The sequence below is a fragment of the Equus quagga genome, chromosome 1 (assembly GCF_021613505.1).
Source record: "Equus quagga isolate Etosha38 chromosome 1, UCLA_HA_Equagga_1.0, whole genome shotgun sequence".
NCBI lineage: Eukaryota > Metazoa > Chordata > Mammalia > Perissodactyla > Equidae > Equus > Equus quagga.
Genome location: NC_060267.1, coordinates 150,926,372 through 151,070,550, shown reverse-complemented (window position 1 = coordinate 151,070,550; position 144,179 = coordinate 150,926,372). Strand labels below are relative to the sequence as shown.

The 144,179-nt window shown below is 43.0% G+C and overlaps 1 protein-coding gene across 1 annotated transcript; it reads left to right on the top strand.

The window, feature by feature from the left end:
• The first annotated feature begins 59,777 nt into the window (after positions 1 to 59,777).
• GPD1L (glycerol-3-phosphate dehydrogenase 1 like) lies at positions 59,778 to 119,267 on the top strand. Its single transcript, XM_046676538.1, has 8 exons — positions 59,778 to 59,946; positions 72,746 to 72,923; positions 84,436 to 84,576; positions 86,665 to 86,803; positions 92,948 to 93,060; positions 108,971 to 109,204; positions 109,506 to 109,612; positions 116,222 to 119,267. Exons 1-8 carry the CDS (start codon positions 59,900 to 59,902, stop codon positions 116,316 to 116,318), a joined length of 1,056 nt encoding a protein of 351 aa, XP_046532494.1. The 5' UTR covers positions 59,778 to 59,899; the 3' UTR covers positions 116,319 to 119,267.
• Positions 119,268 to 144,179: the final 24,912 nt, after the last annotated feature.

Below are 144,179 nucleotides of genomic sequence, written 5' to 3'. Positions count from 1 at the left end.
AGATCCCAGGGATGTGTGTGGACAAAGGGAAGGCCATGTAAGGATGCAGCGAGAAGAGAGTTGTCTGCAAACCAAGGAGGGAGGCCTTAGGACAGACCAAACCTGCTGACACCTTGATCCTGACTTCCAGCTTCCAGAACCGTGAGGAACAGATTTCTGTTGTTTAAGCCCCCAGTCTGTGGTGTTTTGTTATGGCAGCCTGAGCAGGCTAATTTAGGACTAAAAAGCCAATTGCGGCAGGAGCTTCATTTGGGAATGTTCAAGAGATTTCATGGAATAGTTAAACATGAAAAGGGCTTTTCCTGGCATTATAAAAGCCATATGTAGAGGTTATCTCTGACTGGTTTTGGTAATTAGAATAGGTTGTCAAAATCGAGTGCAGTTTTGGATGGTCTCAGGTTTTAATTCTCCCAACAGTTCAGTTTGGGAGGCAGAATTAAAATAGAACAGTGGAACAGTACTGAGTTTGGAGTGACCTGGACCAGGATGAAACCGCTCGTTAGCAGGATGGCCCTGGATCAGCTACTTAATCCGTCTGCATCTGAGTATTCTGATACCTACCTCATTGGATTATTGAGGGAGTTAAAGTAAATGAGACACTATAAAGACCTGGCAACCACACGGCGCGTGCTTGGTAGCTACTATGCTCGTTTGACAATGAAAAGTCGTTATTGCTGCTTTCCTTGAAAACTTCATTACTTTGGAAAGAAAATAATATTATCTAATAAAATATTTCCCAGACTAAACTCTTTAGTTCAGTATTTTGTCCATTAAGAGGTCAAAACTTCCATTGGAAGCTGGAAAGGATGCTGGTAATAGCATTCGTTTATTGAGCTCTGACTTGTGTGCCAAGCACATATGAATTTTTCAGGCTTTTTTTTTCGTTTAAGCGTCTAGATACCCTACAATACAAATATTGCTATTATTCCTATTTTACAGATGAGAAAACTAACACTCAGAGAGTCAAGTAGTTTTCCAAATATCCTACAACTAGAAACACTAGTTGTTTGACTTCAAAGATCACTTTCTCAGCTACTATGCTATACTGGTCTCAGATACAATTACCTTTTACAGAACTACACATTTTAATATTCACAGCAAGGTCAGTACAAGATTTTATCACTGTTTTACAGATGAGGAAACTGATGCTTAAATAACTTACCTAATAGGTAAATAATTAATATTTAAATAATACCTAATAGGATTTAGCAGGTGGTAGAGCTAAGATTCAGTCCCAGGTCTGTTTGAGTCCAAGGTCTGGCCCCTCCCGCCCTGCCTCGCTGCCTCCACATTGTGCTTTGACCGCACAGAGTTCGGGAAAAGTGGAAACTGGAATTCAAGAGACCTGTATCTCACACCAGCTGTGTGACATGAGGTAAGTCACTTCACCTCTGAGCCTCCATTTTGTCATTTGTTAAATACGTAATTTCAATTAGATCACCTTTAATTCTCTTGGCTTTACCATTCTATCACGCCAGGTGAATTTTGAGCAATTATATTCATCACTAAACTCAAAGAAATAAGAGATTACAGACTCCTAAAGGAAAACTATAGTTGTTAAACTATTATGGTAAAGAAGTTTGATCCCAATACTTCAAAATCAGCTTTGTACATTTATTGGTGCACCAGTAGATGGGCAGTGGGAACAAAGATCAGATTGCATATCTGGGATCTTAGACAAGTGTTCATTCTCACCTGCTTCAGTTTGCTTTTTGGTTGAGTGGAGATCATTCTAATGCCTGTATGTTCACCTTAAGAAGACTCCTTCAAGTATTAAAAAAAAAAAAAAGACAATATATGGGAAACATCTTTGAAGAGGTCTTTTTCATCCCTGGAACTGGGTGTCAGTGACTGAATTTGGAGTTTGGTCAACTGTGTTCGTTCAACACAACAGAAAAGAAAATAATGCTTCCCGTGTGATCACATTGGAAATAGCCGAATATAAATAAGCAGAAATCAAAAGCAAACCACAATTTCAAGGAACGAGTAGTGAAAAGTTGAGAACAAGAAGAGAAGGAAGAAAAAAATCAAAATTGACGGATATGAGAAAAAAAGGGTCCACAAGAGAGAAAAGGGGAAAGTGAGAGGAGGAAGAGGAGCGGAAGAGAAATGGAAAAAAAGAGAGAAAAAAGGCAATTTCCAGCAAAAGAGAGCCCGAGCACCTCTTGATTTGGGGGGTTGTGCAAACATCATCACATTTAAATTTTATAACATCACCCTCAAAACTCTGTTGAATTGAATTCCACAAGTTTAGCCCTCCAAAACCCACAGTGGTTTGAGGAACTGGGGCACATCCTTTAGGAAAGTCTCCAGTTGTTTTCCTATTCAGCCACCAGGGGGCGGTACATTCCATTCAATTCGACAAGCCTTTAGAGAAGGTTACCAAGGACAGGGTGCCCTAGAGGCTACCCCATGATTAAGGCACTCTTCTTTATACTCAAGCGTACTTGATAATACGTTAACACAAATCATTATAACTCAAGAAGAAATGAGCTAGGGAGCTGCATTTGAGCTAAGTCTTTAAGGCTGGGTGGGAAATCGTAAGAAGCAGAGATGTTTGGTAGGAGGAAGTTTCTAAAGAAAGGAATACATTTGAAAGACAGGTGACAAAGATCAACTAAGCTTCTATTATAGTTGGAATAGAGAGCATTTTCTTGACTCTATGGCTTCATACATTCAACATTCACAGAGCACTTAATGGAGATTGGTCCCGTGTGTAAACAACTGAACAGGAGTTACAAAAAGAATCAACACGATTTTTAAATATGTGGCTGTGAACTATTAACAAGTGTTTCTTTCCAATGGGAGAAATGAAATTGTTTGCAATTGTTCGTCATGTTGTCTCTGTTTGGCTCTATTTGGCTCCGTGATCAAAAGCTTGAACTGTAGTGTGGTTCCTCATTCAGTTTCCTTTCTTAGCCTTTATTTCTATTTAACTAGAAACTATAAATCACCATTATAGCTCTTTGGCTATTGTAGCGAGGGCCTCTAGTTCTGACAGTTTGTTCTAGATATTTGGATCAAGCATGGAGTCCACAGTTGTGGAGGGATTTCTCTCCAAATTCCACTCACAGTGCTCTGCAGAAGCCAAGTTAATGAGCCCATCACACTGAACACCAGAAATCTGGACGCTTAGTCCACTTTTAGGATGCAATTGGCTCTGATGGCGAATTTTCACAGTTTGTTGCAGTATTTGAATTTTATCTCTTGTTCTTTTTATTTTTTACAGCTTTATTAAGGTATAATTTATAGATCATAAAATTCACCCATTGTAAGTACACAGCTCAATGATTTTTAGTAAACTTTCAAAGTCGTACTATCATCACATTCGAATTTTAGAACACGCTTTCCCCCAGTCCCCTTGAGCCCAATCCCTCTTCCTATATTACCACTGACCCACTTGCTGTCTCTCTAAATTTGCCTTTTCTGGACACTTTATATAAACAGAATCAGACTATATGTAGTTTTTCACATTTGGTTTTTTTCACTTAGCATAATGTTTTCAAGATTCATCCATGTTATAGCACATATCAGTATATCATTCTTTCTTATTGCTGAATAGAAATCATTGTATGGATATACTACATTTTGTTTATCAATTCACTCGCTGTTGGACATTTGGATTGTTTCCAGTTTCTTAATAATGTGGCCAAAAGTACTTGCATACAAGTCTCTGTTATGTGAAAGACAGAACGCACTGAACAATTAAGGGGATGACTTTAGTCAGGTTATTGCAATAGAAAGAATATTCATTAATGAGAAACATCTCCAAGAAAATGAAGGAGGTCTGGGGTTTTATAGAGGCAGATAAACGAGAGAGTCATCAGTGGGTCTTATGAGAGTCTTGAGGAAGGATGGAAGGAAAGATGCGGGGGGCAGGGTGGTCCTTTGCAATTAGCCTTTCTCAAAATATGAGAAGGTGGAGAGATTTCTCAACATTGCTTCTTTCCAGGAGCACAGGACTCAGATAAAGCTCAAATTATCGGTGAGGACATATGTATTCATTTCTCTTGGGTGGAGTCCTAGGAGTATTTGCTAAGTTATGTTTAAGATTTTAAGAAACTGTTTTCTAAAATAGTTACACCATTTTACATCCCTAATAATAATATGAGGGTTCCAGTTTCTCCACATCCTTACTGACATACAGTAATGTCTTTCTTTTCAATTATGGCCATTCTAGTGGACGTGGAGTGGTGTCTCACTGTGGTCTTAATTTGTATTTCCCTAATGATTAATGATATTAACCACTTTTACATGTACTTATTAGCCATTTGTACATATTTGCTGAAATGTCTCTTCAAATATATTGCCCCATTTTTACTGATTTTTTATTTTTTTGCTGAGGAAGATTTGCCCTGAGCTAACTTCTGTGCCAGTCTTCCTCTATTTTGTATGTGGGTCGCTGCCACAGCACGGCCACCGACAAGTGTTGCGGGTCCATGCCCAGAAACCAAACTGGGCGGCCAAAGCGGACCATGCCAAATTTAATCACAAGGCCACTGGGCTGGCCCTATTGCCCATTTTTATTTTAATTGAGTCTTTGCATTATTGAGTTGTAGGAGTTCTTTACATAATCTTTATATAAATCCTTTACCAGATATATGATTTGCAAATATTTTCACCCAGTCCTGTAACTTGTCTTTTCATTTTGTTAATGATATCTTTTGAAGGACAGAAGTTTTTAATTTTAATGAAGTTCGATTTATCCATTTTTTTCTTTTATTGCCGTGCTTTTGGTGTCCTATCCAAGAACTCTGCCAAACTCAAGGTCACAAAGATTTTCTTCAAGAAATTCTATAGTTTTGGCTCTTAAATGTAAGTCTATGTCTTATTTTGAATTAACTTTTGTGTGCCCTGTGAGGTAAGGATTTAGGTTTGTTTTTGCACATTGATATCCAGCTGTCCTAGCACCATTTTCTAAAAAGACTATCCTTCCCCATTAGGCATACCCTAATTGGCATAATACTTTATGCCACGCTGTCTTGATTACTGTAGCTTTAATAGTAAGTTTTGAAATTGAACAATATAAGTCCTCCAATTTCATTCTTCCATTCCAAAACTGTCTGGAGGTGCCAGCCCTGTGGGGTAGTGGTTAAGTTCAGTGTGCTCTGCTTCGGTGGCCTGGGGAGTTTTCAGGTTTGGATCCCAGGCACAGACCTACACTACTCATCAGCCATGCTGTGGCAGTGACCCACATACAAAATAAAGGAAGATTGGCACAGATGTTAGCTCGGGGAGAATCTTCCTCAGCAAAAACAAACAAACAAACAAACAAAAAACTGTTTTGGCTCTGCAAGGTTATTTGTATGTATTTCCATTTTATGATCAGCTTATCAATTTCCACAACAAATAGTCTGCTGAGATTTTGATAAGAATTGTGTTGAATTAAGTCAATTTTGGGGAAATTGCCATTTTGACAATATTGAGTCTTCCAATCCATGAACATATAATGTCTATTTATTTATATTGTCTTTAATTTCTCTCAGCAGTATTTTGTTGTTTTCAGTGTGTATATTTGGCATTACTTTTGATAAATTTATTCCTAAGTATTTTGTTCTTCTTTTTTTTTTTTTGGTGAGGAAGATTGGCCTGCTAACAACTGTTGCCAATTGTCCCTCCCTTTTTTTTTCTCCCCAAAGCCCCAGTACATAGTTGTATATCCTAGTTGTAACTCATTCTGGATCTTCTATGTGGGATGCTGCCACAGCATGGCTTGATGAGTGGTGTGTAGGTCCGCACCCAGGATCTGAACCTATGAACCCCAGGCCGCTGAAGCAGAGTGTGTGAACTCAACCACTTGGCCATGGGGCCAGCCTCAGTATTTTGTTCTTTTTGATTCTATTATAAATTGAATTGCTTTCTTAATTTCATCTTAGGGTAGTTTGTTGCAAGAATATGAAAATACAATTGACTTTGTATATTGCTCTTGTGTCCTGTGACATTACCAAACAAATTTATTAGTTCTAGACTTTTCTTTGTGGATTCCTTAGGGTTTTCTACTAAAGGATTATGTCATCTGTGAATAAAAAGTTTACTTATTCCTTCCCAGTATGAATGTCTTTATTTATTTACTTATTTATTTCTGTCCTTGCTGCACTGGCTAGGACCTCCAGTACAGGGCTGAACAGAAGTGATGAGAGCAGATAGTCTTGCTCTGTTCACATTTTTAGAAGAAAAGAATTTAGCTCTGCACCATTAAGTCTGATGTTAGTTATAGATTGTTTGTAGATGCCTTTTATCAGATTGAGACGTGCCCTTCTGTCTGGTTTATTGAGAGTTTTTATCATGAACTGGTGCTAGATTTTTCTGTATCTATTGAGATGATCATGTAGTTTTTTACTTTATTTAACTTTATCAATATGGTGTATTAAATTAATTGATGTTTGGATGTTAATTTGACCTTTCATTCCTGGGACACAGGATATACTCAGTCAGGGTGTATCATCCTTTTTTCTAAGTTGATGAATGTGATTTGATAGGGTTTTATTAAGGATTTTACTGCCTATGTTCATAAGGAATATTGATCTGTATTTTCTTTCCTTGTGATGTCTTTGTCTGGTTTTGGTATCACAGTAATGCTGCCCTCGTGTGTGTGGGCTCTTTGTTACTGTAGCCTAACCTACCATAGCCTGACTGATACAGTTGCTGAAAAGAATGAGGCAGCTCTAAATTTACAGTCTCCAAGATACAGTGTGAGGTGGTAAAAACATCCTATGGCCTATATGGTATACAATGTGCTATCATTTGTATAAAGAAAAAAATAATCTATAAACATATACGTATGCATAGTATTTCTCTGGAAGAACACATGAGGAATGGACAATGAGGCTGCCTCTGTGAAAGAGAAGTGAGCCACTGAGGCAGTGGGAAGGAGATTTCTTTTTCCTGCTTACCTTTTTACGCCTTTCGAATTTTGTGCCATGTACAGGTGTTACCTACACATACACACACTTTTATTTTATAAAAATACATATTTGTTACAAGGAAGCAGAGGCACTAGAGCAAGATGACAGTCACAGAAATAATCTTTGTCCGGGAAGAAGCTAACCTGGCCCACCACCTCTGACTGTGGCTCAACGAACATCCTGGTTACGGTTTGATTTGCCTTGGAGATCTGTCTATGGAGAAAGAATGTGTTATCAGATCTCTTCTAGTTGTATACTGTTTACTTTTAAACGAATGACTGGATGGCCAGGGATTTGTCCAGTATTATGACTTTTGTTAATGGAAGTCTGCTCCTGAGAGGGGGTGCCCTCCCCTCAGGTGACTATGTCTTCAAGACTGAAGACCAGAGCCTTGGCCAGAGCGACCTCACCCAGGTTACCATGTCCCCTTGACCTTCCAGGTGGCCAGCTTCCCTCTCCCTCTGGTGATATCTGACTTGCTGCATACTCTTTCCTTCAAACAAAACCCTTGCCATAGGGAACGTTTGTAGCTACCCAGGCTTCTGCACTGTATTATCTTGTTGTGTTGTATTGTATTGTATTATGTTATGTTGTATTGTATTGTATTCTTTTTTAACTAAGGCATAGTATACTTACAGTGTTGTGTATTGGTGTGATATGATTTCAAATCCATATGTTTATGACAAAAATAAAGTAGTTCTTAAGAGTGACATTATTTTGATGTAAGAATGAAGTTGTTTGTATAAGCAAAGTTGCTTTCATATAAGTGTGAAGTTGTTGTGTCGGGATGACGTCATCGATATCTGTGGTTGTTGACAAGGACTCGGAAGCTCAGGGGCTCAGGGGCTCTGCTGAGGCCTTAATGAGAAGAATATATGAAGAAGCAGCATGGGGAGGGGACATTTAGACTATAAATACCCAGCGTTTGTGAGGACTGTTCGAGAGTGTTCGGTCTGGGCAAAGTGACCCTTGCTGATCTAAAATCTCTCCAAAGACCTTGGGGTGTTAGCTCATGATGTGGTAAAGGCGATTCTTTTTATTATTATTATTGAGTTCATGATAGTTTACACCGATGTGAGATTTCAGTTGTACATTGTTTCTTGTCTGTCACCACATAAGTGCTCCCCTTCGCACCCTGTGCCCACCCGACAGCCCCTTTCCCCTAGTAACCACTGAACTATTTTTAATTTTTTCAGCAATATCCATACTGTTTTCCATGGCGGCTGCACCAGTGCATTCCCACCAGCAGTGTATGAGGGTTCCCTTCTCTCCACACCCTCTCCAACATTTGTCATTTTTAGTCTTAGTGATTACAGCCATTTTAACAGGTGTAAGGTGGTATCTTAGAGTGGTTTTGATTTGCATTTCCCTGATGATTAGTGATGTTCACCATCTTTTCATGTGTTTATTGGCCATCTGTATATCTTCTTTGGAAAAATCTCTGTTCATATCCTCTGCCCATTTTCTGATCGGGCTGTTTGATGTTTTCTTGTTCAGTTGTGTGAGTTCCTTATATATTATGGACATTAACCCCTTGTCAGATACATGATTTGCAAATATTTTCTCCCAATTGGTGGGTTGTCTCTTTGTTTTGATTCTAGTTTCTTTTGCTTTGCAGAAGCTCTTTAGTCTGATGAACTCCCACTTGTTTATTTTTTCTTTCGTTTCCCTTGTCTGAGAAGACACGGTATTCAAAAAGACCCTTTTTATTTTGATGTCAAAGAGCGTACTACCGGTATTATCTTCCAGGAGTTTTATAGTTTCGGGACTTATCTTCAAGTCTTTGATCCATTTTGAGTTTATTTTTGTGTATGGCGTGAGATAATGATCTACCTTCATTCTTTTGCAAGTGGTTGTCCAGTTTTCCCAACACCATTTATTGAAGAAACTATCTTTTCTCTATTGTATGTTCTTGGCAGCTTTGTGGAAGATTAGCTGTCCATAGATGTGTGGTTTTATTTCTGGGCTTTCAGTTCTGTTCCATTGATCTGTGTGTCCATTTTTGTACCAGTACCATGCCATTTTGATCACTATGGCTTTGTAGTACATTTTGAAGTCAAGGATTATGATACCTCCATCTTTGTTCTTTTTTCTCAGGATTGCTTTAGCAATTTTGGGTCTTTGGTTGCCCCATATGAATTTTAGGATTCTTTGTTCTATTTGCGTGAAGAATGTCGTTGGGATTCTGATTGGCGTCGCATTGAATTTGTAAATTGCTTTGGGAAGTATGGACATTTTAACTATTTTTATTCTTTCAATCCATGTGCATGGAATCTCTTTCCATCTCTTTATGTCATTATTAATTTCTTTCAGTAATGTCTTATAGTTTTCATTGTCTAAGTCTTTCACCTCCTTGGTTAAATTTATTCCTAGGTACTTGATTCTTTTAGTTGCAATTGCAAATGGAATTATATTCTTGAGTTCTCGTTCTGTAAATTCATTATTGGAGTATAGAAAAGCAACTGATTTTTGTAAGTTGATTTTGTACCTGCAGCTTTGCTGTAGTTGTTAATTATTCCTGTTAGTTTTCTGATGAATTCTTTGGGGTCTTCTATACATAAGATCACGTCATCTGCAAACAGTGAGAGTTTCACTTCTTCACTCCCTATTTGGATTCTTATTATTCCTTTCTCTTGCCTAATTGCTCTGGCCAAAACCTCTGGTACTATGTTAAATAAGAGTGGTGAGAGTGGGCATCCTTGTCTTGTTCCTGTTCTCAGGGGGGTGACGTTCAATTTTTGCCCATTGAATATGATGTTGGTTGTGGGTTTGTCATATATGGCCTTTATTATGTTGAGGTACTTTCCTTCTATTCTCATTTTGTTAAGAGTTTTTTATCATAAATGGATGTTGGATCTCGTCAAATACTTTCTCTGCATCTATTGAGATGATCATGTGGTTTTTATTCCTCAATTTGCTGATGTGGTGTATCACATTGATTGATTTGCAGATATTGAACCATCCCTGTGTCCCTGGTATAAATCCCACTTGATCATGATGTATGATCCTTTTGATGTATTGCTGAATTCAGGTTGCCAAAATTTTGTTGAGGATTTTTGCATCTATGTTCATCAGTGATATCGGCCTATAGTTTTCCTTTTTTGTGCTGTCCTTGTCAGGCTTTGGTATCAGAGTGATGTTGGCCTTGTAGAATGTGTTAGGAAGTGTTCCCTCTTCCCTAATTTTTTGGAATAACTTGAGAAGGATAAGTATTAAATCCTCTCTGAAAGTTTGGTAGAATTCCCCAGGGAAGTCATCTGGTCCTGGGGTTTTATTCTTTGGCATGTTTTTGATTACTGTTTAAATCTCTTTCCTTGTGATTGGTCTATTCAGATTATCTGTTTCTTCTTGACTCAGCTTTGAGAGATTGTAAGAGTCTAAGATTTATCCATTTCCTCTAGATTATCCATTTTGTTGGTGTATAGTTTTTTGTAGTATTCTCTTATAATCTGTTGTATTTCTGAGGTGTCTTTTGTCATTTCTCCTCTTTCATTTCTGATTTTGTTTATCTGAGCTTTCTCTCTTTTTTTCTTTGTAAGTCTGGCTGGGGTTTGTCAACTTTATTTATCTTCTCAAAGAACCAGCTCTTTGTTTCATTGATCCTTTCTACTGCCTTTTTTGTTTCAATAGCATTTATTTCTGCTCTGATTCTTATTATTTTTCTCCTTCTGCTGACTTTGGGCTTTGTTTGTTCTTTTTCTAATTCAGTTAGGTGTAACTTGAGATTGCTTATTTGGGATTTTTCTTGTTTGTTCAGGTGTGCCTGTATTGCGATGAATTCCCCTCTTAATACGGCTTTTGCTGCATCCCATATGAGTTGGTATGGTATGTTTTCATTTTCATTTGTCTCCAGATATTTTTTGATTTCTTATTTAATTTCTTCAATGATCCATTGCTTGTTCAATAGCATATTGTTTAGTCTCCACATCTTTGTCCCTTTCTCAGCTTTTTTCTTGTAATTAATTTCTAGCTTTATAGCATTGTGATCAGAAAAGATGCTTGTTATTATTTCAATTTTCTTAAATTTATTGAGGCTTGCCTTGTTTCCCAGCATGTATGGTCTATCCTTGAGAATGTTCCGTGTGCACTTGAAAAGAATGTGTATTCTGCTGTTTTTAGATGGAGTGTTCTATATATGTCTATTAAGTCCAACTGGTGTAGCTTTTCATTTAATTCCACTGTTTCTTTGTTAATTTTCTGTCTGGATGATCTACCCATTGATGTGAGTGGAGTGTTGAGGTCCCCGACTATTATTGTGTTATTATTAATATCTTCTTTTAGGTTTGTTAGTAGCTGCTTTATGAACTTTGGTGCTTCTGTGTTGGGTGTATAGATATTTATAAGCATTATTTCTTCTTGATGAAGTGTCCCTTTGATCATTAGATATTGCCCCTCTTTGTCTCTCTCTACCTGTCTTATCTTGAAGTCTACTTTGTTTGATATAAGTATTGCAACACCTGCTTTCTTTTGTTTGCCATTAGCTTGGAGCATCATCTCCCACCCCTTCACTCTGAGCCTGTGTTTGTCATTGGAGCTGAGATGTGTTTTCTGGAGGCATATTCTTGGGTCTTGTTCTTTAATCCATCTCGCCACTCTGTGTCTTTTTTTTTTTTTTTTTGAGAATTCAATCCGTTTACGTTTAGGGTGATTATTGATGTATGAGGGCTTAATGCTGCCATTTTATCACTTATTTTACAGTTTCCTTTGTTTCTCGTCCTGTGTGTTTTGGTCTACCCATTGAATTATGTAGTTTTTTATGATGTGTTTCTTTGTTTTCTCCTTATTTATTCTTTGTGTCTCTGTTCTGCTTTTTTGTTTAGTGGTTACCCCGAGGTTTATATTCAGAACCTCGTGTATAAGATAGCCCATTTTCCGATGGCCTCTTATTTCCTTAGTCTAAACCAATTCAGTCCCTTTTCTCCTCCCCTTCTAAGTTGTTTTTCTCATATCTTATTCCATCTTGTGTTGTGAGTTTGTGGTTAAAATGACAGGATTATCTTTGTTTTTGGTGTTTTCCTTCCCTTTATCCTAATGCTATAGTTGAATATTTGCTATCCTATTCTGATTCTGTCTACCTATTTATCTCCTTACTCTGTGTTTTGTGACCCCTTTCTCCTTTTTTTCCAGGTATGAGGGCCTTCTTGAGCATTTCTTTTAGGGAGGTTCTCGTGGCTATGAAGTCCTTTAGCTTTTGTTTGTCTGGGAAAGTTTTAATTTCTCCCTCATATCTGAAGTATATTTTTGCTGGATAGAGTATTCTTGGCTGAAGATTTTTGTCTTTTAAAGATTTGAATGTGTCATTCCATTCTCTCCCACCTTGTAAGGTTTCTGCAGAGAAATCTGCTGAAAGCCTGATATGGCTTCCTTTGTAGGTTATTTTCTTCTGCCTTGCTGCCCTTAGTATTCTTTCTTTGTCATTCATTTTTGCCAATTTTACTACTATATGCCTTGTAGTAGGTCTTTTTACATTGACAAATCTAGGAGTCTGGAGGACTCTTCCACACAGGTTTCCCTCTCTTTTCCTAGGTTTGGGAAGTTCTCTGCTATTATTTCTTTGAACACGCCTTTCTGCTCCAGTCTCCTTCTCTTCTAAAGGTGACTCTTTTACCTGCAGTGGTGAGAGCCGTGCAGCTGCCCCACAAAAAAGATCATCTTGCCCGCCAACACCGGCTCCATCATTCCCTAGCAACATGCTCTAGCAACAGAGGACTTTCCGCTTTTGCTCTGGCAGCTGGACATCAGCTCTTGGTTGGTCAAGCTCTCTCTCCTGAGAACCAACTCATAGAAAAGTGTACCTCAACTAAATTTGGGCTTCATTTCTTTCTCTTCACCTTTGCGTGGAACAATGGTGTGATTAATCTACCATTGGTTTGGAGTAGGTTATTTCTTTATTAGCCTAGTAGGAGACATTACCCTTTTGGTTTTTGAAATTATTACAATTTCTTTTGGTTTGTGAAATTATTATAATTCCCACAGTGAATCTGTGTTAAATAAATTATTGGCAAAGACATTCTCAGTCTTGAAGCATTAATTTGCTGTCTCAAATAAAATATACCAAAAAGTACCTAAAACACAAACTGAACACTCTGAAGTAACCACACCTAGATCAGGAAACAGGATGCAAGCAGCATTTCAGATGCTACCTTCTTGCCCCTTCAACCACCTCTGCCCCAAGGGAAAGTACTATCCTTATTTCTAGTACCATAGGTTAGATTTGCAAATCTAATAATTATGAATGTAATTATACAGAATGTACTGTTTCTGAGCTTCTTTCCCTGAAGACTTTGTTAGATTCATCCCATTCTGTTCCAGGCTGTAGTAGTACAGTCATCCTGATGGTTACGTAGTTTTCACTGTGTGAATACTCAATGCTAATAATATCCATTCTACTGTGATGTGCATCTTGGTGGTTTCCAGTTTGGGAACTACAAACAGTGCCGCCATGAATATTCTAGTATATGTCTTTTGGTGAATAAATGTACGCATTTCTGTTAGGTATACACCTTAAGAGTGGAATTGTTGGGTCATATAATGTGTGTATTTTCAGATGTAGAAGATACTGCTAAATGATTTTCCAAAGTGGTTGTACCAACTTACACTCTCATCAGCAATGGATGAGAGTTCCATTGCTTGACATTGTCAGTCTTTTCCATTTCACTCATTCTGGTAGATGTGTAGTAGTATTATTGTACTGTGGTATTCATTTTACTGAGCACTTTTTGGACCATCTTCCTATGTTGGCGTCATTTCCTGTAAGTCCTGTCTCCCCGTTGTAGAGAGGTCAGACTGTGACTCTCCTAGTCAACCCTGTGACCCAGGCTTCACCAGTCAGACACACTCATGTAAGACTTCAACTCATGAGGGAAGAGTTGCACGGAATCCAGTGTGACAGCACTGGCAGAAACATCCGATCTGGAGGGACAATGTGAAGCTTCAGGCATCCACACCCCAGTGTCATTGATGGGAGCTGTGGGGTCTGTAGTCAGCGGAGATGGCTGTGACATTTACGCTGTAGCAGGACACTGTTTGGGCATGGTTCCTAGCTATATGGCCTCCAAGCCCAATTCCTTGGCCCTCAAGGAGATTCTGTAAGAACCTTAATATTCTTTAAGGTATTCCTTCTCTGCTTAATATAGCTGGAGGTCTGTTCATTTCAATTTAGAACCCAGATTGATGTTATTACGGGGATAACTGAAGGGACAGCCAAAGGAACTCTGTGGTTCTAAAAGAATCCTACGTGGGTATTACACCAGGGTGCTTCCTACCACACACACCAGTGGAAATGAGACAAAGACACAGAAAACCCTTCTACCATTTAATATGTGCATTACCTTTCGCCTAGTGAAAAAAGAAAGTTCTTGGGAAATGATCAGCCATACTAACGTTCCCTTCATTTCAAAATAGGGGCCCCACACAGCTGCATTTTGCAGATGGTGAATAGCTTCCGCTATTTTTAGCCAAGACTGCTCTAAGCTGAGGAAACAGGCACAGGACCAAACTTCCCCACAGAGTGTGCTCCACTTCCCCAGAGCACCCTTCAATTCTGGGCCAGAGACGCCTGCACTAGCATCCACACAGATTTGCATCAGCCCCTCAGAAAGGCTGTTGTCAAGTAAGAGAGGACACAATTTTGGAGTACCAGGACAGTAACTTGATAGATAATAGCCATGGTCAACTGAGGAGTCATTTATTAATACAAAGATACATGAAGTAATACTATGCATTAGCTATAAATAATTATGTATGAAAATTATAAAATATGGAATGGAAGACTGCTCAAACTCCCCAATGCTAACTGAAGTGAGGGCACAGAGAGGGAGAGAAATGGGGTTGGGGTGGTGATTACAGATGTTGGGGCCAGCCCCGTGGCAGAGTGGTTGGGTTCCCGGTCGCCCAGGTTTCACGGGTTTGGATTCTGGGTGCAGACCTAGCACTGCTCCTTGGGCCATGTTGGGATGGCGTCCCACATAGCAGAGCTAGAAGGACCTGCAATTACAGTATACAACTATGTACTGAGGAGCTGTGGGGAGAAGAAGGGGGAAATAAAAGATTGGTAACAGATGTTAGCTCAGGTGCCAATCTGTAAAAAAAATAAAAATAAAAAATAAAGGAGACACTGGCTTCATCTGTAATGTTTTATATTCATTAATGAAAAGACTAGCAGCAAATAAGACAAATGTTAGCAGTTATTAATTCTTCATGTTGAAATGGGAGTATTTGCTCAATTTTTCTAAATACTTTTCAGGATGTTTGGCTCAAAAACATTACACTAATCAAAAATTGAATGTGTTCAGATTTTAAGCAAGAGGCATTTCACGTAAGAAATGCAGGTGCCCCTTCAGACTTCACAATTTAGCTTTTTCTCACTGCACCATAACACCTTGAGCATTTTCCTTCTTGTTCTTTTCCTGAGGAGCAATGGAGAGAATGGAATAGCTGTCTCTGATCCATTAGCCACCTTTGTCTTTTCTTTCTTTTTTTGAGGAAGATTAGCCCTGAGCTAACATCTGCTGCCAATCCTCCTCTTTTTGCCGAGGAAGACTGGCCCTGAGCTAACATCTGTGCCCATCTTCCTCTGTTTTATATGTGGGACGCCTACCACAGCATGGCTTGCCAAGTGGTGCCATGTCTGCACTAGGGATCTGAACCAGCGAACCCTGGGCCGCTCAAGGGGAATGTGCGCACTTAACCACTGCACCACCGGGCCGGCCCCTTGGTCTTTTGAAAATAAGTAGCCACTGGGTTCTAGAAGTGGGCACAGCCTGGGAATAAAGAAAACTCTAAGAACTCTCTCTGTTCATGATGGCCCTACCACTTCATTGGGTCCTTCTTTAGGTGATATCTTTCAACCCATTTCTCAGCCCAGAGCTCACGTGGCTCATGCTCAGGGAGGAGGACATAGAGATGCGCTCTCTCAGACACACTCACATACTCATATATGTAAGTGTGAGAAGGGTTGACTTGGTCTCGATGTCAAATATATTTCTTGCTATGAGTCACAGTCAGAATGTCTGAAAGCCACTATACTAAGCAATTCAAATATAACATGGTCAAATCAGAAATCTTTATAAAGTGTAAAAATTTTCCTCCATCTCAGTAAATGATACCACCATCCAACCCAATTGCTTAAACCAAAGACCAGAAGTCATCTTGGTTCTCTTCCCTCGCTCTCTACATCCCAGCCTTCAGGTACAGAATAGATAATGCTTGCGTCACAAGTATTGGTTGGTAAAGTCTGTGTTTTGGACACATACACACCCACCCACACACATAATATACACACTGAATTGCAATATAAAATGTATTTCTTCCCTTTTCCTGAAGAGAGAGAAAGTTACAAAGAGGTGGGTTTTATATTTATCCTCTTTAAGGAGCTTGGACACATCTGGAGCTCATAGATTCTTTCTCTCCTCTTTTCTATTTTTAAATGTTCGGTATCCTCTTCATGTTGTTGGCTTTCCTTTTCTATTGCTGAGAAGTCTCTCCTTTTGTGAGGAATAATTGATGGGAGGTAGGAGGAAAGGGAGAACGTGGAAGGTGTGGTACGTTTTCAGTTTGTTGTGTCCTTATCGATAGGTGTGAGGACCAGCTGGGAGTCTGCTCTCCCCACTGGATGTCCACAGCGCTCCATCCAGATCCCCCTATAGCACTTGCCACTTTTGACCTTGTGTCTCATTTTTTGGAAGACATGATTTATCCTCCCTAATTGTCTGTACTCTGGTTGGGAAAGGTTCCTTCTATATTTCACCTCTGTGTTCTGCCCCCTCTCACCCCCTTCCACCACCAAAAAAACTAGCACAATCCTTTAGAAAAAGTCTTCTGAGCGACTGCCTAATTCTAACTTCCTTCTTTCTTCCCTGCTTTCTTTTTTTTTTCCTTCCTTTTTCCCTCCTTCCTTCCCTCCATCCTTCCTTCGCTTCTTCCTTAGAGAACAATTGTGCTTTAGAAACTGCTTTCAACTGGAATTGGGTATAAAAGGGGCAGGGCCTTTGGTACAGAGGGCACCTGCCATGGCACCTGCCCGTGGATGGTCCGGCAAACTGGCCACAGAGAATAAAAGTGCACAGTGGGCCTGAGCTAGCGAAAGAAAGGCAACACTCATCAACTTGGGCACAAGCAGAGTTTGTCAAGTGTCCTTGCCAATGTCAGAGAAGAAATCCCTTTATCTCATTCCTGTGGGGAAACTTCCCTTCCAGTGAGCTTTGAATGACTCTAACCTCTAAGGTTATTTCCAACACTTACTTACAGATATAAGTAATGCCAGCCTACTGCAGGTCCTGGAATCATGAATCAATGTTATGTGCTTCCAAAGGTCATTGGTATACCTTACTACTCTGGTGCTTCCTCTTTGGGAGTTCAACTTGACTGCCAAGGCATCAACTACTGGTGGGAAGAGAGTCCATAAAAATAAGGGGAAAATGCATCATCTCACTCTAAGGAGTGTCCATTCCCTAAAGGAGAAAATAGCTGAGGTAGAACCAGAGAAACCATATAGAGACATATTGTTTTTATTTGCCAGATTATAGGGCAGAGGGCAGTGCTTATGGCTTCTTTATGTCTCACATAGCTCCAAGTGCAACTACCAGCAATCAACAAATAATTTTTAATAATAACAATAATGTTATATCTGAGACCAATAAATATTCGAACATTGCCCGTTAAAAGTAGCCTATAAACCATTTCTTGAAATTGCTTTCCAGCCAGTTTCAAACATGACTCTATTAAACCATTAAATAAAAGAGAAGAGGCTGTGTCATAAAATGGAAATGAGGATTATGTCGAAGAAGGTTAGAGGCTAAATTTATAGTATCTAAATTTTCTTAAGGAAGCAAGTGATAAAATTTTACTAAGCACAACCCTTAAGTTATAAAAAATATTCTCTGGTTGGAATCTCATTCTGTCCAACGGCAATTCTTATCTCAAGGGAGTGATGAGATAATATGAAATATTTTAACTAGGGAAATAGAAAGACTGAAAATAATCGAGGAGAACTTAAGTGAACTTCACCTACAAAAAAAAGAGTAAAATACTCCACAATTTTATAATTTCAGGGAGAGCAACTGAGTTTGTCTTATCTGAATGTATCTTAAGCTCACAGATGAAGCCAAGATGGCTGGCATTTAGGACTTTAAATTTTCATATATTGGACATAATTTTTTTTAAAAGATGTGATTAGGGCCAGAAGCCTACTTCTTGCAAAAAAATTTTTAGATTGTCTTCAATTATTTAATCTGAAAGAATCCACAAAATTCTGATGTTAGTAACTTGTAAAGGAACATTCGGAGATAGACTCAAGAGGGAAAAACTGACACAGGAAATGCATTTCTCCATAAGTAAAAGTAAACAATGAGAACTAGGAAATACTAATGCAACAGAAAAACCAGTCTGAGATCTTAGAATATTTCAGATATAAGGGAAAGATGAATCACTTTGAGAACTGCGCCTTTAAAATATTAAGGCATTCCATATATTTTGTTTTCATGGAAGGAGAAGTTCCTTCTTGTGTGACATTCCTCCCTCCCTGCAAAAAAAAATGAAAATCAGGAAAAGAAGAATGATTAAATTTTAGTTTCTTTAAACTTAAGTGCCATCTAAACAGGACGCTATTTCTCTTGTGACTATGAAAAGAAACAAGAATGTAAGATTTACTATCTCTGATTTTTAATTTTATTGAACAGCTGACTCGAGATGATAACGCTATCAACCTCCATCTCGTTAATGTCTTGAGTAGAGAATTGCGTGTTCGCCTTCAATTCGATAGATGTATGTTTCAGATTCTTGTTAACATAACAGGAGAATCAACAGGAAAAATTATCTCTGGCACACTCCCAAATGAACTCTCCATTAACACCGAATTTTATAAAACAAGATTTGTTGTTGGCGGAAGTCCACTAAAAGAAGATTCATGTCTTTATTCAAGAATATCCCGGGGCGGCCCGGTGGCTGAGTGCTTCAGTTCGAGTGCTCTGCTTCGGCAGCCCAGAGTTTCGCTGGTTCGAATCCTGGGCGCAGACATGGCACCGCTCATCAAACCATGCTGAGGCAGCGTCCCACATGCCACAAGTAGAAGGACCCACAACGAAGAATATACAACTATGTACGGGGGGGTGGAACTTTGGGGAGACAAAGGAAAAAATTTTAAAAAAATCTTAGAAAAAAAAAGAAATGAGAAAATGTACATAGATTTTACAAATTTGTGTGTTACTGAACATTTCTCCTTTATTTCCAAAACCATAAAACAATTTGAAATGTCTATTAAGAGCTGAATGGGGTTTTTTTGTTTTTTGAATCATTTTAGTCCAACTTGTCAAAATTTGAAGATCTTAAGAGCTGTTTCAATTACAAGAAGGCTTTCAAATATCTGTATTAATCTTGTAAGATTAATTTTCATCTTAACAAGAAGTCTTATTTTTTAGTACCTAGAATTAATTAACTTGAGCTTACATGATCCAGTAGAATTTAAAATCTGGCAAGCCATGGACACCAGTTCTAAGGTTAGGAATTTAATTATAAAGTATTTGGCACCTAAAAGCCACTCAAAGAATATTTGTTGGAGTGAATGGGGTGGAGAGGTACCTCCTTGCTAATAAGTGGGTAATATAATTCTGAATTGCAGCCAACGAATGCTGTATTAGAAAATACCTAAGAATGTTCAGATTTGCATTTCATTGTCAGCTACAAGTGACAGCAACTTCCGCAGATACTGGTAAAAAAAAGAAAATAGAAGATTCCAATCAAGTCATTCATACCATTTACGATAGATTTTATAGGACATTTAGCCCAGAGTGAGAAGATTAGCTGCCCACAAGACAGTAAGGCAATAAAAACCATTGTTATTACTGGATTTTCTTACTCTGTATTCAGTGCAAAGAAAGAGGAGAGAAAAGGTGAGAAATTAAGAATTTCTATAACTCACAAATGCCCTCCTCTCCAAAAGTTTTGAGGCTTCCTAGAAGAAAATTAATCAATAATTAGAGTCCAATCAATCACAAGCTCTGAAACTGAAGAAGAATCAACACCAAGATTTCCCAAACTGAAGAGAATGATGCTCATTCTAGTGTTTTCTGAGAAAACAAATTACTGCTCTGGGTCCACATCGTGGGAGACTCTAATTTGTCTCCGACACAGAACCCAATACACTACAAGCATTCAGTTAGTCTTGGTCGAGAGACTATATCTGCCAATAGGTAACAATTTCAGGGTCAATTTGTGAATTCAGTATTGTTGAACTTATATCTATCCACACGATGTCAGAGAGTTGCTATAAGAATCAGCCTTCATCAATGGATGGTAAGTCAGTTTAAAACTATAAAAATCTATAAAACACATCAAAGTAAATATAATGGATACAGCTATCCCAGGGTCTAGGAAAGAGAAGTCATCATATATATAAATTCCCAGAGTGATAAAGCTGGCAACTGTGAAGAATTTTAACACACGATCATCGGGTTTTCTCATGTTACTGAAGGTGTTTTACAGAAGTAGCAATGTCTACACTCAGACATTCTCATCGCATGCACAATTAGCCATACCAGAGAGAATTTGGAGATAGGAAAGTGAGGAGGCAGGATACAGCATAAAGCTATTTTACAGAAAAAGCAGGTTAAAACAAAAACTCACAACTCTAAAGGAATCAGAAATGTCATTTGTAAGATCAGACACTGATATTCTTTTTCTTGAGAAAAATAATGTTTGGAGGAGAACTTAAGAGAATATCCATTTATTCTATCCCCCAATCTTCTGGCAGGAGAAGAACTTAAACTGTCTTCACAAATTTAAAAAGCAAAATATAAGAGACAAACTCAGACATAGAAAGTAGAATAGAGGTTAAAATTTTATGTTAGATAACTTACCGGTTTAACCATTTTTAAGTGTATAGTCCTGTGACATTAAGTACATCTACATTGTCATGAACTGTCACTACCATCCATCTCCAGAACTCTATTCATCTTCCAAAACTGAAACTCTATACCCATTCAAAAGTAACTCCTGGTTCTCCCCTCCCCCCAGCCTCCTGTAACCACCGTTCTACCTTCTGTCTCTGTGAATTGATGAGGATCAAGGCTGCCCCACAGAGAGAAGCCCAAGGCGTCCTGCCCTACATACCGATCTATATCATCCTCTGGGAAGCATAGGATGTCCTGACTTAATCTGATCTGATTCTTATCTAAAGTTATAGGACCACCCAATAACCAGACCCCACCTACAGTGATACCATTTAGTGACGTTTTACATAATCTTTCCTTTGTCTTGTAAAGAAATAACTCACATACCTATGCCTTATAAATTTAGCTCTACCCTCAATACGTTGCAGCAATTAGTGCCCATGGGTCCTGTCCTCATGCCAGCAGCTCTTACTGCCCATGGGTCCTGTCCCCATGCCTGCAGCTCTTCACTGCCCATGGGTCCTGTCCCCATGCCGCAGCTCTTACTGCCCATGGGTCCTGTCCCCATGCCAGCAGCTCTTACTGCCCTCGGGTCCTGTCCCCATGCCAGCAGCTCTTACTGCCCTTGGGTCCTGTCCCCATGCCTGCAGCTCTTCACTGCCCATGGGTCCTGTCCCCATGCCAGCATCTCTTACTGCCCTTGGGTCCTGTCCTCATGCCTGCAGCTCTTACTGCCCTTGGGTCCTGTCCCCATGCCTGCAGCTCTTCACTGCCCATGGGTTCTGTCCCCATGCCGCAGCTCTTCACTGCGCATGCGTCCTGTCCCCATGCTACTCCATGCTATTCTCTGAATAAAAGAGCACTACTGCTAGACCTTGAGAGCCCAAGAAATCTTTCTCTCGACTTCTCGACTCACTGAGCCTGCATCATGAATTTGACTAATCTTTGTACCTCATTATGTTACATATATTTTGCCACAAGAAAAAAAATTTCTTTTGAGGAAGATTAGCCCTGAGCTAACATCTGCTGCCAATCCTCCTCTTTTTGCTGAGGAAGACTGGCCCTGAGCTAACATCCATGCCCATCTTTCTCTACTTTTTTTTTTTTTTTTTTTTTTTTTAATATCTAGGACACCTGCCACAGCATGGCTTGACAAATGGTACGTAGGTCCGCACCTGGGACCCAGAACCAGCAAACCCCGGGCCACTGAAGCCAAACGTGCGAACTTAAGCACTGCACCATTAGGTTGGTCCCCTCTCCCCTCAAAAAAATTTTTTAAGGAGAAAATAAGAAACTATTCTCTCCTTTCTGTTCCAATTGGACTGCCCTGGCCAGGCTACCACGTTATCTCACGTGGATGATGGCAGCAGCCTCCGAGCTGGTCTCCCTCCCTGTGTCACGACTCTGGCCTGTGACCCACTCAACTCCCCACTTCCACCCTGAAATCATCAAGGGTGTTCTAATTCCTACAGAACCAAACACAAAATCCTCAGACTGCCTCGAGGCCAACACGGGGTAAACCACCAGCGCCCTCTCCAACTGACTAAAATGTTTCTCCAAAGAATGACAAACTTAGACAGTGAAATATAAGACCATACACCAAATTAAAGACATTCCCACTAAATGCAACGTGTTTGGACACTCATTGTAAAACACACTCCTGATGATACCTGCGCAGCTTCTCTCTAAACCACGGACAGCCACAAAGAATGCTACCTAGCCTCGTTCTACCAAAAAACTAGGCAGAGGTCCTGGCAGCATAGGCAAGCCAGCTTAATCTAAACCGATCCAAACCGAAGTTGTGCCTCACCACCCTACACCACCACCTGCCAGCCTCTGTAATGGTTCAGTGATGGCAACTACCCTTACTTGACACACCTCCTGCATAGCCCACTGCATCTTGGGAGGCATCCTCTCAGGCAGTCCCCCTGTAACAGGAAATGCTGGAAGGAAGGATCTCCCATGCACCGAACTTGACAGACAGACTGGGGAACTTCCGGCTCCCTAGGAGAGCCGGGCTGAACAGGAGGCAGACAGCCCTGTTATTCCACCGCCCACTGCTGAGGCTTTCACTCCCCTAGGCAGCTTCTTGGACTCGTTCTGCAGTTGGAAAATCCTAGAATGTGAGCAGAAAAAAAAGTTTTGCTTCTGTCAGAAGAAAGCCTGACAGGCACCAGAAATTGTTTTAGAAGACAGTGCAGTTCAGTTCTCCATTATCCTGAGAGAACTCTGACACCTGCACATCAATGAAAGGGGATCAGAACAGTGTCATCTTCCCAGCGACAGTCTCCAGGTCTTACCAGATCTCTCTTCAGTCACAGAGGAGAGAATTTATATATCCTAGAAAAAGATTCCACAGCTTTTAAGGGAAAGAAGCATTGTCCTGAGGACTCAGAGAAAAAACACTGCTGGGAAAACGTTTCTATATATGAGCAAAAAAGTTGTTTATAGGGGGCTGGCCCCATGGCCCAGCAGTCAAAGTTCTGCATGATCCGCTTCAGCGGCTCAGGTTTGCCAGTTTGGATCCCCAGCGTGGACCAACTCCACTCATCAGCCATGCTGTGGAGGCATCCCACGTAAAAAGAAATAGAGGAAGATTGGCACAGATGTTAGCTCAGGGCTGGTCTTCCCTAAGCAAATAAAAAGAGGAAGATTGGCAACAGATGTTAGCTCAGGGTGAATCTTCAAAAAAATTTTAAAAATTGTTTATAAAATATCTAAAATTGGGGCTGGCCCCATGGCTGAGTGGTTAAGTTCGTGCGCTCCACTTTGGTGGCCCAGGGTTTCGCTGGTTCAGATCCTGGGCGCAGACCTAGCACCACTCATCAAGCCACGCTGAGGCGGCATCCCACATGCCCAACTAGAAGGATTTATAACTAGAATATACAACTATGTACTGAGAGGTTTTGGATAGAAGAGGGAAAAAAAGAAGAAGATTGGCAACAGATGTTAGCTCATGTGCCAATCTTTAAAAAAAAGAAAAATCTAAAATTTATTGAGTAACATACCAGAGATAAAGGAGTTGCACTGAGAGAGAGTTCCAGAGATCTGCAAAGGGTACTCTCAAGTCTTTGGCAAAGTGCTGATTTCTTTGAGCACAAGAGGAAGCTACCTGAATTGAGGGGAAAACCACCAGAAAGAAGTAGGTAAACATATCTAAAAGAAACAGAAGTACTGATACATGGATGGGCCTCAAAAAACATTATGTTCAGTGAAAGAAGCCAGGCACTAAAGACCACATGTTACATGATTCCATTACATGAAATGTCCAGAAAAAGAAGATCTATAAGCATGGAAAGCAGACCAGTAGTTTCTTGGGGCTGGAGGTGGAGCAAACAGGCAGGAAGGGTCTTTTTCCATGATGGAAATGTACTAAAACTGGATTGTGGTGGCGTAACCATGGGCTCATTTAGACCCACTTTGAACAGACCCCATCTCTCATCAACAGAGTGATTAAGGAATTGTTTTTCAGGGGCCGGCCCAGTGGCGCAGTGGTTTAAGTGCGCACATTCTGCTTTGGTGGCCCAGGGTTCGCCGGTTCGGATCCCGGTGTGGACATGGCATGGCTTGGCACACCATGCTGTGGTAGGCATCCCACATATAAAGTAGAGAAAGATGGGCACAGCTGTTAGCTCAGGGCCAGTCTTCCTCAGCAAAAAGAGGAGGATTGGCAGCAGTTAGCTCAGGGCTAATCTTCTTCTTCTTCAAAAAAAATTGTCTTTCAGAAAATCTGCAAAGTCCTGTAGCCATGACTTGTGCAGAAGAAGAAATCTTGACCTCAAATGACTGCAGAACCAAAGATTCTCCTCCCCAAAGAACCAAAGGACCTGAACATGACTGGAATTTAAAAGTCAGACTGTTATCAGAAGTGAGGGGCCCATCATTCAGAAGATTCAGTGTTAAAATTCTTTTCCCACCTCACCATAAATGTTTAGAACCTTACCATTAATGTTTGAAGCTCACCAATCAAAACCTGTCCCACCAGCATTTCTGGGTGCCAGCCTGTTCTCCCCAACCTCTTAAATTTCACCCCAAATCCTGAGTCAGGGAGACAGATCTGAGGGGACAAGCCCCCTGTTCTCCCTGCAGATCCATCTCACAGAATAAAGCTGATTTCTCTCCCCAAAAGCTGACGCTGTAATTAATTGGCTCGTTTATGCACATCAAGTAGGAAAACCATTTTTACGCAGCAACAGTGATATTTGCACAACTCAGTACATTTCCTAAAAATCATTGAATTGTCCACTTAACCATGAATGAATTTTATAGTAGCTTAATTATAGCTGTTCAAGAAAACAAATCCTAGACAATAGAAATAAAATAAATGACAAAATGCCTTATTTACAAGTTAAGATAGGCTAAAAGATTACCCCAAGTAAACTACGAAGACAAAATAAAAAATTAGCAATTGACAAACCTGAAAACAGTAAGATTAATACAAAAACTTTAGGAGCTATTAAAGAATTTATAAAAAGATACACTTCTAAAAAAGTAATTTACAAAAGGAGGAAAAGAAAATGGAAATTCTAAAGGAGATATTAAAAGATAAACCGAGGCAAATTAAAATATTTAAGAGTACATTTGAGCAAAAGTCTATTCGAATCCAGCAGCAACCAATCAGATTGAAAGGAGCTCCAAGGAGCTGTACAAAATGAAGGACTTTTACAGCCAGAAGGGAGCGGGAACAAGGACGGTATACTCCGCAAGAAAGTGAGTTGGTTACTGCAAGGTCACTCCCAGAGGAGAGGGAAGGGGTCTGTCAGGCAGATTACTAACTAGTGTTGAGCAGGTGATTCCTGGTTGGATGGTTGAATGTTCCATTTCTGGGAGAGCCAAACTGTAATTATGTTAAGTCTCCATTTGGTGATGGGGGACTTAGCACGAGCGACTCGATTTTGGTAATGTTGTCTTGTTTTTAACAGAGATATAACAACAAATTATTTTTTATTAATTTAAAAGAGAACAGAAGAAACACCCTCCCCTTAATGTTAACAGTGCTTCTCTCTGTTTAAATTGATTATAAGTGCTTTTTATTTTCTCCTGACTTTCGCAAATTTCCTATAATACCACAATTTTGATTATAAAATATTATTATATTTATGCATGTTTATAAGGTAATGAATTTGAAATTTTCAATGAAATGGTAAATCTTCTAGATGTTGATCTTCTAGAGCATCCACTTCATTGGTTTGTGATTATATGTTTTTCAATATTTGAGGCGATCATCCCTCTCCCTATGTGCTTCTCCCCCATGGACCTTCCCCAACCCAAGCATCCATGTCCTTCCATCTGCACTGCCTCGGGGAAGCGATGATTCAGGAGAGTCCAAGCTTTGTCTTTAAGTTTCAAAAGGGGAGGTCATCTTGGCATTAATACAAAAGATTTTGGAAGGGTGTGGTCACATTCACACTCCCAGTACCAGAGGTTGACTGTTGGGTTAGATTTTAAGGAATCCTGTGCCTCGGGTGGACAAGGGGGTGAGGGAGAGTGGCAAAATTATTTGCTGAAAGAATCTTCTCAGCTTTACGTGAAACAGTAATTCTTCACAGCCTCTACTTGTAATTCGCAGGGAAGGGAACCTAGTTCTAGAGAGTGAAAGAGAGATGTCAGATAGTTTTGGAGGTTCTAGAGGGGAAGGGACCCGATGGTCACCTCCCATGTAGAGACCTGGGAGGTCGGTCTGGAGCCTTCTAAATGTCTCTGTGCAGTTGGCCTGGCACAGGAGTGAAACTAGTAGGTAGACAGGGAAGAACCCAAACAGTCTCACAGAGTTCCCTGCAGCCCCAGAGAGGTGCAAGACAGCAGCCAAATTTTCTGTGTGTCCCCAGTAAAGGGCGGTTTTAGCTGAAACAGAGACAGACCTCAAGAAGCCCAGCAGGACCTTCCAGGTTGGTGAACAGGTGCAGATTTGGGGAAAGTGGCTCACTAGGAGAGAACATGGAAGCTCCGTGCCCTTTCTTGGTACCTTGCCCAATGGGCATCTCTTCCATCTGGCTATTGATGGTAATCTACTCTTGTTCAATTAATTTGAAGCCTGGTACCTGAGGGTTACTGTAAATATTCAATAAGAACATGATTACTTTTCAACCTTGTTCCCAACATAGACATAGATAAAAAGAAGTTAATCTTGTCAATTTGCTGTTTTCTTGTTTAACCTGAGAGGTGACTCAAGGGTCACAAGGATTTATGAGCCTGTTTTGCAGAAGAAAAAGAACACCTTCAAGGACGTTGCAATCATCAGGTAACCAGCCCCCAGGTGCCATTGACCCTAGAAGTTAGATTGCCCAGGCGCATATCTGGAGTGAAAGAAACACGATTACCCAGTTGCTTCTCTGAAATTCCTCCTGCCAAGCTCCTTAGCTCTATAAACCCCTCTGCTTTCTTCTCTTGTTAAGATGGATTTGAGAGACCCTATCCTCCCGCCTTCTTGTTTTGGTCAGTTCGAATAAACCTTTCTCCATCTCCAAGCACCAATTTCTGTGTTTGGTTTACTGCTTATCAGGCACACAAACTTGAGATTAAGAGGTTTGCTATCAAACTGATAGATTTAATAAAGAAAAAGAAAAAGAAAGACTGACCTTTTTAACTTTAAAAGAAAAAAGTAAACCAAGAGATTCAAAGAAATATATCTTGGAGTTGTTAACAACATGTGCATGCCTCAGAAAGGAAAATGAGACCGGATGCTAGCAAGACCAAAACAAGATGGCAGCAACAGAGCATGGCATCCTTCCACAGACTGTCTGCCAGTCTCCACAGCCACCTTCTGCCTCCATAGGTCCCACCCAAGGATTCTCAGAGGTGCAGGATAAGATTTTTTCTAACTTCCTTCCTCATGGTGACTCCTCATGTCACCCTAAGGGCTGTGGTAACTATTTCTTTGTGTAAAAATCCCTGTGGTACTCCTTCACTTACTATCTCCCTTATAAATAAAATGGCATATTAAAATTGTTTATACTTTATAAATATTAAAAAAAAGAAGAAGCCTTGCCATCAGGGACAACATAGTGGCAACCTGCTCAAATCACCAACCCAGGGCAAAATGGGTGCAGGCACATCTGGGCAGATGCCAGCTTAGGCAGAAATCAGCACATAATCAGCTCCCTTCTGACTGTGTACACCCAAGGGAAAGGAGGAGGGTGGGTTGAACTCAGGCAACCCAGAATGGCAGCGATTACCCACAACTGAGTAAGATTAAGTTCTCATGCTCTGATGGAATTTCTCAAAAGAAAAAGTAGATTGATTCATAGAAAAACAAAGCTTTATTTCTTCTGTGATGTGTGGCTTGAGATACAGTGCCTGCCACAAAGGCAGTCAAGATTTTTCACAGTGTGGCCCCAGTTTATATTTACGGTTCCACCTTCTCCCACTTTCTATCCCACACCTGAAATTCCAGCAGCACCAGACTACCTGACAGCTGGATAGACCCCATGTGCTCTCACGCTTTCTCAGCACACCTGTGATAATTTTTCAAACGGCCATATGCCTCCCATTAAGAAAGGGGAGTCTAAGTCCTTTCCTATTGAATCTGAGCCGGCTAACCTTGGTGCCTCTTTTTAACCAATAGAATGTGGTGGAAGTGATATCATGTCACTTTAGAAGCTAGGCCAGGAAATTCCATGCAGCTTCTGCCTGGTTCTCTGAGAAAACTCACTTTTGGAGCCCTGACCTGCCAAGTTAGAAGTCTGACCATCCTGTGGCCACCATGCTGTGAGGAAGACCAGGCCACACGGAGAGGCCTCAGTGAGGTATTTCTGCTGACAGACCCAGCTGAGGTCCCATCTAAAAGACAGTATCAACCATGAGACTTATGAGCGAAGATGCTTCCAGGTAATTCCAGCTCCCAGCTGTGAGGTCACTCCCAGCCTTGGAGTCTTCCTAGTTGGGGGACCCAGATGTTGTGGAGCAGAGACAAGTCATCCTCACTGCACCCGTGCTGAATTCCTGACACACAGAATCTGTGAGCATAATAAAATAGTGGGTTTTGACTACTAAGTTTTAGGGCAGTTTATTATGCAGTAGTAGTAACTGGCACATGCCCTTCTCCATTTTGAGGGGTCAAAGTCTTATTCATTCTTAAAAAGACAAAAGTCTCGCCCCCTTTCTGAAGCACCTCCCTCAGCTCCAGGGTCTGAACCGACCCCCAGTCAGACTGCTGTCCTCAGTTGGACACTGCTTTCTCTCTCCCTTCTCCAAGGCCAGCATGTGGTGGGCACTGCAGTTAGTCAGGAGTTCTGCACATAGTAGGAACTAAAAAATTATTTGCTGAAAGAATCTTTTTTTTTTTTAAAGATTTTATTTTTCCTTTTTCTCCCAAAGCCCCTGGTACAAAGTTGTGTATTTTTTAGTTATGGGTCCTTCTAGTTGTGGCATGTGGGACGCCACCTCAGCATGGCTTGATGAGTGGTGCCATGTCTATGCCTAGGATTCGAACCAATGAGACCCTGGGCTGCCGAAGCAGAGCGCACGAACTTAACCACTCAGACACAGGGCTGGCCCCTGCTGATAGAATCTTATTCTTCAACTTCATTTGAAAGAGTAACTCAATGCAGCCTCTGCTTGAAATTTACAGGGAAGGGGACCTGATTTTACAGGGAAAACCAGGCCTACTTCCAAATGAATGCCCTGCTTGGAAAGGTTCCAGAGTAACTCAGTTGTGTCTTCCTTTTAAAATTAATCTGCAGTATGAGACAACCTACGGTATTTAATTTTGCTTTATTCGCATTTTGTTTGGGCAAGTTTTCAAAATAAAAGAAGCCTTGCCTTTTAAAATGACATAATGGGCGGGGCCATGAGCTAGTGTGAATGAGAAACAGTCTGGATGGAGCACAGAGTGGTTTTTTCCAGGCAGTTCAGAGTATGGTTCCCATATGGTGCAGGCGTTCTGCCAGTGAGCATTCCAACTTCCTTTGAACGTGGCTTCGACTGGGCTTCTCACAGATGCAAGAAAACACTTGTGAGCCACTAGGAGCGAGATTACTCTAATGTCTATTGTAAAAGCAAATTTGATAGCAGCTGTCAGGATGATTATGACAAAAGTAGATCAATAATTGAGTTTATGCTAACAGATCAATCTGCACAAAGCCAACAAAGAGTGTTGAGAAAGAGCCTGAGAAAGGGGGTGAAAGGTGAAGCTCTGTGTACACAGCGATAGTCATCAGGAAATAAAGACAAGATCAATAATGGAATGGCTGGCAGTGTGGCTTTCTACCTGAGGGGGTTCCAGACTGACAGAATTCAGCCTGGAATCAGAATTGACAAGCATCTTTAAAGGCAGTACTGGCAACTTGAAAACGACGTCAACCTCTCAGATTTCCCACAAAATCTTTCTAGAAGTGAAACTTGTGGGTGTTGGCTAACAAAGTGACACGAAGCTTCCACCCTTCTCTCTCATCCCATGGGGTTGACTCAGCAGCATTAAACAAAAATGCAGGAGGAAATTTATATAGGTGTATACCAGGTGTGAGCAAAGTAAGAATAAATGTATGTGATTATTCAACATTCTAAAATCACAGAATCTCTGTTCTACTGAACCCACTTTCCTGTGGTTTCTTATTTCCTAGTTACAGTACAGAGTATTTTTGCATTGCAAAAATGGGGTCCTCCATAAAAACACTGCTTGCTTTAAAAAAAAAATAACACTCAGGAAATTTGGTTTGGGGTGTAGCCATCTATTCTTTCGGCTTATCTCCCACCTCCAGCAGCTTTCGTTCTCCCACTTTTTAAAGAAAATATTTTATTTGACACATTTATTTTACTTTTTTATGTTACTGAGTCAGTGCTTTGGGGGAGTGTCTGTTAGAGATAGTGTGTCATTGACTTAAAAAATATTTTTTTTATTTTGTATTGAGACTGTGCTGGTTTACAACCTTGCAAAATTTCAATTGTACTTTATTGTCAGTCATATTTTAGGTGCACCACTTCACCCTTTGTGCCCACCCTCACCCACCCTTTTCCCTGGTAACCACTAATCTGTTCTCTTTGTACACGTCTTTAACTTCCACCTATGAATGGAGTCATACAGAGATTGTCTTTTTCTATCTGGCTTATTTCACTTAACATAATACCCTCAAGGTCCATCCATGTTGATGTGAATGGGCTGATTTTATCCTTTTTTATGGGTGAGTAGTTTTCCATTGTATATATATATACACACCATTTCTTCTTTATCCAATCATCAGTCATGGGCACTTAGGTTGCTTCTACATCTTGGCTATTGTGAATTATGCTGCAATGAACATAAGGGTGCATGGGTCTCTTTGAATTGCTGATTTCAAGTTCGTTGGATAGATACCCAGTAGTGGAATGGCTGGGTCATATGGAATTTCTATTTCTAATTTTTTGAGAAATCTCCATACTGTTTTCCATAGTGGCTGCACCAGTTTGCATTCCCATCAACTATATATGAGGGTTCCTTTTTCTCCACAACCTCTCCAGCATTTGTTGTTTTTTGTTTTTGGTTATTTTAGCCATCCTAATGGGTGTAAGGTGGTATCTTAGTGTAGCTTTGATTTGCAATTCCCTGATGACCAGTGAAGATGAGTATCTTTTCATGTGCCTATTGGCCATCCATATATCTTCCTTGGAGAAATGAATGTTCATATCCCCTGCCCATTTTTTGATTGGGTTGTTTGATTTTTTGTTGTTGAGTTGTGTGAGTTCTTTACATATTATGGAGATTAACCTTTTGTCAGATATATGATTTGCAAATATTTTTCCAAATTGGTAGGTTGTGTTTTTGTTTCAATCCAGTTTTCCCTCACCTTGTAGAAGCTCTTTAGTCTGATGCAGTCCCATTTGCTTATTCTTTCTATTTTTTCCTTGTCTGAGAAGACATGATATCTGAAAAGATCCTTTTAAGACTGATGTCAAAGAGTGTACTGCCTATATTTTCTTCTGGAAGTCTTATGGTTTCAAGTCTTACCTTTAAGTCTTTGATCCCTTTTGAGTTTATTTTTGTGGATGGTGTAAAAGAATGGTTGATTTTCATTCTTTTACATGTGGCTGTCCAGTTTTCCCAATACCATTTGTTGAAGAGACTTTCTTTTCTCCATTGTGTGTTCTCAGCTCCTTTGTCAAAGATTAGCTGTCCATAGATGTGTGGTTTTATTTCCAGGCTTACAGTTCAGTTCCATTGATCTGTGTGCCTGTTTTTGTACCAGTACCATGCCGTTTTGATTATTATAGCTTTGTAGTATATTTCGAAGCCAGAGATTGAGATGCCTCCAGCTTTGTTCTTTTTTCTCAGGATTACTTTAGCAATTTGGGGTCTTTTGTTGCCCCATATGAATTTTAGGATTCTTTGTTCTATTTGTGTGAAGAATGTCATTGAGGTTCTGTTTGGGATAGCATTGAATCTGTAGATTGCTTTAGGCAGTACAGACATTTTAACTATGTTTATTCTTCCAATCCATGTGCATGGAATGTCTTTCCATCTCTTTATGTCATCATCAATTTCTTTCAGGAAAGTCTTGTAGTTTTCATTGTATAGGTCTTTCACTTCCTTGGTTAAATTTATTCCAAGATATTTTACTCTTTTTGTTGCAGTTGTGAATGGGATCGTGTTCTTGAGGTCTCTTTCTGTTAGTTCATTATTAGAATATAGAAATGCTACTGATTTATGTAAGTTGATTTTGTACCCTGCAACTTTGCTGTAATTGTTGATTACTTCTAGTAGCTTTCTGATGGATTCTTTAGGGTTTTCTATATATAAGATCATGTCATCTGCAAACAGCAAGAGTTTCACTTCTTCATTGCCTGTTTGGATTCCTTTTATTTCTTTTTCCTGCCTAATTGCTCTGGCCAAAACCTCCAGTACTATGTTGAATAAGAGTGGTGAGAGTGGGCACCCTCGTCTTGCTCCTGTTCTCGGAGTGATGGCTTTCAGTTTTTCCCCATTGCGTATGATGTTGGCTGTGGGTTTGTCAAATGTGGCCTTTATTATGTTGAGGTACTTTCCTTCTATACCCATTTTACTGAGAGTTTTTATCATAAATGGATGTTGGATCTCATCAAATGCTTTCTCTGCATCTATTGAGATGATCATGTGGTTTTTGTTTCTCATTTTGTTAATGTGGTGTATCACCTTGATTGACTTGCGGATGTTGAACCATCCCTGTGTCCCTGGTATAAATCCAACTTGATCATGGTGTATGATCTTTTTAATGTATTGCTGTATTCAGTTTGCCAATATTTTGTTGAGGATTTTTGCATCTATGCTCCTTAGTGATATTGGCCTGTACTTTTCCTTCTTTGTGTTGTCCTTGTCTGGTTTTGGGATCAGGGTGATGTTGGCTTCATAGAATGTGTTAGGAAGTGCTCCATCTTCCTCAATTTTCTGGAATAGTTTGAGAAGGATAGGTATTAAATCTTTCAATGTTTAGTAGAATTCTCCAGAGAAGCCGTCTGCTCCTGGACTTTTATTTTGGGGGAGGTTTTTGATTACTGTTTCAATCTCTTTACTTGTGATTGGTCTATTCAGGTTCTCTATTTCTTCCTGATTCAGTTTTGGGAGGTTGTAAGAGTCTGAGAATTTATCCATTTCTTCTAGGTTGTCCAGTTTGTTGGCATATAGTTTTTTCATAGTATTCTTTTATAATCTTTTGTATTTCTGTAGTATCTGTTGTGATTTCTCCTCTTGCATTTCTAGTTTTATTATTTGAGTCTTCCCTGTTTTTTCTTAGTGAGGCTGGCTAAGGGTTTGTCAATTTTGTTTATTTTCTCAAAGAACCAGCTCTTAGTTTCACTGATCCTTTCTACTGTCTTTTTTGTTTCAATTTCCTTTATTTCTGCTCTAATTTTTATTATTTCCCTCCTTCTGCTGACTTTGAGCTTTGTTTGTTCTTCTTTTTCTAATTCTGCTACGTGTAGTTTGAGATTGCTTATCTGAGATTTTTTTTTTTTAAAGATTGTATTTTTTCCTTTTTCTCCCCAAAGCCCCCCAGTACGTAGTTGTATATTCTTCGTTGTGGGTCCTTCTAGTTGTGGCATGTGGGATGCTGCTCCAGCGTGGTTTGATGAGCAGTGCCATGTCTGCGCCCAGGATTCGAACCAACGAAACACTGGACCGCCTGCAGTGGAGTGCGCGAACTTAACCACTCGGCCACGGGGCCAGCCCCTGCTTATCTGAGATTTTTCTTGTTTATTGAGGTGAGCCTGTATTGCGATGAATTTCCCTCTTAGGACTGCTTTTGCTGCATCCCAGATGAGTTGGTATGATGTGTTTTCATCTTCATTTGTCTCCAGATAATATTTGATTTCTCCTTTAATTTCTTCAATGATCAACTGGTTGTTCAGTAGCATGCTGTTTAATCTCCACATCTTTGTCCCTTTCCCAGCTTTATTCTTGTAATTGATTTCTAGTTTCATAGCATTATGGTCAGAAAAGATACTTGATGTTATTTCAATCCTCTTGAATTTGTTGAGGCTTGCTTTGTTTCCCAACATATGGTCTATCCTTGAGAATGTTCCATGTATACTTGCGAAGAATGTATAACCTGCTGTTTTTGGATGGAGTGTTCTATATATATCTATTAAGTCCATCTGGTCTAGTTTTTCATTAGTTCTCCCACTTTTATTGTTTTTATTATTTTTAATTTTTAAATTTTTGTTGAGGAAGATTAGCCCTGGGCTAACATCTGCTGCCAATCCTCCTCTTTTTGCTGAGGAAGACTGGCCCTGAGCTAATATCTGTGTGCATCTTCCTCTGTTTTATATGTGGGTATGCCTGCCACAGTATGGCTTGACAAGTGGTGTGTAGGTCTTCACCTGGGATCCAAACCGGCAAACCCCAGGCCACCAAAGCAGAATGTGCGAACTTAACCGCTGTGCCACTGGGCCAGCCCCATAGTTCTCCCACATTTAGACTTCTAATTCTCTCTACATCTCCTTACCAAAACAAAAAGAAAGATCAGAGATCACTATCTGTACTTTAAATGAAATCCACATACACTAATATAATGACTCTCCCAGGCATCTGCAATTTAAAGACTCTTTTTGCAAAATGAGTGGTTCTATTTCCTATTAAAATAATGTTTCTACCACAGCAGGCAGATGGGAAAGTGATAAGGATGGGAGGAGCTGAGAGCAGCAAGAGGTTTTCCTTGTTCTAAACTGTAAATGTCTAAGACTGGACCCAAAACTAAACCAACCAAGTACCCATCCATCCTTTCAGCAAATATTTGCTATCCATCAACCAACAGAAAGAGTATTCACTCTCATTTACATGATTTCATGTGCTCCTCATAAGAATCTCCTGGAGTAGATACTATTATTATCTCCATGTTGCAGATGAAGAAATTGAGGCACAGAGAATTGAGTTAAAATAAATGTACAGGTAATCCGTGGTGCAATAGGGACCTGAATATAGGCAGTCGGACCCCACAAGTGTTCCTCTAACTACTGCACTGGGCAGCTCCTATCAATTTTCCTTCTTTTCCTTTCCCTTTTCCTCAATCCTAATAACTCCCCCTTCCATCTCTCTGATCCAAATATCCAAGACTTCAAAGATCCAGAACCCATTCTCATACACTGTCTTTTCTCCTGGGCACCATTACTATAGCCTGGCTCTTCACTCCACACCCATAAACCTCTACCACACTGCCAGCTGATCATGCCATTGCCCCTGGGATAAGTAATATCTGTTCCCCAGTGTTTACCATCTCAGACCTTCTAGATCCATGTGGAGGTGAAGGGAAACATGGGCCCTCAGATGGGGGGACAAGCCCAGGAGAGGATCAGGAGGTGGCATTATTACCACCAAAGGGGGGTTGTTTGCCTGCCACAAGACCTGCCAATAGTGGAGAGGCAAGGTGGTAGGAGAAAAAGGGTTTTATTACAGCTTGCTAGCAAGAGGGAAGATGACCTACTAATGTCGGAAAGAACCATCTTACAGAACAAAGACTACAGGCCAGTTATATATGGGGCTGGTCTCTAGGTGGGGGAGGCATCTGGCCTTCAGGTGGGGCAGACATCTAATCTTAGTTCCTGATAGTCTTTATTTTACCGGATATGCATTAGAGACCAGAGCAATGCCTTGTACCCTGATCTTTCAGTTGTCATTGATAATGGTTATCAGCATAGACTCTTTGCCCAGGAGTCATCACATTCTTAAAGAACTGAAAAGAACAAAGTTATCAACTTATAGCAGTTGAGAGGGGCCTTAAAATCTACAGAGCATGTATATCTCCTTGAGGATGCATATCTAGCTGGGTTAGTTAATCAGAGTTGATTCAAAGTTACAATATAGGGGGCTGGCCCAGTGGCCGAGTGGTTGAGTTCATGCCCTCCACTTTGGCAGCCCAGGGTTTCACCCATTGGGATCCTGGGCACGGACATGGCACTACTCATCAAGCCATGCTGAGGTGGTGTCCCACATAGCAGAACTAGAAGGACCCACAACTAGAATATACAACTATGTACTAGGGGGGCTTTGAGGAGGAGAAGAAGAAGAAAAAAAAGATTGGCAAGAAGATATTAGCTCAGGTGCCAATCTTTAAAAAAAAAGTTAAAATATAGTTTCTTTTCTATAATATGCCTTCCCTTATGTCAACCTTGTGTTGAGCCAGTATCAGCATTACACAGCTGAGAAACATACCGAGCTCTGGAGCCTGAGGAAGGGTAACCTGTGCAAAGAAACCTGTCTACAGCAAGAACGACATTGATCTTTTACTGCATAGACTGGAATGGGTATGATAATAAGAATAATTCAAAGATGTCATCAGGAAATAAAAACCATTGACATTCAAAATTCATCTAATAGTACTCTTAAGGTCTCTGCATTTCACTTCATATATATTTACCTCAAAAACAAAATCTGTAGACAAATCTTGAAGTCTAGTAATGATATGCATGTGGACATGTTTAGAGATGAGATGTCCCAATGTCTGCAACTTTGAAATGCATAGGAAATAAGATAAATGGATGATGGCTAAATAAAGCAACTGTAGCAAAATGCTGTCAGTTATATAATCTAGTCTGTGGGTATATGAGTATTCTCTGTATAAATCTTTCAACTTTCTGTGTGTTTCAAAATTTTCATAATGAAATGTTGAGACAAAAGCAGAGACATAAATAGGATTAGAGATAACTATCAAGTGGAGAAGAAAAAACACTAAAAATGTATTTTGACTATAGAAAAGTATGGTCTTTTTGGAGTCCTGACTACTTGTACATGTTTTAACTGATCTGAATCAGTAAGCATACATCAAATGAACTTGTTGCGCCATTTGATTATAACATTATACTCTAGGCATACAGTTCCCACTTCGGGTCACATGATACTGTTACCACCCAAGGTGGAGTTGTCTGTCAGCTGCAAGACATGTCAATAGTCAAGAGGCAAGGTGGTAGCAGAGAAAGGGTTTTATTACAGCTTGCTAGCAAGAGGGAAGATGCCCAACTAATGTCTGAAAGAACCATCTTGCAGAACAAAGACTACGGGCCAGTTATATAGGGGACCAGTCTCCATGTGGGGGAGGAAGCTGGTCTCTGGGTAGGGACAGACATCTGGTCTTAGTTCCTAATAGTCTTTTGTTTACTTGATGTGCATCAGAGACCAGAGCAACACCCTATACCTTGATCTTTTGGTTGTAATTGATGATGGCTATCAGCATAGGTTCTCTGCCCTGCGGTTATGACATTCCTAGAGAACTCAAAAGAGCAAAGTTACCATCTTATCGCAGCTGGGAGGAACCATAAAATCTACAGAGTCTGCAAATACCCCTAGACAGACCCTTACCTACCTAGGCAAACTAAAGCAAGGATTCAAAGGAGCTGGTGAGTCAGGGTTAGTCAATCAGAAGTCTTCAAAGTTACAATATGGCTTCTTTTCTACGATATGGCTTTGTAGGGGAGACAAAGATTTCCTCTACCCTCTCTGGGTTCATCTGGCTGGAGAACGAATTAAATTCACAGGAGACAGAATAGCAGGAGAAAATTAAACAAAGCTTTATAACATGTATACATGGGAGAGGCTCAGGCAAGCTGAGCAACTCGCCAAAATGGCTGAAGCCCCACCCCCCTTAAATATCATATCTAGCTAAAGACAAAGGAGGATGTTGGGGGTGGGGGGAGTAAGTTACAGGAGGTTACCAGAAACAGGAATAAGATTATTATGCAGATTTAAGTCCTTGCATTCTGTATTGATAGGAGTTTCTAGAGATATGGTCATCCCCCTCTTCTTCCTGGTACAGAGAGGGAGGGACATTTACGGATGGAGATTTCCCTTACAAATGTAAATGCTTCTTAACAAAGGGTAAGTAAGTTCCACTCCTCAGAGCATCCTTCCCTGTCCCAGTTTATCAAAAGCAACAAGCCCCAAATAATCCTCATGCCAAAGAGACATATCTTGGGGTGGCCAATTCCAGGCCCCCACAGCTTCCCTCCTGTCAACCTTGTGTTGAGCCCGTATCAATATCTGCTCAGTCTGTTTGGCACCTGAAAAAATTAAAAAGCACATGTTTCAGAGACATTAAAGGGAGATAGGAAAGAAAGACATTTCTGAAATAAGGTGACACTGAGAATAAGAGTAAATTAAGGGCATTAAAAAGTAGGTGAAATATATTAAAAAGAACATTGGTCTGATTAAAATAACCCCTGAGTTAAGGTGGAACAGATGTGACCAGATGATAAAGAAATGACTTGCGGGGCCAGCCCTGTGGCCGAGAGGTTAAGTTCACGCACTCTGCTTCGGCGGCCCAGGGTTTCGCCAGTCCGAATCCTGGGCGCAGACATGACACCACTCATCAAGCCACGCTGAGGTGGCATCCCACATACCACAACTAGAAGGATCCACAACTAAGAATATACAACTATGTACCAGGGGCCTTTGGGGAGAAAAAGGAAAAAAATTTTAAAATCTTAAAAGAAAAAAAAAAGAAATGACTTGGAATAGCCCATGAATGCTGGAAAGATAAAAAAGTCAATAATGGAACAGTTTGAGGAGTTAAATTTTAAGAAAAAAGCCAACAATTCAGTACAAAAGTGGACAAAATATATGAATAGAAAGTTCACAGGAGGGGCCAGCCTGGTGGCATAGCAGTTAAGTTCGCACATTCTGCTTTGGTGGCCCGGGGTTCGCTGGGTTGGATCCCGGGTGCGGACATGGCACCACTTGTCAAGCCATGCTGTAGCAGGCATCCCACATATAAAGTAGAGGAAGATGGGCACAGATGTTAGCTCAGGGCCAATCTACCTAAAAAAAAAAAAAAAAAAAAAAGAACGTTCACAGGACGGTAGATACAAACGGCAGCTATCTTGAGACCATGAAGGGAGCCAGCCCAGAGAATAAAGCCAGCAGCCTGTGGACAGTAGAGGAGAAAGAGGGGAAGAAACGGTCTTGATAAGGGCATTGGACCATTACCTTAAGCAGTACTAAACTGCTTACTTCCAGGCTTCTAAGTAAGATAACAAATGTCCTTAGTGTTTAGACAGCTTTTAGTTGGTTGCAGCTAAAAAACATCCCTGATATACTGGTACTATTTTGAGGTTATTTATAAAGAATATATTGCAGCATTGTTTGTGATAGCAAATGATGGAATACAAACTAAATACCATCTGAAGGGGATTTGTTTTGTAAGGGAGCAAAATTCGCTACCCCAAAATGTATCTCTTTGCCTTGATTATTTTAAAGAACAAAAGACTCAGGAAGAAACTTTGACCTTCTCCCTAATTGCCTGAAAGAATTTTAGAAGGTCTGCTCCAGGAAAGAGCTATCACCATAGATAACCATAGTATAATATTAGCTAGGTGTGGTAGACAGGGATCCAGCCAGGCCCATTTGAGCAAAGTCCTCTCCACATGCCATCGTCTCTACAAGGCATGGCAAACATTTGTTTACCAAACCTTTGCTTTTCCATCTCCACGTGAATTGCCTCCCTCCTCTTTGAAGTCCCAAGCCACTACCCTCAACATCCTCTTTTGTCTTTAGCTGCAAATGGTATTTAAGTTGGTGGCTCTGGCCATTTTAGCGAGTTACTCAGTTTTCCTGGCTTTGTCTCAAGTACACATGTTATTAAACTTGTTTTTCTCCCGTTATTCTGTCTCATGTCAATTTAATTCTTAGACCTGGCAGAAGGACCTAGAGGGTAGAGGAAAACGTCTCCCTCCCCTGTAATTAAGGAAATTATAATACATCCCTATAATGGAATAACACAGTCATTTAAAAGGATGAGGCAATACAAAAGACTACATACTGTATGATTCCGTTTATACAAGTTTTTTAAACAGGCAAAATTAATCTAGGGTTCTAAAAGCCAAGATAGTGGGGGCAGTGACTAGAAGGTATATGAGCTGGCTTTTGGGAATTCTGGTAGTGTTTTGTGATCTGGGTGATGGTTACACACATATAAAATTATCTTTGTGAAAATTCAATGAGCTATATATATACTTACATCATATATACTTTTCTGTATGTGCCTTCTATATCAATAAAACTTACAAAAAGAGAATGAAAGAGCTTTCTATGTACCAGTAGGGGACATTACCCTAACTATGCATGTCCTAAAATAACTTAAAAACTAACTAAATAAACAGGGGCCAGCCCTGTGGCTGAGTGGTTGAGTTCGCGTGCTCTGCTTCGGCCGCCCAGGGTTTCACAGGTTCGAATCCTAGGTGCGGACATGGCACCGCTCATCAGGTCACGCTGAGGCGGCATCCCACATGCCACAACTAGAAGGACCCACAACTAGAATATGAAACTATGTACTCGGGGGCTTTGGGGGAAAAAGGAAAAATAAAATCTTTGAAAAACAAAACAAATAAACAAAAAACTAACTAAATAAATGCTAGCCAAATTCCTCTGCAGAGGAGATCTAACCTACTTTGCACTAATTTGCACTTCATGACTCCCACCTCCCACACACATACTATGGGTGAATTCAGTGTGCTTCCAATAAGCTCCTCATCCTTCTCTGTTTCAATATCCGTCAGATGCCCAGACCGGACACCATCATTCTCAATTCCTCCCCCTTTCTTGCTTTGCACAGACGCTCATCTACCAAAAGAATATAGATTTTACTAGTTATACATATCCCAAACCTACCAGGGCTTTCCACTTCTACCTTAGCCAACGGCACTATTCTCCTGGAATAATGACAGTCCCACTTCTTGTCTTCAATCATTCTCTTCAACTGCAGCCAGAATTTTTTTTTTTGAAGATTTTATTTCTTCCTTTTTCTCCCCAAAGCCCCCCAGAACATAGATGTATATTCTTAGTTGTGGGTCCTTCTCGTTGTGGCATGTGGGACGCCTCCTCAGCGTGGCTTGATGAGCAGTGCCATGTCCGCACCCAGGATTCGAACTGATGAAACACTGGGCTGCCTGCAGCAGAGCGCATGAACTTAATCACTCGGCCACGGTGCCAGCCCCAACAGCCAGAATTTTTTAATGTACAAAAGGCAAATGTGACCATGTCTCTCCCCAGCTTAAAAAACACTTCAGTGGCTTCCCCTTGCCCTTGGGGCAAAGCCGAAACTTTTTGACATGAAGTACAGGGCTGCCCTTGATCTGATCCTGCTTACCTCTTCCCCTCACCTCAGAGCATTTTCCTGCTACCTCCCCGTCCCTTAGACACACAGACCCTTCTCAGTTCCTCACAGGAGCCTCACTGAGTCTCCCCTCTCAGCCCTCCCACATCCCTCTTCTCCCCTCTCCATCTGACCAATTCCTGTTCATCCTCACGCACCTCCTCAAGAAGGCCTTTGTGGAGGCCCACCCTGAGTTGGGTCCTCCTGCTCTATCCTCTGAGCATCCCATACAGCCCCTCTCAGAACAGTCACCACACCTTATTGTAATTGTTTAATATCTGTTTTCCAGATAAACTATAAGTACTGTGAGTGCAAGGATGGTCTTTGCTCTTGAATCACTATATTTCCAGTATTCAGCTCCAGGCCTGGCACACAGTAGGAGCGCAATACATATTTTTTTACATAAGTGAAATCATAAAGAGTGATGGGATGAACAAACTCTTTTTAAATTATCCAGAGTAAAATTAAAATTACTTCTCTATCATAATCAGGTGCTTAGTGGGCACTATCCAAGATGAAGTCCTTGGGGGAAACCTTAAGGTCGTCTACAGCATAAAATCCTTTCAATGAATGCATTCTCCCTTCGAGTGTCAAATTTTGTCCCTCCACACCAGAGGAGGGTGCAGGTCTTATACTGGTTGCTGGATTTAGCAACTGAGAGTGCTACTTAGCCTACTTAGAGAGAGGGTAGACAGCTAGTGTTGGGGGTTTTTTTGAGAAAAAAGATCAGAAGAGACAAGAGAAAGTAGATGAAGAGAACAAGGGGGATCAATACCATGTGCATAACACATGTCTGGCTGGATGCCAACTTGGAATGGCAAAGGGAAGAGCAAGGATAGTGTGGGAGAAGGAAAAGGGAAGTGAGCAGAAGTGACCCTGGAGGAAATTTATAACCTATGGGAAACCAGAGCAGAAATCTGAGGTGCTCCTGACACTCCAAATTGGAAACATGTAGGGAGGCAATGCAAAGGAAGACCAAAGGAGCTACACCAAGAACACTGGCCTGGTGGGAGCCCTGGGTTCTTGACTAAGCCCTGACACTAACTCGCTGTGCAGCCTTAGTCTAACCACTTAGTTTCAGTGGGTCTCAGATTCCCCATTTGCGAAATAAGGGATTTAATGTAGATCACGTTTACTAATAGTTCAGAACTTTGGTAAATGCTGTTGTTCAATGAAAACACTTTTCTCAAAAGACAAAATGAAAGAACACTTGGAAGAATTAAACCCTTTAATGTTAATTATCTCTACTTGGCATTTAACAAACCTCACCAGGGGTACATGGTTTCTTTCTTATAAGGCTCTCTAATCTAAGGTATGTTTTTATCTGGTGCTAATTTCCCTATAGGATTTCAGTTATGTTTTCAATCACAAAAGCTGACATTTGCATAATATAAATTGTCTTTAGGATTTAGAAAGTTCTTTCATGCTGGTCCAGACAACTCTGAGTGCGGATATGGAAGCTTGCCCAAGTACACAGAGCTCAAAAGGAGGGAGCAAAAGCTGGGCTGTGGGTCCCTGCACAGACCTGGACTTAGTGCTCATGTGGCAAACAGCCTGGCATCACCACTTACTTACATACTTTACTTCTAGCAAAAGTTTGTGGATGTATTGTGGACTTCTAGACAAACAGGACAGCAGAATCTGTCAATTCTCAAATCATTAAGCTCCTGTTTTTATTCCCCAACATGTTTTGCAAATATTTAAAATTTTAAAATAAAGGCTATCCAACCTATTTTTACAAGCTGTTTCAGAAGCATGCAAGATAATCAATCCTTCCAAATAAAAAGTCTTCCTTATTCCAGTACTTTTGACTTTGAATATACTGTCAGAGCGCAAATCCTGATATTAGTCATGTATCTGGGATAACCTCAATGCACAGTAGTTTATGTACTAAAAATATTTATGTATTTCCTGGTCTTGATGAGCACAACAGCAGTCTTTCAAAAACCTTGCAGTGGGATGTAATAAAACTTGAATTTTAGCCCTGAATCATTCAAGTCTCAACTCTGTCTCTTGGTCGCTGAATCAACTTGGGCATGTGTCAAGGGCAGAACAACAGAAGACTGCCTTTTCCCTCTGGCGGAAGTTAGGGGTGATGCTAAACTGCTTCTCTAGGGAAGAGGTGGCCGCTAACTATTTTCAGCACCTGGAAAGAAGGACCATTTAATCCTGCAGTGGGATGGGAGGATGATGAGGGAGTTGTTACTGCACAAAATTAGGGTCTTCTTGCCCAACGCTCATAAAAAAAAAAAAAACCAATTAATTATAAGCATCAGCTTTTGGGGGAGAAATCAGCTTTATTCTGCAAGATTGATCTGCAGCGAGACAGGGGGCATGTGGCCTCAGATCTGTCTCCCAAGTTCGGGATTTGGGGCAAAATTTAAGAGGCTAGGGAGAACAAGCTGGCATGCAGAAACGCTAAGAGGACACGGTTTTATTTATTTTTTTATTTACTTATTTTATTGAGGTCATAATAGTTTACAACATTGTGAAATTTCAGTTGTACCTTACTTCTCATCAGTCACCATATATATGTGCCCCTAACCTCATGAGCCCACCCCCTAATCCCCTTCCCCTCTGGTAACCACTAAACTGTTCTCTTTTGGGACAGGTTTTGATTGGTGGGCTTCAAGCATTTGTGATAAGGTTTTAAACATCTATGACAGAGTTCTAAACATTGATGATGAGGTTGGGAAGGAATTTTAACACTGGATTTTCCTGAATGAGAGACTCCTCACTCCAGATAAGAGTTCAACTTTCAAGGTCTGATCGGGTCCCGGCCGTTTGGTAGCCATGGGCAGCAAACGTGGATTCCTACAGCTGTCCAAGAAGGTTCCTGAATGAGAAGTGAATTTAGATCCATCCTTGGAAAAGAGAAAGGCACAAGGAAGAAAAGTGCACTTCCTAGAACTTCAGCTCACAAGCTGGTGAAGCAAGATCCCCGTATGGGTCATCAGAAATGATGTGGGCTCGGCAAGCTGAGTCGTCAAAAGAAAGATTTCCTGGACTCTCAAGTTCCGATAGTAGTGCTCCTTTATTCAGAGACTAGTGTGGGGACAGGGCCCACGGGCAGTGAAGAGCTGCAGCATGGGGACAGGACCCATGGTCAGGACTTTATCAATAGGTGTCGGTCTTATAATATTGGATAGGGAAGTATTCCCAGCCAGACAGTTTAAAACATACTCAGGCAAAGTTGATATAACCTCTTTATAAAAGAAATCAGCTCAAGCATTCCAACCTTTGCAATCTTATCAATACTTAGACTTTCACGTTTCATCAATTCAATTCTAACCTGAGTCAGGGTCTTAAGGCCAGTCATTCTTTTTGCATGCGTGTTTCCTTTTTAATTTGGCCTTTTCATAGGTATCAATAAAAATTATGATGACAGCTCTCACAAATTTTTCCCCCAATTTAGAAGTTTTCCCAATTTAAATGATCTATCATCTGGCCACACTGACGAGTAGGATCTTAATAGTGACTCAACCAATAAGCTTAATTATGGACACAAGAGGCGTCCCCAAAAGAGATCCAGAAAGTTCACTCTCAAAAGTAGTCTAAGAAAGTCAGGCAATGAAGGTTGAGATCACAAAGTCCCCTTATGAAAGCAATTGGGACCCCTTGTGACAAACTCCCCTGAGAATGGACACAGCTGGATAAAGAGAGTGTGTCCTGGAACCCCAGTGTACTCAACTGGCTGCCAAGATACGTGCCGGTACTTGCATCCTCCAGATGGCGGAGGCCAGAAAGGTCACAAAGCCAAGCTCTCAACACATAGAACAAGACAAAAGGCCCAGACAACAGGCTTATAGAGATGCCTGTGTCTTACGACAAACAACAAAAAAAGACAGAGACAAGGAAAAGTACTATCTCTGGGAGGAAAAGGATCTACAATCAATGAGTATGCAACTAAATCCTAGAGTCGCTGAGTCCAAGAAGCCAGCTTCACCAAAATTTTCTCCTGGTAATCTAAATTTAGAAAAGCAAAAAAAACTCACCACTCTTGCTTCCACTGGACCCTGCACGCAGAGATCCGGGAGACTGACGTGGGAAGAACTCTTATCTTCTGCCGGCTCTCGTCAGGGGTCCATGTTCTCTTGGCTGCAGCAGTCCAGGAGCAAGCAGTGTCCAGCCAGTGAAATTTTATCCTGTCCAAGTCGCCAAACTGTAGGGGAGGAAGACATTTCCTCTACTCGCTCTGGGTCTTTCTGGCTGGACAACAAATTAAATTCACATGAGACAGAATAACAGGAGAAAATTAAACAAAGTTTTATAACATGTATACATGGAAGAGATCCAGAAAAACTGAGCAACTCACCGAAATGGCAGAAGCTCTCACCTTAAATACCACCCTCAGGTAAAGACAAAGGAGGATGTTGGGGGTGGCAGAAGTCAGTTATGGGAGATTACCAGAAAAGCACAGTAAACAAGAGTAAGGTTATTATGCAGATTTAAGTCCTTGCATTTCACCTTGATTAAGACTTTCTGGAGAAAACATCATTCCCCCTTCTTCCTGGTACAGAGAGGGAAACACCTTTACAGATGGAGATTTCCTTTACAGACGCAAATGTCTCTTAACAAAGGGTAAGTAAATTCTACTTTTCAGAGTTTCTCTCATGTCTGCAGTTTTTAAAAGTAACCAGCCCAAAATAATCCTCATGCCAAAGAGACATAGCTTGGGGTGGCCAATTCCAGTCCCCCACAGTGGTGTCCTCTCTACCGCAGTGAGGGAGAAACTCAGCTTTGTCTTTTCAATTGGTCGTGTTGGTGCTATTCAGGGGGGCTGCGTAGACAGATAGAATCATAGAATCTAAGTATTACAAAAACATCCATAATGCATCTGGTCCACCAAGGGCTAGGATCCTCTAGCAGGTCCCCTGACCAATAGTCATCCAGGCTCTGCTCTGAGACGTCCTGTGCTAAGACCCCCACTTCTTGTGGGGCCCATCCTATAACTGCTCAGCTCTCCTTGTGACTTCTCCACGCAAATTATGGTCCTGCCTCCGGAAATTCACCCAAAGACTGGTTTCTCTTCCAGAGATTAGCAGACAAGAAAATCATCAGCCCTATGTCCTTATCAGCTCTATCTGAAGGCAGCTGGCCACAAAGCATAATCTAAAATGTCAGAGGGGGTTGGCCTGGGGGTGTAGCAGTTAAGTTTGCACATTCCTCTTCAGTGGCCCCAGGGTCGCCAGTTCTGATTCTGAGTGCAGACCTACGCACGGCTTGTCAAGCCATGCTGTGGCAGGCGTCCCACATACAAAGCAGAGGAAGATGGGCACAGATGTGAGCTCAGGGCCAGTCTTCCTCAGCAAAAAGAGGAGCATTGGTGGCAGACGTTAGCTCAGGGCTAATCTTTCTCAAAAAAAAAAAAAAAGGAAAAAAATTAGCAAAAATAAAATAAAATGTCAGAGGCAGGCCCTGCTTGGAACTCTCTTTATCTCCTTCAAATAGGATCAGGAATTCCTGCCACCTTTTGGGAATAGGGATTCTGTATCTAATGAAACCAAAAAAAAAGATAATATATTTGTTTCCTCTTTTCTGTTAAGGTCTGGGGACCCCTCTTCAAATGCAAACAATTTTTTGAATAAGAATGTACAGAGCCTGTCCCACTCTTTACAGACAAGTGCCAAGATGAACCAAACGAGTCTTGTTTGGTTTGAAAATATTTTATTGCTGTTCATTTGTTATAGAAATAACACATATTCATTACAGAAAATTTAGAAGAGATCAATTTTAAAAAGTCATCTGTTCTCCATCACCTAAATATAGCCACTGTTCACATTTTGAATACTTTGATGTTCAGTCTTTCGGCTGTTATTCCATTAACACGCAGTATGTGTGTGTGTATACTGATAAAGTTAATTCCTATTATGGGGACCCACGAAATGGAGGCCACCCCAGTGGCCTGGCCCACAGCACAAATCTAAACTGAAGTCAGCCTGCACTTCCGAGAAACACCTGTCAAAGAAGCCTAACACACACCAATCACAATCCTCCAACTCACCTTTAGCTAGTTTACCTTACCCTAGAAAATAGGGTGTTGGCCACCTTTAAGACACTTCAGTAGAAGTGGAAAAAAGCCAATTTACGGTCTCAGAAAATTATGCCACTTAAATATTTCCACCTGCAGAGTATAACAGGGCCCCTTTCCCCATCTTCATGAATATTAGGTATTAGCATGCACTTTTAACATTTATGCCAATTACCAGACAAGAAATTGAACCTCAGTGTTGTTTCCTCTTGCAGTGTTTGAACTACTTTTTTTTGAGACTGAACATATTTTCAATTTTTATTTTTTTTAAGATTGGCACCTGAGCTGGCATCTGTTGCCAATCTTTTTTTTCTTTCTTCTTCTTCTTCTCCTCCTCCCCAAAGCCCCCCAGTACATAGTTGTGTATTCTAGTTGTGAGTGCCCCTGATTGTGCTGTGTGGGATGCCATCTCAGCATGGCCTGACGCACGGTGCCATGTCCGCGCCCAGGATCCGAACCGGCGAAACCCTGGGGCGCCGAAGCAGAGCAGGGAAAGCTAACCACTCGGCCACGGGGCCGGTCTCGTGAACTACTTCTGATCCTAAACACTTTTACATGTTTATTGGTCATTTGCATTTCTGATAGTACAAATTGTCTTTTCATGCCCTGTGCTCATTTTTCTACTAGGATATTCAGTTTTCTCTCAAGTAAGTTATTGGGGTTCTTTATATATTAGGATACTCATCATTGTTTTGTTCCACATTTTGTACAATTTTCTGAAGTTCAACAGGCAATGGAGGTGAAGGATCTGGACCGTTTGGTCATAGAGGAAGGGTACAGCTCAGGAAATGTCCACAGAGGTGGCTCCTGAGCAGCATGGGGGAATTAAACCCAGGAATAAGTAGGGAGAGAAATGTGGGAAAGAAAGAAGAGAACAGTGACCCAAGGCAGAGAAAGGCAACAAAGAGACCATATAGAGAGAAAGAGGGTGCCTAAAAGGATAGACCTGTCCAAAAGGACTGGGTAGAGTTCCTTTCGATTCATCTAAATGTGATCATCTTTTCCACTTACTCACTACTGCATGGAGGGGCACCAAGACCACCCAGAGATGATCTTCAGAAGTCAGGGAGGGGGTGTCCCTAAGAACCTAGATAAAGCAGCAAAGTTTAAGTTCCTCTTCCAAACAGACATACTTCCCCTCTCTACAGCCCTGTCACACAGTCAGAGGCCCCCTCCTTTATTTCAGACCCCCTTAATGCGCTACTACCTCTGGAATGTCCCATCTCGAAGGCCTCCAAGTTGCCCGTAAGATTACCTCGCCGAGTCCTCACTTCTGTAATGGAAACACTTGGTCCTTGTTTAAAAAACAAAACAACAACAAAATCCTGCTAAGTTTCACCCATCTTCAGACACTCCTGTCCTGAGCCGACCAGAATCGTACAGAACCCCTCCTAGACCAGTTTGAATCGCAGCTTCTCAAAATCGGTGACGTGACAGCTGGAAGGAAAGTGACCGTTCACAAAGAGGGGTTCACAGTCCTCCTGGGGCACCCCGAGACCTGAGCTCAGAGACTGCCTTCTTTGTCGCTTGCTCCTTTTTTGTTCCATATTTAGCCCTTTTGACTTTCTGCTCTGAGATCCACTGAAATCAGACCTGAATGACATGGCTCTTCCTTTCCAGGCCAGCAAATACATTCAGCCTTCTCTTAGAGTGGCGTTTAATGATCTTTGTTTCTTACCATTTAACATCCCACAGCTTCATTAAGTTTAAGTGATTACCAGGTTAACATAATTAATACCAAAGTGTGAATGACTGGCAGGCTTTCATTTTCTCAGGAACATTGAGATGTCAAAGGTTTTCTCAACGTATATTAGTCTATAAGTATATAATCGGTACATCTGTTTTGGGGGTAGGGAGACAAGCAGGAAGGGAAACTGTATCTGTGAAATGAGTGGAAAAGAATAGAGTCCCTCCCCCCACTCCCTCCCCTTTCCCCTGAAAAATACAGGTGAACTCTCTGCCTGGCGCTGCCCGGTGCCTCTAGGCTGCCACTACGCCCACCGCTACCCCACCATGCCCAGTACATCAGTCACTATCTGCACAAAAGTTGTGATTACATCTGCTACAAGCCAAAGCAGAGACGTGGTTTTCCCCAATTTTGTCTTCCCAGTATCACACACACTCACACACACACACACACGAGGGACTCATTATAAATATTTGTTAAATGAATAAACAAACATACATGTGTTATAGCACGCATCTGTTAAGTCCTTGAGTTGCTGAAGTGAATCAATAAAATCTTTACAAACGAAAGCTGGTTTGGAGTGTATGTGTGCTATTCCTCCTCCCCCCAACTCTGAGGGTGAGGCATACGCCCCCAACCAGGAAACTACAGAACTCTCCTCTTGAGAAGTTAATCTGCCCTGGAGAAAAGTCACCAGGATACTGACATTTGGGAGTGCCCCACACAAAAGACCTGTTTGTCCCCAGACACCCTCTGTCACTAGCCTAATCGCCTCAGAGCTGCCTCACTCTGAACTAGGAACCCATGGTCACACATCATTAAACATTTGAGAAAGCCTCCAACACGAGAAACAACACAAGCAAGATAAAGGAAAAGCGGTAACAAAAAATCGAAGGAAAAAAAATCCTACACTTAATATCTTCAAAGAAATAAAAAGAGTAATAAGAAAGAACTCTTGGAAATGGAAAACAACACAGCCTTAAAAAAAAAGTGCACCAAAAGAGTTGAAAGATAAAATCCAGAAAGTGGGGGCGGGGGTAAGCAAGCAGAAAAGAGGAAGATAAGACTTCAGAGAAGGAGACAAATGCTAAATGATAAATGTTTCAGACAGAAACTACAGAGAAAATGGAAAGCAGCTAATTCTTGAAGAAATGAGACAAGAAAATTTCACAGAACTGAAAAATACAATAATTCTGATTGAAAGTGCACCACTGAATTTAGAACAGCCCATGACGAGGCTATAATCAGGAAATTTCAGGACACTGGGGATAAAAAAAGGATCCTAAAACTTTCAGGGGGTGGGGGGAGGCAAACAAGTCATACAGAAAGGAACAGTATATGAAGGAAGAATCTAAGTTGTTTTAACACAGATATAAAATATGGAGTGGCATAATCAAAATAGAAATGAATTCCTACTCACGTCATAGCTAAGAGGTAGAGGGCGAAGCTGGAAGGGCTCCTCAGGAATCCTCATCATCCAGCTTCCAATTCAGAATTCAAGGAGGCAGTCTCGGTCCCCCCATCATGTCAACATCCTACCACGGGGGAGAGGGAGAGGTGAAAGGTCTCTGGATGCACAATTTCAACTCGCATTCCAATGCCCAGAACTTAGTCACTTGTCCAGAAAGCAGAGTGCGGGGACCTGAAATTGGCCACCCCAAGACATGTCTCTTTGGCATCAGGATTATTTGAGGCTGATTGCTTTTGATAAACTGGGACAGCGAAGGAGGAATGGAACTTGCCCTTTGTTAGGACATGTTTACATTTGTAAGGTAAATCTCTATCTGTAAAAGGAGCCTCCCTCTCTGTACCAGGAAGAAGAAAGGAGATGACATTCTCTCTAGAAACTCTTAATCAATACCAAAGGCAAGGACTTAAATTTGCATTTTATTGTGCTTCTCTGGTAACCTCCTGTAACTGACTTCCCTCCCCCTCCCAACTTTGGCATTTCTTTAAGGATTAAGCATCCTTCCTTAGGCTAGAAACTGATTGCTGCACTCATCTGTGACCACCCAGCTCAAGACAATAGACTTGCCTCCTGCTACGCCCTCTGAGACAGCAGACCACTACCTGCTGTGTCCATCAAGCCCTGTGCCGACAGGGCAATCTTGTGACTATTGTGGGAGGGACATTTCAATCACATGTGAAACACCCTATTTGGGGGTATATAACCACTCTGTGTACCCCACTTCTTCGGTGCCCTTTCCTCCTTCGGGAAGAAAGGCCCCGGGCCATGGGTCCTCATAAAGCTTTGTTTAATTTTCTCTTGCTATTCTGTCTCATGTGAATTTAATTCATTCTCCGGCCAGACGAACCCACATTTGGGAAGAGGAAATGTCTTCCTCCCCTACAAGAGCAAGGAAAGCTCGGAAATGTCATCTCCAGCCAGGTAAATGGTAGGCATTATTTTGCTAAAGGAAAAAGGAAGAATGGATACTGGAGGAAAATAGAAGTCTTTATCCCTAACAGAATCAGAATTGAGTCATATTTCTTCACAATATCACTGGATTCTAGTAACCAGTGGAATAATATCTCCATAATTCAGAGAGAAAATGATCTTTAGCCTAGGATGCCACACTAGTCTGATATCAAAGGTGAGGTTAGAACAAAGACATTAAAGACCTAAAAACAGAATTTTCTGGAAGTTATTGAATGATATGCTCCACTTAAATAAAGAGTAATCCAAGAAAAAGGAGGAAATGGGATCCAAGAAGCAGGCTTGGAGAGCAGATAGTGCAGGACGGTGTAAAAGACAAAAGGCTCTGGGAAGGGAATCTCCGTGGAAAAAGGGAATCAATAAATTATCTAGTACATTTGATGGCTTGGGAAAAACTATCAATAGAACATTGATCCAATGGAGAAAATGAGAAAACTTTAACAATTAGTAGAAGAAAAATAAGTGAGCATAAAACCCAAAGCAATTATTAAGTCCAGGGGCAAAAAAGAGTACATGAGAGGAAATCTTATAATACACTTCTTGGAGCTATGGCTAAATATGTTTACACGTCATAATAAGGCAAACTGATCACTGAATTGACCCAAAACTGTGATGCAACTATGGAACAGAGAGGATGAGGTAGAGGAAATATGTGCATGTGTGTGGGGGATAGTGTTAATGAAGTCAGCTCCCGCTTACTATTACAGGATGTCTGAATTATAACAAGCAAGAAGTAGCAGCAAACTTCATTCCTAAGAGAAATGCAATGTGAAAATAAAATGAGAATATTTTCACCTATCAGACTGAGGAAGTCCCAAAAGTTTGGAAATACACTCCCTTGGCAAGGCTTTGGGGAAGTAGGCACTGGCATACACTCTGGGAAGAGTGTAATCTGGCCAACCCTCCGTGGAGGACAATTTGGCCATACCTATCAAAATTACGAGCGTGTGTACCCTTTGACCCAGCAATGTCACTTACCGAAATTTATCCTAGAGATATATTCTCACGTGTGCAAAATAGTTTCTGAATATTCCCTGCAGCATTTTTTGTAAAGGAAATACTGCAAATAATGCAAATCTCCATCTGCTTTAAAAAAAAAAAACAGTAGGGATGTCTATTTACTGAAATGGCAAGATTGATTAAATATCATTCTAGCTGAAAAAAGCTAGGTGCAGAACGGTGCACGTGTGAGCTAATCACCAGTGCTGTTCGCCAGCATGTCTGGCTCTCTGACTCCTGGGCACAAGATAAGTTTGCACTTCCCTGCCCCCTTTAAACTGTCAGGTCCATGTGACATGCTTTGATCAATGAATGTGAGCAGAAGTGACATGTGTCACCTCTGGGAGTAAGCCTTTAGGGGCCAGGGAGCAATTTGTCATAGTCTCCGTCCCTTGCCATTGCAAGCATGACACTCCAGATGGTAGAGATTCTGTTGGTTTGCAACTCTGCATGCAGAAAATGTGAAACAACCAGAGAAGGGCATGGAGCACGGGTGAGAAAGAAGCCACTAAGATGTCTGGATTGTTTGTTAATGTGAAATATCCTACTTCATCATGGTTGATTAGGGATACTTTTGCATAAAAAATAACAGAAAAAGGCAGACAAAGTAAATATATAATGTTATTTTCTTGTATCTAGGTACACAGAAAACTAACAGAGGTTATCTGGGGAAAGTGGGTTGGGTAGGAAGTAGATGGATGGGAGATGTGAGTAGGAAAAATACTCTTTACTGTATATCTTTTTACATGTCTTATTTTAGGACCGTATGACTGTATTAGTTATTCAAAAACTTTAATTAAAAACAAAATAATAACATAAGAACATATGGAAGCAAATATCAGATCAAATAAAAAGGCAGTTGAAAGTGGTTAGTTTTAGGGAGTAGAATCTAAGGAAGATGATTGTCACTTTCCATTTAGTACAATACCATTTTAAAACTATGTGTATGCATTACTTTGATTTTAAAAAATTTAAGAGAAAAAACCATGGAAAGTGACCAAGCTAGTGTCTTGTGAAGTGATATTATGAGCGGTGAGTTTTATCCAACTCTGTTTTACTTTGGGAAGTGACATAAGAATAGAAATGTTTGAATTCCTCCAAAGTGCCAACTTTTTACAAATTGAATCACATCTCTTATGCTTGCAGGTCATTTATGGAAAAATGTAACCAATTTTGAATACTGTTTGGTATGAAATGTAACACAAGGATTGGTATCTAATTTTATAGTCTAGAAAAGAGGAAAACTAGAAAAGCACCAGTTACTTTTGCTTTTGCCAAGAAAGACAACTTCTGTCTCAAAACACTCCTCGTCCACCACTATCACCTACCCCGCTGTCCAAATCAGAAATCTGGGACTCATACTTAACTCTTCCTTCTCCCTTCCCCACATTCCTTCCCATGCCAGGCCCTAGGGGTTCTGCCCTTAACTGGTCCACCTCTCTCCATCTCTGCTGCCTGGATCACTGCGACAGCTTCTTAGCTCACTGCTCTTCTCGCTTCCAGTTTTGTCGCTTCCAGAACATCCTCTTTGCCACAACCAGAGTGATCTTTTAATAGACAAATATGACCACATCATTTATCAGCCAAAACACTTTAATGTTCCCCCATTGCCTTCAAAATAAAATCCCAACCCCTATAACAGAAACTTCTGTTACCTGGCCCCTGTCCACCTGTCTGAGTCATCTGTCTTTACCTCTCACTCTATCCACCAACTTCCTGAACTTTCAGTTCTCAAAGGAACCAATGACTATTTTTCTTTTGCCTCCTAGCCTTCATATGTGTTCTTCTCTCTGCATCAAACATTATTCCCACATTTCATTCCTACTGGTCCTTCAGTTCAGACATCTTTCTTCCAGAAAGTCTTACCTGGCATCCTGAGTCCAGGTCGGTACCACTCCCATCTCTTCCCAGAGTTCCCTGTCTCTTATCAGAGCAACCTCAGGCTGGACTCTCTGGAAGATACTTTTTTCTTTCTTTATCTGACTTCCTTTACAGATTGCAAACTTTGTCTCTTTTCTTCAACATCGTATCCTGAGATCCTGGCACATGGCAGGAGTTCAGTGAATATCTGTTGAACAAGCAAATGAACAAGATTTAAATCTAGAACCAAGTCCAGATTGATGTTTGATTTTTAATCAAGTAGAAACTGAAGAAACAGCTCTGCCTTTTTCTGGGAAGGTACAATGCTGAGTCTGGTAATTTCATCTTTAAAACTCCCTAGTTCTCCAACTGATCCAAGCTGGCTAGTCCCCCAAAAGGAATCAATAATAATGCCCAGAGCTTGGCTAAGGGCTAGCTCCTAAACTAAAGGTGGGTTATCGTAATGTGATCTTTAAAAGAAGCAACAGATCCTCACGTCATCCCAATCTAAAGGACCGGGGAAAATGCACAGTTGGTAAACAAAACCTGATGTCCAGTCCCCTTTGATAATTTAATAAACTTTGAAATGAACAGATTATAATTGACACCTGCTCCTGCTAAGTGTCTGGGGCTCTATTTGGTTTTTGTAAGTGGCCAAATCTGCCTTTCATCTATTATGTCTCTATTCTCCGAGGAAGTAAGATAAAAGCCCATATAAGTTTCCAGAACGAGGCATTGTTTTCATCAGCCCAAAACCTGTAATTTTCTCATTAGACTGTCAATAGCAACATTGAATATGGTCAATTTCACTTGAAGGGAGTTGTACTAAGAACAAATATCACCAATGGGGATTGTACAGTGTGTAATTAGGAAGCAAAGCAGTGACATATGTACTGCAGGATGGAGTAGCTAAAATGTTTCTCCAGGGTGGCCCAAGTATACTATTACCTGGAATTAGAGGGATGAATTTTTTTTTTTTTTCTGAGGAAGATTAGTCCTGAGCTAACATCTGCTGCCAATCTTCCTCTTCTTGATGAGGAAGACTGGCCCTGAGCTCACATCTGTGCCCAAATTCCTCCACTTTATATGTGGGACACCTACCACAGCATGGCTTGCCAAGCAGTGCCACATCCACACCTGGGATCCAAACCGGCGAACCCGGGCCACCCAGGTGGAACGTGCACACTTAACCGCTGCGCCATCGGGCCGGCCCCTAGAGGGACGAATTTAACCAATACCAGCCTGTGAAAGTTTTCAGTGCCGCACAGAGATGAGAAAAATAAAGACTTCGTGGGGAGAGTTTTCTAAAAAGCAAAATTTATTCTTTTCATTTTTGGTTTTAAGTTTTCATTATGTGCATTCAATTTTTTAGCATTGACTGACATTTTTAATATGAAATAATGTTAGGTGGGGAAGCTGTTACAGGACAAATGTATACACAAGAAACCAGGAACGAGGGTTTCCCTAAAGGAGAGAACTGGGAGGCTGCAGGAAAAGGGAGGGAGAGACAATTTCACTAAACACCCTTTCAATCCCTTTGAATTTTGAATCACGTGAATGCATTAATTATTCAAAAAATTAGTTAAATTAAAATGAATAAGATTAATTAAAATAAATAAAAATAAAATAAGATGAAATGAAATGGGAACAGTGTATGGCAATAGTTTATGTCCTTACTTGGGGAAATTAAAAAATTGGCAATTCTATGTCAGACTTCAAAACATATTTTTAATCTATAAAATCTCAAGGACTGGGAACTAGTTCAAAATATGTTTTTCAACAGCCAATATTAACTAAATGCATCTCATTCCAGCTAAAGTCACCTGCGTCAGTTTGTCCCATCTCTGGTAAAGATGGCTGACCACTTGGTTAAGCTGGTGTCAGCCAGTTTTCTCTACTGTAAAGTTACTCTTTTATCCTTAAAGTAACTTGTGTGGAGACTTTGAGGCCAGGTAAATATCCTGTCCCTCATCAAACTTTCCCCGCTATTTTTGGTACCCATTGATAATTGTGTGGTACCCTCATTCCTTCTCCACCTATTAGCTGGGATTCTATTGAAGGAAAGGGCTTCCCTTCTGCCTCATGTATTTGTTTGCTCATTTCTTTAAATCATCATAGACTCATAAATTTTATTTTATTTTACTCAAAGAGTTTAAGTCAATTACTATTATTATTTATTTTGATGCTTGTGTTGACCCAGATTTGGCTACCAGGAAATCTTTTTTTTTCTTTTAAACCATGGACCACAAGGCCCTACCATTTAATCTGGCCTGCTGCATCTCTGACTGAAATTCTTCTCTTGCTCACACTTGTTCACTATGTTATAGCTTTCTGTTCTTCAAACACACAGGCTCTTCACTGCCTCAGGGCCTTTGCACTGGCTATTCCCTCTTCTTGGAGGGCTCTTCTCCCCGTCCTCCCACGGCTGCTTCCTTTGATTCATTCTGGTGTCCCCTCCTCAGAGTCCTGCTCTGACCATCTCAGCTAATTTGGGCTAATCCCTCCCTCACTCTCCTACTTTCCCTCTCATTCTCTCTCCTGTATTTTCAACCTCTCTCTCTCTCCTGGCTGCTTCCTAGGAGTATGTCAACATTTTCTAACCTCTTCCACATGATTTTAAAAAACCAAAAACCTAAGAAATCTTCCCTTCCTTCTTTAGTTTTGCCTTTCCCTTCTTGCATGTCCCTAATCTCTCAACTTCTGCTGTCAGCCAAACTTCTAGACAGCATTGTCTACACTCTCTCAAGCTCCACTTCTTTGCCTTCCATTTACACCTCCACCTGCTGCCAGCTAAGTTTATGCTCTGCCCCAAAACTGAAATTGAACTGTTCTCACCAGGTTCAACAACAATCAGGGTCGTGGTTAGCCAATACAACACCTTTGTGTGGACTGGAAGAAGGTGCCCCTCCTTTGAGATGCTTGCTTCCATCTGTCAAAAAACAGTCATCTTAAGCATACCAATATGCAATGTCCACAACGTGCATGGTGCCCACTGGCATTGTGCAGTGTACTACCTGCACAACCATGCTCGAAAGCTCTGTCAGCAGCCTTCTTTCTGCTGGCTTGAAAGACATACTCCAGTCTCATCTTACTTGACCATTCTCAAACTCCCCTATGACCATCCCTCCTTCTTGAAATGCTGTCTTCTTTGGCAGCTGCAATACCACGCTCTACATTTTTGCTGCTCCCTTCTCACCGTCTCAGGCTCCTCTTCTTTGCATGTCTCAAGTATCAAGTCCATTTCAGTGTCCTGGTTTGTCTTCCTTTGTTACTTGACTCGTCTCTCTGAGTGGTCTTAATCACTTTCATTCAACAGACATTTCCTGAGTGCCCACTCTGTGCCAGGCATTGTTCTCACACTCACCACTTGCAACTTCCAAGTACGTGCTGATGAATTGCAGACATGTCTGTCTCAGACCCACAAATCCGACTGCCTCCCTGAAATCTGAACTTGGATACCAGATGGACTCCTCAAACTTAACTTGTCCAGAACTGAGCTCATCGTCCTTCTCTCATGAACTCCTTATAAGACCAGGAGGGTGTTAGTGACAGGAGAGGAGTTCTTCTCGCTCTTCTGTACTGTAGCTTCTCCCCTCCCCCATGATATTCATTACATAGATATACAAAAATACTTATAATCAAAGGTGTAAAGAATAACCAACCCTCCTCTCCACCATAACTACAATCCTGCATTTCATGCTTATCTTTTTCTCGTTTTCCTTTACAGTTTTACTAGGTATGTGTGTATCCCTAGTGATATATTTAATTTTGCTTGTCTCTGAACTAAGAGAAACAAAATCATACTGTATGTATACTCTTACGACTTGCTTTATTCTCTTAACATTATGTTCATGGACTTCACCTATTTCATTTTTGTCTTAACCTTTGTAACCAGTCTATAAAATAAATGACTCTATTCTGGCATGATGTGTTGTGCATACCAGGTGATCAATAAACACCATATGATGACACTGTGTGGGATAAGTCCACACAGTGGACAGTCGAATAGCCGGGCAGCTCATTTTCACGCAGGTGTAGTTGCAACATTGAGGAAGTGGAGTTTCCATATGAGTTACAAGTTGTTTAGGCAAAGGCTAAAAAGGAACCAATCTCTTGGTGTCAATCTTTGCAATGCATGTATACTCCTCAAGTACATGAGTTCATTACTTAATCTGACAAAACCATTTTGTAACACGAATGCAAGAAAAAGATGACTAAAGCATCTTTCACATCATCACTGCTTAGGTATCTTTCCATCTGTGCAAATAACTGAGAGCAAACCATCAGTGAGCGAGTGGAGAGAATGTTCTGTCTCACTCACTCTCTTTAAGTATTTCCTTGAGTAAATATCATAAGCAATATAGATAAATCTTTCTTACAAATATAGAGATGAAAACAAAAATAACAGTTAATCCTCTGGGCATCAACCTAATAGGCCCAGTATTTTTCCAGGTGCTAGGGTATGTTTCTTCAGCCAGTCTCCAGTGATATTTTAGTTCTCTGGTTCTCAATCTTGACTGGCTTTTGCAGTCACCTCTTGAACTTTAAAAAAATTCTGACGTTTGTATCCCATTCCTGGCGATTCTAATGCAGTTGGTCCGGGGTGGTGCCTGGGCATAGGGATTTTTAAAAATTCCCAAGACTCTAATATGCGGTGGAGTTTGAAAACCACTGGTTTAAGCCACTTTATCCTCCTCCTATGGTGTCCAGCACAGGGCCTGGTGGAAAGCGATGCTCAGAATGAATAAATAATGTTCTATTTTTCAGGAAGGAGGGAAGCGTAGTCTCAGAACCACAAACTCTCCTGGTGCGCTGGGGCAAAGAGGCAAACGGTGCTAAGCAATTGGGTCAGGGCGATGCTGCCCGCGTCCAGGTCTCTCTGCTGACTCTCACTAGAAAGATGTCCACATTGAAGTGCAGGTACTGTCCTGCAAAGTCCCGAAGGCCTCAGAAGATACAAGGTCACTAAGAAGCTCAGGAGAGCCAGGCTGTGTCTTACTTCCACAAGGGAGGCAGAGGCTGAAAGTCAGGTATGGGCACTTCGAGCTCTGACCCAAGTCTGGTCGACTTTAGAGGCAACCTAGGATCCTCTCTCGGCTCTAAGTAGCAGTGTGGTGGCTCTTGCCGCATGAGGATAAGGGCTCGAGCGAGGCGGCACCACCGCGAGCCGCTCTGCCGGGAGGGGTACGCAGCCTCCAGCGTTGGGAGCGCGAGCCTCTGCTCGACTACCCTTGGCTGCACGTGGCGCGGCAGCAGCAGCTGCCCGGGACTGCGGGGCTGCCGGGAAGCGGACTACAAGTCCCGGCATGCCTCGGGCAGGGGTGGGGCGGCGCCGGAGCCGGGCCCGGAGGGCAGCCAGGCCGGGGCGTGCGCAGTGGTTCTCGGGAGTTGCGAGGCGGGTTCTCCCTGGCTGTCATCTGTGGCCTGGGGCGCCCTGGCGGGGGTGGTCGCTGCCATTGGCTGAGAGGCGGAGAGGCGGGGCCGCCGCGCCCGCTGCGGCCAAAGCTGAGCAGGCGGAGGCAGGCGGCCGGCCGGGGAGGCGCGGGCCGGGCTGCAGCGTTCCGGCCTGGCCATGGCAGCGGCGCCCCTGAAAGTGTGCATCGTGGGCTCGGGGAACTGGTGAGCTGCTGCGGGCCAGCGGCGCGGGCTCCGCCTCCAGGAAGCCCCTCTCCGGGGCGGGCCAGGGCCGCGGGTCCCCGTCGCAGCATGAGCACCCGGCACCGCGCGCAGGGAGGCGGGGCGGGCGGCCTCGGCACCGCGCGCCTGGGGAGGCCCCGCCGGGGCACTCGCCCGGAGGCCCTGCCGCGGGGGCAGCGCGGAGAGAGGGTTCTGCGCGCCCGCGGGCACCTGTCTGCGCTCTGGTCACCGCACGGCGGGAGACCGGAGGCCACCTGCTCGCCACGCCCGGGTAGTTTTGCGCAACATCCTAAGGGCGTTCTCCGTTCTCCTGGGGAGATCGCCTGGATCGAGGAATTGAGGGGGGCGCGAGTCTTCTTACTGTAGTCTCGGTACGGAGGAAACTGAGGCAGAGAGGGCTGAGGGGCGCTTGCTACCCAGGCCGGGGTCCGCGCTGTCCTTCAAAGTGCGGGTCTCGCCCCGCTTCTGATAGTGCAGCATCTTAGTAACGTTCTAGCGGGAAGAAAATCCAAGTTCCGGCAGGCTCCGCTCCCAGGGGCGTTGGGAATTCTCCTCTGGGGAGATGTTTGTGAAGCTTCGGCTCTCTGCTAGGCTTTATTTGACTTTTAACATTTGTTAAGCACTTTGTATCAAGCGCTTTTCTAAGCTCTTTATAAATGTCAGCTCTTTTAGTTCTCTTTATCAACTAGTTAGTTCCCACTGTGTACGATTCTCTGTGTTGGGGTGAATATAGAGGAGAGTGGGGGAGGCAGAATAGAGTATGGCATCTGATATTTCCAGTCCTTTTTCCCTTGCTGTCCAGTGTTTTTCCCACATCCGAGGGACTGGTATAGAATAGTTCAGAGTGAGGTTCTTTCACTGCTTCTGATTTTGCGTGGTCTGACACTCCTGGCAGTTCAGGCTTCTAGGAATACTGCAGCCATTGGTACTAGCTCCTTGGTCTTACTCTTTAAGACTTGGCCCAGAAAGTACTTCTTGGAGGAAACCTTATCTGGTTCTCCACTTTTCCGTCCCAGCAAGGCCAGTGGCCTCTCCCTGTGCCCCCATTGCTGACGTCTATCACTGCAAGGTAATGATTCATGGGGTTATCTGTTTCCACTCCTCCTCACCCAGCTCTTGCGTACAGCATCTAGCCCAGTGCCTGTCATAGGCTAAGTAAATACTAAATGAGGATCTGAAAACTAACTTTTTAAAATGTAATTATATTTGCTTAGGTAACATATTCCATTGTTTGGTACGTTTTAGTGACCCAAAACCCACAAAAAAAACAGTGGAACATCTCCCACCCACACTTGTCCCCCAAGGTACCTTCCTCCTGGAGGAACACCAGTGTTATCTGTTTCTTCTGTCCTTTCTGGAGAAATTCCGTCAGATGCAAGAGAATGTTTACACATGTTTTTTTCCCTCTCTGCCCTGCAAATACTAGGATAATATGCACTTCTCTGTAAACTGCTGTTTTTTGACCAAGAATGGAATGTTCCACCCAACATTTAGTGGAGTCGGTACCTATCCACTGCAGAGCTTCATTTGGACTTTCTGCTTGTCTTTGCCGGCTTTGATCCCAAGGTCACTTGAGTGAGATGTCAGCTGCCCTGTTGGCCGTGGGACTGGAACAGCACCCAGTTAGCACATGTTCTTTTAACATTAGTTTTCCTCTTCTGTGAGAGGACACAGAACCACAGATGACAGCGCCTTTTCCTAATTTGCAAGGTGCAACAGAGGTAGCACAGCTTTGCCAGGCGGGCTCTGGGCCTGGAGCAAGAGTGGACCCTCTTGCGCCCTCTGCTTGGATTTGGCTGCCTTCCCGCTGCTTCACTCTGATGTACTTGTCTGTTTTCTTGGCCCACTCCAGCCCATGGAAAGGGAGTAGAACTTGGCTAGTGACACTGGAGCAGAGCAATTGAGAAATGTGCCGTGCCGATAGTTTGGGCGGGCTGCCTGGCTCCATGAGTTGTGGGATCAGACGGGAACAGTTGTTGCCTTTCTGCAACTGCCCTGAGAGCAGAGCCACTCCAGTCCTAGAGAGAGGAACATGACCTCCCCAGAGATTCGGAAACTTAAGAACTGAAAAGAACATAAAGAGGCTCCATAGGGGCTGGTCGGGGGTCAAGCTCTGTCAGTAGACATTTGAGAGTTTGCCCTGGGTAGATCCTGTGGCCTTTCCTGGGATACAGACACAACTGGACACAATCCCTGCCTTTAAGGAATTTGCCATCAGGTCTGAGATGGATAAGGACTTGAAAATAAATTCAAAAGCAACAAAATGGAATGAAATATCTGTCGCAAGTTTAGACGTTACATTTGAAGTAGTGTTTCTTAAAACGTGGTCCAGAGATGACTTGCATCAGAATTACCATCGAGGCTAGACTTGCTGATTCATATGCCCTGAAGGTGGGACAGATTTTTCCCTGAGAAACCTGTAGCCTTTTGCTAATTTTAAAACAGACTACCAGGAGATGGATCTACCCTTCCAGATGTGGGCCTCATGTCAGGAATGGGAAGTTGCTTAAGCAATGTTTACACTTGGGACTTTGGAGGAGCTCAGAATGCTTATGTAAATAAAGGTGTTGTCACATCTAAGCTCCTAGCTGAAGAGTGGCTATAACCCTCACATTGAGTGCTTCCCCATGTGAGGATCATGGATTACAGTAGAGATACCAGAAGACTGAATCTGGCCGCCTTGCCAGGGAGCTTCAACCAGGAAAGACATGAAGGGAAAGTAGATGGGTTATGTAATGCAGCCTTGTCTTGTCCTTTGGCACCTCCTTTCCTCTAGACAGATCAGACAGAGGAGGCCAGAGGGGCCCTCACGCATCCAGCCAAGCCCTGCCATGCTGCACACGACTGGGGCTGCAGGGAGCTGCTTCCTAACCTGTGTGGCTTTTTATGGCTCCAGTGACTCAGAAAAACAACAAAAAGAAAACAGCTTCTTAAGTTCCTCCAAAGATGAAATAAAGTTTCTCCACTAGAACCTTGGGAAGATCAGCCAGACATAGTACAAGATCCAGTTCTAGAACTAAAACCTCGGTGCTAGGGAGCATTTGCCCCAAGCCTCCTTTGGAGGCAGGGTAATGCAGTGGGGTAAGGAGGGCTCAAGAGTCCAGCTCTCTGGGTTTCGATTTTGGCAGCTCTGAGGCCTTAAGCAAATTGTTCCTCTCCAACTATCATTGCTTGTAATATTGGTACCTGCTGTCTAGGATTATGATCAGGATTAAATTAAATGAGGCGATCTGGGGAGGGGGCAAGGTAAATGTCAGCTACTATCATCACTAGTTTCATCATCCTTGACCAGCATCATCGTTAAGTTACAAAATGGACCGGACCCACGTGGAGTTTGGCTAAGGAGTAGAGGCAGAGAAAGGAGAGATGAAAGACAAAGAGCATAAATGATGGACAGCTGCAGGAGTTGTTTTATCTCTTCCTCCTGTTTTCACCATCAGCCCACAGCTTGACCCCTGAGACTAAAGGTCAGGGAGAGCTTTGGCCTACTTTGCACTGGTGACCAAAGCTGGACGCGTGTGACTCTTTTTTGGCCGCTGGAACCATCCAGAATGCGGCACTGCGGCTCTTGGTCCTCCCTTTTCACCCTTTGTACTGCTCAGTTTCTGTCATGATTCTCGCTACACCCCCACAGGGAGAGCCCAGCAGCAGTTTGAGCATCTGTAAATTAGCTCCTCCGAGGTCAGAAATAATCCCTTCTCTGTCAACAGGCGGCACTGACACACCTCTGCTTTGGAAGCTGGAGGGAGAGTTCGATAATAGGATGAATTTGAGCTGAACTGGGAAGAGATCCAGAGTTCCCTTGTGAGCAGGGTGAGATAGCCTGTACAGTTAACAGAAAAACAAAACCCAAAACACCCTGATACTTAGTCATCTATTTCCATCACTCCCCCGCCTGTTCAGTATAAAAATCACGACTCCTGTTCAGGGGTGAGTCACGACCTCTTGGTTTTCATATCTTAACCTTTCACCTCCTAACCCTCTCTGACCTCTTACATGGTTCTTCTCTTCTGCTTCCTCCCCTCCCTTGAGAGGGATAATCATAATAACAGTTACCACTTACTGTCGTTTTCTGTGTGTCAAGTACCTGCACTATTTCATTTAAATCCCAAAGCAAGCCTACACAGTACTATAATTATCCCTGTTTTAGATGACAAAACTGAGGTTTAGAGAAAACTATCCCAGGTCAGTGGCTAAAAAGGTGGAGTTGAAACTCAGCTCCTTCTTACTCCAATGTCCATGTTTCTATAAATTCTTAATCATTTTCAGTGAGAGGCATGCTTTTACCTGAGGACAAATCTCACTGTCATAAAACTATTGAGTATCTTACCCTCCCAACAAAAGTCTGGTGTAATAATATTCCACTTAAGAAAAATCAAATTGAAAGAGGCCTTAAAAATCATCGTGTTCAGTTTCCCTCCAAAGCAGGCATCCCCCCTCTTATAGATATGACAAATGATCATAGTTTACTATTTTTAAGGTAACTGATCTTCTTAAAATTAATCTAGCAGATTAATTCTTAGGAAAATCTTATATTTGAGTGAAAAATCTGTCACGTCCAGCTTACACCTGTTAATCTCAGGGCAATGCCCGGGTGAGCCCACTATTTTCTAAGACATGTCTTTTTGGATAGCAAAGTCATATGTCCACTGAATCTTCTTGGTGGCAGTCCAGGTAGTGTCCCCAAGGCTCTCAGTGGTTGCTGGTGGGAAGTGGTTTCTGGGTCCTCACCATCCAGATTACCCTTCTCCCTTTCTTCTTCCTTTCATCCCTTGTCCCCATGCTTGGTGATGTCAAGAACTAAGCTCAGTCTGCCAGAAGTCTTCTGAGCTCCCTTAAGATTATACTAGTGGCACTTTGCCATCATCCTACTTTGGGACTCAGTTTCTTCCTCAGTTGAGAACTGGGAACTGAATCAATTATCTGTTGCTACCTAACCATCTTCCCCTAAACTTGATGACTTTAGACAGTAATCATTTATTAGCTCATGATTCTGGGGGTCAACAATTTAGGCTGACTAAGCTGGGAGGGTGTTTTGCTGGTCTGGCCTGGGCTCACTTATAAGGCTGTGGTCAAGTGGTGGGTTGGCTGGGACTCTTGGTCCTCGGTGACCTCCTTCGCCTGTCTGGCAGTGGACAGGCTTTGGCCAGGTTGACAGGAGTGACTGGGCTACGTGTCTCATTCTTCAGCAGGCTAGCTTGGGCTTCTCCACGTGGTGGCTGAATTCCAACAACAGCAAGAGAGAGTTCATATAAATGCCTCATAAGTGGAATCATACAGTATTTGTCTTTTTTGTTACTGGCTTATTTCACTTAGTATTATGTTCTCAAGGTTCCTCTACGTTGTAGCATGTGTCAAAATTTCCTTACTTTTTAAAGCTGAATACTATTCCATTGTATGTATATAGCACATCTTATTTATCCATTGATCTGTCAGTGGACACTTGGGTTGCTTCCACCGTTTGCCTATTGTGAATAATTCTCCTATAAACATAGGTGTACAGATGTGTGTTCAAGTCCCTGCTTTCATTTCTTTTGAATACATAGCCCCAAGTGGAATTGTTGGATCATATGATAATTCTATTTTTAGTTTTTTGAGGAACCAGTGTATTGTTTTCCATAGCAGTTGCACCGTTTTACATTCCCCCCAGCAGTGCACAAGGATTCCAGCTTCTGCAGTCCTCACTGGTGCACTGGTGACCAAATAACACTTGTTATTTCCTGTTTCTTTGTGTGTGTGTGTGTGTGTGTGTGTGTGTGTGTGTGTGATAGTAGCCATCCTCATGGGTGTGAGCTGGTATGTATTTTGTTAATTGCATATGATCATGTGACATGTACAGTTTTGCATCCTGTTCTTTGTGAAATGTAACGTTCTATCTGAAGCTTTTTCCTCAGCAGTTTGCATTTTGATAGATAGAAAGGCTTTTTTCATCTCCTTCTCCTCCTCCTTTATGTGGAGTTGTTCACATTGATCTTTTTCCTCTGTGGTTTCTGTCTTTGATTTTAAGCTTAGAAAGTTTTCCTATCCAGAGATCAAATAAACATTCACCAAGTGGAATCTATTCAAAAAATGCTTCATTTTTCACATTTGCATCGAATACCCTGGCGTTTGATTATACTTTTATTGAAGTCCTTTAACTGCAAAGAATTACACAAAATGTTAACACTGGTTCTCCCTGGGTGGTGAGATTATGCATAATTGTTTTTTCTTCTTTCATGTATAACTTTAATGAGTAAAAAAAAGTGGATGTTATTTAAACCAAAATTGACCACCCTCTTCCAGCTCTGGGGGAGACCAGGGCATGGAATGTGGAGAATCTGGCTGAACCCTTGCTAATTCTCCTGGGCCTAGTTTCTTCCTTGGTAAAAAAAAAAATAAAGGATGGACTATGGGGTCCTTTCTGGCCCAGAAAGATTCTGTACCCTGTGAAGAAACATGGGCCACCAGAATTCTGTCAGATTCGGGCCTGACCTGATAGGCAGCTATACCTTGGCTGACGCAGCGCCTCCCCAGCCTGATTAAAATATGACACCTTAGAGTCATATTTATGACTTTCTTAGAGAGGAAGGAGCGAGAGGGCCGTGGACAGAGAGTGAATGTCAAGGGGCTGGGGGTGGGGGGGTTACCAAGCTGGAGGTTAGGACCTCCGGCATGTGGGTGTCCATGCAGTTGGGACCAGGGAGGGAGAGCAGAATGTTGAAGACACAGCCTGGGGTGCAAATCTCTGTTCTTCCACTGACCACCTTTGATTTCTTCCTGTAAAAAATGGGGATCATAATGGTACCTGCCTCAGAGAGTTGCTGAGGCTTAAAAGGAATAATTTGGGTAAGGTATTTAGAAGAGTGCCGTGCTAAGGAGCTAATCATATTGCAGTATATAAATGTATCAAATCAACACGTTGTACACCTTAAACTTACACAATGTTATGTGTCAATTATATCTCAGTAACAACAACAAAAACAGTACCTGACACCTGGTAGGCAGTGAACCAGTGCTCATTGCTCCTGCCCATCCCTGCTCCTTTCTCACCTCTTGTCCCATCCTTGCCCTCTTCACCTTCTCACCTCTCCCCATGCAGTCCCATCCTCTCCCTCCGATTTCTTTTCTCTTCCCTCCTTCCTCTGCCTCCCCTCTGCCCGTCACCCGACTTCTCCCTCACTGTCTTCTCCCCCTCTAACCTCTCCCCTCCCCCCTCCCATCCCTCCTCCTTCCCCTTCCCCTCCCTCTTCCTACCAGTGTTGGCCCTAGATAAAAGCAGGAGATAATTTCCATACCCCTCCTGTTCCTGCATCAGAGTTCAGAGTTCAGCCCTAGCTGCACTTCCTCCCCGCTTTCCCTGACCTCCCTGATGTCCACCAAGTGTCACTGTGTCACCTGCTTGGCCACTTTGGTCAGTGTGGTGTAGTTAACATTTCTTTGTGTGCTTGCTGGAGCAGCGTCGGTCTCCATTAATCAGTCTCTAAGCTCCATGAGGACAGGGGCTTGTCTGCTTTATTCCCTGTGTCTCCTGTGCCCAGGATAGTGTCTGCACTTCACAGGTACTCAATCTGTATTCTCGGCAAATGATTCTACTCTACACCAGGGTGTAAAATAGCAGGAAGTGTGGGCTTCGGATGCGGAGTTGGGTTAGAACTGCCGGCTCTAGATGGACAGCATGACTTTGGGTAACTTACTCTCTGAGCCTCAACTTGTTCATCTGTCAAGTGGGGAAATGTGTACCTCTCTTGTGGTTGCTGTATAGATTAAATGAGGGAGCTGGCCCCCTGGCTGAGGTTAAGCTTGTGTGCTCCGCTTTGGCGGCCTGGGGTTTGCGGGTTCGCATCCTGGGCATGGACCTAGCACCGCACATCAAGGCATGCTGTGGTGGCATCCCACATAGAGGAACTGGAATGACTTACAACTGGGATATACAACTATGTACTGAGGGTTTGGGGAGGAGAAAAAAAAGAGGAAGGTTAGCAATAGATGTTAGCTCAGGGCCAGTCTTCCTCAAAAAAAAAAAAAGATTAAATGAGATCTTATATCATATACCCAGTACATAGCTACCACTGGAACATTATTTCCCACCCAAATCCCTTCTAAATTTCATTTACATAACCTTGTAGAGGTTGTGAATTAGTCTGTGTTTTGAGACCTGAGTTAAGATAATTCATGATTTCCTAGGAAATGTGATTTTATACATTTATGTAAAGACCCAGGACCGGTCATCAGCAGACCTGAGTCCCTCTCCTGGTTCTGCCACCACCTGGTTGTGTGACACAAGGTCAGAGTGACTCTGAGCCTCATGTGTCTTAATCTGCGAAGTGAAGAGTTTGGATCAGATTAAACCTCATCACACAGGCTCCGCCCGGATGGCTTCGGCTCTGACTGCACCACACCAGTACTATTGTTTGCTTGGTATACTTTCTTTAAAAGTTGACTTGAGAGAAGACTTCATATTGCTACTGTAAATATCATAAGTAGAAGGTGACAACAACCACCAGTGGAATGAAAACAACAGTATTACAGAGTCTTGCCAGATACTCCTGCCTCTGCAAGTCCGAGGCTGCCTCATACTTTGTGAAGAAGGGAAATTAGCACATGCTGGAGAGATGGCAACAGCATAATGGCACGCGAGTGAGACGTTCGGCGCTCTCTCAAAAGGGCCATAGGAGTTGAGAAGGGTACAAGTGAGTCAGTGTAATTTGGTGCGGTGTCTAGGGGCGCTCTGCCATTGGGGGCACCCCTGGTACTCATTCCTCACCTTGGAAAACACTGGACTCAATCATAAACCTAGAAGGGACCTTACAGGTCATCTGCCCCACGTGTCATTTAGTAGATGGGTGAGGGGCCAGCTGTGGAAATGGCTGCTCGTGCCCTTAAGCCAGCAGTGTAAGATCCATGCCTGGCTGTGCTGTGCAGTGGCCAAACAACCCCTGAAACATGGAGAGCTCCACCAATGTGGGACCCCAGCCACGACCACGACCAAGCCACTCACAAACTGCCTTCATGGACTAGTCAGTACTTTTATTTTAAGCTCAGTTCTCATATATCTGTGCATGTTTTTGGGCTGGCCTCTGTAGGCCAGTCACTTTTTCTTTTAGAACAGAGTGTGTCACTTATAAATAGACTCCAGTCCCTTCAAAACGCTCAGGTTCCTCCCAAACACTCCCTTTGCTCTGTTGGATCCTGTTCTTTCACGTTGGTTGGAAGTAGTGACACGTATGTAATGTACGCATCTAGTACCATTTCAGAGCCACAAAGGGGTTTTGGGTGTGGATTATACTTTTTAATAAAAAACAGCTTTGTTGAGGCATAATTGATATACAAAAAACATTGGACATATTTATTTATTTATTTAGTTAAAGATTTTATTTTTCCTTTTTGCTCCCCCAAGCCTCCCGGTACATAGTTGTATATTTTTAGTTGTGGGTCCTTCTAGCTGTGACATGTGGGATGCCACCTCAGCATGGCTTGATGAGTGGTGCCATGTCCACATCCAGCATTTGAACCAGCAAAACCCTGGGCCGCTGAAGCAGAGCACATGAACTTAACCACTCAGCCACGGGGCTGGCCCCCACTGGACATGTTTAATGTGTACAATTCGATGGGTTTGGAGATATGAATACACCTGTGAAACCATCACCACAATCAAGATAATAAACATCTATCGCCTCCACAACTTTCCTCCTGTCTCCCCTTTTTGGCAGTAGGAACACTCACAGTGATCTTAGCTGAGGGCTTGCCATATACGGCCTTTATTATGTTGAGGTGGATTATCCTGTTTGAGGTTTTATAAATGGCACAGAAAAAAGTAGACAGCAAAGAAAATACTTGGGTCAACATGGAGATTGTACTAGATTGTCAAAGAGATTAAAACCAAACAGAACAAAATGTAGTATTTTAAGTCCTGATCTCCAAAAAGAAGATTACTGTAAAAGTTACTTAGAACAATTAAGACTAGGCCTTATAGGCACCAGAATCTTTTTGTTTCTTTCCTTTCTAGATTTGTCCTTGAATTAAACTCCATGCTTCTTCCCTCCATCCTGATCACCCTCCCCATTGCCCTCCCCCCACTCCCACCCCATCCCTGAGTGGCACATCCAACAGCTTGGCCCACTATTGCCTGGAGTTACCTCAAAGCTGCTGTATTTGGTGCATCCCTTCACTATTATTGCAAAAGCCCACCCTCCCCCAACTTAGATGCTCACAATAATAAGCATTTACTGTTACTTATGAGTCTGTGGATCGGCTGGGTAGTTCTTGGCTTGGTGGGGCTCACTCGTGTGTCTGCCGTGAGCTGAGTATTGGGTGGAAGCGCTGCCCTGCCTGCCCTTCCCATCCCTAATTTGTGAAGCCCTTTTTGCTTCTCAGCAGAGGTATGGTCTTCCTCAGCACCGTTCCCGTGTCTTCTCCCTGTGCCCCAGCTGTACGCTGTGCGTGGTTCTCTCAACAGCAGGTTGAGCATGGGAGGTTTCTCATGGATGACAGCTGAGTTCTTTGTGTTAAAGTCCGTCGCAGTTTACCCTCCCAATCACATACCGATCCATTTTTCTTCACCTCTTATCGCACGTAGAATTGTGAATTTCTTTTCCCTTGTTCATCTCTCTGAGTGGGTGGTAAGCTTTTGAGAGGTAAGAATGCATTGCCTTTTCTCTGTTGTATCACCAGCTTCTAGCTCAACACATTATATACAGCAGGTGCTTGGTAAATGTTTGATCACAGATAAATAAACGAATGAATGATTGAATGAAGTGATTGATGAAACCAGGGAGGAGGCAGAATAAGGTCCTGATGACCTCACATGAGTAAATAACATAACTGGAGTTTCCCTTACTTATTTTTGTCCTGTCATTTTAAGCCCCATTGAACCCCAGAGGAGGTACAAACATGGTCTGGTGGGCTTAGTTCTTAACAGTTCCAATTTTTATTTAAATTGTCTTAACTAACTCCTTTCAGCAAAATGCTACAGGTTTGCCTCTGGTTGCAAATGCCAGGCTTCCCTAGGAGGTGGCTGTAAAGGGAGAAGGTCATAGGGGAGGGGTCTTGTGGTTCTGGTTTATTTTCTCATTTGATTTATTACACTTGGATTCCTAGTATCTTCTGGACCCCCCTCAGTTTGCTTGATTCCACAGAAGCACTCTTGCTCTCTTTGGCCTTGTGTGAGTTACTTCATGCCAGGGAACACTGTGAGCCCGAGCTGCTATCGCCCTGTGAGTGCCTGAGCAGCTGTTTCCAAGACTAGAATAAAGGTGGTAGTGATGGTGGGGAGATTCTTGGCCTCTTTTCTATGAAGTGTCAGGAGAGTTGGATTAATGGGTATTTAGCTAATAAACTGTCCTGCTAGCATGGAATAAGAATTTCATGGGTAAAGCCCCAGAGCATTGATATTTACAGCTATCTTTTGTGAGGGAGGAGGGTGCCAAAGTTCTAGATCATTGTGCAGAGCAGCTGTTCTCAACCCTGGCTGCACATCAGACCCTGAGGGGTTTTAACAACTACTGATGCCTGATCCCACTCCAGAGGTACCAGTTTCATCGGTCTGGGGAGTGGCCTGGGACTCAGGATTTTTACATCTCGCAATTCTATTGTGCACAGTTGAGAAGCACTGGCTTAGTTTGTCCATTCTCTCTCAGGAAAGGGAAAATGATTCTAATATGGTTATAATTATTTGGATTTTCCTGGTTGTTAAATCACAGAGGTTTATATGCTGGAATGAATTAGAGTTGGGTTAGAATAACTGAGATTTATCGGAGAGTAAGGATAACCATCTCCAATATGTTTCTCTGCATCAGCTTGGTCCCCGTCACTTTCTGTTATCACCCCTTTCTCCATCTCACCAAATTGTCTTGAGAGTAATTGCTAGAAAAATAACGAATGCCTGAATGTGTGAATTGTCACGGTGCTCTTTTACCGTTCTTTCATTTGCTCCTCACATCAGGAAAGGTGGCCAAGAAACAAACTATTTCTCTGACCCAAGTCCTGAAGGAGAAGCTGATTGGCTCAGCCCATCCGCAGGCCCGTGGTCCACTGCGCTCAGCCCATCTGTGAGGTGGGCACAGGTGCCCATGCTGGTCATGAACACTCCATTGTGGCAACCAGCTGCAGACCCACCGCCCGTATCCAGAGGGCTGGTGTCAACTCATCAGAGAGCCTTCTCTTCCCCTGTCGGAGAGCCTGTGGGGGACATTCATTACCACGATATGTTTGGTGACTAGAGATGCAGAAATAAGGGAGCCTGGTGGGCTAGAGGCCAGCTGGATGTCCGCTGGGGGACCGCTCAGGCGGCCGGGCCCTGTGCCCTTGCTCTGCTCCTTTTCTGGAATCCACTCAGGTTCTTGTCTTTCCATTATGACTGCACCTGGGGCCTGTTGCGGTCCACCAGGACACACTTTATTCTGGGATAGCTACATTTTAACCTCCTTGATAGATTTGAAATATAGCCTTGTTGCCTCGGAGGCTTAGTGAACCCTCTAAGTGTTATTTTTATGCCATCTTTTAGGTGGATTTCTCTTCTGTCTGTGATAGTCTCTTCCAACATAGGTTGTTGCTTACTAGTTTCAAGAGGTGATGCTTTTTGACCTTCTCCCAAATTCTGGGGCTTTCTTGATCACAGAGGGTGGTATTTTCAGGTAAAAACAACTAAGTTTCAAATGGCCTGTGGCTGATACATCACATCTTGAGTTATAAACTCAGTGCTTGAATCAGAATCAGGAGCGAGGCTTCTGAATTCTAATCTAGTGCTTTTTCTCTTCTGCCCGAGTGAGTTTAATTTTTTTCTTTTCCACTGTTTCTTTTGTAGGGGTTCAGCTGTTGCAAAAATAATTGGTAATAATGTCAAGAAGCTTCAGAAGTTTGCCTCCACGGTCAAGATGTGGGTCTTTGAAGAAACGGTTAATGGGAGAAAACTGACAGACATCATAAATAATGACCACGAAAATGTAAAATATCTCCCTGGACACAAACTGCCAGAAAATGTGGTAAGACTCTGGGATGAAAAGTACATTTGGTTAATTCTGAAAGTCACGCTTGGCTGAGTTAGCACTTGGGACTTGCGGAAATGGGAAGGCTGCTTCCATCTCGCCCTGTTCCTTTCTACCACCAAGTTCTTTGCTTGGTTAGTTTTGTTTCTCCTGAGTCTGAAAATGGGCTTTGTATTAGTTTGCTAGGGCTGCCGAAAACAGGGGGCTTCAACAACAGAAATTTATTTTCTCATGATTCCAGAGGCTTCGAGTCCGAGATCAAGGTGTTGGTTGGTTTCTTGAGGCCTCTCTCCTTAAGTGGTAGATGGTTGTTGTCTTCCTGTGACCTCACATGGTCTTCCTGCTGTGTGTCTGTGTCCTGATCTCTAATTCTTATAAGGACACCAGTCATGTTATATTAGGGCCCACCTTAATGACCTCATTCTAACTTAATTTTATAAAGACCCTGTTTCCAAATGCAGTTGTCACCGCACCGGGTTTGTTTTTGCCCACTGCCCAGAAAGCCAAACACCGAGATGACAAGATTGCAGCAGAGAGAGGGTTTACTCACAAGGCAGCCACGTGAGGAAGCGAGAGCATGAGCCTCAAATTTGCTTCCCCAGAAGTAGCGACTCAGGGATATTTATGGGCTGGGGGGCAAGGTGGTCTGAAATGTGAAGGCAGGTAAATGGAGATGAGGAGAGGTGAGGTAACTGATGATCTGCGCAAGCGTAGTCAGACTCCATGCCTCTTCATAGGACCCACCTTCACAAAATGGCGGCATTAGCATGATCTGAGGGTGGAGTTTTTAACCGATTGGCATCAGGAGGTCGCTTATCGGACATCTGTGCAGGCCCGGTGGATGGGTTGGTGGTCTCAACCAGCCTGAAGTGGACAAGGAGTTCTAATTCCTGAAAAACAGCTCACACACCCATTACCATGGGGACCCAGGCTCCAGGGAGATGTTATCTATAGGAGCCTAGTGGGAGTCAGAAAGCATATTGCCTAAACTGCACAGTTAACAATGGGTGGGTTAAACAGCTAAAAGCTGTAATCAGTAATTGCAAAAAGGAAAAAAAGTTCCTAGCTACTTAATCATCAATGGCTAACTCTCTGCTGGTTTCACAGTCATATTCTAAGGTGCTAGGGTTAGGACTTCAGTGTATGAATTTTGAGGGGACACAGTTCAGCCTGTAACAGGCTACTTTCTTGGCATTCGAAATGCTGGTCACCTCAAAGCTGGGGCTAACAACCTTGCCCTCAGCTGCTCGTGTCCCCTGGTAACTCCCAATGTACCCTTTCTAAGTGCGTGGACTTTGATCCGCCCACTAGGACAGCTACTGCACTGGTCTGTGATTAATATCAGGGTCAAGGCCTAACTTACAGAAGGAGATGAGAGGAAATAGAGAATTATAGGACTGACAGTTTAAAATTCAAGCTTATTAGGTCTGGGAGAAAAAAAATACAGGTTATTGCCTGGCCTCATTCCAGTGACTTTCAGGGAAGGAAGAAAATAAGCTTGAGGAACAAAAAGGATATACCCTAGTCTGAGTGGAATTTATGGACTTTTCTTGCCAGATTCACCTTTTGGTGGCTTTCTGTAATAGTCTGTTTGAAAACCAGACCCCATCGTGGCTGCCTAATTCCTGTGGTTAACTGGAGAAACTCCTCTCCATTGTTAATGAAATACCCATGACTGTATCTGTCCACTCGCCAAGCCTTTATGAGTGTGTGCTGTGTACACAAAGCAGAGTGTTGGGTGCCGGAGACAGAAAGAGGAATAAGGGGCCGTTGCTTCCCTCCAGGAGTCCAGCAGGGGAGACAGATCCATAAACTGATAAATACCAGGAAGCTTGGACGTGCAAAGACCTTGCTGACTGAAGGTTTTTGTTGGGCCTTTGGTTACAGTGTTCATTAGTGTCAGGTGCTGTGCTAAGTAGTTTACATATATTGTCTCATTTAATGCTCTCAGTAAGCCTCTCAGGTTGATACTATTCGTTTTCCTATAATGACAGTGATTCTGATTTTTGCAGGGGAAGAGACCAAGGCTCAGAGAGGTTAATGAATTTGCCCAGGGCCACCTAGCTAGAGACTAGGGTTGGAATTTGATTCCAGGTGGACTCATTCCTGAGCCTGCTGAATCCACTGCCTTCTCGACAATGATGACTTCCTCCTCTGTGTCACTGAACTAGGGCCAGGCTGCATTTCCCCACTGTTGTTCTTGGTTCTGTTGGTGAGGAGGGAAGGGATCCCTAGGGTTCTGAGCTTGGAAATTAAGTTTTCCAAGGATCTGATGGGAAGAATAAAGGGAGCGGCTATACCCACTGCCGTGGAAGGCCTCTGGGTCATCTCTAATCCATGCTTGGAGTAGAGAATTCCTGTGAGCTTCGCATCTCTCATTCCCTTCTGTAGACCACGTGCTTCATTAGTATGTTCCTTCCGCTCTGCTTTGTGCCAGTCCCTTCTGTACCTGTGTCTTCACCCCTACCTGCCCCAAGTGTGTGAACCTGACTTTCTGGTTTCTTTTCTCCTGTAGTTGCTAGTGCGGTGCTCAAGGAATGTTGGGGGAGGTGAATCTGCCAAATGTTCTGTGACATTAAAGCCTGTGCTGTGAATAGGGCAGGAGAGGGAAGGAACTGACATAGAATCAGGAACCATCTTCACTCAGAGCCCGGCCCCCACAGTGATTGACTCCATCACCCTCCCCTGGTCCCCCGGTGTGGACAGAGAGGGGAGAGAAAGGAGGAACTGTCCACTCCCAGGACTAGGTTGGTGTCTGAAGCCTTGTAGATTCATGAAAAGGAAGGGATCCATTCTCTGGAGTGGACACTGGCATGGTTTCTGGTTGTTTGCTGTTAATGGCCAGTGCTCCTAGGAACAGCCTTGTACACCTCCTGGGGATGGAATCTTAGGATCACAGGTAATACACATCTCTAATTTTACCAGATCACACCACTGTGTTTGAGAACTCACATCCTTGCCAGTGCTTGGCAGAGGATACACAGGGTATTGCAAAACTTTATTTCTTAAGCTGGGGGAAGGTACACAGGTTTTTTTTTCTTTATACTTTCTGTATTCTTGAACTGTACCTATGAAATGCCTCGTAATAAATAGTTTAAAAAGTTGAGTGATGGTGAAGTGCAGTGGTGAAGGACACACACTTGGAGTCAGAGGGCCTGGGCGTGAAAGCTCACTGAGTGAGCCCGGGAGCCCTGCCCCACCCCCAACCCAACCGAGTCTGGACTGTTACTAGTGCCTTGGCCTTAGGGCTTTTGTGAGGAGTAAATGAGATGATGCACATAAATCCTTTAGAGTTAAGCATTTGTTAAAAGCTAGGGTTCAGTTCCTGAACACAAGACAAGATGAGAAGACAAGGATGAGAGGCAGTGACAACTATATTTCATAGAGGATGCTGCAATCGTAAATCCTGGTGTCATATGGAGCACATACTGACACAGAACCACACCACTTGTCTATCAGTAGCCATACTGTGGTGACAGCTCACATAGAAGAACTAGAAGGACTTAGAACTGCAATATACAGCTATGCACTGGGGCTTTGGGGAGGAAAACAAAAAGAAGTAAAAAAAAAAAAAACACCAACAAAAACCAGGGTTTTGTTTTTGTTGGTGGTTTTTTTTTTTAGATTTATATATTTATTTCAGAGTTTTTCACATATCTCATTTGAGCATTTAAAAAGTCAACTAGTGTTAGACAAGATCCACATTGTTACCATTTTTTAAGATAAAAAATCAGACGTAGAATTGATTGACTCACATAGAGCAAATGTGGCTCTGGAGCTCATAAGCTAGCTTTAATCATTTTTGCCTTGCAAATTCAAGCAGGAGAGACTTGTTGCATTTCCATCAACATGAGATTCATATTGAGGATGTCTGTCAGTTGGTGTGCTGACTTGAGACTGCGAGTCTTTCTTGCTTGGGGCCCCCAAGCTGCTGCCAGCCTGACCCTTCTCAGGTCCATGCCCGTCATGTGATCCCCTCCACATGGGAGCCTTTTGTAACAATGACATCACTGTGTCATCACCTGCTCAATAAAAACTGGGATGGTCTGGGTTTGCGATTTCCTCTTCGACCTGAATGGAGGGAACACTTCTCATTTCCTGTCCCTACAAGATAAAAATTGTTGATCCTGTTTTATAGCTATCTGTCCAGGGCCTGTGTTTAGAGGTCATCCAGGTAGGGAGCTCTTCTGCCTTCTCGTTCCAGCTTTAACCAAGCTCCGTAAGACACCAGGATTTACGATTGCAGCATCCTCTATGAAATATAGTTGTCACTGCCTCTCATCCTTGTCTTCTAAGCCTTTCCAGCTCTTTTTTTTTTTTTCATGAGGAAGACTGGCCATGAGCTAACATCTGTTGCCAATCTTCCTCTTTTTGCTTGAGGAAGACTGTTGCTGAGCTAACATCTGTGCCAATTTTCCTCTATTTTATGTGGGATGCTGCCACAGTGTGGCTTGACGAGCGGTGCTAGGTCTGTGCCTGGGATCTGAACCTGCAAACCCCAGACCACTGAAGCAGAGTGTGTGAACTTAAGCACTACGCCATTGGGCCAACCCCTTGCCAGCTCTTTTTTTAAAACAGCTTTACTGAGATATAATTCACAGGCCATACAATTCACCCATTAAAGTGTACAATTCACTGGTTTTTAGTGTATTCACAGAGTTGCACAACCATCACTGCAATCAATTTTAGAACATCTTCATCACCTTAGAAAGACATCTCCTGCCCTGTAGCAGTCATCACCTATTCCCCACCATCCCAGCACTAAGCAACCACTAACCTACTTTCTGTCTCTCTAGATTTGCCTATCCTGGGCGTTGCATGTAAATGGCACCATACAATATGTAGTCTTCTGTGACTGGCTTCTTTCACTTAGCACAATGTTTTGAAGGTTCATCCATATTGTAGGGTGTATCAGTACCCACAGTTCTTTTTTATGGCTGAATAATTTTCTATTTTATGGATGTACCGTATTGTGTTTATTCACTCACCAGTTGATGGACATTTGGGTTGTTTCCACTTTTTGACTGTTATGCATAATACTGCTGTGAACATTTGTGTGCAATGTTTTGTGTGAACACGTTTTCACTTCTTTCGAGCATATCCCTAGGAGTGCAATTGCTGGGTCATATGGTAACTCATTAACTTTTTGAAGAACTGCTAGACTGTTTCCACAGTGGCTGCACCATTGTCCATTCCCAGCAGCAGTGCATGAGGGTGCTACTTTCTCTACATCCTTACCACCACTTGTTCTTAACTAACTTTCTGGTCCTAGCCATCCTAGTGGGTGTGAAGTGCTGTTTCATTGTGGTTTTGATTTTCGTTTGACTGATGGCTAATGATGTTGAGCATCTTTTCATGTGCTTATTGGACATTTGTATATTTTCCTTGGAGAAATGTGTGTTCAGATCCTTTGCCCATTTGAAAAATTGGGTTATTTGTCTTTTTATTATTGTGTTGTAGAAATTCTTTATATATACTAGATACAAGTCCATTTTCAGATGCATAATGCAGAAGTATTTTCTCCCATGTCTTGGGTTTTTACTTTGTTGATGGTATCCTTTGAAACATAAAGTTTTAAATTTTGGTATCCAATTTATATATATATATATTTTTTTTTTTTTTTTGGAGGAAGATTAGCCCTGAGCTAACTGCTGCTAATCCTCCTCTTTTAGCTGACGAAGACTGGCCCTGAGCTAACATCCTTGCCCATCTTCCTCTACTTTATACGTGGGACACCTGGCACAGCATGGTGTGCTAATCGGTGCCATGTCTGCACCCAGGATCCAAACCGGCAAACCCTGGGCCGCCGAAGTGAAACGTGCACACTTAACCTGTGTGCCACTGGGCTGGCCCCAAATTTATATATTTTTCTTTTTTACTAGCTCTTAATTTGGTTTCTTGCATAAGATGCATTCACTGATGATTTCTCAGCACCTAGAATGGTGACTGGCATTACCTGTGGTCTGAATGAATGCCAGGGACAGTGGAAGTGGTGAGGAAGAACAGACCAGGGTGAAGAGTTTTGTTTCAGTGCTTTGGGTGGTGTCTTATGGGATGTAAGTTTAGGCCAAAACAATTCAAAAAAGATAAGACTATTTACTTTTGGGTAATAGGGTTGTGATAATACCTATTAATTTTGGCCAAAGGTCTTCTGTGAAAATTAGAATATCAGTTCAGTGGGAAGCCTTAGTGTTAACTGTTTCCTCCCTTGATTTAGCGCTTTTTTTTTTTTTTTTTTTTGGTGAGGAAGATTGGCCCTGAGCTAACATCCATTGTCAATCCTCCTCTTTTTGCTTGAGGAAGATTGTTGCTGAGCTAACATCTGTGCCAGTCGTCCTGTACTTTGTATGTGGGATGCTGCCACAGCATGGCTTGATGAGTGGTGTGCAGGTCCACACCCAGGATCCAAACCCACGAGCCCTGGCTGGACTGCCGAAGCATAGCGTGCAAACTTAACCACTATGCCACCAGGCCAGCCCCTGGGTTTAGCCTTTTGATTTTCTTTGGAGGAGTAATCTTCGCTGGAGCTTCTCAAATTTAAGTGTTCCTCAGAATCACTTGGAGAGCTTAAATATATAAGTTGGATACCAGAATTAAAAACTATTTTTTTATGTTTCAAAGAATACCATCAAGAAAGTAAAAACCCACAGCATGAGATAAAATACTTCTGAATTATGTATCTGAAAATGGACTTGTATCTAGTCTATATAAAGAATTTCTACAACACAATAATAAAAAGACAAATAACCCAACTTTTCAAATGGGCAAGGATCTGAACACACATTTCTCCAAGGAAAATATACAAATGTCCAATAAGCACATGAAAAGATGCTCAACATGGTTAATTTAAGTGTTCCTCGGAATCACCAGGGATTACTGGATCCACCTGGGGGCCTCCGATTCGTTAGGTCTCAGGTGAGGCCTGTGCATTTGCATTCCTAGCAAGTTCCCAGATGATGGTGATACTGTTGGTTTAGGAACCACACACTTTGGGCATGACTGCTTGATATTACTGGTGTAGTATTGGGGTAGCCAAGCCGTTAACAGCTGGTTTTTTTATTCCAGAAGCAACCTCACTTACCGATAGTGGCATATTTGTATAAGAATCATCAGATAAGATTGATCTGAGGACCATTTCTCTGAATGTAGAGCCAAGGATGTGAATTTCATCTTGGATCTTGGCCAAAATTGTGGTTAAGAGAACAGAAGGGAAGCACAATACTTTTGAACCTCTGCTATGTGCCAGCTACTGCTTTGCTATATGTGTTATTCATGCCATTGTGTTTAATCTAAATATTCATTCCCTCAAGACCCTAGGTGAGTTGCCCAGAGTCCAGCTAGCTAACTGGTGATAGAGCTATACCAAGATGCCTACACACTGCACCGTGATAACCGAGCCAGGCGGATACAAAAGAGCCTTCAGGCTTGTCCACACAGACTTGCCTGGCTCTTTTTCCAATGGTTTTACTTATTATTGGTTTTTTTTATTAACTTGGACCAAGAACCCTGGATTCCTGAAAGTCTGGGTATTAAGTGGACCAACCATGATGCCTTGGTTCTGATTTGATTATTTGTCCTCCATGCCAATGACAGGCAGCCCTTTTGTTCTGAGTTGTCTTTCCCAACTTACTTCAGCCTCTGTAATGCTGCCACCCTCAGAAAGATTTTGACCGTGATATAGGTTGGCATTTCCTAAGCAGTGTCTTGATTTTGTTCAGAGTAAAAGATAGGATAGAGGCTTAGCTAAGGGTTTTATTCTGAAGGAGAATATTCAAATTCCCATGTTGGTTGAGGAGAGCTCATTCTGATACCGTGTGAGAGGAATAATGTTCTGTGAATGGACCTTGTGCACCATACAAATGCGGCTCGTATCACACATTGCCTCTGTGGGTTAAACCCTAACCGCTCTGCCAAGGAGAAGCTTCTTTGATTTATTGAAGAAGGAAATTTTATTTGATTTGTTGAAGAAGGAAATGTAAGAGACAGGAAGAAATCTGGACCAGCTGGCAGCTTCCTTGCAAATGTTTTTTAACAAGGGACCTGGGGATGGGCTGATTCCTTAAAAGTTAAGAATTTGTAGGAAGCAGGTAGATTTTTCTGATGAATGATCTTTTGCATTTGTTTCATATCATTTCAAAGCACTGTGCTTTATATAACTTAATTGGAAAGTGCTCTGTGAAGTAGTTGGGTAGGAAAGGTGACTTTTATCCCCATTCTATATATGGGGTAACCAAGGTCAGTGAAGATAAGTCACTCGTCCAAGGTCACACAGCTGATCAGTTGCGTTCATCTTTTCTCTGTGGTTCTGGTGTCTTTTCCATTTCACCGTGTTGGCAAGTGCCCTGAAAGGGGGTGTCTGTGCATGTATGTGTTGGAGATGGATGGGGAAGAGGAGAAACAATAGAAACAATCCAGAGAAGAAAGGTTTTAATTAAAATTCAGGCTTCCAGGCTCTATGTGAAAAAGAGTGTAGAGAGCAGAAATCCCTGCCTAAGTAAGACTAGTAACCCAAGGGGGAGTGAGGGCTCCGAGTTCCTGGTAGGGCTAGGGGGGATTGGGTGGGACCACAGGCAAATATGTACAAAGAGCGTTGCCAGTAAAGGACAAACAGAGTAACTGTGGGTTGGCATTGGGAGGCTAATGGAATAGAGTAAGAAATCACTTTTCTGGAGGAGGCAGAATCTCCAGATGCTAGGGAACTAATAAGCAGGTCGATTTTTGGTGATGTGTCTTTACCACCTGTGGCTACCCAGCCTAGATTACCAATCTGGAGAAGCCCCTCTGAAGAGGAGAACAGGTTTTCCCCTGCCTTTGGAGGTGTGAATAAAGACAGAGAAGTGCTAGACTTTGGGTTATGATCTGCTATATGGGGAATGATTCTTTATGTTGCCATTCAAATCAGCTTAAGCTGAGATAGAGAATGCTTTGGTTCATATGACTAAAAGTCCAGGTAGAGCTGGTTTCGGATGCAGCCTGAACCATTAGCTTAAATGATGTCAACAAAGCCCTGTGTTTTCCTCTGTTTCTCGGCTCTGCCTTCCACAAAGTTGGCTTCATTCACATCAGAGCCCCTTGGCAGGTCTAGATTCTCTCCTCCCATTTGTAAAATGGTTACAGCTGTTCCAGACCCCACACCACCATCCCGCACTGTTCAAGGAAAGATCCAACAGCTCCCGCAGAAGAGCAAGGAAGCAGCTGTTCCCTAGAGGCCCCAGCAAATGTCTCCTTGGCTCTGAGTGTTTTACGTGCCCATTGGCGTCAACAAGTTAAGGACCATCCATGGAGCAGGGGAGGGGCCAATTCCACCCAAATTGCAGGGTTAAAATGGGGAAGCAGTAGCTTTTGAAATGAAGTTCAGGGGCACTTTTGCTAGAAATAAGGGGAATGGAGGCTGGGTGGTAAATTACAGAACTCTTTCCTGCCAACCAAAGGGATAAAGGAATGAAATAATTCCAGATAGATTTCCTTGGGGAATTCTTTGAGTGAGGGAGTAACTTTTAGCACATATATTAGTTAAAAGAATAGACTAACATCTAAGAGGAGACATAATAATTATGTGGCTTAAAGGACAAAGGGATTTATTGCCCTCTCACATAACAGCGGTCCAGCAGCTTCGCTTCACACCACTGTTCCTGGCGCTATCCTTCTTTATCATTTCCTATACCATCTCCTAGTTAAGGTAGTTAAACCCTAGTTAGTCTGGGTTGCCATGGGTTTCAGCCTGCAGAAAGGGGGAAGAGAAAGTGTGGAGGAAGCAGCCCACTGTTTTCAGGGCTCTGGTCCGTAATTGGTGTTCACTGCTCCCTCTGACATTCCGTTGATGGGAACTTGATCCATGCCTTGTGTAACTGCAAGGGCTGCTGGGAAATGTAGTCCCTAGTGAGGTGGACAGCAACCAGCTTACAGCTCTGTGACGATAAGGAAAGGGAGAAGGAATTTTGGTGAGCAGTTGGCAGTCTTCATCACTGCTTTCAAACTAGATTTCCTATGAGGCTTACCCATCCTGAATGGTGTTTCTGTGGCAGATAACACTTCCTCAGAGAAGAATCCTCATCTGAGACCCTTCATTTCGGGGACCAGGAATGCTTGATGAAACTATATCAGTTCCAGTTAGGTTCAGGGATATGTGACACAAAACCTGAAATAACAGTGACCTAAGCAAAGTAAGTGTTTGCTTTTTCCCTCCTCTTATATAAAAGACGTTCATCATATTAACAGTGCATCATGGTGTCAGGGATCCTTTTTGTCCTCTGTTCTGCCATCTCAGCATTTGGTTTCCTCCTCATAGTCCAAGACACCTGTCTGAGCTCAGGCCATCTCTTCCCATTCTCTCTGGAAAAGAAGGAAGAAAGGCTTTCAATGGCATTTCCGAGAAGCCACACGTGACACTTCCATTTCCACTCCATTGGTCAGAACTTGATCATGTGGGGCCCCTAGCTGCTAGGGACACTGGGCAGTGTAGCCTTCTTTCCTGGTATTCATGAGCCTTGCCCCAAATTGAGGGTTCTCCTGCTGAGGAAGAGGGGAGAGCAGACATGGGCAACAACAAGCAGTTTCTGCTAGAGACTGTCTGCCCCGTGTCCTCACTAGATGCCCTTCCCTCTGCCTGTGTATGTGTTTCTCTGCCCGTGGTAAATTTTAAAACCCATCTTCGTACTTATCTGAAGGAAGAAATCAGCATAGTAGCCAGCATGTAGTGAGTGCATACCAGGCGCCAGCCACTGTTCTATATCATTTATTCTTCACAACAGCACTCTCAAAGTGCTTATTAACCAAGGAGAGTTTCGTGCAGGACTATTTACAAAGGTGTGGGCAGACTCAAGGGCACAGAAAGGGCTTGGTGAAGTGCCTGGAGATTAGCAACAGCAGGAAGCCATGAGCACTCCTGACAGGGCAAGGGGACAGACCCCTGTTGCCAAACCAGCCTGACCAGAGCTTAGAGACGTGGAAGAGGGGCTGCCTATGAGGATGTATGACTACAGTATGAAGCCAAGCCTGTTCTCCTCGCAGCCTGTGCAGGACGGTCCCCAGGAGCCTGATAAACACCTTGACCTGTCCCTTCTCCTACCTCACATCTCCAAAGTGCCCCTCTTTGGCTGAAGCCAACTGGAAGGCAGAGAGCAAGGCTGTCCAGGGGAAACAGTCCACAGAAAGCAGCCTCCTGGGGTACAGAGTGGGGCAAAGAAGGGCAGAAAATGGATTGGGGGGTTGAGAGAGCAGCTGAGAAGAGCCCACACAGTCTTATTATGACTCCCTTTTACGGGTAAGAAAGCTGAGGCACGGAGAGGGTGAGTCACTTGCCCAGCTGGTAAGCGACCGAGGCAGGACCCTCCAGGCTTCAGATGCATGGCTTGAATGAGGAAGGCAGAGCACACACCACACTTGGCTTTATCGTCTGTCTGCACAGTGCACTTTGCACAGTAGGCATCTGAGAAATGATCAGTGAATGAAACCATTTGGATGGGCGTGTTTTGGTATAGGAGTGACCATTTCCTCCTTGCCATCGCAGGTTGCCGTCTCCAACCTCAGCGAGGCCGTGCAGGATGCAGACCTGCTGGTGTTTGTCATTCCCCACCAGTTCATTCACAGAATCTGCGACGAGATCACTGGGAGAGTGCCCAAGAAAGCCCTGGGAATCACCCTCATCAAGGTAACTCACCTGTGACCCCTCGCCAGATGTTGGTTACTGGGAAATTTCATCTCACTTTCATCTGTTGGAGATGAGGAGCTGAAGGAGAGGTTATGGCAGTTTTTTGTTTCTTTAAAGATGCCTGGAAGATAATCAAAAACACACATCCCGCGAGCTGAGCTGAACTCAAATTTAGGAGGCGGCTGCTTTCTGTCACAGCAGCGGTCATGCCTCCTATCACAGCAGCTCCTCCTCGTGCACCTTGCTATCAGAAACAGCCTTCCTGTCTGGTACTCAGCCTTCGTTCTGGAAATCACCAGTGGTTTGCATTAGCTGGGAAATTAATCATCGTTAGTTCCCACTCCTGTGTATGTTCTCTGAAGAGGGAGTTGTTTTGTTTTGTTTTTTTTAAAGATTTTATTTTTTATTTTTCCTTCTCTTCCCCAAAGCCCCCAAGTACATAGTTGTATATCTCACTTGTGGGTCCTTCCAGCTGTGGCATGCGGGACGCTGCCCCAGTGTGGCCTGAAGAGCAGTGCCATGTCCGCGCCCAGGATTGGAACCGGTGAAACCCTGGGCCACCGAAGCAGAGCACACGAACTTAACCACTCAGCCACGGGGCCAGCCCCAGAAGAGGGAGTTTTTAACCAGAAGTCCACACACCACCCCAAAGGTCCATAGAAAGAACTCAGGAGGTTCATGAACTTAAATGTGGGGAAAAAAATTGCGTTTTTATTCATTTTAACCTCTAACTGAAATGAGCATTTCTTTCATTTATGAATGTAGGCCACAAGCCAGAGTTTCAGTAACAGTAGTATTAGCAGGACTTGTGACCCTGTTGTTAATAGAAACCACAGGTATTTTCATATCACTTTATAATAAATGCATTCAGGTATCTCAAGGTATCATTTAGGCTCATCACTACTTTGAAATTATGGTAATTATTAGACCTGCCATGACATCTTTTCCTAATTGCATTAATAAAATTGCACATATATTACTTGGTTGCAAATTTGATGGGTTTTTTCCTAACATTTTGATAACTATATTTCAATATAGTTGGCTTCCTTGGTAATTGTATATATCTTGCTTTATGCATATGAAATTCTAAGAATGAGTTCATAAACTTTGCTGGACTGCCAGGGGTGGGGTCCACATCATAAAAAAGATTAAGAACCTCCTAGAGAGACTCTGTTCCAGAATGTTCGTAGATGAATGTTTATGAAAGCAAACTGGAACAGCTCAAATGTCAGTCAGCAATAGAATAGGTAAATGAATGCTGGACTATTCGTTTTGGAATACTACACAGTAGTAAACAAGAATGAACCAGGAGGGGCTGGCCCGGTGGCACAGCGTTTGAGTGCGCACGTTCTGCTTCGGCAGCCCAGGGTTCGCCAGTTCAGATCCTGGGTGCAGACATGGCACCACTTGGCAAGCCATACTGTGGTAGGCATCCCACATATAAAGTAGAGGAAGATGGGCATGGATGTTAGCTCAGGGCCAGTCTTCTTCAGCGAAAAGAGGAGGATTGGCAGCAGTTACCTCAGGGCTAATTTTCCTCAAAAAATAAATAAATAAATAAAAAGAATGATTTTTTTTTTTGCGGAAGATTTGTGCAGCTGCATGGGTAAATCTCTAAAATAAGAATGTAGCACAAAACAGCACATCACAGATGAACAGTACAATTTCATTTATAGGCCTTCAAAAATAGGCATGAAGCCATAACATATTATTTAGGGACAGTTTTATGTGGCAAGATGATCAAGAAAGGCCAGGGAGCAGTGCATACGGCACTCAGGATGGTGGGTCCCTGGTGGGGGCGGGGGAGCGGTGCTGAGCAGGAGAAGGGACTTCAGCAGAAACACAGGCCTTCAGTGGTGTTGGTCACGTCCCGTTTCTTCACTTGAGGGGTTACAGTTCATTTTCTTTTCATTTTATTGCTGTTCTTTAAACAGTACATACACAGTATATATGTTTTCTCTGGTAAGAGAGATTTTTCAAGTTGTATATGCCATTGGCTGTGTGAGTCTAGATGACTTATAAAGCAACTGTCTGCTGCCTCTTTTATTTGGTGGTTTGTCTTCCGCTAACTTGTTGACATCTTTGTAGGGCATAGACGAGGGCCCCGAGGGGCTGAAACTCATTTCTGACATCATCCGAGAGAAGATGGGCATTGACATCAGTGTGCTGATGGGAGCCAACATTGCCAGTGAGGTGGCCGCAGAGAAGTTCTGTGAGACCACCATCGGTGAGGGCTGGCTGGGGAAGGGGCCTCGGGAGCCTGGACATTTTGGGTCTGAACATATACATTTTCCATTTCTGGTATTTTCTGTAGTGGACTCTTTTCTGCCCCCTTAACATTCCTGAGGTTGATAGTCCGTGGTGAGGGGATTTTATGTAAGGAGGCCATTCTCTTGAAACTGAAGTGTGTCAACAGCCCCCAGAATGAAAGTAAAGCCAAAGAGACCATTTCGACCACCAGGGTCCAAATTATCAAGGTTAGGCACAGACATGCAGGGCTGCTTGTACTGAGAAGCAGGTGGTTGCATCTGTGGTGGGGCTCCCCTTGCCTATCAAGCCAGCTTTGCTTTACTCACAAATGCCAGTTTCTGGGTCCTCATTGGTTTCCAACGAGATCTAAAAATTGGTGGGAAGGATCCCCGTTTTCAGGTGAATAAGCTAAGACCCAAAGAATAAGTTACCTGTGCCAAGGTCACAACTAATTTAGAACGCAGGCATGAACTTGGGTCTCCTGTTTCCTGACATAGAAAGCTCTTATACAACATTGGTGTTGTGAAAATTTTTGTTTCTTTTTAAAATGGCTTTGGAATTCTCAAGTCCCCATGTATCACATTAAAGGACTTGTAGAAGAATTATATCATTGTATTTCTAGATGTGTTGCAAAAGTTTATAAGTTTATCTATCACTCCAGAACTTACCTCCACCCTTGTCAAACATACTAGCAATGCAAGTCTTTTCTCCTTGGCAGCTTTGTAAAGGAAGCTCTGAGAGAAGTCAGGTTCTCTGGAGTAAGGTGGGATGCTCCAAAAAAAGGGAACTCCTGATTCTCTCTCTCTCTCTCTTTTTTTTTTTTTTGATGAGGAAGATTGGCCCTGAGCTAACATCTGTTGCTGATCTTCCTCTTTTTGCTTGAGAAAGATTGTCGCTGAGCTAACATCTGTGCCAATCTTCCTCTATTTTTTGTATGTAGGATGCCACCAGAGCATGGCTTGAGGAGCAGTATGTAGGTCCACACCTGGGATCTGAACTCATAAACCCCAGGCCACTGAAGCAGAGTGTGCCAACTTAACCACTATGCCACTGGGCTGGCCCCCTGATTCTTATACATGCCTTCAAGTTACAACATTTTTACTCTTGTTTGCTTTTTTCTTCTGTATTTTTAATTGCGTAGATATTACCTCATTGTTGTGGAAAATAGATAATCAAAAGGAAATAATTTTTTATTTTTTATTTCATTTAATTTTCATTATTTTTTCTATTTGTGCAAACTGTTTATGTTTGTAGTTAAGTTATGTACTGTGTTACGATTGCTTTATTTACCTAATATATAACAAACAGCTTCAAAGTCTATCAACATACATCTTCATAGCTGCATAGTATTTCACTGACAAGCCCATGTATCTGGGCACTTCAAACTGTTTTTTTGAGAAATAATATTTTTGACGAGGAGAAGTATCACAAATAATATAAAGAAGAAAACAAAATGGCCCATAATACTGTCACCCAGTTTGATATTTACAAAAGTGATATAGACACAGGTAAGAAAATTCAAACAGTTTGAGAAGATGTAAAATTAGAGTTGACTGTAATTTCTCACCTACTCTCTTCCCGAAGGGAATCACTGTTTCTAAGTATCCTTCCAGAAAAAAACATTTACATATGTATACTAGTCTATGTATAGGTTTTATTGTTTCACAGTTAATTCTTTTATCCATCTGTGATTTTAATGTAGCCTGTGACATTGTTATGTAATTACTTTTATTTTTCCAAAAACAATTAACTAGTTGTTCCAACTCAATCCTATTTGCCAATAATCAGTCAGCAATCAGTTTTACCAGTCAGTTGGTTGGAAATGACTCTTTACCCCAATCATCCTGTAAGGCTGAGATTTCCTCTCTGATCCTTGATTGAAACCTGTATCTACCTGTAGATTTGGGCTAGGATTTTTCCCTGCCTCTAGCCCTGTTTGCTTAGGAAAGTTTCCAGTCAAGTGAGTGTGTTAGTGTCTTTTCATTTGTAAAGAAAGATAAATGCACAGAAATTACTACGCTTTCCCTCTGGCTTCTGTTTACCCAGTGCTTCCACTGCCTTCTCTGTGGGTTGGACCATAGTTGGTGAGAGTGACCTGAATTAAATTAAGTAAAACATTGAAAGGAAGATAGAACACGAAGGTGATATTTTCTAAATTGTCTTATATAACCTGAATTTAATCAGGAGGAAACATCAGACAAGTTCCACATGAAGGACATGTTACGAAACAACCAGCCTGCACCCTTCAAAAATGTCAGCGTCAGGGACCAGCCTGTTGGCGCAGTGGTTAAGTTTGCGCACTCCACTTCCGTGGCCTGGGGTTCACTGGTTTGGATCCCAGGCTCGGACCTGCACACCGCTCACCAAGCCATGCTCTGGTGGCATCCCACCTACAAAAGAGAGGAAGATTGGCACAGATGTTAGCTCAGGGACCATTTTCCTCATCAAAAAAAATAAAATAAAAACCATCAAAGTCATGAAAGACTAAGGGAGTGTCCCAGATTAAATAAGACTCAAGAGACATAACCAGTAAATCAAGTTTGGGATCCTGGGTCGGGGGAGGGAAGGTTGCCATAGAAGACAACGTCACAGTAATTAGTGAGATTGGTATATGGGTTGTATGTTAGGTAACTGTATTGTACCACGTTAAATTTCATGTATTTAATAATTTTACTGTGGTTATCCAGATCTCCTTTCTTGATGACATTGGCAACCAACTCATTTTTAATTATGGTAGATTCAGGAATCTTAGCCCACTTGAGTCTTCTGTGGAGAAAGAAGAAAAAAATGGCATTGTTTTTAGTATCTGGTAAAAATACTAACCGGCATCATGAACTATGGTGCCCTCTTGTGGTGAGAGCTCCCTTCCTTCTTGGACTGACTTCACAGAATTGGAGACTGTTACTCAGTCATCCCACAAACACTTTTCAAAGACTGTCATGTTTCAGGCATGGCGCTGAATGTCAAGGATACTTAAGCTCCTTGTGAAACTTCTAAGCACACAGACAAATATGGAATCACAGACTGGAATGAGGGTTTTGAAGGAATTTTATTAAATAGCTTGATTATCTCTAAAACTTGGCATGAAAGAGAAGAGGGATTTCCCTGTCTTTTGGTTCATAGTGAGTTTGAGGCAGCCCTTCCGCCTAGCTGTTGGGCATTACCTGTTCTTTACCAGATGGTCTGGGTCCCCACTTGCCACATCACTGCTTGTTACTGGTAAGAATAATACCGTTAGTGCTTTCTTATCCCTGATTTAAAATAATAATTTTTGAACAGTACATTTGAGAAAAAGTGAGATTGCTGTAAATCAAGCCCACTTCTCTAATGGACACTGTGTAATTTGCAGCCACGGAGGAAGTGACAGACTCCACTTTGTATAGGTGGTAAATGGAGAATGCCCTTCTGTCACATTATTCGCAGCAACTCAAGTTTCTACCTGCAGACAGCTGGACGAAAGTGATGGAGTGAGGGGCTTGTCTGTGATGCTCATGAGCATCCTTCATGTTGGAGGCACTGGGCAGTGAGGGACAGAGGAGAAACACAGTAATGATGTCATGATATGGAGGCTGGGGGCTGGTTTACCCGCCCAGGTGATGAAACAGTGTTGCACAGACTCACCCAGATGGTTTGGTGGACTGTTTAAAGAAGGAAGAGGTCAGTTTACTCAAACAGACCCAGTTCTAATATTTGGAAAAAAGGAGAACTCAGCTAAATAATAGATAATAGCAATGCCTATAGAATAGAAAATGTGTTTCTAAGTAGTGAGTGCAGATATTTTAAACATTTTATTATGGAAAATTTCCTTAAACAAAAGTAGGAAGAACAGTGTCATGAACCCCGTATACCCATCACCCGTCTTTAGTAATGATTCACTTCTGAACCGTCTTATTTCCTCTGTATCCCCACCCTCTCTCCACTCTCCCCTGGATTACTTTGATATGATATTACTTCTGGGTGTAATTTCAATTGTTGACAATCATCTTTTTTTCTGCTTGGAAGGATATATCTCTAATTGTGATGCTTGTTTGGGTTTTGCTGGTTTATTTTCTCTTATCCCTCCCCCAAGAGGCAGCATAGCATAGACAGTCAGAGCCTGGGTCCTGGAGCCAGAGCACCTGGGTTAGAATCTGGGCTCTGCTTCCTCCCAGCTGTGTGACCGTGGGGGAGTTGGTAAACCTCTCGGGGCCTTCTGTCTGTAAATGGGGAAAATCCTAGTCATGAGCGTGTAAATGTCAGCTATCTCCATCGTTATTGTGTAGAACTTTTGAGTGCTCTTTATGACTCATAGGCTATTTTCATATCTGGTTCTTATTTAACCTCACAAGGGTCCTGAGAGTGCCATAGTGTTATATTCTTGAGGAAGCTGAGGCTAGAGGAGGTTAGATCAGAGGTTTGCAAACTTGCCTGTCCAATGAAGTCACCTGAGGAGCTTCAGCGATTACTGGTGCTTGCCCCCCTCAGAGACCCTGAGTTAATTGGTCTGAGGGGTGGCCTGGTTTCAGTGTAAAGATATCCCCAGGTGATCGTAATGTGCAGACAAGCTGGGAACAAGTTTGGGAACCTGGAGGCAGGCAGAGCCCAAGTACTATAGTCCGGGTGCGCTTTCTGCCATCTCTGCTGGAGACATGCTCTTGGGAGCCAGGACTTGGCTGATAAGTCTTATCATCTTGATTTCCAGAGCTGAGCCCCACCCCCAATCCCACCAACCAGAGCAGTTTTCACATCAGGCTTCATGTGTAAAGTTTTGTTTTTGTTTTTAATCAAAAGCCCCTAAACAAAAAAAAAATAATGTGTGAAGACTTCTGAGCATCCGTCTCATTCCAGGCACTGTCCCAAGGGAGGGGATCTAGCAGTAGCAAAAACAAGTGCTCTTGGAATGCATTTCCGTCTTCCGCAATTTAGTCATTGAGAATATTTGTTGATGTTGTATCAGTTCTCCATTGCCATGGTGTTGCTGAGTTACAAACAACCGCGGAACCTCAGCGGCCTAGAAAATAAGCACAGTTAACACATCTGTGGGTCCACTGGGGGTCGGCTGATCTTGGCAGGGGCAGCTCGGCCGGTGGCTCTGCTCCACGTGTCTCCGTCTTCCTGCTGGGCCCAATCGGCCAGCTGGGGCATGTTCTTCTCACAGCGAAGGCAGGGGTACAAGGGAACCAGGCCTACTGCTGCACAGTGGGCTTCAAGCTTCTGCTGCGTCGTGGTTGTTAATGTCTCACTGACCAAAGCAAGTCACGTGACTGAGCCCAAAGTCAAGGGGTGGGGACATATGCCCCCCTGGCTGTGAGTCCAAACACAGCGAGTGGTCAAGCCTAACATCGGTAGAAGGGGATGCGCTCTCCTCCGATGGAAACGAGAGGGTGATTGGTTTTAAACAGTAATCTGTTACAGATGGAAACACAGAAGTTGAGCTTATAAATGTATATGGTAACAAAAAGTTGCAACAATTTTAGATATCAAACATCAGAAAGATACTTAGATAAAATATAATACATGTCCACAGTAAAATACAAAGCAGCCATTTAAAATGATATAGAAAGTAGATGATATTGACAATTATTCATACCATAAAATGGGGAGAAAGCAGATTCTGAAAACACATGTACATTGTTCCCAATTTTGAGAAAAACTATGTATATTCATATTTCAGTAAGTTAAAGATGCATGCCAAATTGTTCATGATCATCTTTGGTGGAATTATGGAATATTATCTTCTATTTATACTTCTGTGGATTTTCTAAATTTTCTATAATGAACATGTGTTACTTTTTTTTTTGAGGAAGATTAGCCCTGAGCTAACATCTGCTGCCAATCCTCCTCTTTTTGCTGAGGAAGACTGGCCCTGAGCTAACATCCGTGCCCATCTTCCTCTACTTTATATGTGGGACGCCTACCACAGCATAGCTTTTGCCAAGCGGTGCCATGTCCGCACCCAGGAAGCGAACCGGTGAACCCCAGGCTGCCGAAGCAGAACATGCAAACTTAACTGCTCCACCACTGGGCCAGCCCCTGCACATATGTTACTTTTGTAATAAAAAAGTTGTTTTAGACTGTGTTAGATGTGAAAAGTAAGAGTAGAGACTGTTATTAATTTCCCTTTTTTCTAACCTTTCAATAGGCAGCAAAGTAATGGAGAATGGCCTTCTCTTCAAAGAACTTCTGCAGACTCCGAATTTTCGGATCACTGTGGTTGATGATGCAGATACCGTTGAGCTTTGCGGTGCTCTTAAGGTAAAGTCAGCCTTGTGTTTCTGCTCCAGGAGCGGAGTTAATCCTGCGGGGCCGCTGTTAGCATTATTGAGTCTGATCCCGAAGAATGGGCTCTGTGTTCTGTGCGCTCCCTTCAGCGAAGAATAGTGAATCGAGAGCCTTGTTTGTCATTTCCTGCTTTGCCCCAGCCTTTCCTGGGTGGTTGAGTTCCTTTCTCACTCCTGGTTTGCTTTTATTTGCAAATCTGGGAGAATCGTGGCATTTTGTTCTTTGGGAAATTGGCAGTATCGATATTTGGGAAGCATTGATGGTACCTGGATCGCCGAGTTTTGCCTGGGAGCAAAGTCTTCTAACTCATACATTCGTAGATTTCTCCTGCATGTTGTCTTGAGCAGGAGATGGAACTTGTTCCCTCTGAATGATGCTTCTCAATTGGTTTGATGGTTCATTTGGTTGTTCTTTTTAAAGGAAAAAGTAGTTGGCTGCTGCCAGAGGTTTTTCTAAGAATAGCTTTATCTTTGCCTGTACAGGGGAAAGATCAGATGAAGGAAGCAGCTTCTGCCTGCCAGTGGCTGGGGAGGATGAAGGGAAGAGTTACTGCACTTGGGCTCCTCACTTGTTCCCCTCTGCCTTTAAAAGTCTTGGTCAAGGGGCTGACCCGGTGGCATAGTGGTTAAGTTCGCACACTCCACTTCCATGGCCTGGGGTTCACAGGTTCAGATCCTGGGCACAGACCTAGCACTGCTCATCAAGCCATGCTGTGGCAGCATCCCACATAAAATAGAGAAAGATTGGCAAGAGATGTTAGCTCAGGGCCAATCTTCCTCATCAAAAAAAAAGTAAAAGTCTTGGTCAAGGTCCCTCTCCCTGTCTTGACTATGGAAAACCAGCAGCAGGGAGCTGGGCGCAACTTCTCTCCTCTCCTTGGAATCAGAGTTGCTTTAGCTGCTATTTCAAAAAAAGGAAAAAATAAAGAGTTTCAGTGTGAATGAATTCCCTGTTTGAGTGACTTTTGAGTCATTTCTTTTGTAGCAAAAGCCACTTTTCAGGAATTTGAGCATCAAGGAAAGGAGTTAGGCAATCTGGCATTCATGTCACTCTGTCAGGTGAGAACTGCAGAGATTAGAAGAAAGCTGGGGAGACCAAAATCCAAAAAATGCCTTCCCACGCCTTCTCTCCATTGTACATCTTTTTTTCTAGTCAGAATTTAAAACAACTTTTTAGAATGAATACCGTGTGTATAGGTGTGGTCACACGTCCCTATACAATGAGAATTTTAAGAATTAAAGCCAGTTAAAGCCTTGGGCCCCCGCACAGCACACGTCTGTCTTTCTAGATGCTCGTGTGGGGCACTCTGCACGTCACGTGCAGACCGTGTCATACATTTAAGACACTGGCCTTGGCTGCTTTGTTTACTTTTGTTGGTTGAGATTTTTATGTGTTTTTAATAGCCCTTCATTACACTAATGACCGCTCAACAGCAGGGGCAGCCCGGATGCCTAATTGCTCAGCACCAGGCTTTGTCGCTCCAGAACCGTTTTTGACTGAACATTTTTGCTGGTGGGCGGAGGAGCTGTGAGACCCCACCTAGCACAGAGGGCGCTGGGGCAGATGACGGATTCCAGATGGAAGGCTCTGGAAATCTCCTGCGAAGGGGCCCCCGTGCTGGTCTAGTGGCTGAACTTAGATTGCCTTTTCATTTTGTTGGCAGGAAGCCTACACGTGGATTTGCACCTGCTCCCGTGGCAGGGGGTGGTTCAGGGGGGCTGAGGCCGAGGGTGGGGACCTTTCATCCTCCTTCCCTTGGCTGTCCTTTGAAACAGGATCAGTTGCCATCAGTCCGGTCGGCTTCGTCAGAGCTGGGATTTTTGAAAACCGAGAAACAGGCACTTTGGCAGTAATCCAGTCTAACCGTTCTGTCGTCTAGGTGAGGAGAGAGAGATGCAGAGAGAGTCAGTGACTCAAACTAGCGAACATCGGCTCACTCGGAGTGTGGACGCGGGTTCACGAACCTCCATCCGGTGTCCTTTGGTTGCTGTGTGCGACCGGACGTTTCTGGTTTGTGTCCGGGCCGCTGAGTAAAGTGAAGCCCTCCCTGTGGGAGCCTGTCTACGCAGGGACACGCGGACACACGGCTCTTTTATGATGTCATTAGCAGTTTGTTGGTTTTTCCTGATGATAGAAGTAGTGCGCATTCCTGTGTTTCACACAACAGAAAGATGTTGTAAAAGAAAGTGACCATCGCTGATACTCCCCACCTCCTGAGGTGACCACCATCACCGATTTTGTACTCTTCCAGTCTTTTTAGCAAGTGTACGTTATGTGTATGTCTCCTTTTTAGAAAAAAACTGCTTCGTACCGTTCAAACAGTTTGACATGTTTTACTCTTTCACATTAACAGCCTTTAGTAATCTTCTCCCTACTAGCTAATAAAAACATGTAAGCTATCTTTTTTTGTGCTCAAAAACATGAGGGCATTTGAGTTACAAAAGAAGGAAGGGAGGGAGGGAGGAAGGAATGAAGGCACAGCTCTTTACAAAGGTAAAAAGAAAATTCAAAGGAATTCTGCAAAATCATTCTGTCCCAGTACATCTCACTGCCGTCAGAATGTCCTTCACTTCTTAGCTCTATTAATCTCTTAATCAGAAAGGGAATAGTCTTTTTTAAATATCAGCTTTATTTAAGTGTAATTCGTGTATGTTAAACGGCATCCATTTAAAGGATGTAATACAATGGGTTTTAACAGTTGTACATGCACCCTGGGAACCGCCACCATAACACAGGACATTTCCTTCATCCCCAAACAATTCCGTCTGTCCCTTTGCTGTCTGTCCTGGCCAGGCCGCTACCCATCTGCTTCTGTACACTGCGGTTTGCATTTTGTAGAATTTTTATAATGGAGTTGTACAGTATGGACTCTTCTGTGTCTGGCTTCTTTCACTGGGGGTATGTTTTTGTTTGTTTTACTGTAAATTTTAAGAAGCACTTCATATAGGAAAGTACAAAAATCGTAAGTGTACTGCTCAACTTACGTTATTATTTTTTTCTTCTTCTGCCCAAAGCTCCCCAGTACATAGTTGTATATTCTATCAACTTATGCTATTATTATTATTTTTTTATTAATGTTATGATAGATTACAACCTTGTGAGATTTCAGTTGTACATTATTGTTAGTCATGTTGTGGGTACACCACTTCCCCCTTTGTGCCCTCCCCCCACCCCCCCTTTTCCCTGGTAACCACCGATCAGATCTCCTTGTCAATATGTTAACTTCCACCTATGAGTGGAGTCATATAGAGTTCGTCTTTCTCTGACTGGCTTATTTCGCTTAACATAATACCCTCGAGGTCCATCCACGTTGCTGCGAATGGGCCAATTTTGTCTTTTTTTATGGCTGAGTAGTATTCCATTGTGTATATATACCATATCTTCTTTATCCAATCATCAGTTGCTGGGCATGTAGGTTGGTTCCACGTCTTGGCTATTGTAAATAATGCTGCGATGAACATAGGGGTGCAAGGGACTCTTGGGATTTCTGATTTCAGGTTCTTAGGATAGATACCCAGTAATGGGATGGCTGGGTCATAGGGTATTTCTATTTTTAACTTTTTGAGAAATCTCCATACTGTTTTCCATAGTGGCTGTACCAGTTTGCATTCCCACCAACAGTGTATGAGAGTTCCTTTTTCTCCACAACCTCTCCAACATTTGTCGCTCTTAGTTTTGGATGTTTCTGCCAATCTAACGGGTGTAAGGTGATATCTTAGTGTAGTTTTGATTTGCATTTCCCTGATGATTAGCGATGATGAACATCTTTTCATGTGTCTATTGGCCATATTCATATCTTCTTTTGAGAAATGTCTGTTCATGTCCTCTGCCCATTTTTTGATCGGGTTGTTTGTTTTTTTGTTGTTAAGCCGTGTGAGTTCTTTGTATATTATGGAGATTAACCCTTTGTAGGATAAGTGGCTTGTAAATATTTTTTCCCAATTAGTGAGCTGTTTTTTTGTTTCTATCCTGTTTTCCCTTGCCTTAAAGAAGCTCTTTAGTCTGATGAAGTCCCATTTGTTTATTCTATCTATTGTTTCCCTCAACTGAGGAGTTATAGTGTCTGAAAAGATTCTTTTGAAACTGATGTCAAAGAGTGTACTGCCTATATTCTCTTCCAGAAGACTTATTGTTTCAGACCTAATCTTTAGGTCTTTGATCCATTTTGAGTTTATTTTGGTGTGTGGTGAAAAAGAATGGTCAATTTTCAATCTTTTGCATGTGGCTGTCCAGTTTTCCCAGCACCATTTGTTGAAGAGACTTTCTTTTCTCCATTGTAGGCCCTCTGCTCCTTTGTCGAAGATTAGCTGTCCATAGATGTGTGGTTTTATCTCTGGGCTTTCAATTCTGTTCCATTGATCTGTGGACCTGTTTTTGTACCAGTACCATGCTGTTTTGATCACTGTAGCTTTGTAGTATGTTTTGAAATCGGGGATTGTGATTCCGCCGGCTTTGTTTTTCTTGCTCAGGATTGCTTTAGCAATTCGCGGTCTTTTGTTGCCCCATATGAATTTTAGGATTCTTTGTTCAATTTCTGTGAAGAATGCTCTTGGGATTCTGATTGGGATAGCATTGAATCTGTAGATTGCTTTAGGTAGTATGGACATTTTAACTATGTTTATTCTTCCAATCCATGTCCATGGAATGTCTTTCCATCTCTTTATGTTGTCGTCAATTTCTTTCAAGAAAGTCTTGTAGTTTTCATTGTATAGATCCTTCACTTTCTTGGTTAAGTTTATCCCAAGGTATTTTATTCTTTTCGTTGCGATTGTGAATGGGATTGAGTTCTTGAGTTCTTTTTCTGTTAGTTCATTGTTAGTGTATAGAAATGCTACTGATTTATGTATGTTGATTTTATACCCTGCTACTTTGCTGTAGTTGTTGATTATTTCTAATAGTTTTCCTATGGATTCTTTGGGGTTTTCTATATATAAGATCATGTCGTCTGCAAACAGCGAGAGTTTTACTTCTTCATTGCCTATTTGGATTCCTTTTATTTCTTTTTCCTGCCGAATTGCTCTGGCCAACACCTCCAGTACTATGTTGAATAGGAGTGGTGAAAGTGGGCACCCTTGTCTTCTTCCTGTCCTCAGAGGGATGGCTTTCAGTTTTTGTCCATTGAGTATGATGTTGGCTGTGGGTCTGTCATATGTGGCCTTTATTATGTTGAGGTACTTTCCTTCTATACCCATTTTATTGAGGGTTTTTATCATAAATGGGTGTTGAATCTTGTGGAATGCTTTCTCTGCATCTATTGAGATGATCATGTGGTTTTTGCTTTTCATTTTGTTGATGTAGTGTATCACGTTGATTGACTTGCGGATGTTGAAGCATCCCTGTGTCCCTGGTATAAATCCCACTTGATCATGGTGTATAATCTTTTTGATGTATTGCTGATTCGGTTTGCCAGAATTTTGTTGAGGATTTTTGCATCTATGTTCATCAGTGATAGCGGCCTGTAGTTCTCCTTCTTTGTGTTGTCCTTGTCAGGTTTGGGGATCAGAGTGATGTTGGCTTCATAGAATGTGTTAGGGAGTACTCCATCTTCCTCAATTTTCTGGAACAGTTTGAGGAGAATAGATATTAAGTCTTCTTTGAATGTTTGGTAGAATTCTCCAGAGAAGCCATCTGGTCCTGGACTCTTGTTTTTGGGGAGGTTTTTGATTACCGTTTCTATTTCCTTACTTGTGATTGGCCTATTCAGATTCTCCATTTCTTCCTGATTCAGTTTGGGGAGGTTGTAGGAGTCTAGGAAGTTGTCCATTTCTTCCAGGTTGTTCAATTTGTTGGCATATAGTTTTTCATAGTATTCTCTTATGATCCCTTGTATTTCATTGGTATCTGTTGTGATTTCTCCTCTCTCATTCCTAATTTTATTTATTTGCGATTTCTCTCTTCTTTTCTTGGTGAGTCTGGCTAAAGGTTTGTCGATTTTGTTAATTTTTTCGAAGAACCAACTCTTTGTTTCATTGATCCTTTCTATTGTCTTTTGTGTTTCAATATCGTTTATTTCTGCTCTTATTTTTATTATTTCCCTCCTTCTACTGACTCTGGGCTTTGTTTGTTCTTCTTTTTCTAGTTCTGTTAGGTGTTGTTTGAGGTTGCTTATGTGAGCTTTTTCTTGTTTAGTGAGGTGAGCCTGTATTGTGATGAATTTCCCTCTTAGGACTGCTTTTGCTGCATCCCAGATGATTTGGTATGTCGTGTTCTCATTTTCATTAGTCTCCAGATAATATTTGATTTCTTCTTTAATTTCTTCAATGATCCATTGTTTGTTCAGAAGCGTGTTGTTTAGTCTCCACATTTTTGCACCTTTCTCTGCTTTTTTCTTGTAGTTGATTTCTAGTTTCATAGCATTATGATCAGAAAAGATGCTTGATATTATTTCAACTCTCTTGTATTTATTGATGTTTGCTTTGGTTCCCAAAATATGGTCAATCCTTGAGAATGTTCCATGTGCACTTGAGAAGAATGTGTAACCTGCTGTTTTTGGATGAAGTGTTCTATATATATCTATTAAGTCCATCTGGTCTAATTTTTCATCTAATTCTATTATTTCCTTGTTGATTTTCTGTCTGGATGTTCTGTCCATTGGTGTTAATGGTGTGTTGAGGTCCCCTACTATTCTTGTATTGTTGTTGATGTCTTCTTTTAGTTCTATTAAGAGTTGCTTTACAAATTTTGGTGCTCCTGTGTTGGGTGCGTATATATTTATAAGTGTTATGTCTTCTTGGTGGACAGTCCCTTTTATCATTATATTCTGTCCCTCTTTGTCTTTCTTTATCTGTTTTGCTTTGAAGTCTACCTTGTCTGATATTAGTATAGCGACACCTGCTTTCTTTTGTTCATTATTAGCTTGGAGTATTGTTCTCCATCCCTTCACTCTGAGTCTGTGTTTGTCTTTGGGGCTGAGGTATGTTTCCTGGAGGCAGCATATTGTTGGGTCTTGTTGTTTGATCCATCCTGCCACTCTGTGTCTTTTGATTGGGGAGTTCAGTCCATTTACATTTAGAGTGATTATTGAGATGTGGGGGCCTACCACTACCATTTTATGTCTTGTTTTCCGGTTTTCTTCAATTTCCTTTGTTTCTCGTCCCATGGTTTAATCTGTTCTGATGAAGAGCTGCTATTCTCTGTTGTTGTCCTTCTACTTATCTCCTCTGCTCTTGGTTTTGTAGCCCCTTTCCTTTTTTGGATTTTTCAGGAATGAGGGTTTTCCTGAGGATTTCCTGAAGAGGAGGTTTTGTGGCAATGAACTCCCTTAATTTTTGTTTATCTGAGAAAGTTTTTATTTCTCCATCGTATTTGAAGGATATTTTCGCTGGGTAGAGAATTCTCGGCTGTAGATTTTTGTCCTTCAGATTTTTGAATATATCATTCCACTCTCTTCTAGCCTGTAAAGTTTCTGCTGAGAAATCTGCTGATAGCCTGATGGGGGTTCCTTTGTAGGTTAGTTTCTTTTGCCTGGCTGTCCTTAGTATTTTCTCCTTGTCGTTGACTTTTGCTAGCTTCACTACTATATGCCGTGGGGTTGGTCTTCTTGCATTGATAAAGTTTGGAGATCTGTTGGCTTCTGTCACCTGAAGATCCATCTCTCTCACCAGATTTGGGAAGTTCTCAGCCATTATTTCTTTGAGTAGGCTTTCTGCCCCTTTCTCCTTCTCTTCTCCCTCTGGTATACCTATAATCCTTACGTTGCATCTCCTAATTGTGTCTGATAATTCTCGGAGAGTTTCTTCATTTCTTTTTAGTCTTACTTCTCTCTCCTCCTCTGCCTGCAGTGTTTCTATATTCCCATCTTCCAAATTGCTAATTCTTTCCTCCATATTATCGGCCCTACTGTTCAGTGCATCTAGATTTTTCTTAATCTCCTCTATTGTGTTCTTCATTTCCAGTATTTCTGTTTGGTCCTTCTTTATCGTATCAAACTCTTTTGTTATGTAGCTCCTGAACTCGTTGAGTTGTCTATCTGAATTCTCTCTTAACTCATTGAGTGTTTTGATGATGGCTGTTTTGAAGTCATCGTCATTTAGGTTATATATCTCATTTTCTTTGGGATTGTTTTCTGTGCATTTGTTATTTTCCTTCTGTTCTGGAGATTTAATGTATTTTTTCATATTGCTTGATGTTGTAGATTTGTGCCTCCGCATAGAGATAGAGTTTAGTTGCTCCTTCCACTTGTTTCTGCTGGTGTGGTGGGGGAGCAGCTGTTTATACTGCACCAACCAGGAACCCTATCTGCAGTTCCTAACTGGGCCTGGGCCCCTCCTCATAGTCACAGTGGTCCTTTGGATTCCCTCTTCTGCCGTGGGGGCCGTCATGGGGGGGCTTCAGGCTGCTGGTGCCTACTGTTGCAGCCCACCTAGATGTGCTCCCTCCTTGGGGTCTGCAACGGTGTTATGGGCTTTTCCAGCGGCCAGGGGTAGGATCACTTATATTTGCCGCTCCGTCACTGTCAGCACCCACAAAATCTCACTTGTCCACTGTGGATCGCAGCAGAGCTATTGGCATCTTCTACAGTCTGTGGTTAGCTCACCTAGCTATGCTACTTTTGTCCCGGGGTGTTCCAGCCTTGTGGCTCCCGGATGGGTGCTCTCTACTAGTGCTGTGCAGACGCTTTCCCTGAGGCTGCTGTGAGCCTGTAGGGTTTCCCCCTAGGCTACGGAGCTGGGTCGCTGGAACTCCACCCAGCCCCAGTCCTGTTCCCCAGGAACTCGGGGAGCCCTTTGCCCTGTCTGGGGGATAGCCGGAGATCCTGATTTCAGTGGTAGCTGGTCAGCTGCTGCCCTGCCTGATATTCTCCTCTCCGGGACCCTCCCGGTGTTGTGGATGCTGGGCGTGGCCCCTCCGCTAATAGCAGACAGAGAGTTTTGTCTGCTGCCCGGGCGGAACTCTGGAGCTTCCCCTCCGGGCCACAGAGCCAGCCTCTGGAGCTCCCCCCACCCCCTGTTCTCTCCGAGATCTCCTGCAATCCCTTGCCCCACAGGGCGGGCAACGGCAGCTGGGGGTCACCTCGCCCTCTGGGATTCTCTCTGGGACTTTCCCAGAGTTGTGAATGCTGGGAGTGGCCCCTCCACTACTGGCAGACAGAGAGTTTTGTCTGCTGCCTGGGTGGAACTCTGGAGCTTCCCCTCCGGGGCGTGGAGCCGGCCTCTGGAGCTTCACCCAGCCCCAGTCCTCTCCGAGATCTCTGGCAATCCCTAGCCCCACGGGGTGGGCAGTGGCAGCCGGGGGGCCGCCATACCCTCTGTGATTCTCTCTGGGACCCTCCGGGCGCCGTGAACACTAGGCGGGATCTCCCCATCAATGGCAGGGCGAGACTCTCCCCACGGGCTCAGGTGTGTAACTCTAGAGTTTCCCTCTGCGTTTAGGAGTAATTGCGGGGGGTTTAGGTAGGATTCTGGTCACCTGTTTCCACCGTCGCTCCTCTGGTGTGTGCTCGCTCCTGCCCTAGGTGTGTGTTGATCTTCTGGGGGCGTCCGTTGGAAGAAAGCCGCTTGCAGGTACTAGGCTGTTCGGTCGGGGTCGGAGAGTTTTCACCTATCTCCACATCCTCCCGGAGGGAAGTCCGTCCGCCTTCCGATGTATAGTCGCGTGGGTCTCTCAGACGTCCTGAGATGCTATCTGGATATCCTTTGTTAAGTGATGAGTGTCCAAATAATTGTAGACTTGAAGGGGGAGAGACAAAGAGGACTACTCACGGCGCCATCTTGGATCCTCCCCTCTATGTTATTATTTTTAATAGATACTTTATCAGGATTAAATTTCATTAACAGAGACCAAAAATGATAGTGGCTGAACAAGGTAGAAGTTTCTTTCTTTCTTATGTAAAAATCCTGAATCCATATGATAACTCCATTCTACAGAATTCTCAGAGACCCAGGTTCCTTCCAGCTCATGAGAGTATGGCCCTTGTCCTCGTGTTTTAATATAGTGACCGGAAGTCCAACCATCACATCTGCCTTCCGGGCAGCAGGGTAAAACTAAAAGAAAGGACAAAGGGCATGTGGCAGCTGTCATTTAAGGCAGGTTCTGAGAAGTCACAATGTAACACTTTGGCTTCACAATACTTAATTGTGTGACCATACCTAGCTGCAAGGGAGGTAGGGAAATAGTTGTTTTTTTTTCCTGCGTTACCACATACTTGCATGAAAATCAGGGACTCTATGGCTCTGGAAGAAGAGGAGAGTAGATTGGGGATAAACCCATCACCTGTGGCCCAGGTGCACGGCGCTGCTTTGTATGGCTGTTCTGTAGCCAGGTTCACCCTCTGTCAATTGCTGGGCATGTAGGTGTCCTCGGCGGCTTTGGCTGTCATAAACCATACTGTGATGCACAGCCTTGTGCCTAGTCTCTAGCCAGGGCCACTGCTAGATGTGGCTATTTGTATTACATTCAAATTAATTAAAACTTTAAAAAAATTAAAAATTCAGTGTCCAAGTCAGAGTAGCACCATTTCCGAGTCACAGTAGCCCCATTTCAAAGGCTCAGTAGCTACGTGAGTCTTTAGTGACTCAGTGGCTAGTAGCTTCTCTATTGCATGACCACATAGAAAACATTTACATCATTGCAGAAGCTTCTCCTGGGTGACGCTGTTCTTGCTAAGGCAGCTTCTTAGCCAAGTGCGCGGCCCACTGGGCCAGGTGTGGGCTCGAGCTTGGCCCTCCTGGACGTCTCCACCAAGCTGCTTTCTACAGGGCCCGGCCTGGAAGCCACCGTGGTCCTTCGCCTGCAGTAAGCCTGCACTCTGAGGGCGCTTTCCTCTTAGGTCAAATCCGCTAGGAGCTGGCCTCAGGAAGAGTCCCATGGGTTGGTGGGCTTACAGAAAGTCGTGATATGGTCGCGGTTTCTTCCTAGGTGGTGAGAGTGTCTGCATAACCTGCAGGCGGCATGGGCTGCTGATCCAGTTTGATATTCTTTTTGTGGGAGTGGGAGGGACTGAATCCCATCCAACCCGCCCCGATTCAGAATCGCAAAGATGGCAAGATGGCACTTTGGGTGGCTGATTGCCTCTGAGTGTTGCCATAACACAGGAAATGGGGAAGGGCTTAAGCACATCTTCCGAAAATCGTAGATATTTTTAGCTCCAGAATAGTTTAAAGCAGATTTAAATGCACAGTGGATAATGATAACTTTCACAGCTGAGCCATCTCAGAGGACATCTGCTCGCATGCTATTCAAACTCGAGCTGACTGGCTCAGTGTGTTTATTTTTCTTTTGACAGTGATAAGTGGAGGGAGAGAGTGAGGATTTCAGGATCCATCATAAGACGATTAAACTGGATTGGGGCCCAGCGTCCCTAGAAGAGAGAAGTTTACCCTGCAGTGGCCCCCTGCTCCCTCCGATGGGAGGTTAGATGTCTGGTGGAAACCGTGAGGTTGTTCTGACCTGTGTGCCCTGCGAGGAAGTGGCCGAGAGGGCGCTGAAGCCCCCAGGTCATGGATCTCCTTCTCTGCCTTTTCTCTGACTGCAGAGACACGAAGGTCAGAAGCACTGCTTTGGGGCTCAGGGCTCATCCATACAGCTCCTGCTTGGATGCTCCCAGTGACTGAGAGCTCACTCCTTTGCCTCTAAGTCTTTTCAGTTGAGTGGGGTCAGCTCGTGCTGTTAGAAAGTTCTCATCTTGACTCTGAGGTGGCCCCTCTCCGCCTTTTACTCGCCGGCTCAAGAGCAGCATGGTGGGATCTCCTCCCTGGAGAGGACTCCGGAGCCAGGCCGCCGGGGTTGAAACACGGCTCTGCAGGTCCTGACTCTGCCACCTTGAGCAAGCTACTTGTCCTATGTGTCTGAGTTTCCTCGCCTCTCACTGTGCATAGTAACAGGACTTGCCGTGTGGGAATGCGGGGGAGATTAAATGAGTTAATGATTTATGAGGCTCTTAGAACTGTTCGATAAGGTTAACTGTTGTTATTTTTATTATTTTTCCCCATCAGTTTGTTCTCCTCCTCAGCCTACCCTTTTTGCCATGTGGGCCAGGGTCCTCTGTTCAGGGTTCAGGGTTCAGGATGATCTCTGACCCGGGGAGAGGTGGGGTAGCCAGGCTCCTACTGTGGGAGCAGCAAGGCATGGGGGACAGAGAGGAGCTTGCAGCCAAGAGCCAGGTCCTGGGAGCCTGTGCCGACTGCCTCCATCACCAGCGAGGTGTTCTCCGCAAGCCACTGCACCTCTCTGAGGCCCCCAGGAGGAGAGGTACACGCTTGCCTGCATTGTCACGAGAATTCCGATGAGACGGTGGGTGCAGGGGGCCTGGGGTGGCTCCCTGTAGCCACTTAGTAAGCAATCCCTCCCCCGCCTCTGTCTAGGAGCCCTTGTTGAACGGAAGTCCCTGCTGTCTCCCACTGAGTCTGTAGGCAGTTACTGGGGTTGGTTTGTCAAGTAACTTCCAGAATGGGTCACATCGTGATGAAGGACACAGTCCAGGAGGCATCAGAGAGCAATTTCAGCAATCTAACCATTTGGATCCTAGGCCTCCATACATTGCCATGGTAACTTCGATACAACCATTTGATGGGTTCACCCAGCAGCTGGCCTCATGGCCTCTGTGGTCTGTCCCCCTGCATGTCCTCGGGTGTCACTCTGTTGCCCCAGTACTGTCCCGCTGCCTGCAGCCCCAGGGCAGCCCACAACTGCACCAGCTTCCCAGGACAAATGTGACCACCAGAAGGGCCTTGAAGAATCTTGTCCAACCCCTGAATTTTAGACCTGAGGCAAAGAAGTTCCAGAGAGGTAGAGTAATTGTTCCAAGGTGACACAGCAATGAGGCAAAATAAGAACCAGCGGCCCTCTGCATATCAGTGCTTGTGCCCCTTGGGTCTCCCCATGGCTTCCGTGCCAGGAGGGGTGCCTGGGCCCGGATGGACCGAGCCTTGGGTGTTCTTATGGTCCCTGGCACCTAGTCTCTGCCCAGCGCCCTATCTAAAAGAGCTGGGTATTCCATCCTGGCTTGGCGGCTCATCCCCTCTGGAGCAGAGCTGTAGAACCAGAGTCCGCCCCCCGCCCCCAGCATCTCTCCAGGCTCCTTCACACTGCCTCTCCCCTCTTCTCTTCCCACGGCGCCGCCACACACTAAGTGCGCCAGCCAGGAACTGCCTCCTGCCTCCCTCACGCGCACACGCAGCAGGTAGCTGGGGGTGGGTGTTTGCTGTCAGGGGGCTGATGACACCTACAGTTTGCATCGTCTGTGTGGCGGGAAGGGGTTGGCATGCTCTTGCAGGTACAAGCAGAAGTTAGTACCTTATGAAAACTTAGGCTCCCTGCTCCGGCTGTTGATCCAGAAGACCTGAGTTGTCCTCAGCTCTCCTGCAGCTGTGGGCACAGGGTCTACACAGAGTCCGGCCTTCGGAGGGGAAATTGATGGCCTTGGGAGCCACGTCATTGGTCTGTTAGAGCGGTTAGCCTCATGGAGAGACCATCGAAAGCACAGGAATGCCGGGAATTTGTCTAAAACCTGCGTGTGTTCGTGTTAGCTTTCGGATCAGATTTAGAGCATTTTTTACTTTTTCCTTGTATTCATGGCAGTGAGAGGAATAGGCAGCAACCAAAGTAAGCTCAGTATTCTCCCTGAGGAAGAGAAGAGGATGCGGGTGGGGCCTTTGTGCTCTGATCCCTCGTTCTCCAGTCCCCTTCATTCACCCTGGACGCCGGGAGGGAGGGTCCTGTTCTGTTGTCTGTTGGAAACAGACAAAAGCTTCAGGAGGCTCATGGCCTCTTTTCATCTCAAGCGGCTTCATGGCTTCGGTGTCCCTGTAGCCGTGTCTAAGTGGCCAGATCTGTCTCTCAGGGTGAGCCTGGCGGCATCAGTGCTGTGTTTGATGTATTTTATCAAAACCTGCTTATCAACCAAAGAAGGCATTTTTCTTCCCCAGTTCATTCTGTTTTTCACCTCATCCCTCAGATTTTATAGGCCTGATGTTTTATGAACTGTTCTGTCCCTCATTAATGAAACTTTATTGGGGGAAGGGGAGAAAAAACCTTATTTTAACTTATTTTCCATTTGTTGCCAATTAGCTTCACGTTTTAAGATCTGTAAAGGCACAAATCCACAATCCAGGTGTTATGGAAAAATGCTAGTTCGGTTAGACAGAGTCAGAACACTTGCATTTTTCCTGGCATCAAGTCTTCTTTGTGAAGGAGCTGGTAAAGCAGAGACGGCCAGGAACCTGGGGCCACAAGTGACATCCCAAATGACTGCCATCTGTGCTGCCATGCAGGCATTACTTGTCATATGTGGTTATGTGATTTTACCTGAGATCGAGGCCCAGTCGTATGCCACCTCCTCTGTGCAGCCTTCCTTGATTTGAAATGAAGCTTGTGGCTTCCACCATTTCTCAGCACACTCTTCCTTGTGTCTTGTAATGTGCTTTGTTGTGTCTCCTCTCACAAATCAATTGTCAACTCCTTGAGGACAAGCTGTGTGTCTAATTCTGTCTTTGCACCTCCTCCCTGGGGGCACCCTCAGCCCCCACCTCACCGCCCCTCCCCCACCCCGCCCGTCCTGCCCTGTCCCTCCAGGGCCCATTGCAGGGCGTCCCACACAGTGTTTGCTCAGTACACATGGGTTGAAATGGAAATGAGATTTTCAGTACCTCTTACAGAATATCACTTTCTGCTGAGCATACAGTGATTTGCACATTTGTTTTATTTTCCTATTAGGTCAGGGGTTGGAAAACTTTTTCTGCAAGGGTCAGGTAGAAAATGTTGTGGGCCTTGTGGACCCTGTGGCCTCTGTCGCCACTATTCGGATTTGCTGTTGCAGCACAAAGGCAACCCCCAGGCAAGAGGTACATGGGCCGGGTGCCTGGGTCCCAATACAGCGTGATTCACAAAAACAGGCCGTTGGGCCTTAGACTGCTGACCCCTGGGCCACATCATCAGCTTCTGCAGAGGCAGGTCTGTGTTCAGTCTGCCTCGTGTCAGCAGAGTGCCGTGCAAACAGCAGGTGCTCCATAAATGCTGGTTTAGGGTTTAAATGAAACGAAAGGCTGAAACTTGAGTTGCGCATACGCAGATGTCGTGACCCAGCAATTCCACTCCCGACAGAAATGCCTGCACGTGGTCACCAAGGATATGTACCAGAGTGTCCATAGCAGCACCATTTGTAATGGCCCCAAGCTGGAAATCTATCCCCATGCCAGTCAACGGAGAATGGATAAAGAAATTGCTCCCTGTTCACATAGTGGAATACAATGCAGCATTGAAAATAAATGTGCTGTATGTAAAAATATGGCTGAGTCTCACAAACATGATGTCAAATTGAGACCAAGAAGTCGGACACAAAAGATGACACACTATAGGATTTTATTCACATAAAGTGTAAACACAGGTGAAGCAAATCTGTGCTGTTAGAAGTCGGGAGAGTGGTTCCCTTTGGTGGGGGTGGTGACTGGAAGGAGGTCGGAGCGGGGCTTTCTGGGGCACTGGTTATGTTCTGTTTCTTGATCAGGGTACCGGTTACATGAGTGTGTTCAGTTTGTGACATTTCATCAAGCTGTCCACTTATGATTGGTATACTTTTCTGTATAAATGTTATAGATGACTAAAGCATTTGATTTAATTTTTTATTTTTAAAAGCAGTTTGTCCAAACAGTATTTAACTGGAGACCACTACCAACCTTCTAATTTTCTCGCTGATGCTACTCAACTGCTGCCTCCTGCTGACCCCACATCTGGGCTCTTTGTCCTGTAAACGGGCACATAGAAGCCTGGTCCCTTCTTTCATCTCTCCCACTCACGGTACAAGAGCAGACCCCAGACATGTGCAGGAACCAGTGGAGTGAGTTGAGGGTGGAGCCAGTGGTCCCTGCCTCAGTCTCCCCCCACCTTCCCGACATCCTTATCTGGAGGGGGTGTGTGACCTGTCTTGGCTTCCTTGTCTGCTCCGCAGAACATCGTAGCGGTGGGAGCCGGGTTCTGTGATGGCCTCCACTGTGGAGACAACACCAAAGCTGCCGTCATCCGCCTGGGGCTCATGGAAATGATCGCCTTCGCAAGGATCTTCTGCAAGGGCCACGTGTCCACGGCCACCTTCCTGGAGAGCTGTGGCGTGGCCGACCTGATCACCACCTGCTACGGAGGCCGGAACCGCAGGGTGGCCGAGGCATTTGCCAGAACTGGAAAGGTAGTCCCTGGCCTGCCCTCCCCATCCCCTCCCTCCTCACGTGAGACTCCTGGGCTGCGGTGGGCTACAGCCCAGGGGAGATGGAGCCCAGGCGAGATGGAGGCCGGCATTCCTTGTTCCGGGTAGTGTTTACCTGTCAGCTTTCACTTAAAAGTACTTAAATCTTACATCCTTGATCTTGAACGTCTTTATCTTTCCTTGGCTTGCTGCAGAGGATTATGGCTCCCCTCCCCCACTCTCCTCTCTAAATAAGTTGTTCTCTGGTGTTTACGGTAGATTTTTTTCATCCTTTGTTTTTAAGACCATTGAAGAATTGGAGAAGGAGATGCTGAACGGGCAGAAGCTCCAAGGACCTCAGACTTCTGCTGAAGTGTACCGCATCCTCAAACAGAAGGGGCTGCTCGACAAGTAAGTCTCCCCATTGTCCATGGACCAGAGAGACGGTCATCCTCCCAGTCCTATTGTGACGCCAGCCCAGTGCACACGAGCACAACTTTTGACAAGCGTGTGCAAGACTTTACTGAATTAGTTTTGTCCCTTGTGTGATGTGAACATCTACGGCAGGAAACATTTACTTATCCTGAAAATGAGCATTTATACAAAACACAAAACCAGGCTCGACCACAGTGGGAAGAGCTCAATTCTATAAAGCATGTTACAAAACATGAAGTTTGAGATCCTGGTTTGTTCTGCAAGGGTGTTTGGTAAAAGCTACATAGCATAAGTTTTAAATGAAAAAAAGATGTAGTCTTGTTAATGTCAAACAGTTCAGAAAAGAAGGAAGGCCAAATCACCCCAGAATGCTGCTCCCGGAAGTGAGCATGCTGAGGATTGGTGAGCAGCCTTGCAGTCCCTCCGTCGTGTGGATGGGTGGGTGGGTGCATCCAGCCTCCACTGCCCTTCCAGGCTGGTCGTGTGTTACAGGTGGGCTTGGTCAGGTCGATTTGCTGTGTGATGGTGGAGGAAGCCCTGAAGCAGCACAAAAACTACCCAGCTTCTCGGAGGCTGCTCCTGGGCCCCACCTGCCCCACAGCCCTTTATTTGGTCGATTTGCCAAGCGTTGCTGCATAATCGTGATGACAAGTACCCCACCTAGTGAATGCGTGTGCAGTGTAACCCGTGTGTGCTGTACTGTCTAATGCTCTTTGGGAGAGGGAGAATTTGGTTGCCTTGGAGAGGAGGGAGCCGGGCAGCTGAATTGGTGCTGCCCGTGTGGCCAATCCAGAGCGTGCACTTCCCTCCGAGCTGGGAGGTGGGTGAGCACGGCATCTGCTGGGCTTTCTGCTTGCATGTCCTTCATCCTCTGCAGGTCAGTCCGGATGTCTGCTGGTCCCAACCATGCGTCTTTGCCTCACCCTGTGCCCAACTTTCCTCCTCCTTGTCCCTGGTGTAGACTGATCAGCCGTCGCGTTCCATATTGAAAGTCGAAGATGAGGGTGGACGGGCACTTGTCTTCCTTCTTTAATTTGCATTTTATTTTTCCGAAATGGCTTTTGAAACCGGCCAGGCAGAGACGGAAGTCATAAACAAGCTTCCAGAGGAGGAGAATTGCCTTTAAATCGTGACTGAAAGCAAAACACCTCTGACATGCATGGTTTTCCCCGTGTGCTTACCAGCAGACAGTGATGTGTCTGTGTGTGGTTGGTGTACTTGAATGACAGCAAGTCGTCATCAGGAATTTTAAAAAGTCTTAAAAAAATACCTGAGTGTTTGGCGGTGGTGAGTATCTCCTGAGCACAGTTTTAAAGTGGCATCTGTGTGCTCCCAAGGCGTGCCTTAGATAGCATTCTAGGAATTGACCAGTTGACTAGATGTTAGTCTGTATTCATCATTTCACTCCAGGAGGACAGGGGCTGGAACTGGCGTTCTGGGCTCAGCACCTGCCTGTTTTCACAAGCAGCTGTAATCAAGCAAGAGAAACGGTTCTGAGCAGACACCTCTCCTCAGTCATCTTGCATTTTCTTTCTTCCAGTTAGAAATTGAACAGGCTGTGCCTCTGCTTAACGAGGTCCCTGCCAGGTGGGAGGGGCACCACCCTTCTCCCAGGCTGGAGCGTGGATTCCCGTAGGACGCGCCCTTCCCTCGCCTGCTCCCGAAGCTGCACAGGCAGAGCCGAGTTCTCCGTTCTCCCTTTCCACCACCTCATACCTGGATTTTCTTCTGTTTCATTCTAGCCATCACTCCTCTGGTCTTCCTCTATTTCCTTCTCCCCTCCCTTCCCTTCTCCATTGCTATAGAAGGAGCAGTGCACAGGAGGGCAGATTTAAGGCCACTTTGTGGCTCACTAGCCACGTGGTCTTGGGCAGGTCCTATTTTAATCTGTTCTATGCTCTAGTCTCTTTATGCACAAAAATCAAACTGTAGACCAGGTGATTGCCGTGGTCCCTTTGACCTCGACTATTGTAACTCAGAGGCCTCCTGCTCCGACAGAATGAGGTCCGCAGTCCTTTGGTTGGCATTGAGGCAGCCCTCCCAGTCTGGTACTAACTTCACTTCCCACCAGCACGTCCTGTTACCCCTGCAACACCTTCTTTAGTTGAAGTGGACTTCCCTTTGCCCCAGCGCCTCCTTCTCACACCCTGAGTGCCTCCGTCCTCCTGCTGTTTGCCTGGACCCTCCCGACGTGCATCTCAACCCTCATCACCGTGAGGGGAGCCGGGTCTGTCCTCAGAGAAGCCTCCTTTCATCTCCTCCAGCCACAGAGAACTTTCCCTGCTTGGAACTTATTGTTCAGACCAGCGGTCAGCCAACTTTTTCTGTAAAGAACCACACATTAATCTTTGCAGGCCACGTACAGGTCTCTGTCGTATAGTCATCTTCTTTTTCTCCTTTTATAGCCCTTTGAAAATATGAAAATCATTCTTAGCTCACAGGCAGTACAGAAACAGGTCACGGGCCAGAGCTGCTTCTCAGGCTGTGGTTTGCGGACCCCGGGTTTAGACAACATTGCTGCTCACGTGCTGTGGACTTATTACGTAAATATATAGTTTTACTTTAATCTCCATATTTGGAGATGGGAAGCATGTACTTTTGGCAAAAAAAAATTTCAAATTCTACAGAAAGTCGCAGAGTGAAGAGTGAGTCTTGACCGCCACCCCAAACACAGGCAGCTCTCAGGGTTCAGTGACCCTTTCCCCCGAGCCTTGTCGTTTGTGTAATGAGTCCTGTGCTCCACGTTCGCCTCTGCCCCTCGCTTTTCTTCACTTTAGGATATGTTTGAAGATCATTCCACACCTGCTCCTAGAGATCTCATTCTTTTTTTAATAGAGGTAGAATTGACACATAACATTATATTAGCTTCAGGTGCACGTCGTTGTGACTTGGTATTTGTACAGCGAAATGATCACCACAGTAAGTTTAGTGACCTTGCATCACCCTACATAGTTATATTTTTTTTCTTGGGATGGGAACTTTTAGATCTCTCTTAGCAACTTTCAAATAGGCAATACAGTATTATTAATTATAGTCACCATGCCGTACATCACATCCCCATGACTTATTCGTTTTATAGCTGGAAGTTTGTCCCTTTTGACCCCCTTCATCCATTTTACCCACCCCCTGGCCTCTGGCAATCACCGACCTGTTCTCTGTATCTGTGAGTTCAGGGTTTTTTATTATTGTTTTTTGGGGGTTTTTTTTAGATTCTACACATAGGGAGGACCTCTCATTCTTTAATAGCTGCAGAACATTCCACTTTATGAGAGAACCACAGTTTATTTAACCAATCTCCTCTTGATAGATATTAACTTTGTATGGGGTTTTGTGCTCTGATAAAATTTCTTGGGGCTGGCGCAGTGGCACAGCAGTTAAGTGTGCACATTCCGCTTCGAAGGCCCGGGGTTTGCTGGTTCGGATCCCAGGTGTGGACCTACACACCGCTTATCAAGCCATGCTGTGGCAGACATCCCACATATAAAGTAGAGGAAGATGGGCATGGATGTTAGCTCAGGGCCAGTCTTACTCAGCAAAAAGAGGAGAATTGGCAGCAGATGTTAGCTCAGGGCCAATCTTCCTCAAAAAACAATGTGCTTTATTAGATTTCCATATACGTGTGTCTTTATGAGAATGTGTGAGTATAAGTATTTGTATTAGTTTGCTAAAGCTGCCATAATGAGAATACCACAGACTGAGTGGCTTACGCAACAGCAATTTATTTCTCATAGTTCTGGAGGCTGGAAGTCTAAGATCAAGGTGTTGGCAGGCTTGACTTCTGAGGCCTCTCTCCTTGGCTTGTAAATGGTGGTCTTCTCCCTGTGTCTTCACGTGGTCTTCCCTCTGCATTTGTCTGAGTCCTAATCTCCTGTCTTATAAGAACACCAGCTGTATTGGCTTAGGGCCCACCCTAATGACCTCATTTTAACTTAATCATCTCCTTCAGGGCCCTATTTCCAAATGCAGTCCATTCTGAGGTCCTGGGGGTGAGGACTTGATCGCAGGGATTGGGTGGGTGGGACCCAATTCAGCCCATACAGCGTTGGAAGCTCCTTGAGGGCTGGGGCCTTGTTTGTAACACTGCGCATCCCTGCACCTCGGGGAGGCCTGACATCTTAAGTCCTCAGGGTCCATAGTGGAATGATTCATTGATTAGTTTATGTCAATATTTTTCTGTGAAATATGTTTTTTGTCCTCCTTTCACCTCTAATCTTATTTAGAGAGTTCCCCAAACTGATCTAATTGGCCTTGTGGCATTTTATATTATAGAAAATAGCATTTAGATGGGCAGTATAGCTTAGTGGTGGGTGTTGGCTCCAGAGTCAGAAACTATGCCTTAGTTTCCTCATCTGTAGCGTGGGGATAATATTATCTACCTCATAGGGTGGTTGTGAGGGTTAAACAAGTTACTTGTCCATAGAAATCACTCCTTCCCCTCACACTCCATATCTCTTCTTAACATCTCATCTACAGAATACATTTTGGAAATGCTGGTCATGAAATTTGGCAGTACTTTTGGCTGTGAGAACAATGCCCAGTTAAAAATGCCTTGAACAATAGGGTTATTTTTCTCTCAGAACAAGGAGTCTGGAGGTGGACATTATTGATGTTGTCTCAATGCCTCTGGGTTAGAATCTCAGTGATCCTGTTACCCTCCCTCAAAGGCGCAAGATGGCTGCAGCAGCTCCAGGCATCACAGAGTCACACTGTTGCACTCAGCAGCAGGGAGCAAGAGCAGTCTGAGGTAGCAGATTTTTTCTCCATTGCTTTTCAAGGAGAGAGATATCTTCCCTAGAAACCTCAGCAGATATATTATGTCTTGCTGGCCAGAAGTTGCTTACTTGGCTAATTCTGGGTGAAAGAAAGGCTGGAAAAGTGAACATTAGGCCATTTCCAACTCTGGTAAGGAGAGAATGGGGTTGAGAATGGCTTTGGTTGGCCACTCATCACCTGCCACCCTGCTTTGGGGACACACAAGTTGTTCTCATCTTAGGAACAGGAAAACTAAGCCATGGAAGGACAAGGCAAGGGGCTGAAATCTCCAGGCTGTAACTCCCATTCACAAGAATTCATTCAACAAATACTCACTGAGCACCTGCTCCTTGCTGTGCCCTGTGCCTGGCCCCAGGGATGCAGAGGTGAACAAAACAGACTTGGGTCCTGTCCTCCCAGAGGGTGCAGTCCAGGACCCAAGGCCGTCAGGCGGCTGCAGTTATTAGCTCTCATTATGGCTCACCAGCCATATGCCAGGTGTTGTACTGTCTACTTTACGTGTAAGTCAGTTAATATAACGGTCCCGAGCCACCAGCCCCATTTCTCAGATGAGCAAACGGGGTCAGAGGGCTGGTGAAACCTGCCCAGAGTTCATAGGCTGTGGAGTCAGATTTGACTGTCTACCTCACTCCAGAAAATAACCAAACATTCTGTACCTTAAAAAACCCACAGTGAGGGGCTGGCCCCGTGGCCGAGCGGTTAAGTTCGCACGCTCCGCTGCAGGCGGCCCAGTGTTTCGTTGGTTCGAATCCTGGGCGCGGACATGACACTGCTCATCAAACCACGCTGAGGCAGCGTCCCACATGCCACAACTAGAAGGACCCACAACAAAGAATATACAACTATGTACCGGGGGACTTTGGGGAGGAAAAGGAAAAAATAAAATCTTTAAAAAAAAAAAAAAAAAACCCACAGTGATAGGCTATCATAAAGACATATGGCCTTCCAGTACTGCTTGCTAGTCTTAAATTAAGTTGTCATTATAGGATTCTAACTAGATAATTTTCAGAATGACCTTTAAGAGTCTTGATTCTGTCAAGTTCACTTTGGGCTGTGCGTGTGTGTGTGCACATGTGTGTGTAAATGCCTGATTGAAATTAACTTAGTTATTTCCTTAGTGATTCCTGCCAGGAAAAAAAATACTTGCTGAGTCAGCTGTACCTTGGGATGATATTGTCTTTTCTTCCAGTGAACTATTAGCCCACTCCTTCGTACCCTCATCCAGTTCAAACTTTCATTTATACCTGTGTTCATATCTTGGAAGAAAAGGCAAAATAAATCCAGCTTCCAACATGAAATCGGTGCTTGGCTAATTGTGGGTCCACCTCGGTTCTTGCAGGAGTGTCCCAGGCCTGCATTATTTATGTGATGTGTGGGCTGCCTCATCTTCATCCTTGAATGCTCCTTTTTGTAAAAGGGAGAACAATACCTCCTTGCAGTTTAAAATTTATTCTCCAATCTTTTCAAATAGTGACAAACTTAGACTCATTCCAGATTTGACCAAGAGCCTGAGCCACAACCCTTTATGCAAATGACCACAGCTTACCCTGTCAGGTTTATCCTGTGACTTGTTTGTACGCAGTGCACTGCAAACGATCAGGCAGAGGATGGTTTAGCTTGTACCAAGATCTTACAGCCGCGTTGCAGAGGTTCTCTGCAGACCAAATAATAAGGGGATGCAAAAGATGGTCCCTTTGTTTTCCAAAAGTAGCACGCTGATCTGCAATCTGTTAGGCAAGACAGAAAAACTAACTTGTTCTGTGAGGTAAACCAGATGGCTGAACTTGTCTTTTCACATTTCCCCCCATCTAGGTTTCCCTTGTTTACTGCAGTGTACCAGATCTGCTATGAAGGCAAACCCATCCAGGAGATGTTGCTGTGTCTCCAGAGCCATCCGGAGCATAGATAAAGCGAATCAGGCAACATGTCGGGGAAAGTGCTGCTTTTCCAATCAGTCTTTTGGGTTCAAATGGAAACCGGGACTGTGGCAACAAGATGTTTGCTTGACTGTGATCCCATCATGGATGTGTATGAATTTTTACAGGTTCGTTTTTGAATTGCTAGAAGCAGTTCATTGGCTAAAATGTACTGGTCAACAACAAGACACGTATGTGGATGTGTGAGTGTGTGTTCATTGCTCGTTCTGTGGATGTTTCTATGAACCAAAATTAAAGGTCCATTTTAAAAATTACTTTTGAAATTTTCCCCCTGCAGTATCTTATAAGATTGGAACTATCTCAGCTAAACTTTTTGGATCTAATTCATATGTATTTGAGTGAAGGAATTTTTTTTCTCATTCTTTTGATGTTAAAATTTAACCAGCATTAACATGGTAGAGTGGAGGAGCGAGTGTGTTCAACGATCAACATACTGTAACTTTTAAACACTATCTCAAAGCCAGCATAATTAACTTCTTCGATTGTGGATTGATCTTTTTTTTTTTAACAATTAGATATTTTTAATTGGTGGTCTACTTATGTATCTTCCTCTCACTGCAGTTTTCTGCATTTTTAGCCTCTTTTATCTTCATTAGCTGCCAGAATGTGCTTTCACAGAGGCCCAGGATTGGCAGAAGACAGAAAGCTAAACTGGGATTTTCCTGCTGTGACTGACACATTCTTCTGATTAATGACACTTGTATGATGCTTTCTGTTAGGTAGTACTTTTGTGCAAACATTTCCTTTAAGCCTCATGGATGCCCTGAGAGGGGGCTGCTATTATTCCTCTTTATAGATGCAGTCACTGTGCCTGGTGACCTGGCGAGTAGGGGCAGAGCCAAGAATCAAGTCCAGTGCACTTCCACCCCACCAAGGTGCCAGAACCTTCTAAAACGTCACTGGGCTGATTTGACCTCCAGCTAATTGGTTGTGGCACTTGCCATATGCGGCCTTTCCTGAGGCCATAGGAGGGCTTCCTGCAGCTGAGATTTGTGTGGGTCGTTGCCTGGACAGATGCCACTCCAAGTGTGGTCCTCGCTCCATCAGCTTCATTGGGAGTCTCTTAGAAATGTACCTTCCCAGGTCCCACCCCAGATCTCTGAATTGGGGTATGGGATCCATGCTTTAACATGCCTTTTGTGTGTTTCTGATGCTCACTACAATTTCAGAACCACTACTTGAGAAAATTTTTTTCAGATTGGCATTTCTCCAACCATGTTCCATAGGAAATGAGTATCCTGGGATCCAGTGGGTGTTCCCGGTGTTCCCTGGCAAGGTCAAGTGGGTTTGGGAAAAGCTTTGTCTGTACACCGCTCTTGAAGGTATAGAATGTATGTCAGTGTGTCAGTGGAGCCTGTTTATTTAACCCAGCAAGTCCCAAACACATTAGGTTATGGAGATTTTTTTGGCAAGGAAAGTTTCCAGGGAACACTGTTCTAGGCTGAGATGACCTTGGGACAGCTCAAGTGTATCCTTCACTCCTGGCAAGAAATTAGGGTGAATAACTAACCACCTGTGGTATTGTTGGTTCTGAACTTTTACAGTTCAGGTCTGCCATGAATCTTTGATGAAGCTTTAAGGTGACACTGTCAGGTGTAACCAAGTAGATGTCAACCTCGCTGAAACGCACATTATGTGGAATAAGTGCTTTTAATTCTAGAATTAGAATTGGAATTACTGTATCTTCTTAAATAAGATTGGTTTCAGGATAGCATTACAGTTACGTTGCATAGCACTTGATAACTGTTAAGGGAATCTATGAATGTCACTTATATATTCATGGATTTTCAATCACTTTGTGAGATTCTGACCTTTTTTATTTTCTGGTTTGGGACTTTTTTTTCCTTCTATATCTGAAATCACTGTAGAATAGATTTTTGTGGGAATTTTAAAAACTCTATCCAGAACATTCTGGGGGGGCATTTTCAATCCCCATACACAGAGGTATATTGAAAGCACACGAAGTGGCTCTGAGTTCTGTTGATTTTAGTGCCACTGTTAAGCTAATCAACTTTTGATTGTCTCATGATTAATCTTTTTTAAAGTTTGTATATAGGTAAAAAAGTGTTAATTTTTAAGATACATAAAGGGCTGTAAGCTAATTGTGGTGTCTATTAAGTAGGATAATTAGATGTGCGGATTTAGGATTTTGTCTTTTGTATATTCTCATCTTCATCCAGCTTCCTACTCTGGGTTTTGTACTTGAGTGTTTTTTCTTTACAAACCCTCTCTTTGTCAAGTCCACTCTAACGTCTGCTGAGTGTACCTCTTGAACATACTTATAATATTCTGCACATTATGGAAAAAGGCAAATTTTGTAAGTGTATGCTCTGCTAACTGTAGATATTTATTACCCTATGAGTTATCTATTTTTGTAACCACCTGTGGTCCATCATTTAATTCACGTTTCTTACTATTATGGTAATAGGGAGAGAGACGTCTAGAAGAGAAGCTTAATTTGTATGATTTTAGCCAATCTGTGAATGTAAAAACTACACTGTTGCCTTGCTCTAACCCAGACTACTACAATGTGGAACAAATATCTATCTTGAAATCCATCCTAGCAGGTAGAGTTGAGCTAAACTCCTTCTGGCTTTTCACTGAGGTCTTAACTATAACATGGCCCCAAGGCATCGGCCCAAGGACAGGTGAGGTGCCAGCGCACAAAGGGATCTTTCCTTTTTCCACTAGTTCTCTTCTGAGAGCCTTTTACTTACATGTGTACTGTGTCTGTTTACAGATTGTAGGTGGATATAATTTAAAAGCTTGATTGAATAAACATGTAACCCCCTAAACCTGTGCTACCGATCCTATCTTTTTTTAAATCAGCTTAATTAATAGTTTTATTTGTTTAAGTTAGCTCTTTTATTTTCCTCCTGAGTTGTGTTGCATTTACAACAATAAAAAGGCCATTTTTAAAAGAAAGGCTTCATCTCTGATCCCAGTCCTCAAACACATCTGTTTCCATTTGTCTGTGTTCCTTTTCATTGCTTTCTGATTTTTTTAATATGATTATCGTTGTAGGACAGAGGCCTTCCAGGTCCAGCTGGCCCGTGGACTAATGAGCTTGAGCCCTCCCCTCCCCCACCTCAAAGGAAAGCTAGGAAAATATAACCTGTGTCGTTTTGTATATAAGGCTGACCTCACAAAAATGGGAGAGAAATCCCCAGGAGTCTGAAACAAGTAGGGGGCTGACAGGCAGGGTGGTAATGCCAGGAGGTGGCTCTGGGGCTGCCAGAGGAAAGAGGGGGAGTGCTCTCTGTTATCCAAGGGTTTGAGTGTAAAGTTCATGAGGGAACTAGAGCCCTGCAAGGGCTACACTGTCAGGGGGAAAATGGGCTAAGAAAACCCACGTAGAGGCACAAACAAGGAAGCTTGGCTCTAGGTGGAGAAAAACGTCTCTTCTGAAAATTTGTAATCGTGAGTCCAGCACCACAAACAGGTTTTGGGTTTGAATTTTTATATCCAGGAAACCACAAGCAAAAAGTTAGCGTAAAAACTGGAACTTATGCCAGTAACACCAGTAGATAGTGGGAGAAGCAAATACAAAAACACTGCAGAAATCCCCTCTGGATCCAGGCTCCACAGACTTCCCATGTAAAAGGCCCCACTGAATATGCACTTAAAAAAATAAAATAGGGGCCGGCCTGGTGGCGCAGCGGTTAAGTTCGCATGTTCCTCTTCGGCTGCCCAGGGTTTGCGGGTTCGGAACCTGGGTGTGGACATGGCACCACTTTGCATGCCGGGCTGTGGCAGGCGTCCCACATATAAAGTAGAGGAAGATGGGCATGGATGTTAGCTGAGGGCCAGTCTTCCTCAGCAAAAAGAGGAGGATTGGCAGCAGTTAGCTCAGGGCTGATCTTCCTCAAAATAAATAAATTAATTAATTAAATTAAATAATTACAAAATATTCATTATAAGTGAAAGGTAACAGATTTTTTTAAAAAGAAGAATGAGATGCCCAGAGTTTCAGATAATTAATTGAGCAATATGATAGATGCTTTAAAAGATTTTTAAAAATAAAGACATAAAAGGAAGATGTGAGTATTAAGGACAAATCACTGTGGGAAAAAAACTCCAACCAAGCAGACTTGAAAACCTATTAGAACATCTAGAAATGAATGTAATTTTAAATTATGTCATTGGGCAGATTAAAGAGTAGATTTGACAGAGCTGGAGATGTAATTGGCAAACTGGAAAATAGATCTGAAGACATTAACAGAAAGTAGCAAAGAAAATATTTGAGAACTTAAGAGGTGAGTAGAGGATAAGATTCAACAAATGTCTGATAGGAGTTCCAGAAGAGAGAAGAAGGAGGGGCAGTTATTTTTAAAAGGCTGACATTTGTCCAGAATTAATTGTATGCAATGAATTGTGTATTATTTTCCATAATATATTTCCATTAAAATTTTACCACATAATCTTTATAACTTTTTATGACTACATATAAACTAAGTCAATGGCAAACTTTTTTTTGAGGAAATATTGAATGAGGAATTTATAAGCATAATAATTCTACTTATTTACTGAAGTTAAGATTGATTGAAGCTACTGAAGCAAGCCATGCCACCTTTGTTAGGATGGGAGGTACAATACTGGGCCAGACGTGGTCCCAGCTCCTGCTTCCCCAGTTCATTAAGTCACTTAACTCCTCCTTTGGAAGTTCATTTTCCTCATGGAAAGTGGGAATAATACGTATGCAGTCTAGCTCATAGGACTACTGTTAAGGTCAGTGAAAAAGCAGGAAATCAACATTTTTTTTTATTCCTTTGAGGAAGATTAGCCCTGAGCTAACTGCTGCCAATCCTCCTCTTTTTGCTGAGGAAGACTGGCCCTGAGCTAGCATCCGTGCCCATCTTCCTCTACTTTATATGTGGGACGCCTACCACAGCCTGGCAGGCCGAGTGATGCCATGTCTGCACCCGGGATCTGAACTGGGGAACCCTGGGCCGCCGAAGCGGAACATGCACACTTAACCGCTGCACTACCGGGCTGGCCCCGAAATCAACATATTAAAGGAGAAAAATTATATTATTAGCTGCTTGTGGCAGAGACAGTGCTATGTGTTCACTAAATTATTTCAATTATTTCCTGAGATACACAAACTACATGTGTCAGCCTCCCCAGCAGTGAGGTGACTGAGTTCTCACCAATGACATAAGGAAGAAAAACTGTGGCTTCCAGGGTCCGCGTTCTGTTTGATTCTTCATTCTCTCTTCTGTGTGCTGATTGGATATCAATCTCCAGGAGGACCTGGAAGCCCCTATGTTGAAACTGGTAGAGCCTCTCTCAGCCTGGATTCCTGCATGACGACGTGAAGAAAATTCCCCTACCCTCGGTCACATAGGTATAAAAAGAGTCGTTACCGTGTTATGCCACTGAGAATGAGGGCTTGTTACAGCAGCTAGCAAAACTTACCTTAAGATGTTACTAAGAAGATGTTTGAGGAGTTACAAGAGATGGAACTTGCAGAAATGTCAAGAGATTGGGGGAAGTTTATCCATTGGTCACTATAGCTTCATAATGTCTATTTTGGCATTCCTCGTTTGGATGTGGGAGGCCGTGTTGGAATGTGGGTGGGTGCACCTGGTGGTGTGCCTGTCTGTTCCTCTCCTCTCCAGGACTAACTCTGGCTAAGTGCAGACTTTGTGTAGATAATTGTCCCTTGTTATCCAGAATTAATGTCAGTAAGTTCCAAGATTTATAACATGTTTTTCTTTAACACTAGAATGGCATTAAGATATCTTCCTCGTTTCAAAAGATTTTAATTAGAAATGTCAGATTATAGATAAGTCCACATGCCAGCTGTCATCTCTGAAAAATATGTCTGGCTGAAGCCAAAAGGAATGGCTCTTAAGCTCCCCCTCAAACACTAAGGAGTGAAACGTCTCTGAATTTTACACATTGTGAGTGAAATAGAGCTGCTGGAAAAGTACCTTATCACGGAACTTAATGCACCCTGTAATTTGTCAAGTTGGTGATATTTGACTTGTTGGAAATGCTTTTATGCTATGATACGTGTTATTTGCAATTCTTTTTAGTTCTTGCTCTTACTTATTTTTAAATGACTTTTGAATGGGTAACACAGTCACTTGGTTCAAACAGAAAGCCCATTTCCCAAGTAGCCACTGTTATTAGTTTCTAACATGCTCTTCTAGAATTTCGTTTTACATAAGTATATACATATTCTTATTCCCTTCCCCATTTTTCTACACAAAATAGAGCTTACCACACGCATTGTTCTGCATCTTGCTTTTTTTCACTTAACATTGTCTTGACAGTCTTTCATATCAGTTGCTTTTTTTTCAACAGTTGCGTTTTCTTAAACTTTTTACTTTGAAATAATTATAGATTCATAGGAAGATGCAAAGTTAGTACAGAGAGATCGAGTGTCCCCTTCACCCAATTTCCCCGAACCTAGTTTCCCAATGCCTAGTTTTTTAAATTGTAAGTTAAAATAATAGTAACAAAGCTCTTTTAGCACTAATCTAGTACTTTGCATATGTAAATTTATTTAATCCTCAAAATTTATCATCTCCATATACAGATGGGGACACTAAGGTACGAAGAGGTTAAAGAACTTGCCCAAATCCCAGGGACAGTAATTGATAAAGCCAGGATTTGAACTCAGGAAATTTGGCCTAAGAGTCTGTCTTCTTAACTTTTAGACTACATTACTTCCTTTGAGTAATGGCTGTTCATAGTTGAGTGAAATCAGACGGTGACTGGAAGGGTAGACGGTGCAGTTACTCCTAACAGTTCTTTCTGCAAACGTGCATACACGTACTATGTTCAAGCATGTATTATATTTTAAAACAGAATACTGTTCTAAAACTTTCTTTTATAGTGTTAATACTGAAGAACTTTCATATCCACACATATGGATCTCTCACATCCTTTTAAATATCTGCATCACCTTTTATTACATGACACTTCTATAATTTATTCCCGGTGAGTATTTAGGTTGTTTCCTGTATTTCCCTTATTACAATAATTGCTGCAGGGAACATCTTTGCACATGTGTCTTTGCTCACTTATATGAGTAAATCTAGAAGATAAAATCATAGAAGTGGAATTGCTGGCTCAAAGGGATGTGTGTTCTATATTTTAAAAGACACCACCAAATTAGCCTGCAAGAGGCTGCCTGCAATGTACGTTTCTGACCTCACTTTTTTTTCCTGGTTACTTTTATAACCTCTGAGGGATCCCTTTATAATAGAGACCCAAATCAAACCAATAAATCCAAGATATGTGCAATTTTGTATTTATCAAGAATTTAGAAGTCTCTCCTCCCAGTTGCACTGTAGGAAGTAAAATTTTGTTATTCGTAACTACAATTGTGTTAAAGCAGCCTCCTCACTAATAGTTGTAAGAGTTGGTGGTGCTGAAAGTTTATATAGGCGCATAATGCATCCTGTAAGTGAGCTGTTTACAAGGAATGTTGATACAAGAAACATTAATAATAATAATAATAATAATAGTAATACCAACCACAAATTCACTGTGTAAGGAAAACTCCAGAAGGCTCGGGGCTGGCCCCGTGGCCGAGTGGTTAAGTTCGCGCACTCCACTGCAGGCGGTCCAGTGTTTCGTTGGTTCGAATCCTGGGCGCGGACATGGCACTGCTCATCAGACCACGCTGAGGCAGCGTCCCACATGCCACAACTAGAAGGACCCACAACAAAGAATATACAGCTATGTACTGGGGGGCTTTGGGGAGAAAAAGGAAAAAAATAAAATCTTAAAAAAAATAAAAACTCCAGAAGGCTCCTGTAAAAAACAAGCTGAAATGGGATAAGATGCTTGTCTGAGGAAATTGCAGGTTCCAGTGAACTGTGACCCTCCTGTTCACCAGAGGTCACTCTTTGGGAGTGACTGCTCCCGAGGCAGTTGGCAGCCAGCAAAAAAATAGCATCATCGTTCCTGTGACATTCTGGTCAAGTGTTTAGAAATCCACACGTTTCTTATGAACTAAGGTGAATTTGTGCCAGGCAGTTGTCCAGTGTCCAGGTTTCATTTTTTCTTCTTCTCACCGAAGCCCCCCCAGTACGTAGTTGTATATCCTAGCTGTAGGTCCTTCTAGTTGTGGCGTGCAGGATGCCACCTCAGCATGGCCTCATGAGCGGTGCCATGTCCGTGCCCAGGATCCGAACCAGTGCAACCCTGGGCCACCGGAGCAGAACGTGCGAACTTAATCACTCGGCCATGGGGCCGGCCCCCAGGCTTCATTTTGACTTTTTAACTCAAAACTGACCACAAATGTTGACGTCCAGCAGTTTTACTTCCGCTCTGGCCTGTGTCCACTCAGACATCTGACTGGGTTTTGCTGCTTCAGATCTCTTTCCCTTCCTTGATGCGGGACACCCACTCGGCCTGCCTGTTCCATTTCTGTCTGCTCTCTCTCATTCTGACACTGACATTCTGACAAAAGCAAAAACACCTACTTGCTGCACTTTGCTCTCAGGAAAGACTCCAGAACGTACCTGGGGAAATACTTCTAAAGGAGGGACTGTCCATGCTTCGAAGAAGCGTCAGCAGGGAGAGTGGCCGTCATGGGAAGAAAAAAGCCTCTTCACATCCTAATCTGTCCCTCGGGTCTGCCGGTCTGTTGTCTTCGGAGATGGTGTAATTTTCATTTAGCGGCCATTTTATCATGAAGCTAATGAAATTTAAGGTGCAAGACCCTTTCTTGCAAGTCTTTTCTAAGGCCCTGTCTCTAACTTTGTTACATTTGTATTCTTTTTCTTATAGGAACTGCTCCCTCCACCCCACCTCCCTCACCCCCTCAAGTGTAAAAGCTTCTGGCCCCTTAAAACAAGTCCACACCTAGTTTCAGGACTTTGGAGTCAGGCGGGGATTCAAATTTCAGACCTGTGTGACAAGTTACTCTCTAGGCTTCAATTTTCTTATCTATAAATAGTGTCAGGTTTCTTGAGAAGTCCGAAAATATGTAATTTGGTTTTCAGAGTTCCCTGAATACCTTAGGGAACTTCAAGATGGGAAGACCCTGGAGAGGAAAAGACAAATCCATATTTGGTTTGAGTTGCTTGGGACCTTGCCTAGGAAGACGTCCAGGAGGCAAAAGAACGTTCTGGACCACAGATCAGAAGGAGTGAGGACAGAGGTGGTGGTTGGGCGAGGCGGTTATGAATTCAGTGGTGTGAAGGTGGTGTCTGTGAGGCACGGAGGGGAGGGGACGGTAACAGTGGGTGAGGTAAGATTGAAGGGTCCAGGATACGCCTGGACAGAAGTTTGCATTTTATTTCTTTGGGAGATTTATAAATCTTGCACCCCTTTCCATAGGATTTATTCATTAAGGGCCCTGTTCTCATTTCCTTTCCAGCATTATTGAGGTATAATTGACAAATAAAAATTGTATATTTTAAGGTGTACAACATGATGATTTGATATATATATATATAGTGAAATGATTACCACAGTTAATCTAGTTAACATATTTATCACTTACATATTCAGTTTTTTGTGGTGGTGATTGGTGAGAACACTTAAGATCTATTCTTCCAGCAACTTTCAAGCATACAATACAGTGTTACTAACTATAGTCACCCTGCATTACGTTACATGCCCATGACTTATTCATCTTATAACTGAAAGTTTATACCCTTTGACCAACATCTCCCCATTTCCCCCTCCCTCCGTCCCTGGCAACCGCTGCTACACTCTCTGCTTCTGTGAGTTTGACTTTTTTAGATTCCACGCATAAGTGAGATCATATAGTATTTGTCTTTCTCTCTCTGGCTTATTTCACTCAGCATAATGTCCTCCAGATTCATCCATGTTGTCACAAATGGCAAGATTTCCCTTTTTTTATGATTGAGTAATATTCAATTGTATATATATATATATATATATATATATATATACCACATCCTCTTTATCCACTCATCCGTCAACAAACACTTAGGTTGTTTCCATATCTTGGCTATTGCAGATAATGCTGCAATGAACGTGGGAATACAGATACCTCTTTGAGATACTGATTTCATTTCCTATGGATGTATACCCAGAAATGGAATTGCTGCATCATATGGTAGTTCTAATTTCTTTCTCTCTTTCTTTCTTTCCTTTTCTTTTCTTTTTCTTTTCTTTTCTTTTCTTTTTTTGGTGAGGAAGATTGGCCCTGAGCTAACATCTGTGCCAATCTTCCTCTATTTTGTATGTGGAATGCCACCACAGCATGGCTTGAGGAGTGGTGTATAGGTCCATGCCCAGGATCTGAACTTGTGAACCCCAAGCCACTGAATTGCAGCACGTGAACTTAACCATTATGCCACCAGGCCTGCCCCAGTAGTTCTATTTTTAACTTTTCGAGGAACCTACATGCTGTTTGCCATATTGGCTACACCACTTTACATTCCCACCAACAATGCACAAAGTCTCCCTTTTCTCCACATCCGCATCAGCAATGTCTTTTTGATAATGGCCATCCCATTAAGTGTGAGGTGATATCTTATTGTGGTTTTTATTTGCATTTCCCTGATAACTAGTGGGGTTGAGCGCCTTTTTACATACCTGTTGGTCCCCATTCTCATTTATCCTGCAGTCACAAAAATGTGAAAGCCACTGGGAGTCAGTTTAAAATCAATTGTTGCAGTTCCCAGAGTAATCAGTTGAGGGCAGCACTGCACAAGGGTTATTCAGCCAACATCATCGAGTCGACAGTGAGGGCCTAGAGTGTGCTAAGGAAGCTTGCGGCTAGGGCACTGACCCAGCCTGGGAAGTCAGGGAGGGCTTTCCTGAGGAAGCGACTCTTTTTTTTTAAGATTTTCTTTTTTCCTTTTTCTCCCCAAAGCTTCCCGGTACATAGTTGTATATTTTTAGTTGTGGGTCCTTCTAGTTGTGGCATCTGGGATGCCGCCTCAGCATGGCCTGATGAGCGGTGCCATGTCCGCACCAGGATTCAAACCAGCAAAACCCTGGGCTGCCGCAGCACAGCACACAATCTTAACCATCAGCCATGGGGGTGGCCCAGGAAGTGACTCATGAACGATATATCACGATGCAGTAGAATTAAATACAGGAGGGAGAAGTGTTCCAAGTAAAGGGAACAGCATGTGCTAAGGCTCTGTAATGCAGAGGACCTAGTGAGTATGGAACAAAAGGACAGTGCAGTAGAAACTGAGAGAGTGAGTGGGATGTGCAGGGACATCAGAATTAGAGCTAAGTTTCTAGACTGTTATTTATTTAGAAGCTATTAGGTGCCAGGCACTTTCCCAAAACGTTTCGTCTCACGGCAGGTGGCATTAGTCCCATTTTACAAAGACACAGAGACATGGCTACCACCGACCTTTCTCCAAGCCACCTCTCCTTCCCAGAACGTCCTTTTCTCCACTGGCTGCTAAGCCCTAGCTTTCCTTCAGTGCGTGGGTCCGTTCTCTCTCCAAGTTGAATGTTACTGATCTTTTCGTGCATATGCTCTATCTTCCCGACTAGACTATCTCCCTGAGCCGGAAGGTGCTGCTGATACCTCAGTGTGTCCCAGCATGCAGCCCAGAGCTGACGTCTAGGAGGCGCTCTCTTCCAGTTGGTTCCTGTCTAGCGATAACGACAAGATGGCGCAAGGACATGGTGATGTGGTAGATTTCCATCACGGCCCCAACATTCCCCCCTCCTTGAATGCGTGTCGTTTGCCATGAGACTTCACAGGCAGTCTGTGTCCCAGCCCCTTGAGTCAGGGCTTGGCTTTGTGACTTGCTTTGCCGTGCAATGTGGCAGAATTGATGGTGTACCAGGTTCAAGCTGTATATTTGTCAACTTGACTGTCTCCTGGACCTTTGCTCTCTTTAGTCTCATTTCTAGGGGATAACGTGAATCATATTTTAAATATTTTTACTACATATAGTAGCTCAAATTCATTTACTTTTAACTGTTGTCTAGTTCTCCATTATATGAATAAGCCCCAATATAGTTATCCATTTCCCTATTGATGGCATAGAGGTTGTTTGAAGTTTTTGACTAATACAGAAAATAATGGAAAAATATTTCTGTGCATGCCTCCTGTATACATAGACGACACTTCCTCACATGTCTATACTAGCAAGTCGTGGGGTATACACACTCCAAATTTACTAAACTATTCTTAAACTGCTCTCCAAAGATTTTGGACCAATATACTCTCCCACTAGCAAAATATGAGACTCCTCATATCTTCGCATTTGGCATCACTTAGTGTTGTCATATTATTTTTTGCCAATCTGATGGGTCTGAAATGGTATCTTGTTGATACTTTAAAGTTTATTTCCCTGATTTTCAAAGAGGTTGAGCCTCTTTCCATGTGCTCATTGGCCCGTCTGGCTTCCTCTTTTGTGAATTGTCTGTGCATCTCCTCTGTCTATTTTCCTGCTGGGTTGTTTGTCTTTTTTTTTGAAATGAACTTGCTCCAACAAGTCCTTATATAATCTTTATATTTTATATTATGCATTCTATACATGATCTCTATAGAATATATAAAGGTAGTACATAAAGAATATAATGTATATTGTATATGCAATACATTAAGAATATTATATATTCTTTATATGTGTGGTTGCTCATATGTATTGTACAGATCTTCTTCCAGGAGTTTTTTTAACAGCTTTATTGGGATATAGTTCACACATCATACAGTTTGCCCATTTAAAGTGTACAATTCAATGGTTTTTTAGTAAGTCAATTTTAGAACGTTTTTGAAACCCCATACCCTTTGGCTGTCACCTCTTTCTTCCCTCATCCCCTCCAGCCCTAAGCAACCACTAGTCTATTTTCTGTCCCTATAAATATGCCTATTTGGACATTTCCTATAAATGGAATCATAATATGTGGTCTTTTGTGACTTCTTCCACTTAGCATAGTATGTTCAAGGTTTTTCCGTGTTGTGATATATTCAGAACGTCATTCCTTTTTATGGCCAAATAATATTCCATTGTGGGGGCTACACCACATTTTGTTTACTGAGTCATGAATTGAAGTAACGTTTTACTGAAAAATGTAACTGCAATCGAAAATTGTTTTCTGATTTCTGCTCATGTGATCTGATTGCTTACCCCTGTCCTCTTCCCACACATGAAAAGAAAGATTTTTTTGGACCAAAATGATGAAAAGGTTTATCACTGGCTTTGAATTGTACTTAATCGGTGAGAATCCTTAGTTCCAATCCCCGTGCTTAAAGAGCCGGCCCTAAAGCCTCTTGTTATCCTAGGTACAGACCCTGGATCAACGGCATGAGCCGCCCTCAGGCTCCTCAGAAGGGCAGGTTCGCCCCAGACCTGCCTGAAGTAACTCTGCCACTGAAGGAGCTCCCCAGGTGATGCAGATGCCCTTTAAAGTTTGAAAGCCCTGCACCGCTCTTTCTTAGCCTGAGTCCACCGTGAACCCACCCGGAAGGCTTTGAACGACGCGATGACCTGCCCACCAAACCACTGGAGCACAAGAATCTGTATTCTACTTATTCATGTTTTAAGCCGCCAAGTTTGCAGTTCTGTTTAGCAAAACGGACTGAACGGCTCTCCAGGGAGGATCCGTCCGTCCCTTTTCTAAGGAATCGGAGTGTGACGACCGTTACACCTTCTGCTCTCTGACCTCCCTTTCTGAGTGGGTGTTCGAAGCCCTGTTGACAAAGACGGTCTGTTTCTAAGAAAACACAGCTGAAGCCCCTGCAGAGGGCGTGCTGCCAAGGATGTGCTAATTTTTCTTGGTTCCTTTTCAGTATCCAGTTTATAAACTTGCTCTGCAAGGACGGGCTACTGCTTTAAGCAGTGTTTACCCAAAAATAACTTCTTCCTCGCTCCTGCCAACAGATTAAATACAGTAAGAACAAACATCTTGGGTAGACACCAGGATTTGTCTCTTTTTAAATAAACCCAATCCTGATCTTATCTTTGCTAAAGAAGCTGTGGCAGCAACAAGTCGTCACATCTGTTTCCCTCCCTTCTTCTCAGCTCCCCGAGGATTTCCTTCCACGCATGGCATCCTAAGGTGTGTTTATGTCCCCAGTCGTGTCATTGGGATCTCATGGCAAGAGCTCCAATAACCGTCTCACGGGTCAGGATGGGCAGTCCAGCCTCCACCTTTCACGTGCACAAAAGGTTTTCTCATTTGACTGGGGTTTTGTCGATGCCTCCTTGTCATTGACAGTCCTGCCCTCCATCTGTCTCAGATGGTGTCACCGCAATGCCCAGGCACTCTGGCTGAGGCCACTTTTTGGAGTTAAAGGAAACAGGAGGGAGGAGGAAGGAAGATATGTTTGTTCTGTGCATCCTGCCATTATCCAGCTCACAGATATGAGCGCGAGGGCCTCAGAACGGTCTAAGTTATTTTCAGCCACCTCAGAGCTTGTGCCACCTTGACTGATTGAAAGGAATGACAGCACAAGAATCCAAGGCCCTGAGGTTGCTGAAATCCACACCAAGCAGGGTGCTTACAGGTGTCAGGTAGCTTCCTGGGTTCTCGCCACAGGCAGGCGATTGCTAAGCTGTGAACTTGATCTATTTCTCTCGTACTCGGCCAAGGAACCCTGCTTTATTTTCCAGATACCAAGTGCTCAATCTTCCAGGTTCATGACGCTTCCCTCATTCCAACTCTGGGAATTAAATATTTTAATATTAAATAAATAATTAAATAATTAATTTCCTATAATTTAAAGCAGATTCCTTAGAGGTTTTTAATCCAGTGAAGACTTCTCAAACCTGGGCAATTCAAGGTATGATCTCAGTCTGAGAGGACAGACCTCGTCTGACCCAGCGTTTCAAAGATCTTTCCACAGGCCAGTTCTGTATCAACAGAAGCCGGCAGAGCTTGCTCAGCGGTGTAGTACCTGGGGCCTGCCGTTGGCAATTACTCCTGTTTTTGATGTTTGCTAAGGACTGTTGCTTAATTTGCTGGTACACTGCCTCTCTGATCACGTTACAGGTCCACACCTGTGTGTGTGTGTCCTTTGTAAATAACAGCCTGTTCTGTTCCTTCAGCCAGTCCTTGCCTACTCTCCTACTCTGCCCTTTTAATTTTTTTAAACTCGTTTCATTCTTTTAAATTAGAACTCCAATGAATTATTCAGTAACCTGAGCTTCACGTCCCTGCCTCCTGGAGGTGGGAGCGCATGCATGATGTTTGCCGGTGATTTCCATAGAAAGCTGTTGGGCCATTTGCACGAGATTTGTCTTCCCTCCAGAACAACACACTACCACTTCTGAGACGTCTCTGATGTCCTTTGCACACCCCAGCCTGCTGCTTCTGCACGTGTTCTGTGACAAAGATTTGATGTGAACATCATTTCTTTCACTTTAGTACACGTATCTGCAGAAGAGTCCTTGTTCTTGTCGGTTCAGAGGGCTCACTTCTTTCTTGGTTTCTATTACAGAGCCTTCTCGAACAACAGCTTGGAGTGTGTTGTGTGTGTATGTGTGTGTGTGCATGCGTATGAGAGAGAGAGAGAGAGGAAATGTAACAGTGCCCTATGGACTGCTTTCCTTTGATCAGTCTGCCTAAGATGCTAAGTCTTTCCATCTGTCTGTCTCTCTGCCTGTCTCCCCTATAATGTGCCATCTCTCTTTCCCCGTCTTGCTTCTTTTCTTCATTCCTAACCAGCGCGTTCAGGCCCAGCCACCTTACCTGACCTTAATACAGAACGTTATATATAATTACAAAGTAATTGAACTTAATAAGTTTTAGTGTTCTCTGTTCTTAAATGGCAGAAGAATAGAACAATTTTTTCCTTAAAGAAAGGGAAGGGGTGGTAATTAAAATGCTTTCTTTTACTTCTCAGTTTTTAAAATGCAATATACATGATTTTGTTGTCAAGATTTTGATCACCCTACGTGATCCCACTTTTTTCATCTTAGTTAAATCAAGAGTATTTTCCTCTAGTATGAAATATTCTTAGAAAATGTATTTATTTGTAAGTTGATAACATTTTGTGTTTGTTTTTAATTTTAGGATCTACAACTTAATTATATCCATTGGTTGGATTGCAGGTACTAAAATTACAGGGTTTAAAGGGTATATTTTAAAAGCTCTCAATAAATATAACCAAAAGCCCTGAGTCATGTAGGTGGGCCCAGCTTACTGCCCATCTAGCTGGCATTGAGCAATATTGTGGAAAAGTACAACGTGGCCCATTTAATAGGTGAAAGTGGTATCCTGATATTTTAATTTGCATTTCATTGATTACCAGAGAATTGATGACTCAGAGATAACAGCATTTAGAAAAAGGAAGAAGTTTACTTGCAAGAAATACGAGTCACTCAGAAGGACCCACTCATCAAATAAAAAACACAACAGGTCATTAAAACCACACACTGCAAAATTACCAAGCTGATAGAACTTACAGTGGTATGTTCATGACTGAAAACCAGTAATTTTCGTACAGGGTTATCATTTCTACAAAAGTGTGGCCAGTCTTCAGACAGCAGCATTGCAAAAGTCAGGGATAAAGTTGCTTGTATTAAGTAGTCAGCAACTTACAGGCAATGCTCAGGAGTTCATTTACTTGGGGGGCTGGAATCAGACAGGGTTGAAAGTGTTTATTGTCCCCTAACCGTGGGACTCAGAGGCGAAATGCCCGTGTTGCTTCCACAAGATTTTTGATGTGTAGAAAGGATCATGTGTTTCTTCTTTTATAATCACATATTTGGGTCTTTTGCCCTGTTTAATTTTATTGAGGTTTATCTCTTGCTTATTGGATTTTACTTGCTATATGTTAAGAAATCCATTGCCATATATTGCAAAACAATTTTTCCCATGTCATTTGACTTTTGATTTGGTTTATGGTATTTTTATCATAGCTAACAGTTTTATTTTTATGTAGTCAAGTCCATTGTTATTTCCTTTATAATTTCTGTTTTGATACCATGCTGAGAAAGTCTTTCCCAGCTGTTTTACTATTGCTCATAGGCAACCTACAGAATGGGAGAAAATATTTGCAAATCGTATATCAAGGGGTTAATTCCAGAATTCATAAGGAACTCCTACAACTCAACAAAAAAATAAACAACCTGTGAGCAAAGGACTTGAGTAGCCGTTTCTCCAAAGAAGATATATGAATGGTCAATAAACACATGAAAAGATTCTTAACATCGCTAATCATTAGAGAAATGCCCATCAAAACCGCAATGAGATAACACTGTCCATCCATTAGGATGGCTATTAAGAAAAAAAAAAGAACCAGAAAATAACAAATGTTACTGAGATGTGGAGACACTGGAAGCCTTATGCATTGCTGGTGGGGACGTAAAATGGTGCAACTGCTGTGGAAAACAGTACAATGATTTCTCAAAAAACTAAAAATAGAATTACCAAATGATCCAGCAAGTCTACTTTGGGGTATGTATCCAAAATAATTGAAAGTAGATATTTGTACACTCATGCTCATAGCAACATTATTCACAATAGTCAAAAGATGGAAGCAACCCAAGTGTCTATTGATGGATGAATGGATAAACAAAATGTGGACTATACTTGCAATGGAACATTATTCATCCTTAAAAAGGAAGGACATTCTGATACATGCCACAACACGGATGAACCTTGAAGACATTATGCTAAGAGAAATAAGCCAGACACAACAAGACAAATACTATGTGATTCCACTTATATGAGGTAACTAGAGCAGTCACATTCAGAAATAGGAAGTAGAATGGTGGTTGCCAGGGGCCAAGGATGGAAAGAAATTGGAAGTTGTTGTTTAATGGAGATTAATGGATATAGGTTTGCAAGATTAAAAAGTTCTGGAGATGGATGGTTGTGGTGGTTGCACAACCATGTGAATGTACTTGATGCCACTGAACTGGACATTTAAAAAGAGTTAAAATGGTAAGTTTTATGTTGTGTATATTTTACCACAATTTAGAAAATATATTGCTTATATTTTCTTTTACTACTTTATAATTATGCTGTGAGTTTTTAGGAAACATTCTGACTGTGAAAGATATCAGCAATTCCTATCCACAGTGCAGATTCACCTCTTGGTGGTGGGAGGTTGGAGGTTGGGGGCCTGGTAAGAACCAAACCAAGGGTGAGTTAGGAGTTAGGACAGATTCAGAGAGAGAGTTCTTTGTGCTCCTCAAGCTCTTTTGATGACAAGGAATACAGATTTTCTTAGATTATCAGTTACTATTGTTGTGCAGCAAACCACCCCAAACTTTGTTGGTTAAGCAGCAACCATTTTATTATATCTCATGGATTCTGTGGGTCAAGAATGTGGGCAGGGCTCAGGCTGAGCAATTCTCCTGCTCCTCATGGTGTTGATTAAGGTCACCCACTTTTACTCAGCCGGTGGACGGGTTGTCTGGAGTATCCAATATGGTGCCTTGGAGGGGATGATTGGATGGCTGGACTCAGCTGGGACTGTCACTTGTCAATACACTTGATGACCTCTTCAGATGGCGGTCTCAGGGTAGTCAGTTCTCCTACATGGTGGCTCAGATCTCAGTGAGTGAAGGTCTCAAGAGAAACAGATGGAAGCTGCATTGCTTTTCTGACCCAACCTTGGAAGTCACATGGTGTTACTTCTGCTGCATTCTGTAGGTTTAAGCATAGGGTCAGCCCATATTCAAGGAAAAGGAATTCTGTGCCTCCTCCCAATGGGGAAGTGGTGAGGTCACGTTGAGGACAGCACATGGGATGGAGATATTGTTGTAGCCATCTTTAGAAAATACGATATACTCTACTGCTAAGGAAAAGTGGGTGTATTATAAAAACACAACAGACTAGAATTGGGAAAACCCTGGGAGGGAAGCACGGTAGAACCAGCAGTAGCTGTAGCAGGAGCTGGTCTGTGACGTCTTGCATAATCTGCTTGGGCCCCTCTCTGCTCACTGTTTTCCTGGTCTCCCTCAATATCTTTTGGCCTCTGCTTTTCCCCTAACACCCTACCACCCCACCTGTGACCTACCGTGGCCGCTAAAGCCTGTCTCAAGCTTCCCCCAAAATGTCTTAGTTCAAATTCCTGAGAGAGACTCTGATCGGCTCAGCCTGTATTTCTCAGCAGCCTTTGGTCCAATCCTTGGAGGGGCTGGTACAGGCTGGAAGCAAAGGTAAAGAGGAGCTGAGCAGCTGTCAGATGGCACTGCCTCTGGTTTTCACACCTGGCTGCACATCTGAATCACCTGGACAGCTTTTTAAAAATTCTCGTGGCCTGGGTCCCACATCCAGATGTTCTGATTGAATTGGTTTGGGGTTAGAGACTGAGCAGGGATACTTTTTAGATACGTGGTACCCGTGTTCTCCTACACTCAGGGAACCCTGCTGCCAGCTGTGATACCCTGGGAATAACTAAGAGAGATGGACGCCAAGCTTGCCCGGGGAGTATCGTTTACCAGACAGGGAAAGAAAAACAGGCTTTTCTTGTTTTTGTTTTTGAGCATGTGTTACTGTTTTTTCATAAGTAAAATCTCAAAGAATCTGTGAGCTAGGAGGGACCTTAGAGACAATCTAGTATAGCACATTCATTCACAGGTAGGAAACAGGGCAACCAGTTCATCCTGGTTTATGTGGGAATGTCCCAGCTTTAGCATTGAAAGACTCACCACATCCCAGGGAAATCCCTCGTCCCAGGCAAACCGAGAAGGTTGGTCAGCCTCCCCAGATGGGAACTACCCGTCAGCAGGCCCTCCCCAGTCTCCCCTGCCCCTGGCTGCTGGCAACCACTTGTATCTACTTTCCGTCTCTATGGATTTGCCTATTCTGGACATTACATACAAATGGAACCCTACAAAGTGTGGCCTTTGGCATCTGGCTTATTTCACTTAGCATAATGGTTTTTAAGGTCCATCCATGTTGTAGCAGGCATCAGTGCTTCATTTCTTTTTATGGCTGAGTGATATTCCATTGCATGGCTATACCACATCCATCAGCTGACGGATATTTGGGTTGTTTCCACTGTGGGGCTGTCATGAATAACGCTGCTGTGAACATTCGTGTACAGGTTCTTGAGTGGACATAAGTTTTTAATCTTCTTGGATGTACACCTAGCAGTGGAACTGCTGGGTCATGTGGTAACCTTATGTTTAACTTTTTGAGGAACTGTTACACTATTCTCCACGGCAACGGTACCATTTTACATTTCCACCACAAGTGAACAAAGCTTCCAAGTTCGCCACATCCTCACCAAAACCGCTTATTATCTCTTTGATTATAACCATTCCAGTGGGTGTGATGTGCTATCTCATTGCGGTTTTGATTTGCATTTCTCTGATGACTAATCATGTTGGGCATATTTTCATATGCTTAATAGCCATTCGTATATGTTCCTAGAGAAATATATATTCAGATTTTTTGCTCACTTTAAAATTGGATTATTTGCCTTTTTGTTGTTGAGTTATAAGTGTTCCTCATATATTCTAGATACAAGAACATGATTTGCAAATACTTTCCCCCATTCAGTGGGCTTTCTTTTCCTTTTCTTGACTATATCCTTAAAGCACAAAGGTTTTTAATTTTGATGAACTCCTATTTATCTGCTTTTTCTTTTGTTGCTTGTGCTTTTGAAATCACATCTAAGAAACCAAGGCCTACTCCGAGGTCATGAAGATTTAAGCCTATGTGTTCTTCTAAGAGTTTTATAATTTTAGCTCTTACATTTAGGCTTTTGATCCATTTTGAGTTAAGTTTCATATATGGTGTGAGGTAGGGGCCAACTTTATTCTTTTGTGTGTGGCTATCCAGTGGGAAGAGACCTCTTGCCCCTTTGAATGGTCTTGGCACCCTTGTTAAGAACGATTGACCATGGATGTATAGTTTCTTTCTGGACTCTCAATCCTATTCCATTGGTCTATATGGCTGTCCTTATACCAGTTCCACACTGTCTGGACGACCGTAGCTTTATAGAAAGTTTTGCAATAGGGAATGTGAATTCTCTAGCCTAGTTCTTCCTTTTCGAGGTTGTTTTGGTTATTCTGGGTCCCTTGAATTACCATATGATTCTTAAGATCAGATTGTTGATTTCTTCCAAAATGCTGCCTGGGATTTTGATAGGGACTGCATCGAATGCGTGGCTCAGTTTGGAAAGTATGCCATCCTAACGATATTAAGTCTTCCAATCCATAGTCGTGGAATATCTTTCCACTTACTTAGTCTTCATTGATTTCTTTCAGCAGTGTTTTGTAGTTTGAGTGTACCAGTCTTGCACTTCTTATGTTAAATTAATACTATTTTATTATTTTTGATGCTATCATAAATAGAATTTTTTCCTAATTTCATTTTCAGATTGTTCATGGCTAGTGCATAGAAATATAATTGATTTTTGCATATGGACTTTGTATCCTGCAACCTTGCTAAACTTGCTTATTAATTCTAATAATTTTTAGTGAATCCTTTATGATTTTATATATATATACGATCGTGTCATCTGCAAAGAGGTGACGTACAGCTTAGGTCTTCCTTTCCAATCCGGATGACTTTTATTTCATTTTCTTGCCTAATTGTCTTGTCAGTTAGTTGAATGTTGAATAGAAATGGTGAGAGTAGACATTCTTTCTTGTTCCTGATCTTGGGAAGAAAGCCTTGTGTCTTCTACCATTACGGATGATGTTGGCTTAGGTTTGTTTTGTTTTGTTTTCATCAGGTTTAGGAGGCTCCCTTCTAATCCCAGTTTGTTGAGTGTTTTTGTCATGAAGGGGTGTTGGCTTTTGTCAAATGCCTTTTCTGTGTCTGTTGGGATCATCATGTGGCTTTTTTCCCTTTATCCTATTTATGTGGTGTATTACACTGATTGATTTTCACTTGTTGCCAACGCTGCATTCCTAGGATAAATCCCACTTCGACATGGTGCATAATTCTTCTTAGACATTGCTGGATTATGCTTACTAGTATTTTGCTGAGGATTTAAAAAATCTATATTCATAAGAGATATTGGTCGGTCGTTTTTTTATGATGTCTCTGGTTTGGTATGAGTGTAATACTAGCATCAAAGAATGAGTTGGGAAGTGTTCCCTCCACATCTATTTTTTGGAAAAGTTTGTGAAGAATTCATTCTTCTTCAAATGTGTGGTATAATTCACCAGTGAACCCTTCTGGCTCTGAGACTCTCTTTGTGGGTAGTTTTTGGTTTTTTTTTTTTTTTTTACTAATCCAATCTCTTTACTTATTATAGGTCTCTTCATGAGCATTCTTTTTGAATGGTTACCCAATACGCTCTCAGATGGAATGCCAATTCTTAAATTTCTTTTAGGAGGATTGGACACTAAGAAGGAAAAGGGCTAGATTCGCCCATTCATGCAGTTATTCTTCCAAAACACGTACTGAGCACCTCTGGTTGTGATCTGTGCTAGGCCCGGAGGCTACTGAGACAAACAAGACAGCCACAGGAACTACCCTTAGGAGTATGGAGTGGACAAGCTGATTTCAGGTCTGAGTCTGAGTTGCCCACGACTGAGTGTGAGAGGAGGCCCAGCCACGCTCATTGATCTCTGGGCCTTTCTTAGCTCCAAATAGCAATGCCTTGAAGTCCTCTGGCACTTTCCAGCTTACAAAGCACTTTCACTTATAAAATCTCATTATAGTAGATCTTTAAGGACAACTCAGCAAAGTTCACTATCCATCTTTGCAAAAGATGAGAAAACCAAGGTTCAGAGAAGACCAGTATAAATTCAAATGGTTAGGAAGTACCTCTCCTATATTAGTTCCAAGTAAGGTACTAGAAGAGAAAGACGAAACGATGAGGTCCTTGCCTTCAAGGAGCTCTCAGCCTGAGACAGAGAGAGACAGGGAGTCAGAGGTGCACTTAAGCGTTACAAGTCTTTGATGGACATCTCTACAAGGTAAATTGGGGGCAGGGAAGAGGGTGGCTCAGAAAAGGCCCCACCACAGGTGTGACCTATGAACTGCAGCTGGGAGCAACGTGGCCATTACCCGAGGAAGTCACAAAAGTCCTTCAGAACTAGGGTGACCATATGTCCTAATTTTGCCGGAGTAATCCTGGTCTACTCCTGTTACCCCAGTTTAAGCATCAGTATCGTCTTTAACACTCAAAATACCCATTTTATATTTACAAAGTTTCAAAGTATTTCCCTAAAAGATTATTATAATTACAAAGGGAAGTAATAGTTACTTTATAGTGGAGAAATCTGGCAGACGCTCAACCCAGTGACCACGGTTAACATCATCACTAATGAGACAAACATTATGTGCCTCCTGATATGATGTGCTGAGAAGGACACAATGGTATTTCTGTGGTATTCTTGCCAAAAATACACAAACTGAATCTAATCACTAAGAAACATCAGACAAACCCAAACTGAGGGACATTTAACAACATAACTGGGGCTGGCCTGGTGGCACAGAGGTTGAGTTCGCATGTTCCACTTCATCGGCTCAGGGTTCGCCGGTTCGGATCCTGGGTGCAGACACGGCACCGCTTGTCAACTCATGCTGTGGCAGGCATCCCACATATAAAATAAAGATGGGCACGGATGTTAGCTCAGGGCCAGTCTTCCTCAGCAAAAAGAGGAGGATTGGTGGCAGATGTTAGTTCAAGGCTAATCTTCCTCAAAAAATAAATAAATAAATAACTGGTCTATACTCTTGAAAAATGTCAAGGTCATGAAAGACAAGAGACTATTCTAGATTAAAGGAGACTAAAGACAAATCACAACTAAATGCAATGCATAGGATGGGAGTAGATCCTGGGTGGAAAAAAAGAACATTAGTGAGTCATGTGGTGAAATTTGAATAAAGTCTGTGGATTAGATAATAGTACTGTTATCAATGTAGAATGTCCTTGCATTTAGAATGGATGATAAGTAACGTGATCTCCCTCTGCAGAACCCAGGGAGAACCAGCCTCCTCCCCTCCCAGCCTACAGACCTTTTACCATCAACCATTGGAGCCGGCCACTCAGCCTCCCCATCACTGAGGGGTCCAGATAAGCAGGGTTGGTGTGCCCTCGTCAGCAGAGCGCCGCCTGTTCACCACTACGCTGGGAGGTGCCTCCAATCTTCTGGCCTCTTAGCTACACACTGCTTAAGGGCTCAGCCAAGGAAATCACTGAGCTGCTTTTCCCAACAATCAGAAATAAGATTCTCAAACAAAAGAGAAAGAAAACTAGGAGAGAAGTTGCCCTTTTTGTGGTCATTTCAGCTTTCCTGTTGGGTGGGTCAAGGGCTCCTCAGATCTGATTTTCTGGCCAGGCCTTATGTAATCTGTGGGCTAAATAGTTACTGGAGAAGGGGTGTTTTTTCTTCCAACTGTGGCCTCTCACCTGCTTCATGGGTCTCTTAGAATAAGGCAATCCTTTCAGGGCCAGAATAAAATATGTGGACATGTTGGGCAGGCTGATCGTTTGGTATCCGCTCAAACGGATATTATTTAAATATTTGCTTAGTGGGAGCAGGAGGAACTGATCTTGGACTCATACACAGGAATAAACAGTTCAACTCACCGAGTATACCTCTGCTGGCTGGAGCAGGCAGTGGACTTAAAATACAGGGCAAAAAAAAGATTTCCTGTGTTTGTGGTCCTTCTCACTTGTTTTCTTTTGGAACTTTCTGAACCAAATACTTTTAACCTCAGTTTCAGAATTAAGTTACACATAATATTCAGTTTATCATTTATTATCATCTGCTGTCTGGGCCATGCCTCGCTCTTGTATTTATTTTATTTCATTGTATTTTCCCTTCATCTCTGTTCCATGCTTCTCCCCAAGAGCACTCAGTGTAATGTGTAGTATTTCCTTGGATATAAACTTACCTTTGAAAAATACAGAGAATTGTTTAATCTATGCATGCATTTGAAGGGCATATAAACAGTATTCCAACTTTAGCTGCATCAGAATCACCCAGAGAAAACACAGATTCCTGGGCCCCACCCCCAGACACTCTGATTCTGCAGGTCTGGGTGGGTCTGAGGTCCTACGTTTGTTACGGGTTCCCTGGGGATGCTGAGGCTGCTGGCCCGCGGGCCACACTTTGAGTAGAACTGTTTTAGATCTCTGTCTATTTTTAAAATTGTATCATTCCACACCATATTTTCAAGATCTGTCTATATTATTGTATGTACCTCTAGTTTATTGATGTTGGCTGATCCAAGAATTCTGTGGTCTGCCTCGCTTTAACAATTTACTTTTCTACTCCCCTAGTGATGGACAGACACGACCCCTCTATCTCACATAAGTGCTGCAATAAATGTGCTTCTCCATGTGTCCTCACGGACCTGGGAATGAGTTTCTCTGAGGCATGTGCCCAGGAGCGGGGAGTGCTGCGCTAGGGGTACACATGTACACACCTAATTCCTGTAAGTATTTCCAGAGTGCTTGCCGTCTAAGGTGACTAAACCAGACCCATTCCCTCACACAGCAGTGTGTGAGGGTCCATAAACTTCTTGGAAGGCATAAAGGGTTTTTAATTTAGATAATAAAAAACAAAAATCTGTCAGTCTCTATAAATAGCAAGACGAGAAGCAACATTTGGTTTCAGAATTTTACCTGCCAAACACTGCATACCCCAAAAGTACTGGGCAATGAAAGGTCTGACTATGAGGAGTACACATGCGTGCACGTGCACATGTGTGCACACACACACACACAGGTACGCCTACCCAACTCCAAGGCATGGCCTGTGTCAGCACAAGCAGAAACTGTTTTTATTTCCCTGTCTTACATCACTGAATGTTAGCTCCCCGCATAAATCAGAGGGGGCTGGATTACCCCTGCCCCTTGATCTGCCGCTGGTCTCTGCTCTGTGAAGCACTTGGAAGCACGAGAAGTTGCCCCAGTGTTGGGAGGAGACCCCTAACTCTGCAGGCTCAACCAGAAGCTTTGTGGAGTGGCGGGAGGACCCATTGTCTGGGATTATCTGATCTCACTCAGTAGGATTTGCTTTCCTGTTGATGCCTGATGCTCTCAACAATGAGCATAAAAATAGAATCTTCCTGAGTTGTCCAGGGCTATAAAATGGCTAACAAAATGGTTTAGCAGATGTCTTTGTTGACCTTAGACTTTTATTAAAGGTTATTCTTTTTTGACACTTACAAAGAAAGGTAAATTGGACATTACGTTCCAATGACCCAATTTTCCTTTCTAACGTAGTGAGGCGGGGATCAGCGGAGATGTGGTAATTTGAGCAATGCACCAAAAAACAGATATTTGGGTTGATGTACGTACATTATTAAAGTTCTTTGTAGCACATTTATGTTATTAAGTATGTCTGAGATGCAACACCCAGTCTAGTTACATCGAAGTGCTAGGACTCTTTGGAAAAAGTAATCAACTGATTTGGAAAATAGCAAATGAAGAGATTTTAGAAAAGGAGATTTTCTAAAATGTCAGAGAGGGGCCGGCCAGGTGACGCAGTGGTTAAGCGCGCACATTTCCCTTCGGCAGCCCGGGATTCGCTGGTTCGGATCCCAGGTATGGACATGGCACCGTGTGGCAAGCCATGCTGTGGTAGGCGTCCCACATATAAAGTAGAGGAAGATGGGCACAGATGTTAGCTCAGGGCCAGTCTTCCTCAGAAAAAGAGGAGGATTGGCAGATGTTAGCTCAGGGCTCATCTTCCTGGGGGGGGGGGGGGGGGGGGGAATGTCAGAGAAAAGCACATATTCATTCATTCAGATACTTTATTGAGGATCTTTGCATCAGTGTGGTATTTCACAGGGAACTGTTGATTGCTTCATCCACATTTTGTAAAATCAACTACTAATTTTAAAACAAAAACCTTAAAAGTCATGCTTATTAACTTTGCAGATGACCCTAAACTGGGAGGACTGGCAAATAAAAAAAGATTGTATGAACAATATTTAGGTGATTTCCACTGATCAGAATGCTGAGGTGAAACCAACAAGATAAAATGGAAACTGCTGCTGTATTTAAGTATAAAATAAATAAACCCACACAGATCCTGACAGGTGCCTGGCATTGTCCCAGTTCCTGGGAAAAAGGTTTGTTGTAGAAACCAAGTAAGGTAATACAGTTTTACGCTGTATGAGCAGGGAAAAGGAGTCATGATCTTGAGAAATAATAGCAGCCCCTGGTACTCTGCATGTCCCTATCTCCTTTGAGTCACTGTAAGCTCTGTGAGGCAGGGATTGGGCCCCCTTGCCCTCTCTTAGATCCCAGTGCCTGGCCCACAATTGATGCTCAATGCATCATTGATGAAGGAATGAAGAAACACTAACTGGAATACAGGCATCCCACTGTCAGAGGGAACATTTAAAATTAAGATCCGTCTTGAGGAAGACAACCAGGATGGTGGATCCTGGATATGATTAATTTGGCAACAAAAAGCTTGGGCTGAACGTGTGGGATGAACTTGGCAGCAATTTTAAAACAGCGAGGGCAGTCGTGGGGAGTAGAATTGTGCATGTTGGTCCAGAGCCCAGAACTGCTCTTCTGGGCAAGGGAGAGGCAGATTCAGTTTAATGTAGGAACCTTCTCAGGGTGGTAACTGTCCGGCGATGGAAGATGGACAGCATTGCATGGCAGTATGTTCCTTCCCACTGGAGAATTCCAGCAGCCTCGACAGGTTTGAGAGGATCCCCCTATAGAGGCAAGAATTTTATTTCCCCCACAATAATGTTTACTAGGTTTCCTCAAATACAGGAAAGCATGAAGAAGAAAACAAAAATGGTCCATAATGTACTACCTAGGAAAATACCAAAGGTAAAAAAGAAAGTATTGGAAAGTATTTAAAACATTATTTTAAATTCTACTTGTCAAAGTTGAAATTGGTAGTGGAGATGGAGGCTGTAATTTTTAGCAGGAGCCAGATTATGGAAGGTTTTGAATATCTGGCCAAAAAAATCTAGATTTTATTCAGATGATCTCAAGCGGTTTCTTGTTTTTTAGGGCCAAAGTTGGTATTCAAAAGCTGAAGTGTTCAACCAAAGAAGTTGTTCTGAGAAACATA

Bases quoted from the DNA above. Each gene is read 5' to 3' on its own strand.
- GPD1L (XM_046676538.1), top strand. From the start codon at position 59,900: ATGGCAGCGGCGCCCCTGAAAGTGTGCATCGTGGGCTCGGGGAACTG. The intron at 59,947-72,745 runs GTGAGCTGCTGC...TTTCTTTTGTAG, and splicing joins ATCGTGGGCTCGGGGAACTG to GGGTTCAGCTGTTGCAAAAA. The intron at 72,924-84,435 runs GTAAGACTCTGG...TTGCCATCGCAG, and splicing joins ACAAACTGCCAGAAAATGTG to GTTGCCGTCTCCAACCTCAG.